The sequence below is a fragment of the Hetaerina americana genome, unplaced genomic scaffold (assembly GCF_022747635.1).
Source record: "Hetaerina americana unplaced genomic scaffold, ioHetAmer1.1.p SCAF_28, whole genome shotgun sequence".
Taxonomy (NCBI): domain Eukaryota; kingdom Metazoa; phylum Arthropoda; class Insecta; order Odonata; family Calopterygidae; genus Hetaerina; species Hetaerina americana.
In genome coordinates, this window is record NW_027286852.1 from 848,863 (window position 1) to 980,000 (window position 131,138).

Sequence of the window (131,138 nt, forward strand, 5' to 3'; positions counted from 1 at the left end):
AGAAATGGATAGGAAACGGACAAGGGGGTGGGAGGGTATATGTAGGCGGCTATTGAATAGATTCGATGGACTTGATTCAGTCCTGGAGGTTTAAATGACAGGAGCACCCAAATATGCGCCATTTCGCGGGTTCTCTCTTCTATGCTACTTTCAGAATTGGGAAGGGTTTATATCACCGAAAAAGAGAATGGTTTATATATATGGTATATATATATATATATATATATACATATATATCGCTTATACGGAAACACTCACACGAGGAGTATAATATTGGGACGGCGGAATAGACCACAAAGAAAATAGTAACACTTAAAAGGACACTCACACGGTAAATTGTTTAAGCTTTCGGCCTTCTCCGAGGCCTTCTTCGAGTAAAACGTTGTATTTTAGGCTTTTAGTCTCTTAAGCTTTTACGAGGAGGAGGGAGTTGATGGCATGGACTTTGAGTAAGGATGTTAAGAAAATACTTGGAAAAACTTTGATATTGAGCGTAGCTATGTACGGCGCGGAAACATGGTCATTGAAGCAGGAGGATAGACGCAGACTGGAGGATTTTGAAATGTGGGTGTGGAAAAGAATGGAGAAGGTGAAACGGATAGAGAAGAAAACAAATGAGGAAGTACTTGGTACGGTGGGCGAAGAGAGGGGTTTGTTGGGAGAATTCCTATGGAGGGAGGAAAAGTGGATGAAGGGCATATTGAGCGGCAGTGGGATGTTGAAGACTGTAATAGAAAGGAGAATGTTAGGCAAACGAGGAAAGGGAAGGAACAGGATAGGATTGTTGGACGGGACGAAGGGAGGAAGAAAGTACTCAGAGATGAAGAGGGGTCTAATGTAGATTAGGATGCTGGATTTTGTGTTTTTTAGGAGTAATAAAATATTTATTTGGTAGTTGTGTCCTTGAACTAACCTACCTTAACCGGTAGGTTACCTAATAATACTAATATATGTAAACCATAAATGCAGTAATCAATCCAAAGGTCGGTTTGGTAGGTGATGGTAGAGTTTACCCAGTACTAAGCCCGACGGCGTGGGAAATTCACACATCAGGGTGGGGGGGGGCAGTTCCTTTCCCCGTGCCGGTTTTGGTTTCCTTGGAAGATCTGGTACCCGAGAAATCACATAGAAGCTGCAGGTAATCACATAGGTGAAGCTGCAGGTGCCCAGAGAGGATTTCCCGGGAATCGAACACGCGTCCTCCGGTCTGCAGTCCAACGCTCTACCCCTGGACTATAGCGACTCACGCATATTAATGTATGGGCATGGTGGGGGAGGAGATTGGATTGTTTGGAGAAGTCAAAAGATGGAGCAGAGTAGATTCCGAGCGTTCTGATCGGTAGTGGGCTGTTCAAGACTGTGATTGAGGGGAGAATTATTGGCAAACGAGGAAGGGGCAGGAATAGGATAAATGGGGATGTTGGGCGAAAAGAAGGGATGAACGAAGTACACACAGATGAAAGGGGCTTGTTATATAGTAGGCTGTTGGGTTGTTCTTAATTAGGATGGGTAAGTAAATACATTGTTACGCGTTTGTGTATACATATCGTTGTATATGTATATGTGTTTATTATATATATATATAAAATAGTAATATATAATGTAATAGTAATATATATATATATATATATATATATATATATATATATATATATATATATATATATACAACACCTTCTCCATTCTTCTCCACACCCACATTTCAAAAGCCTCCAGTCTACGTCTATCCTCCTGGTCATTGAAGCAGGAGGATAGACGTAGACTGGAGGCTTTTGAAATGTGGGTGTGGAGAAGAATGGAGAAGGTGAAATGGACAGAGAAGAAAACAAATGAGGAAGTACTTGGTATGGTGGGCGAAGAGAGGGGTTTGTTGGGAGCAATCCTATGCAGGCAGGAAAAGTGGATGAAGGGGGTGTTGACCGGCAGTGGGATGTTGAAGACTGTGATAGAGGGTAGAATGTTGGGCAAAAGAGGAAAGGGAAGGAACAGGATAGGGTTGTTGGACGGGATGAAGGGAGGAAGGAAGTACTCAGAGATGAAGAGGGACCTGATATAGAGTAGGATGATTGATTTTGTGTTTTGTTGGGAGTGATAAGGTGTTTGTTTGGTAGTTGTGTCAGTCCAAAAACCTACCTTAACCGGTAGATTACTTAAAAAAATATACAACAGTAAATTCCTCGAAGTAACACTTCCGTGTTACCTCGACGAAATCATATATATATATATATATATATATATATATATATATATATATATATATATATATATATATCGAGATTACGCCTTCCCCACCTCTATTGTGTTCGTCCTTTATACGAGGGTCATCCGGAAAGTAGTACCCGTTCGTGCCGCATGAAGTGCTGACGACGCGAGTAGCCGCTGGACGAGGTCAGATAGCTTCAGTGGCTTGTCTGCCTTCTCTGAGCCAAGTTGCGTGACGCTAGCATTGCCTGTGTTGTTTCTGTGATTGTTTACAATGTTTAAAAAAATTGAGAACGCCGCCAGTTGTGAAGTGAGGGCAGTGATTAAATTCCTCAATGCAAGAAACGTTCGCCCATGTGATATTCATCGCCAATTAAAGGAGGTGTATGGAGACAATGTAATGGACGAGTCGTCTGTTCGGCGGTGGTGTCGACTCTTCAACATGGGGAGGGGGAACACACACGACGATGAGCGTTCGGGGAGACCGTCTGTCATTACAGACCAACTGGTGAGCTCAGTTGACGAATTCGTGAGGAACGATCGGCGCGTCACAATTGATGACATCTGTGAGCATTTTCCCAATGTTTCTCGAACAATTGTTCATGAAATTGTTAAACACCATCTGCATTATGCAAAAACTTGTGCAAGATGGGTCCCTCGCGTATCTCAATGAGCTGGCGGCGAAGGACTATGCAGCAGGAATACAGAAACTTGTCACACGTTATGACAAATGCCTTAATTTGCTTGGAGATTATGTTGAGAAGTAGTTTAAAGTATCCTCTTTCAAATAAAATTTTTTATGTTTGTTAATATTTACTTTTGTGTCTTTATTTCACGAACGGGTACTACTTTCCGGATGACCCTCGTACGTGTTCCTATCCCTTTTCCTTATATATGTTTCTGTATATATGAGTATATATATATATATATATATATATATATATATATATATATATATATATATATATTCAAACACGAAATCCCGCCAAACGGCGAATAAATACTCATATATACAGAAACAGATATAAGGAAAAGGGATAGGAACACATATAAAGGACGAACACAATAGAGGTGGGGAAGGCGGAATCGAACGGATCACAAGAGTAAAAATATCTCCTCAACCGGGACTCGAACACCGGATCTTTCCACTTGCCGGGCGGATGCTCTTAACCAGAGTTAAGAGCATCCGCCCGGCAAGTGGAAAGATCCGGTGTTCGAGTCCCGGTTGAGGAGATATTTTTACTCTTGTGATCCGTTCGATTCCGCCTTCCCCACCTCTATTGTGTTCGTCCTTTATATGTGTTCCTATCCCTTTTCCTGGTATCTGTTTCTGTATATATGAGTATTTATTCGCCGTTTGGCGGGATTTCGTGTTTGAATGTGTATTTGGCCAATGTGGCTCATCTCTTTCTTCTGGCTATGCGTGCCACGAAACGCACTGTTCCTTTCCTGTATGATGTTGTATGAATTCTAACCCACTGTCCTTTCCTTTCCTTGTGTATTGTCTATTTCTCCTTTGGTGGGTGAAACTGCCCCCTGACGCCATCTCTTGGCTGAAAGAATCGGGGCGCTTGGCGACATATAAGACCCACGGATCTCAGGGTAAATTACATATCCTCGATAGCTCAAGTGGTTAAGAGCATCCGCCCGGCAAGTGGAAAGATCCGGTGTTCGAGTCCCGGTTGAGGAGATATTTTTACTCTTGTGATCCGTTCGATTCCGCCTTCCCCACCTCTATTGTGTTCGTCCTTTATATGTGTTCCTATCCCTTTTCCTTATATCTGTTTCTGTATATATGAGTATATATATATATATATGTATATAGATGATTTCGTCGAAGTAACACGGAAGTGTTGAATAACAAGCTTTGACAGCAACAAACAATATAAGAACACATAAAAAGATCACTCACACGTTATTTCTTGACCATTTCGACGGAATTCAACTCCGTCTACATCGGAAGAAATAGGAGTAATGACTGCCCTGTGTGTGTGTGTATATAGTATATATATATATACATATATCTATATATCTATATACATATATATATATATATATATATATATATATATATATATATATATATATATATATATATATATATATATATATATGCATCACTTCTCACGGAGCAGAATTCCGTCGAAATGATCAAGAAATAACGTGTGAGTGTTCTTTTTATGTGTTTCTGTATTGTTTGTAGCTGTCCAATTTATTGTTCGGCACTTCCGTGTTACATCGACGAAATCATCTATATATATATATATATATAACATACACACATAAACATATATACATTTTACCAAGAAGCAGTGAGTTCGAAAGGTAAGTCATGGGAAGCAGAATGAGATAGATAGATAGATAAAGGTCTTTATTTGGGCGAAATTGAGACCAAATGGTCCCTTATTTCATTCAACCCATCGTCGTATACATATTATATTAGGCATTTAACTTATATTTGCATTCATATGTACACATAAATACATATAGACAGACATAAATTCAGGAGGGGCGAAGGAGGCCCGGGATCCGAAGCCGGACCTCTCAATTTCCGGGCAAGTGCCAAATGAATTCGTGTGCATGTTATGGGGAAAGTCCACACTTGGAGTACTGGTGTCGGACTCCCGCCCCAGCTGCAGAAGGGAAGGAGAACGCTAGAGGCAACGCCCCCGAACTCGTACAGGCATTGAACGCATGCATGTGCACAAGCAAATGCGGAAGGATGGATTGAAATAGATGTATAAATATGATGGTAGATAAGTAATCAAGTAAGCAGATAGAAAATAAATGTTCGCATACTCCAGCGATGGATTTTAGGGTATAATATTAATAATAAAGCAAATAAATGGGTGGATATGTATGTGTAGACTCGGGTGAAACATACGGGGATAGGGCAACAAAAAATTATGTTTTATCAGAAGAGTAGTTGGTAAATACAATGAAAAGTCAAAGAAAAATGTTATCTGTCACTGGTTAGGCCTCATTTAAAATATGCTGCAGGTACGTGGGATCCTCATGAAGTTGGATTGATTTCTGAATTGGATTGCCTTGCGGTGTAGATTTGTGAAACGTCGTTGTGATAACCCTAGTAGTGTATCCAAAATATTAGAGCACCTTGGTAAGGAAACACTAAATGGAGCGAAGGTTAAATTACAGATTAGATCTCTTACGTAGAAGTTGGCCGCAGGGGCCAAATATTCCAGAGGCGTCGCACTTCTGGCGATTTTAGAAGAAACCCCTCGATGTGTCTGCACCAGCAGGCAGTGACCCATTCTCACCCCCCCTCGCAGCCGCGAGTGTAAAACGCCCCCCATTCGCGGAAACCACTTTTAAGTGGTGTGACGTCACGGGCACTCCGGCAGGCGGTGTTTCGTACGGGGCGGAGGGGGGCGAGAGGGGAGGGGAAGTAGGGGAGGGGAGGTCGCGCGAGTGTGCGCCCCCGTCAGTCCGCTGGCGGCGCTGTGGGCCTTGGGGTCCCGACTGTGCTCAGTTTGCGTCGTCCTCGGCGTGGTACGTGCTGCGGCGAGTGGGTGGACGCCTCGGGAGAGCGCTCGCCATGCCGCCCGCTCCTTCCGTCGCTCGCCACGAACTCCGACCACTGTCGTTTCTTCGAGTGCGCGCGTGCCGCACTCAGGGGCAGGGGGTGGCGGCGGCGACTGCCTTGACGCCGATTCACCCTCTTCCCCTGAGGAGTGAAGGAGGACATCGGCTCCCTCGTCGCCAGTGGATTTGGCGCGACGCATCGGGGGTCCGGATTAATGGTCCTTGCTCCTGCTGGTCCACTGCAGCGATTGGCAGTGCCAATAGTTCTGTGGATTGGCGAAATTAAAACATGGTCGACTAAACTCTGCCGGACCGGTGTTAAAAACCCCTCCCTTTGAACTCGGTAGCCCACTGTGCAGGAGGGTGAAGAATCCTGCATTCGAACGACCGCTGAGTGACCAGTCCGGTGGTTCGGCGGGACGTGTGCGATTGACCGGCGACCGAGCGGGAGACCTCTGTGGCGAGGACGCCCGCGGCCGCCGTTGAGGTATGGCACGTGGCGGCGGCAGTCGCCGCAAGCTGCATGGGCGGATGCATAGGGTTTTGCCTGTCGAGTTTTTTCTGTTTAAAATAGGCCCATCGAGCGCCTCAGTTAGGCTTTGATGTGGTGCGAAATGGGCTTTCAGGACTATTTCCAATGGCAATGGAGTAGAAGTGATGGATGACATCATGCTTGCCGAACACCCACATCAACACAACTGGGCGTGTGGCGGGGGGTGTTAGATCACCATGCAGCCATGCATGCACAATCCCAATCAGGTTACACGCTTTAAACGCATGTAAGTTTGATCATCTTCTTGGAAAATGTTAATCCCCGAAAGGCTGCTCATGCAATAATATCAAATAACAGGATGCGTATATTTAAATAATGCTGTAGAACTGTTACAAAGTTGGGTCTATGAATTAATAAGATAACATGCAAGATGTCGACAAATATATATACATTAGCAATTCTAATTATCTCCTACGTGATTAGTGTCGTGTCTATTTTGATCTCTAATGGTTCGAGAAAAAAATGACAATTTAAATCTAGCCGTTCTACAATAATTCTCCCTGATTTTACGTACTTGATCTAATCAACTGCAGTAAGTAGGGGCTTGTAATATGCCTTCAGCATCCTTAGATAAGTAATCTTCCAGGGATAAAAGTTTAGTTTTGGGGTTTTATCAAGACTCGCTCTCCAACATACATCAGTCGCTTGGATCATGTATGTAAAATTCGGAAATAGATGCCAGAACTTGCAGACTCGGAGACTCCTTCTCCCCCCGGACAATACTGGATAGTGACTGCAGGGTTATAGAAAGAAAATATCCCACTTTCCTCCCACGGCGTCTAGGGGATAATTCGTTCTACTCAAATGCCATTTTCTTTAAGATGCCATTTTTTCCACGAGCGATAAGCGGTCAGAATATCATTGTGCGACCGCGGTAAAGTCATATATGGATGAAAGTTAGTCTGGTGTGCATTCGTCCCCTGCCACACACCCTAGCGGTGGCTTGCTGGGCACTAAAATGAAAGAAAATACTAGCACTCTCACTGATCTCTTGTGTTTTGTTGTCAAATCCCTTCCCACATGACCGCATTAGAATGCCATTATTAAAAATGCAGTGCTCGTTACAGTATTTGCTCGCCCTGTTTTGTTTGTTTCCAAGCTTCTCCTTCCATCCCTCGCCTCTCTCTCTGTCAAGTGTGTTGGGGGGGGGGGACGCCTCCACTGCCTGCCTCCTCCCTCCGTGTGTCACATTCCCTGTGTGTGACTTCGGGGCGGAGACCATGAGTTGCATGTCCATGTGACTGTAGAGTTTCCCCTTCTTGCTTTTCAATTCTAATGCCCACGTAATTGGATTAGTTTTTGCTAAATTTGTATGTGTACGTCGGTTAATGGTATATGTTTTTGCATGTGTATGAGTTGAGAAGGTTTTCACATGAATATATACCTCTTTGTGGGTTTAAGGTATACATGAATATGTTGGTATTGCATGTGGTTTTATTCACTTTTACGCGCGGTGACTTAAAAACCCCTGCCACGCCGCCCTTGCCGGGTATTATTTAGACGAGATACAATGATTTCTTCACATCTAGAAGTATTGGATTCGATGCTAACAACATCTAATGTAGTGCCTGGGTTCCAGCTCAAGTTGTCATTCCACTCAGTGGTGTTCATCTTGTCTCGCCTGCAGTGTGTGACATAGCAGCGTTGTATCTTTTTCAATGCATCGCTCAGCCCAAGGGGAGCTGCTCGCCGTGTGTGAAACTGAGCTCTTTGAAAGGGGGCGTGGCGGAAGGGGGATCGCCTTTGGACCAATGCATTGCCCAAGGCGAGAAAAGCTGAAATCCAACATGAGAGACGCACTTAATAGAGCGCTCAAGTTGATACTTCGCATCAAATCACTCCGATGAGCGTTGGATATGCTATTTCCTGCAAGTTACTCCTCCCCAGTTATCAACCCCATTGTTGGCTTGGTAGCCCGGCCACGTGCGAAACTCGCACTTTTCCTGGGTATCAAATGGGGGGAGGGGGTAAGTTCCTTATTCCCTGCATTGCCTATTATTTACCGGGAAGATCCGGCGCCAGAAAAATCAAACAGGGTGAGTGTAAGGGTGCCCCGAAACGTCCCCGGGAATCGAACCCAGGATTTCCAGTCAGTAGCCTAACGCTTTACTCACTGGACCTTGCTGTTACTATCTTGGACGGTAGGCGTTGAAAATGTTTTTCGCAAATTTCACTGTGTTAAAAAAGCGCGCATTCAATTTTTCTCAAAATCTTAAAAAAACAAGATGTGGTTAATTCCGTTGGAAAAACTCAACTGGATGAAAAAATAGATCGTCTAATTTACGAGTTCTTAGTTTTTAAATTTGAGTTTGTTTCAATATTCTATCCTCAAACGTTACATTCATCTATAACAGATTGGAAGTGAATGTTTTGTGTCATATGCCTGCACAAAAAAGCCAATCCCGGTCAAGGCGAATGATTGTTACTTTCTGTAATTGTTGCATTACAATTCACAGATAGCGGATAACTCCATCAAAAGTTACTGCCGCGGCACCTCCTTCAGTTTTCTGGAATTTCAATGATCCCTAATTCTTCCTGTTAAAAATTACGTCTTAAATCTGTCTGTTCAACATTTAATATCTCTAATTTTATATGGTGTCTCCTACCGTTATATAATTTGAACAATAACACATTTTCAACAGCAATGCTGAAGACATCCTTCGAATTTATGCAGGAGATTTAATCTGTAATTTAGCCTTCGCTCCGTGAGTGATGCCTAACATGAAACCTCTAAAAATGTTAGATTTAGACTATTTTATTTGCTCCTTGAAAGCCTCCCGAAACCTCGGAGGGTAAGAGGACGCCTCAGTGGCTTAACTGGCTAAAGCACTCGGCCAGAGACATCGAGGGGCCCGGGTTCGAATCCCGGTCAAGGCGAATGGTTTTTAAACCCTGATAATGTTGAATTGTAGCCAATTTGCTTGGTGTCGAAACGCCATCACGCAAAGTGTTTCGTCGAAGGCTTCGGGAAGTGAATATGAAGGAAAATTGGCGACCGTTTGGAAAGCGGAGAATGCAATCGATCGCGCGGCATGGTCCCGCTCCGCGCGGCACTGAACGGGAGTGCGGCGGAGACGCGTCGGCGGTGAATCGCAAGGGCGGACGCGTGAACTTCGCAGTGTTCAAGGTCGAAAGGTCATCCGCGGGCATTAGACGGAAGACCAAATGGTGCAATTGACTACAAGGAAGTGTGCGACAGCAGTAGCGTGAATGGAAAACAGTTTTCTATTGATCCATTAATTAATGCACTAATAATAATATTTAATATCTTGGATTCGCTCTCGAACGGCAGTGGGCAGCTTCCCTGGTCATGAACTGTGTAAATCTACTCTCAGAGGGTCACCCTCTGCCCCGATCACATTAGCAATCAGATGGCGTTCTTAAGCCGACTCAAACCCAGAGAGTGAAGGGCGTTTTGACGCCGTGGGACATCGCAGGCTCGTCTTTATAGGCCTACTTAGGACATTTTCTCAATGAAAGCTTTCAAGCTTTTTCATCTTTTGAAAACAGTGTATATATATATATATATATATATATATATATATATATATATAATATTAGGTAATAATCTACCGGTTAAGGTAGCTTTTTGGATGGACACAGCTACTAAATAAATATTTTGTGATTCCTAACAAAATACAAAATACATTGTTTCCTCAGGATCACGGATGTCACATTAAAACACTGCATCGTCAGGAACTTGTTGTAGATGCTTTTTAGATGCGATATCCTGTGATCAGGCGAAACAAGAATACAAGTAGATTCGAGTTTCTTGAAATTTAGCAAAGGCTTTTGATGAATTCCTACTCGCCAAATGAATGTAAATGGTTGTGAATCGATGGTACTGCAGCGATGATGATGCAATAAACTGGAATCAGGATCACTGGCTAACCTCCAACAAAACGTTATGATACATGCCTATAGCTCTAGGTCTATTTATGTACCTACAACATCCGGCGTCCGTCAGGTTAACGTCGTTGGCTCTTCACTCTTTTCTATTTACGAGACATTAATGGCCTCTCTGTCCAGGGCAACTATCTTCTGACAGGCGTGAACTGGTTGTCCTCCGTCACCTCTTGACATCCTGGGCATTTTTTCCCTTTTGCCGTTATCTCCTGCCACTTGTTATCCTCTCAAGCGTTACAAATCCTTCTTCTCCTTTCTCTCTCGTCTTAAACATTCTACTCGCTATATTTTCTTGCTTCATCATAATAGATGTGCGTCCAACCGAGATGTCCTTCACTAAACGATTTCCATCAGCGGTTTTCTTTCATTTCCCATATTAATCCGCACTTATTCAATTAACCTTCTCCGCAACAATATTTTAAACTTTCCAAGTATTTTTCATCTTTATTTTTAGCCACCCGTTTTCCACCGCTGTAAGACACCGCAATCCAGAAAATACAATTAGCGAGTCTCGCTTTCATTTTTATTGGAATTCCACTTGCTCTCTGTAGGTCTTTGATCTTTTTTAAAAGCTTTCTTACCCATTAATATTCTCTTTCTTATGTTCTCGGTATAGCATCCATTCCAAGTTTCTGGAGTTCTCAAATTCTTAAATTATTTAACTTGCTAATTCCGAATTCTTTTCCCCCTTTTACAGAGCTCTCCACCATATTCTAATCTTCCTCCTCCCGCCGCCACAGCCCCCGCCAATTCCACAGTATTATTATTAATTTTATTGCGCCCTTCAGCGGATGCATTGGAGAGAGTTGCCCTTCCATTCCCTCGCACCCCTTCGACTGCCTCTCTCACCATCTCCTACTCTTTCCACCACTTTTTGTTTCACATGAAGGTTTTTTATTCTTCTATCATTCCATCCTATACCAATTTATTTTAAAATCCTCTGATGCACTTCCAGTTGACACTACCTTCTCCAAAACGGCAAAACATATGCAACGTCTGTCCCAAAAGTAGTTGGACTGAGTCGATTAAAAATGACTCTTTGCCAGAATTGATGATACGGTAACTCATAAGTCTTCGAAGTGGCAAAACCTTTGTGCGCCCGCGCACCGCTGTGCCAGCGGGTTTTCCACGCCTCGTACGCCTTCTGGTAGGCGACGTCCGGGATGTTGAAAAGCACATGTTGTTACGCTTCCACCGAGCCGTGGTGACGACCTTTCAGCTCAGGTGTGAAGCGGAGGAAGAGGAAGAAGTCTGGTGGGGCAACGTCTGGGCTCTAGGATGGCTGAAGCAGGGCCCAGAAGCTTTTGGCAGATCCGCGTGCGAGTTTCCCTTTGTTAGCCCCAGAGCACTCGCGGCAAACGCCTTTCTCATGTTGCCATCAAAAGTTGACGCACGTCACTTTTAGGAATTCCAAGTTCATCAGAAACCATGCGAACCCCCCCATTCCTCCCCCCCCTGGACCTTCCTCTGTTCCTCCTCTTCCCCCCTGACGCACTCTCTCCCTCCCTCCCCATACGCACAAACACAAACACCCCAGTTTCCCTTCTCTTTCCCCATCCTCCGACTTCACCTCCCCCCTCCTCTTCTCTCTCTACTATAGCTGTTTGTCCTCTGTACTTCACCTCATGATGACTTTTTAAGTCGAAACCTAGGTCGTAAATATATGTGGAGGAGCAAAGTATTTCCTTTTCCAATCTTCTCTACCCTCCCGAAACCACTTATGCCTCTCAAAAATAACCAATCTACCCATGGTATTATCACAGTAAGCTTTCTTGAGCATGTAATGAATCTCTTTCCCGATTTTGCCCAGGTTCACGTAAAATTAGACGTTGTAGCGCTGGTCCAATAATCGGTTCATGACGGAGCGTAACGAGGTCACGTTATAGAGGTTTTGTAAACGAACGACCCGCACTCTAGATCCAAAAAAACCGCTGCCCGTCCGTCCGTCTATCCGGAAAAAAATAAGCAGTACTACCTTTGGAACAGACATTGTATACAGGTTCATATAATTCACGTTTACATGTAACATTTGTACACCTATCATCCTTAGACGTGAAATGGTGTATTATGCTATCTCCTCAATCTAAGCTGGTTTTCGCGAATATAATCTTCAGTTTTCCTTTCTCTAGTGAAGTAAGATATTGCTTTTCTAAAATGACATATAACTGATTGTCCCATAATATTTTGAATTCCCCTTTATTAACACTCTCTTTAGTACCTTCTCAGGCCAAATGCCAGAGTCAGAGATTCCAATGACAAGACTGATCCATGTGGAATCTGCACCCCATGTGAACGCTTTCGAAGCCTCAGATAATACTCTGCCGTGGCCGAATGATTTCTCTTGTGGGATCTTGAAGCATATTTTCCAACTCGCATCTTAATATCTTTGGCCCTCAATCCTCTTCATGACATTCAACCCTATCATCCTGTACCAGCCTTGCATAATCAGCCCGTGGGTCGTGTAATTCCACTACTTACACAGTCAATAATTTCCCGTTCCCTTCTGTGCATGACGTCATCTTTCCTTCTTTATTTAACATTTCATTGTCGCGGGGACATGATGCTAGTTCTGATGTTTCGGAAAAGCCATGTAGATGGCAGCCTCAATACACAATGTCGCGGGGACATGATGCTCGGACATCTAGAAGGACTCATGCGAGCTAGTGTCCTTTTCGCCGAATCCGCGATAGCAAATTTGGCGAACAGTGGCTGGACACAGTCACCCACTACCGAGGTTAACCTGCTCTCTCCCCTACCGCTAATGATACGGAGTCCGGCGCCCGGTCATTGTACCCGGGAATTCATATATAAACCCCGAGCGCCCCAAGCAAAGCAGCAGTGACTGGTGACACTAAGGGTTGTGGAACTCTCTTGCGGAGGCCGAACCTGCTGCTGTCTCTACGCTGCTCCCTCCCCGTAGACACTGAGGGTTGTGGAACTCTCTTGCGGAGGCCGAACCTGCTGCTGTCTCTACGCTGCTCCCTCCCCGTAGACACTAAGGGTTGTGGAACTCTCTTGCGGAGGCCGAACCTGCTGCTGTCTCTACGCTGCTCCCTCCCCGTAGACACTAAGGGTTGTGGAACTCTCTTGCGGAGGCCGAACCTGCTGCTGTCTCTACGCTGCTCCCTCCCCGTAGACACTAAGGGTTGTGGAACTCTCTTGCGGAGGCCGAACCTGCTGCTGTCTCTACGCTGCTCCCTCCCCGTAGACACTAAGGGTTGTGGAACTCTCTTGCGGAGGCCGAACCTGCTGCTGTCTCTACGCTGCTCCCTCCCCGTAGACACTAAGGGTTGTGGAACTCTCTTGCGGAGGCCGAACCTGCTGCGCTCTCTACGCTGCTCCCTCCCCGTAGACACTAAAGGTTGTGGAACTCTCTTGCGGAGGCCGAACCTGCTGCTGTCTCTACGCTTCCTCTTCCCTTCCGGGCCGGGCTCCTTGTGTAGTAAGTCCAATAAATGTATAGCAATGAATGCCACTCTTTGATTCCACGAACCCAACCCTACTATGTCCACGCGACATATTGGTGTCAGGTGTGGGGTGTCGGAGTCTTGGAGCGGCTTATTTAAATGCAACTTGCCTTCCGTCCATCATGCTTCATTCGTTTGATTGAATTTCTATTTAAGAAGTAGTGGCGCGTAATCCCAAGAGGAAACTAACCCCATTTTTTTATTAACGAGTATCGGTTATATTGCAAACATATGGCGAATTAATTTTGTCCTAGCCATATTGTCTTTAAATCATAATGGATTTCGGTGGCAAGGGCACGTATGGGCGCTTTGGTGATTCTCTGCCTTGGGAGCGTGATTTATCACCAAACAATACGAACTTAATTGATTTTACTACCGCTGTTAATATGATAGAAAGCGCTCCTGTTTCCCCTCCAACGATGCAACAAACATTTTCAGGACATCACATTCATTTAATTCCGTGTTTTAACGGTGATTGGGACGTAAGTATCGAGGATTTTTTGAACAGTCTTAAGTTAGTGAGTCATCTTAGTGGGTGGAGTGAGAATCAGACCTTAAGCGTAGCACGGCTGCGTCTGAGCGGTACCGCTGCCGAATTCATTAAGTCAAATCCTCACGTTATTGAGTCTTATGAACTTTTTTCTAAACTAATGAAAAAGCGCTTCATTCCCAAAATTTCACTGGTCTCTGTTGAAAGAATGTTCACAAGCTGTTTGCAACGCCCCTTGGAAAGCGTGAACGAGTATTCTTCCCGTCTCAGGGAATTGGGACGAAAACTAAGAGATGCTTGTCTAGACCCAGACTCACAAGCGACAGGAATTATGCTCGAGAACCGCCTCCTCTCACAGTTCTTGGTCGGACTTAGGGAAGAAATTGGGCGATTCGTGCTAGTGCGCAATCCAAGAACCATGCAAGAGGCTGAGGAATTTGCTAACCTAGAGGAATTCAATGCTCGTAATTACTCAGGCGTTAGGGAAGTAAACTTCTTGCAGAACCATGACTTTGGTATGCCCGTGCGCAGTCCTAACGTGAAGACACCGACAACCTTTTCGTACAGTGACCCGACGCGATATTTCACAACGAGTCATGTTCAACCCCATCTCGAGCCAATCTTAAACCCCACTGTGAGCCCTAGTCTTTCGAATCAAGTGCATGCAATCCAGGCAAATGTACACACGAAGCCTCCACAGTCTACACTGCCGGTGAGTGGAGGGAACGTAACTAATGCGCCTCGGACTTGTAATTACTGTAAAAAGGTGGGACACATCGCGCGCTATTGCCGTACAAAACCCCGCGCATGTTATAACTGTGGGGAAGGGAGCCATGTCAGTAAAGATTGCCCTCTGATGATTTGCGGCGTGTGCAAGCAAGCGGGCCATCGCCCGATAGATTGTCCCATCCCCACCCAAAAGCGAGATCAGGGAAACGCGGCCACCCCGGCCGGCAGGTCGGGGACGAATTAGTGCTCGTCGTAGCACCAGAAGTCGGCTTGACGGTCTTGGTTACAGTACTAGGTAGAGTGTATTCCTTTTTAGTGGATACCGGTGCCGCTGTGAGTATTATGCAGAGTACAAGTTTCCCTTTTGAAAACCTAAAAATTAACGACTATTCCTCCCCTGTGAGAAGTGCCTCCGGCCATGCGCTCGCCACAGTAGGGCAATGCAACATACCTTTCATTATCGATGGAGAAGTTTACCCTCACGATACATTGATTGCAAATCTAGGGAAAGTGCCGTATGACGGTATTCTCGGACTAGACTTCATGGTAAAATACGGAAGTAGCATTTCGTGCGGAGAAGGTAAAATGAAAATAACAGAAGGGCACGAAACCATGTTAAAATCAGGTTACTCAAAACAGAAAATTTCCGCTGTATTTTTAGAGGACTTAATTTCATGTGATGATATCCAAGCAGTGCCTAAAACACCGAGTAATGAATCTTTCAAAGAGGATAACGCCAGCAGGAGCTCAAAGGATAAAGTGAATGATGGACTCGTGACTGTTGATGATTTGCTTAATATTAATTGGGAAGAGTTGAGTGATGATATATTAGTGCCGTCAGGAATCGAAGTCACAAGCACCGGTTTGCTTGGGGACATTTTTGAGGATACTGACGATGTCTTGGTTGAGGCCACTCACTCTAGCGGGACAGAAGGACGAGTAACCTGTACGCAAGAAATTTTTAATGGAGCAAATCTAACTGTTGGGCAGAAAGGCGAATGTAAAACGTCAGTTGTTGAAAGCGATCCATCCGTGGTTCATGCAGAAAGTAATTGCGGGACAGAAGGACGAGTAACCTGTACGCAAGAAATTTTTAATGGAGCAAATCTAACTGTTGGGCAGAAAGGCGAATGTAAACCGTCAGTTGTTGAAGCCGTCCACCCGTAGTTCATGCAGAAAGTAATTGCGGGACAGATGGACGAGTAACCTGTACGCAAGAGAAAGCGTCGCATGAAGCTACATTTCTTGATACAATTAAAATTCCTCCACGCTCGGTTATGTTGACAAGTACAAAGATTCAGGACTATTATGGCGAGGATATCATTATTCAGGGAAGGGAGGGAGATGTATTAATACTTCCAGTTCTAGCAACCGTCTCCCACGATGGTGTAATACCTTTGTTGTTGTGTAACACACGGCCTGAACCAAAGATGTTAAGAAAAGGGTCCTTATACAGTTTCAACATTTTTTCAGAAAGTCATGAATTACTAGTTGTAAATTCGATTGAAACAGAAACCCCAGAAATGTGGCCCGAGCACCACTCCACCGCTGAGTTACTGTCACTATTCTCGTTTTCTGATACTCCAAATGAAGCGATTGACTCTTTAAAGCAACTTTTACTAGAGTATGCAGATATTTTTATCCACGGGGATATTAAATTGGGATGCACCAACCTGGTCCAGCATACCATAGATGTGGGAGATTCCAAACCCATTAAAAAGTCTCCATATCGCGTCCCTCATTCTCAAAGAGAAGCTCTTAAGGAGGCCATCGGGGATATGCTTGAACAGGGAGTCATATCTCCATCTACCAGTCCATGGTCTGCTCCTCTGATTCTAGTAAAGAAAAAGCATGTTCCAGGCGAACCTGTCAAGTATAGGCCTTGCATTGACTATCGCGCTCTGAACGCCGTCACCAGAAAGGAAGTATTTCCACTGCCAAATATGGACGAAATATTCGATCAGTTAGGAGGGACAAAATATTTTAGTTGCCTAGATTTATCTCAAGGTTACTGGCAAGTTGAAGTAGACGAAAAAAACGGGACAAACCGCTTTTACCACTCCAGACGGGCACTACGAGTGCAACAGGATGGCATTCGGCCTTTCGATCGCGCCTTCCACATTCATGCGTCTTATGACAACCGTACTAGATGGAATGATCAATCGAGGAGTTTTGTTCTTTCTCGACGACATATTACGGCATGATGAGAGCATGGAAAAACACATACTAGGCTTGAGAGAAATTTTTTCAAGACTGAGGAAAGCGAATTTGAAACTGAAACCACAAAAATGTAAATTCTTCCAAACACGAGTGAAATTCCTCGGTCACGTTGTTTCCGCTAATGGGTTGGAACCCGATGAAGAAAAAATACATGCAATAAGCTGTTTTCCAGCACCACGTAACGTTAAGCAACTGCAATCGTTCCTTGGGTTAGTGGGATATTACAGGAAATTTATTTGGCATTTTGCTCAACTTTCGAGTCCTCTTACCTCGCTAACAAGGAAGGATACGGAGTTTATTTGGGAAAGAGAGCAACAAGAATCTTTTGAAAAATTAAGGGCTTGTCTCACGCGTCAACCCGTATTGCGATTCCCTGACTTTTCGAAAGAATTCATTTTGACCACTGACGCTTCTTCCGTGGCGATTGGAGGAGTGCTGTCGCAGAATTTTGAAGATGGCGAGCATATGATAGCATGCGCCAGCAAGCAGTTGACACAGCAGCAAAAAGCATACTCCGCCACTGAGCTTCAGTGTTTGGCGGTCGTACATATGATACGAAAGTTCAGAGTATATCTTTTAGGCCGTCCGTTCACTTTAATCACTGATCATAGCCCGCTCCGATGGCTACTTGCCCTTTCCGAGCCGAAACCCAGACTGGCTAGGTGGATAATGGAGCTCACCGAATACTCGTTTACAATAAAGTACAAAGCAGGAAAAGATATTCCGCACGTAGACGCTCTCTCCCGCGCAGTGAACCCAATAGTAAATGCCCTCCATCAAGACACGGAATACGAGCCAGTTTGGGATAAAACCAAGATTGCGCAAGAACAGTCAATTTGTCCGGAACTTCGACCACTGCGTGCGCTAGCGGAAGAACGAAACCCCAACTATCTCTTAGACGAGCATGGAGTACTCTATAAAATCCACGTTAAGACCCCCGATCCACTATACACCATCTGTGCACCCGTAAGCATGAGAGATTACATATTACAAAGATGCCATGACAGCCCCCTAGCAGGACATCTAGGAATAGACAAAACATTAAATATTGTGCAAAGACATTTTAATTGGCCCGGGCTGTACGCCGACACTCGAAATTACGTTAGTAATTGCGTAAGCTGCAAGAAACGAAAGGGAAGAAAGGAAAGAATACCTATTCAACCTGTCACCGAAGCGTCATATCCGTTCGAGAAAATTGCTTTGGATATAATTGGTCCATTAAAAGTATCCAATAGAGGCAATCGCTACATACTATCATGTCAAGATTATCTTACGAGATATCCGGAGGCCATACCTATCATCGATCAATCCGCAGAAACTGTAGCTCGAGCCTTCGTTGAGCAGATCATTTGCCGTCATGGGGTGCCAGCCACCCTTCTCACTGACAGAGGTGCCAATTTCACATCACAGCTTATGAGGCGAATTTGTGATCTATTAAAAGTAAAGACAATTTTTACCTCCCCTTACAATCCCGCTTCCAATGGTAGGCTGGAGAGGGCGCACCAATCTTTTGCCGCCGTTATTTCTCACTATGTCAACCAAGACCACTCGGATTGGGACGATCAACTAAATTTTGCATTATTTGTGTACAGAAATAGCAAACATCGAATCACAGAGCAAACTATGGGAGGGAATTGGATATGCCTTGGGATGATGTCTTACGACCCCTCCTACCGTGTTACACGGAGGTACCCCCGTACGATCACATTTTGCAACGCCGGCTCCAAATCGCGCGCGCGCAAGCGGCAGAGAATAACCAGCGTAACATACAAAATGAGCATGATAAATACAATAGGAACTTACGGTTGCCGCCTATTCTTAACGGGCAACTCGTGTTGCTGCGCAACTTGGTACTTACGCCCGGGCAGTCAAAAAAGTTTACTTCGAAGTGGGTTGGCCCCTACAAGGTAGTCAAAGTTAGAAGTGAGGTGACCTTTGACATTGAGAATATCCGGGATGGGAGGATTCTGACAGCGCACCACAGGAATTTGCTTCCACTACCACCAGAGCCCGAACCGCCACCTAATTACGCACAAGCAGGACGCGTGATTGACGAGTTCGAGACTGAGCAAGGCGCCCAGACCACCCATAATCAAGTCCACATTCCGCAGCCAGATAAAATAAACAATGGTTCACCGACCGACCCTCCTCAAGGGCAAAATCTCCAAAATCATCCTCCATCGTCAGAAAAATTTTATGACTTGCGGCCCCTGCCCGGGAGGATACGCTCTTAATTCACCCTACTTCCCTCCCTTGTATCTGCCTATTAGCTATGGCCCGAGTAATAGCAGTAAGACAATTGCTACGGAGAAAGAAGGTAGCAAGGAAGATCAAAGAATTGTTTGGCGAGACACCTCCAATCTACGACCGCCTTCCGGCGGCCGACGGCCACTCCTGGTGGGATGAAAGCCCACCTCTTTCGCCTCCAGCCCAGGCGGATGGACCACCGCCCACACCGGGTCGCTTCTCTTCTCCCGTGCGACAACACCTGGGTGGCGGTGATGAGTATTGGAGTGCCTTCCGGTATCTACAGCATGGGGAAGGGCAACGCAGCCAGCCAATGTATTCCGCAGGAGATGGAGAGGGTCTAGCTCCAGCGTCACCAACCCAGGGAAGAAACTACTCCTGGTGGGATGAAAGCCCACCTCTTTCGCCTCCAGCCCAGGCGGATGGACCGCCACCCACGCCGGGTCGCAGTCTCTCAACACCGGAGATCCCGCCCAGCGAAGAGAGAGGAGGGGATTCCTCTCCTGGCTCCTCACCCTTCGACGGACAAAGCAGTCCACCAACCGCTGACGTGGAAGCCGAAACCATGGACCTCCTTACCGTACATACTGTGTGTCTAGTGACAATAGGACTGTTGAGTGGAGCAAACACCTCTGGTCTGCTTTTCGTCCCGTAAGGACAATTGTACTTCATAGTGAGTGAATGGATAGTGAACATAGACCTTCAAATACCTCAGCTAACAGCTGCAGTGGACATAGTTAAACGACAGAACACCCAATTCCATGAGATTAATTTAAAATTAACAGCACAACCAAACGCGAGCATGTTTTTTCACTTTGCTAATATCTAATTCTAATATAATTTTCTATATCTAACAAAGGGTACGGTTCAACTTAAACAATTTGGAAAGGCAATTAGAAATGTTAATTGGAGCCACCGAAGCAACTCTTAAGGGCAGAGGATTGTTTGACGTGGTCGGTTACGGACTGCATTACTTTACAGGCACGGCGACCGACCATCAGATACAAACATTAGATAAGAAAATAGAAGGGTTATCCATTCGCACCGAACATGCCCTAAATGAGCGATATACATTGGCTAGGAAGTTAGATAGGCTGGGAAGTTCATACCTTCCCTACTCCCTCCCAGCCAGTTCCAGGGTATCCTGAAAAGTATTTCCGGAGCGCTGCAGCCCGATTGGTCGCTCCCCCGCGATCTGGACCACAAAATCGCGATCATGTACGACATTGCTAGCGTGAGAGTGATCCGGCGGATGGGCGACATCAAATTACTCATAATACTGCCGTTGACGCAAAAGGGAATGAGTTTCAAGGTGTTTCGAGCGCTACCTTTCCCGACCACCGATGGTGGGAATAAATCTGTCCTCATACAGCCTGACTCGCCTTATCTGGCCGTCTCAACGGAACAGAGCAACTTTGTACTCTTACCCTATGACTACTCACAGCAATGTAGAACTGAAAGCATGATCGTGTGTCCTCAGGCTTACCCAATACTAACTCCTAACTCCCGCTCCTGTAACATTGCCATTTTTCTCCGGAAAACAGAACTCATAAAGCAGAACTGCCAGATAGGATTAGCTCAGTCTCCATTTGCAATGTTTATCAAGGGCGAAACGCCTGGAAAGTGGCGCTTTAGCCTCAGTAGCGTCACCGAATTAACTATCGACTGCCCTCAAAAATACTCCCAAGTAATCCATCAGTAAGCAAGGCACCCTAACTCTTGCATCTGGGTGTTCGGCCAGCGATGGAGTAAATTACATACCCGCCTTCACTGAATTCCACTGTGTAAGTACTTCCTTGAAAACAAATATTTCAGTAGAACCACTGCCAATGATAAATGAAAGTGTTATTGATGGCCGATACCTGAACCTCGCTAGTAACGACGCCAACCTTGAGCACCTCTTAAAGTCGATCGCAAAATTAGATACCCATGACGTACCCACTGTATCCCTGTCCGATATAGAAAGAAACGTTAATTCCCTGTCCCCCCTGGGTTTGGACATAAAGCGCGCTCATTACGAAGGAATCTCATCCTTGTGGTGCTCTTCGGCTCTCTGTGTTCGGTCGTTGTCTATGTCCATTGCAAGCGCAAGGCAGACCGTGTATTGCGACGCGATCCTCAAGACAAAATCACCGAGTGTAAAGGTGAATCATGTGCCACCCCCCCCCCTGTGAATATACATGGAAACGTGACTAACCAGTTAACTACAATCCATGTGCCGCTGTTTCCTACACTAGGCAGTATCAGAAATGTTCCATGATAAAGTGTATGCCGTGATAAACTATGCAAGTGAACTATTTATGGCAAGACATATTCTTGTAATATAAAAATTGTGACTATGGATTTAGTGAACTATTTCTACTGCGATGGGAACTGTGAAGAGGAATTATTTTGAGGTAATGAACTTTTAGGGTTGGAATAGACCACAAATGTGATTTTCCATACGGTGTGTCGATTGTAATCAATGGCTACAGAACTTTTATTTTATTATTATTGCCATTTTTTTTCCTCGCAAGTACTACCTTATGTAATCATTTTTGTATGTATGTATGTCTTTTTTTATTTTATTGTATCGGGGAGAAAGCAAGGTTGACTTCTAAGGGCCTCACAGTTTGATTTCAAAGCCGGGGTGATGTCGCGGGGACATGATGCTAGTTCTGATGTTTCGGAAAAGCCATGTAGATGGCAGCCTCAATACACAATGTCGCGGGGACATGATGCTCGGACATCTAGAAGGACTCATGCGAGCTAGTGTCCTTTTCGCCGAATCCGCGATAGCAAATTTGGCGAACAGTGGCTGGACACAGTCACCCACTACCGAGGTTAACCTGCTCTCTCCCCTACCGCTAATGATACGGAGTCCGGCGCCCGGTCATTGTACCCGGGAATTCATATATAAACCCCGAGCGCCCCAAGCAAAGCAGCAGTGACTGGTGACACTAAGGGTTGTGGAACTCTCTTGCGGAGGCCGAACCTGCTGCTGTCTCTACGCTGATCCCTCCCCGTAGACACTAAGGGTTGTGGAACTCTCTTGCGGAGGCCGAACCTGCTGCTGTCTCTACGCTGCTCCCTCCCCGTAGACACTAAGGGTTGTGGAACTCTCTTGCGGAGGCCGAACCTGCTGCTGTCTCTACGCTGCTCCCTCCCCGTAGACACTAAAGGTTGTGGAACTCTCTTGCGGAGGCCGAACCTGCTGCTGTCTCTACGCTTCCTCTTCCCTTCCGGGCCGGGCTCCTTGTGTAGTAAGTCCAATAAATGTATAGCAATGAATGCCACTCTTTGATTCCACGAACCCAACCCTACTATGTCCACGCGACATCATGTCTGATTGTTTTCTTCATTACTCTCATTGTCAGAGTCCTAAGCATCTTCTAATTTGGCCTCTTTTCCGGTTATTCTATCTCCTCGCAGTGTTTCTTAATTCAGGCCACTCTTGCTTCATCAGTCGACCTTCTTAACCCATCGTTTAGTTTCCTCTGCTCTCATCCTTCATCTTCGAAAGAGTCCTCTTTCTCTACGCCCTTCCTATTTCTCTAGCACACTCTACAATCAACTCTTTCCCTTTTCTCTTTCACTTCTCTCCCGTATATTTCTTAAGATTTCAGCATTATATTTCGAATGACCACCCATTCATTCGTTATGCCTTCAGTTTGCCTCATATTTCTCTATATCTATATCTCTAAGCTTATTCCTCACATTTTCGGTGTTCTCTCTCTCCCTCTAGAAGTTTCATTATTCCACTTTTTCAGCGCCCTATTGTCTCGTATGCTGTCGTGTTCTAATATGTTTCATCCTCCTCCGTACATCCATAGATTCAAACCTTCACAGGAGTCTTATCAATTGTTCCTCTCTTTCATTGAGGACTGTCCAGAAAGTAACCTCCGTTTTCGTGCAGTAGCGTGAGAATTAGTGGAGGAGGGAGCCGAATGGTCGCTCTATTGACGCACACAGTACAGGTCAGTACGCCTGAGTTGCTGTGGCTGGAAGGTCGCGTCACTTGTCCTTTGTTAAAGCAGCTTGTCAAAATGAAGAATAAAATTCAAGATCCCGCCAAATGTGAAGTTCGTTCAGTGATAATGTTTTTACTGAGGACAAATTCAAAGCTGATTGAAGCGGGAAATTTGTGCTCTGTACGGACCGAATGTGATTGAGTAAGAAGAGTTGTGCGTAAGTGTTGTCGTTCGCTTAAGGGTACTCGTGGATTTTGTTTTATTCTCTTCTTCGGGTGGTGAGCTAACAGCCCTCACCACACGCCCCTGAGGCGGCTCGTGGTGCATTTTGTAGATGTAGATCCAAATATCCGTGATAATGACTGAAGTGGCCGCCCATTTTCGGTGAACAATGAACTGCGCCTGAAAATTGAAAAGTGCGTGAAAACCGGCGTTTTACGATATCTGATTCGTAGAAAGTTTTCCGCGACTTCTAAGATCTATCGAAAAAATCTTCCAAGATTTCTATGCTTATGTTGCGTGGACACCATTGCAAAATTAGGCTATTGAACATGTTTCTGGCTCGTCTCGACGAGGAACTTCAAGATGCCCGTGTCATCGGTGGGCTGCCATCTCAGGTGGCAGAATGTTATACCGAAGGAATTTGGAAACAAGTTCGGCGATATGGAAAATTTTTAAATTTGCTGGAAAAATATGGATCAAAATAGCAGAGATATCTAGTTTAAAAAAGTTATAAATTTTCTGTATCTATAGTATTTCATTGTATTTTTGATAGCATAACGAAGGATACCTTTTGGACAGCCCTTACCGGGATTCGTTCCTTCAAAGCGAGCCTTCAATAGGGCACAGGTGAGAACGATGGAAGGATTTCCGTGCCAGACTCTCTTTTTCGAAGGCCGCCAACACGTAGAAAGAAAAGGTAGACAAAGGTCAGTCTAGACTTCCCTTCGTTTTGGCAGCTCAAACAAAGGAAGTCTTCGCATTCGGAGACTTCCTTTGTTTCCTTTTTCCTTTTTTTCCACTCTCGGTACGAAGTCGGCGCGATCACGGCAAACGTTTGCGAAGAAGGCAACCTTAGACACCGGGCAACTCTCCCTATCTCTCTCTCTCTCTCTCTCTCTCTCTCTCTCTCTCTCTCTCCCTCCTTTCTCCCCCTCTCTCGCCCCCCTCTCTCGCCCCCCTCTCTCGCCCCCCTCTCTCGCCCCCCTCTCTCGCCCCCCTCTCTCGCCCCCCTCTCTCGCCCCCCTCTCTCGCCCCCCTCTCTCGCCCCCCTCTCGCCCCCTCTCTCGCCCCCCCCCCCTCTCTCGCCCCCCCCTCTCTCGCCCCCCCCCCTCTCTCGCCCCCCTCTCTCGCCCCCCTCTCTCGCCCCCCTCTCTCGCCCCCCTCTCTCGCCCCCCTCTCTCGCCCCCCTCTCTCGCCCCCCTCTCTCGCCCCCCTCTCTCGCCCCCCTCTCTCGCCCCCCTCTCTCGCCCCCCTCTCTCGCCCCCCTCTCTCGCCCCCCTCTCTCGCCCCCCTCTCTCGCCCCCCTCTCTCGCCCCCCTCTCTCGCCCCCCTCTCTCGCCCCCCTCTCTCGCCCCCCTCTCTCGCCCCCCTCTCTCGCCCCCCTCTCTCGCCCCCCTCTCTCGCCCCCCTCTCTCGCCCCCCTCTCTCGCCCCCCTCTCTCGCCCCCCTCTCTCGCCCCCCTCTCTCGCCCCCCTCTCTCGCCCCCCTCTCTCGCCCCCCTCTCTCGCCCCCCTCTCTCACCCCCTCTCTCCCCATACCTCCCCCCTCTCCCCCTTCTCTCCCTATCTCTCCCCCCTCTATCCAACCTGCCATCATCATCGCCCGCCATTATCCTTGGGGTCGTTCCCTTCATCGGACGAGCGGCCCTGCTCGAGACCTGCTTGGCCCTTTCGAGGCCGTCCTTAAGTGGCGTTCGCTAAAGTGCATGCTCTCTTCGAAATGAGAGGAAAGAGTGCCTTTCTATCTACATCTGCAACAATACCCCGCGAGGCGCCGTGGGGGCGTGTGGCAGGGGGTATTGGGTCACCACCCGTGAAAGATGGAAAAGCCAAATCGTGTTACCTCTGCATCTACGTTAGTTTGGTCATGGACTCGGTAAATGCAAGTCACAGAAAAGTAAGGAAGAAAACGATATTCAATTGCAGGATATCTCTAATCATACCGTAGAACTGTTAAAAATATGAGTATATGAAATAAAATTCAGGAAGAGAATGCAAGATATCGACAAATATATACGCATTGCCAATTCTAATTATCTCCTACGCGATTTCCACCTTGTCTATTATGATCTATAATGGTTCGATGAAAAAACATTTTAAATCCATCCGTTCTGCAATAAATCTCCCTGGTTTTACGCACGTTATCTGATCCATCAAATTAAGTCGGGGCCTGTAATATATCTCTTATTTTTTCCTTTATATTCATATGGCTTGAAAGGCACCGCCGGTGTGTGTAGCAAGGGGCGAGCACACAGAATAATTATACGCGACCCTGACCCTACCGCGGTCGCCATGTTGTTATGATCCCCTATCGTTCGTGGAAAAAATGACGTATTGAATCTGTTCTACACTTAATCTCTGTAATTTTATTCATATTATCTCTCCTACCGTGGTACGATGGGGGTCATGGTACATTTTCAACATCACTGCTAATGAGACCTCCTTCCAATTTAGGCAAGAGCTTCAATCCGTATTTTAACCTTCGCTCCTCGAGGGATTCCCAGCCTAACTACTCTTACTATTTTGGATACGCTTCTAAGTTTAGCACATCAAAGTTTTACAAATCTAGCTCCTCTACGCTGCAAGCGATCCAATTCGGCAATCAATCCGACTTCTTGAGTATCCCATATACCTGCAGCATATTCTAAGCGAGGCCTATTCAGCGACAGATAATATTTTTCTCTGAACTTTTCATCGCATTTACCTATTGCTCTTCTAATTAGTACTAATTTTTTTAACCTTGTCCAAATATTCCACGCTTATGTTTTACCCAGGAGAGATCGTGAGGGAGGGTAACGCCTAGGTATTTAATTTAGTTTACACATTCCATTTCGGCGATCCCGATGCAGTAGCTGTTCGGGTGAGAATTGCTCTTATCACATAAATTCATCACTAAGCACTTTTTAAAGTTAAATTCTAATTGCCAAGTGTCCCTCCAGCGTTGTATAGCATTAAGATCATCCGACAAAACCGTTGTGTCCTCAGGATCACGGATATCACATTAAAACACTGCATCGTCGGCAAATAAACGTCTCTTGCTAGTGACTACGGAGTAAATTTCGCTAACGTAAGGTAGGAATAAGGGAAGTCCGATGACACTTTCCTGGTGAACTAACTCCATATATCACTACTCCTTGTACTCGGCCATTCAAAAAGTCTTTATCCAACCCTGGATAACTTTGTCTATGCCAAACGCTTGTAGCTTTGCAAATAGTTTACCATGAGGCACTTTGTCGAAGGCTTTCTTAAAATCTAGAAAAACGGCGTCCACTGGAACATTGCTCTCTCCCGAAATAAGGAAATCATGAACAAAAAGCGTGTCTCCCAGGATCTACCTTTTCGGAAACCGTGCTGATTTTTCATGACTAACGTCTGATTATCGAGGTGTCTCACGACCGAACTAGACTCAATTACTATTATTATTAATATTAGGTAATCTACCGGTTAAGTTAGGTTTTTGGATGGACACAGAAACTAAATAAATATTTTGTGATTCCCAACAAAATGCAAAATACATTCCAGTATCCTAATCGACATTAGACTCCTCATCATCTCTGAGTACTTTCTTCCTCCCTTCATCCCGTCCAACATCCCTATCCTGCTCCTTCCCTTTCCTCGTTTGCCCAACATTCTCCCCTCAATCACAGTCTTCAACATCCCACTGCCGGTCAACACCCCCTTCATCCACTTTTCCTGCCTCCATAGGATTGCTCCCAACAGACCCCTCTCTTCGCCCACCATTCCAAGTTCTTCCTCATTTGTTTTCTTCTCTGTCCATTTCACCTGCTCCATTCTTCTCCACACCCACATTTCAAAAGCCTCCAGTCTACGCCTATCCTCCTATTTCAATGACCACGTTTCCGCACAGTACATAGCTACGCTCCATATCAAAGTTTTTACGAGTCTTTTCTTAACATCCTTACTCAAAGTCCCTGTCATCAACTCCCTCCTCCTTGTGAAAGCCTCTTTGCCTAGTGCAATTCTTCTCCTCACGTCCCTACTACTTTGACCGCGTTGGTCCAAAACACTTCCGAGATATGTAAACTGTTCTATCTGCTCTAGTTTTTGCCATCCTATTTTAATGTTTAGCTTAGACTTTTCCTTTCTAGAAAATCGCATAACCTTTGTTTTAATGATATTGATTCTCATCCCATACCTGTCGCACTGAATTTCCAATTCACTCGGCAATGCTTGCAGCCCCTTGGCTGACTGACAAACTAAAGCTTGGTCATCAGCAAACCTAACTGATTTTACCAATTCCCCACCCACTTTCATTCCTACCACCAGTTCTTCCCATGCCTCTTTGATCATTTCCTCTGCATACAGGTTGAACAGCAACGGTGATAATGGGCAACCCTGCCTTACTCCTCTTCCTAACACTGCCCATCCGGACTCCCCGTTCCCCATTTGCACCTGAGCAGTCTGAGACATGTACAGGTTGCGGATTAGCCTCCTTTACCTCCAGTCTGTTCCTATTTTCTTTAATATACTCATTAGTTTTTCCCAATTCACTCTATCAAACGCTTTTTTGAAATCTACGTAAAAGGCAAATGCCTCCTGGTTTTGTTCTATATTCCTCTCGATTAATAATCTCATTACTGCAATGGAATCACGCGTACCTCTCACCTTCCTAAACCCAAACTGATCATCCCCTGAGTAATTATTTACCCTACTCTCTATCCTTTTGTTTATGATCCTTAGAACAACTTTAGCTGCGTGGGATAACAAACTTATCGTCCTGTAGTCCTCACATGATGTCGCCTTCACCTTTTTTGGGAATAGGAACTAAAACTGATCTCGCAAAGTCTTTCGGCCAGATTCCTTCCTCATGGATGCTACGAATCAGCACATATAGCCTCTTCCTCCCACATTTTCCTAAGCATTTTAAAAGTTCCGCGGGAATGTTATCCACCGCCACGGCCTTGTTTAGTTTCATCTCCCTTAAAGCCCTTTCTATCTCATCGTCGAGTATGTCTGGACCTAAGCTATCTTTCTCTAAGTCATATTCTTTTTCATTGTCTAACTTTGTTTGCCGAAGTTCTTTACCATACAGTCCTTCTATATACTCCTTCCATCTCTCTTGGATCTTTCCTGCGTCGACTATTTTCTTATCCGCCTTATCTCTAACTGCTATCATTGATCTTGAGCACATCTTGCGCATGGCCAAATCCTGTGAAATAATGCGTTGGACGTTGGGTGCAGACAGACCCAACTGGTCTGCAATTTCTTCACTGGTTAAGCCTCGGTCTGTGTTCAGCAGTGCCCTCACTCTGTCCACATTCGTGTCGGTTCTTGCCGTCGACGGCCGTCCGGAGAGATGGTCGTCTGCAACGAGCTCCCTACCCTCTTTAAACAACTTTTGCCACTCAAATACTGTGGAACGGGTTAAGGCAGTGTCCCCATGAGCCTGCTAGATCATATCGAGGGTCTCAGTTGCCGTCTTCCCGAGTTTCGCACAAAACTTCACGGAATAACGTTGTCTTAAATTCAGATTAATTTTGTTTTTCGACGCGGACAAAAAACTTGCTTCACTAAAAACGGTGTCCTCACTCAACGACAGCCCGGAGGCGACTGAGGTTGGTGTTGGTCTGTTGCTAAGAGCCCCCTCCACCTACCCTGCCAGACAGACCACCCTCCACCGCTCCGTTCGCGCCAGAGAAAATCAGTCCTACCACTTTTGGGTGCGTCCCTGTATGTCGATAGGATATACTGATAGTATATCCTATCGACCGTTTTTCCTTATGGTTGCTCGGTGGCATGTACTATATACCCGAATAATAACCAAGTTCGTCGGTTCTGTTTTTATATCTACTAGTAATTATCTATCCGTTACTTGGTCTATGTTGACTGCGCTTCTTCCTACCTCTTCGTTTAATACTACGGCAACCCCTCGTTGGCTCTCGTCCCCGCCGCTGTATATTATTCTATACTTATCGTTCCAGTAATCCCCGCTATCTTTCCATCTCATCTCGCGTAGACCTGAAACATCTCTTTTTCTCCTTTCCATCTCTTGCTTAACATTCTCCAATTTTTCTGTCCTCATCATTGTCCTAACATTCCACGTTCCTATTCTAACTAATTCTGTCTTCTTCTCTTGCGTCTTCTGTCCTTCTGCTGCTGTGATTCCCTTGCAAGGGTTTCGTGGGATGACGACCGCGGAAGCCTTCCTTGCCTCCCCTGCTGCCGGGCACGACACACGGCCGATTGGGCCGAGCCCCGTAGTTTCCAGGGCTCAAAATCTCTGTATTGTCCATCAATTAAATCTCGGGAATTATAATTGAGGTGGTTTCCCGTTGCCTTCCTAGTGTTTTTAACGTGACACCATCACTTACTGGCCGCTTCACTGAGGAACAGACGCTGCGTGGACTACCCTTTGTCTGGCTCCTAACCTTCGACCTATTTGGCATGGGTGACCCTACCAGGAGCTATTATTATTACTCCCGCCGGCACAGCTCTAGGGGTCCTCGGAACGCACAAATCCTTCCACCACGTCAAGGTTGTAGTCCGGGGAGGGCTAGCAGCTATATGTTCCATGAAATAAATCTCTAATTACTCGGTTCCTCCTTGTCTCGGTTTTTAAATATTGGTGTTACGTTCGCCGTTTTCCAATATCTGGGAGCGTTGTGATCTACCAGGGACTAGTTACAAATTATTTCTTTATACTGAGCAATTTCCGAAGCCAGATCCTTAAATATACGAGTGGGTATTTCATTGGACCCTGAGGATTTATTAGGCTTAGTTATTTTCAGTGAACATATTCCATTGTATGTATTTCAATTTGGGGCATAGGTTCACTGGTTAGATTTGGTAAGTTGTCGGAGGTATTCTGGGAGAAATTAGTGAAGACGATTTAAAAGAAGGAATTTAATAAGTTTGCCTTTTCCAAACTGCTGGTTAGTCTTTCGCCTTTAACCTTTTTGGAGTGAATTACCAGTTGAATTATTTCCTTGAACTTCTCTGAGGCATGACCAAAATACGTTTGGGTTCTCTTTCAAATTTTCCGCTAACATTCTCCGTTTGAATTCCCTTAACGATTTCCGAAATTCATTCTTGGCATTCGCCCTGGATATCTTAAGTGATCTCATTCTTTTTGTCGCTAGAGATATTATCCTTAATATTATTCATCTTGGCGTGACATAGCCTTTGACGTGGCAATACTTTTCTAACATCCGCGTTGTACCATCTAGGTTCCGTGTTATATTTTATAAATTTACTTGGAATGAACTTGTTGACTGCTAAGCGAGTGATCTCAAGGAAGTGATTCCGCGCATTCTCAGTACTTCGGTGATTAATATCTTTCTTAAAACTAGCTAATTGATTCTATAACACGCGCATTAGGCCATTGTATTCTCCATATTTAAACAAGTAAATTTTCCTTTTCAGCTTCTTATTTCGTACCCCATGAAGCGAAAACTTATTTAAAACGCATTTACCGCCCTGTGGTCACTGATTCCTTTGGTAGTTTCTATAATTAAAACTTTTTCGGGAATATTCGTTGCTAATAAATCAAGAATATCGTCGCCTCTATTTGGTGAAGTGGCAAGTTGAGTTCAACGTATAAGAATTCAATAGTGATTCGCAGATATCCTTGCCTTTACCGCCCGTTTTGAAACTATACTATATGTGCTCCAGTCAATAGATGGGACATTGAAATCTCCACGGAATATAACGCCGCGATCATTGTGTGCGGATAAGAAACCTTTGAGTTGATGATCTAATTCTAGGATTGAATTCTCTCTGTCGACTGACGGTCTGCAAAATGCGCATACATAAATTCTTTTGGATTAAGGACTTTTATTTGAGCACCAAACGCTTTCCAAACCATTATCCGGAATTACCTCAGCTCTGCTGACGCAAGACTTTTAGCTGCAATAAAGACACCCCCCAATTCTATTTGTTCTGTTATTTCTGTAAATGGGAAAAGATTTTGGGAAAAATTTCACCGTCGATAATTTCAGTGGATAAACCAGCTTTCTCTCCAAATAATTATGCCTGCACCTGTGCTTTGAATAAGGGGATGATAATCTGCGACTTTGTTTTTTAAGCTTCGGAAATGTACTACAAATATAGATAATGTTCCTTTGGCATTACGGTTTTTGAATTTATAACGAGGATCGTATTCTAATTAATATTGAGTCCCTCATATCAAATTTTTCGTCCGATTTTATCTGGTTGGTGTCAAATGAACTATTGCCAGCACTGAACCTCACTTCATTTAAAGCTACATAATTTGGCTAAGTAGAATTTAGAGACCCACTAATTGACCTACCCGCTGACCTTATGTGCAATGACCGGTAAAGGAGGGACAACTCACCGGGACGGTTGATACTTGCCGGCTAGGGCAGTCAATGAACATTTGTGGGTGAAACCATGGCGGTTCAGGGTGTTCCTCGGATAATGACAGGGACTCTGAAATAAACCTGTAAATGTAACCTGTATTTAAGGCTACGGGCAACTAGTGGCTCCCATCCTAATTCTTCCAATAGTGCCGTGACACTGCAACCTTGATCATTTCACAACTTTTCACGTAACCTGTCTGCTCTCCGTTGCACTCGATCACTTCATTCAAAAATTAATTATTACTCAGTCTGCCGGGAAAATATTTCTTTAGGAATTATTAATGTTCACTTCAGTTACATGTTTTAGCTAGTTATCTTGAAAAAGTGTTCAAATGCAAGACGCACCCCAAATGTACCTTGATTTAAATGAAATCATAAGGAAGTGCTCTCTCTCATTTGACAGAAGAGAAATGATAGGAATGTTCCTAAATCTCCCTTAAGACGGCAAAACATTGAAATAATGATATTACGAGATTTATTCAATTTGAAGTCTTGATTTCGTGCATCACTAAAAACTTACCCACGTTCCAAAGACTTAACCCACGTTCGAAAACGGTGTGAAGAATGAGGGCTGGTATTAAATACGGAAAAACGTACCGCTTTACATTTATTAAACAATAGAAAACACGACCAAACATTACCTTACTCTAATTAGAATTGGTGATGTTTGTCGATATCCTGCAGGTTTCTTCCTGCATTTTATTCTTTATATTTAATGGAGCCATCTTTTTAACATTCCTACAGCATGATTAGAATATACGTATCCTGTAGTTGAATATTCTTTGCTGTAAGTTCTGTCTTTCGTGTGATTAAAATTTATCGCGTGCATCGTGAAATTAATGTCTATGGAGAGGTGACATGATTTGGTGCTTCATTCGGCTATATTTCGTTTTATTGGTGGTAACCTGACACCTTCTGCCACACGCCCTCGCGGCGGCTTGCGGGTTAGTGTGTAGATGTAGATGCACGTATCTGTTCGACAGTTTAAATCTCAAATTTTGGAGCAGTTGTCAGCCCTGCCAATGTAATTAGGGGGCCTAATTATATGTCCAATTTCAGATGCAAAACCACGCCCTTTATATCTTTGTAATGAGTTTAATCTGGCCCTGAGTCCCCTCATATCTAAAGGTTCCCACCACAGATTCCGTATTGAGTGCGTGACGCTTTGTGTCCTTTGGTACGAGCTATTCACGAACCTAGCGGCCTTCCTCTATACACAATACCATTCTTTAATCAAGGTTTTTGGTTTTTTGAGTGCACGTTATTTGACAGTTTTTTAACGAATATTTTTCCCTTACAACTCCCCCGTTTCCTCCCTTATATCCCTCACCCTTCCCACCTGGTGCTTGCACCCTCTGCCACGCACCTTTTCAGTGGATGGCGGGGTAATTACGTCGATGTGGATGAGGAAATCAGGGCAGGCACTGCTGTAACGAACAGTGCGTTCAGTAGATGGCAGTCCATGCGGTGGTCATGGGGGGCGGGATTTCACAAATTTTATTATTACCGATCCTTTTATCAACTATAAATTTGGGAAACGAAGGGATGTTTTGACGTAGATTACCACAGACTATAAAATATAACATTTGAATTAATTTATTCTTCGATTGAATACTCAGTTACTCGCAAAATTTTAAAAAGTTCGATGCTTTTTAAGTGCAGATATTTCCTGAATGTGTGTGTCCATTGAAGACTTGATTCAATTCTCTTCTTCGGGATTCGTTTTATTCCCTTCACGGGTTGAGATGAAGCCGGTGGGGACGGGGGTCGCGAGAGGGGTGGCCGTTCCGGGTGTGGCCGCGAAATCTGCCTCGGGCACTGTATATTTCCTGCCAATTGTCGTCGGCGCTGTAGGGAGAGCTCGGATCCCGAGGAATCGAGCGTCCCCGCAAACCACTGCGTATCGCACGCCCCGCCACCGCACTCGTGGGGGCCCACGGCCATCGGCGGGAGTGGGGAGCGCGGATTCCCATACGCCTGCCACCCCAGATAGTTTTCAAAAAGGCCGTCCAAACTAGATTTAAAAAAGCATCACCTGGTCTGATTGAGAGAGGAGCCATCCAACAGAAATCGGGGAAGACGAAATCGGGAAGCCCTCGACTCTTCGGAAAACCGCCCCAAACACCAATTGGTTTAATATTGAACTGGAGGCGGAGGGTTTTGGAGTGAATCAGGCTCCGTTCCGTGAGTGCTTCCGCGAACATTCCCCCCTCCCCCCATCGCAAGCGACCACTCACGGCTGAAGGCGACGGATAAGCGGTGACGCTTTCTCTTCCTCCGCATTTGTTCTCTTTCCATATCTCTGTTGTTGCAGGCCGTTGAACGGCGCCGGGCTGTGAAACTTCCCCCCCCCCCCTCCCTCCAAGGTATTCGACATGATATCAAATGGCTCGTTCTCAATAGTTACCTTTGTCGTACTCACTACAATTACTGTGGAGTCTTATGAAATATTCTCATTTGTTTTAATATCATTATTCTATATTATGCAATGTCAGTATCCCTTGAGCTCAATTTCGAGATAACTGTGGGAAAGTGACGAACTCTAAAGAAAATAAACGCAGAATATGAGATCCATAACCTTGAAAATGCAACGGAAACACAAAAAACGAGGTTAAGAGTGAATTGAAGGATTAACATTTGTGAATTTATTTTGATGAGTAGGTCAAACGGCGACTTTATATCCAAGTACATATGTCATAAAAATCTTCAGCAACAAAAAATATATTCAATAGCCCAATTAGTTGATAAGTTAATGAAATAGAGGTATAGTAGATGAAATTTTCAAACTAAACTTAATGATGACTTGAATTTTTTCGTGAACATGATTCTCAAACATGCGGTTAACTCAACCGTGTTCCGTGGATGAACTGCAATGCGTAAAATAATGAAAGCAGCTAGTACTGCCAGGTTGTTCATCAAAATTTATTACTAATTATTAAATTTCCTTTAACTAAGATTGCTACTCGGTGTGAGTTTACGCATGCTCACTTTCGCATTTCCTGCCCAGGGACTACTGGTACCACCCTATCCCCATACACATCACGCACATTCGTATTGCGACGAACAAATTCTTCCCCCGTGCACTTCCAGGCCCCTTCACTTCGATCCGTTCTCTCCATCCCACTTCGCCTGCCCACATCACAGCACGCTCTCAATCAAAGCAAACCAAGTACGCATTCACCCATTCACCAGTTCATTGTCACTTGGTACCCTCTGCATCCACACCTTCCTTCCTTCCGACTGGCTTGCTTGTTGTCGATAATCAAAGACCTCTCCTCTATTTTACGCGATTTCCCATCGATTTTCTACGTCGTGGGTTTATGAGCTATGCCCCTGAGATCTCTGCATAGCGCCATTCCGCGCCAGGCCAATTTCCAGTCCATCCCCAGTTCACCCCGTCGCCGCCCGCCCCTTCATGCTCGATTGCCTCAGACTATCCCTCGCCACTCTCTCTCTCTCTCTCCCCCCTTCACACCTACTCCGGGGAATCGAATAGCCGACGACGCTCTGCCATGAATGTGCATGGCTCATTGTTGAACGACTCTTAGCTTTGAAAAACACGTGTGCACTCATAATTAAATTGACAGAATCATAAACGGAGAGATAAAGCAAGTAGTAAATACCAAATCGGCGAGCTGACAAAATATCCCTTTTGGAAAATATTTTAAATTATGCCAAATACGAGCATTTATAGGGTAGTCAACTGATGCGATTAATGCCTGCGGACAATTTCGAAGTGTTTCTAATGCCCCTGTTAAGAGGAAAAGATGGGTTTAACTCAAAAGATGGAGGGGTATTCTGCAAGTGGGTGTTAGAACGTACTGCAGTTTGTGAAATGCGGTGCTGTTCATATGATGGTCGCACGGGAATAGAATTACTAACATTAAAGAAATTAAAATGACGTGTTTAGCACTCATAGAAAAAATAATATTTTCCAATTGCTTAAATCGGGTTTCAAATCTACATGTACACACTACCCCGCAAGCCACCGCAGCGGGGCGCGTGGCGGGGGGTGTTAGGTCACCACCCGTAGAAGACTATAAAACCACATGTGAAACCAAATCATGTTACCTATGCACAAATATTAGTTTGATCATGTACTCGAAAAATTTTAATCCCATGGAAGATAGTACTTACATGCAGCAATACGCAATAACAGGATACGTACATTCAAATCATGCTGTAGAACTGTCGGAAATATGCGTCCATTAAATAAAAATAATTAAATGCGGGAGGAAACATGCAGGATATCGAAAAATATATATACACTGCCAATTCTAATTATCTCCTACGCGATTACTGTCATATATATTTTGATCTCTAATGCTAAGAATAGGATCATATTCTAAAATGCTACATGCATATGGCGATTGTTGTAAAATATATGTTAAGGAACATTCATCGTCAACAGGTGTTCTACTATTCTTCGTTGGAGGGAGTTCAAATGTTCACCCCTCTCAACCATTTTTCTTCGCCCGCAAACATGCCACCCCTGACCCGCCCTCCAGGCCACGCAATGCTCCCCCACATCGGAATTCGACTTCGTTTTCCCCTCTTCTCCCCCAACCCCTCCAGGAGTTCCCCGACCTCCCCGACCCTCCACGCTTTTATTTTTAAGTATTCGTATCCGATGGAGAGAGATGAAATGCTGACCAAGACGGGGAAAAGAAGGAAAGGAATAGCCTCACTGGATATCGCTTGAAGGTAGTCGAGAAATGGAAAAGCGTCGTTGTTTTTTCAATAGTAAACTGTTGAACTTGGCTTAATATGGGTGCACACTCTTTGCCGCTAAGCCCTTGCCTGACAGCCTGGAACAGCCTGGAGCCAACACCTTCAACCAATCTTCAGTCCCGCATTCCCTCTTCCTGCCTTCATTCTCTCCAACGTGTCTATATTCTCTCTCACATCTACTTCCTTATGTCCTTTTTTTCATACTCTTTATCATTCCATTACTAATTTAAACTGTGCGTTCATCATTCCTGCTTCCATTGTATTACTTTTGACAACCCTCTCTCCTATAATACCATGACTAGAACTAATAATTATTCTTTTCATGTATTTTTTCCCATTTTAATTCTCTCTTATTTACTTACGTCTCAAAATATTTCAGTATATCATTATAATCTTGCGTAAACGACCAAGTTCCGGTACCGTAGATAGCCGCGCTTAATGTTGAAGTTTTTTCTGATAAATTCCCAAGACGAAGTCTCTGCTATAAAAACTCTCCTCCTTTTGAATGCTCCTTTGCGTGTTGCAATTATCCTTTCATGTCCCCTCTCGTGCCATGACTTGCTTCTTGCTCCAATTCACGTCTTTGTTAGGTGACCCACCTACCCCCTCTTCTTGGTGCCCTTTAATTTTAACGATTGGAACTTGGGAAGAAGAGGAAACTTTCCTCCAGGAACACTCCCTATTATGCCCCCTAACTTATCCTGCACCCGATCGACTTCCTCCTCCCCATGACGGCCTGTTGGCATGGATGCAAGATTTGTATAAAACGTATCGGAGAAGATTTTGGAAAAGTAGATTGTTTTCAGATATTACTTTATCAACGTCACAAAATTCTTCAAAGTACATTCCTTGAGCGTCGACACACTTTTGCCAGCGGGTTTTCCACGACTCGAAGGCCCCTTGGTAGGCGGATCCCAGAAGGCCTTAAGGGTGTCTTTTGAGGGAGGATTTCACTTTTATAGCGATTAGGAAATAGCCTGCTGGTGCCAATCGGGGACTGTAGGAAATTTGGCTAATCGTCGCGATGCCGTTTTAGAATATCTTCGCAAGCGTCCGTCCAAAGACCTTCGGGACGAGTTTGGCGCAGATCTTTTGTATCGTCAACTTTTCAGTGATAATGGTGTGAACTGTCATTTCATATCAATGCCCATACGGTCTGCGATCATGCACCTAACCGACGATCTGAATTCAGCACGTCATTCACACGTTGCCGTCGGTTCTTAACATCGACGGCCGTCCAGCGCGGGGCTCGTCCTCCACACTCTCTCGGCCATCTTTGAAGATATTGTTCCACTTAAAAACTACGGTTCGTACATTTTTTTCAAAATTTACGCATGACGAATCATACTTAACTTCATAGTACCCGATTTCCCCAGTCCAACATAAAATTTGATGGCGTACCGCTGTAAAATCGACCGCTGCATTTTGCGCCTACACCGAATCACTCGATAGGGATCCACTAAAAATATAATCCAACCCGAACGAACGCTCGCAGACGATTGGCGGTTTTTGAAGGTAGACACCACCGAGCCTGCGCGGTGCGACGTACACTCTCGTCTGGAAAACATTGTCCCCGACACTTTTTATGCAAATTTTGTAACTGTAAAATGGCCCAGTTCGTTGGTGCCGCTTTTACTTTGACTGGTAATACTCAATCTGTCGCTCACTCTACGCTCATTATACTTTTTTCCTACCTTTTTGATCAATTATATTGCCACACCTCGATTGATCTCTTCTCCTCTGTATGCCACTCCATAACTATCGCTGCAGTAATCCCCGTCGCCATTACACCTCACCTCACACATGTCTAAACTCTTTATATTTTCTCTCTCCATCTCACGCTTCGTTTTTTAATAATTTTCCTGCCATAATCATCATTATAGCATTTCTATTCCCCATTTAAAATGATTTCGTCCTCCTCTTCGACGAAAACAACACACAAGTCGATGCAGTATTCCTGGATTTCAAAAAAGCCTTCGACAAAGTCCCACACAATAAATTGTTACATTAACTTAAATACTATGGGATCAACGAGAAAATAATTAATTGGATTAGAGACTTCTGGTCAAACCGCAAACAAATAGTAGTCATAGATGGGTTGTGCTCAACGGAGAGAGATGTAACTTCGGGCGTCCCCCAGGGAAGTGGAATAGGGCCTCTTCTGTTCTAAATATACATTAATGACTTAAGCACACCCGTTGGTAGCAATCTGAGGTTATTTGCTGACGACACGGTGATATACAGGGAAATAAGGAGCCAACTAGATCGCGAGCTACTCTCTAGAGACTTAGACAATATCTCGGAATGGTGCAATAAATGGGGATTAACACTTAATATAGATAAATGCGCAGTTTTGAAATTTTGGAATAAAGGAAGCGAGGAACAGGATATAAACTACAAAATAGAGGGTTCAGTATTGACTACGGCAAATCAAGTTAAATATTTGGGGGTTTTTCTAACACCACACCTTTCATGGGGAGCACATATCAGGACAATATGCGGATCAGCTTTAAAGAAACTTGGCTTCATTAAACGGGTGGTGGGGAAATGTAATGAAAAAGTTAAAGAGAGGTGTTATTTTGCTCTAGTTAGACCTCATTTGGAATATGCCGCAAGTATTTGGGATCCGTGGGAGAAAATTTGGCAAAAAGAATTAGATAAAGTCCAGAGAATATCCGCTAGATTCGTGAAAAATTGTTATTATAGGAACACAAGTGTAACAGGTCTCTTAGGGGATTTAGGCGGGGAACCACTAGAAGTGCGGAGAGAACAAGCGAGGCTTAGACATTTAGAAAGGTTCAGAACAAACGAGTTTAACTATGACACTGAAGGAATTCTAATGGCCCCACACTACTTAGGTAGATCAGACCACAAAGATAAACTAAGGGAGATACATTCCAGGACAGATAGGTACAAATGCTTATTCTTTTCCCGAACAATCAGAAATCATAATAGTAAGAAACCGAAGTCACTATAGAAATATTGAAAACATTGAATTTACAAGTCGGAGCAAGGTTAAACACTGCAAAGCTGTTAGGTATACTTTCAGGTGCATGTGTATGTAAGATGTAGTTTGAGTATTTGCATGTGTGTGGGGTGTAGGTGTTCATGCATGAATGTATGCCATGTTTTTTTTGTGGATATATGATTTTGTGGTTATTGCACGGGGTTTTTTTTTCTTTTTCTTTTCTAAATTACGCGTGGTGTCCTAACACCCCCCGCCACACGCCCTTGCGTCGGCTTACGGGGTATTAAGTAGATGTAGATGTAGATATAGACTTCTCCGATGCCCTGGTCGACATCGCTCCGCGCACAATGACGACGCGGGGCAACTGCGCCACCTGTCTCACCCCATCTCCCAATCAACTCCGCCTCGTGCGTATTTTGCAATGGTTGCTCCTCGTCCTTGGATTGCCCTCTCCCTAATTTTCAATCGCCTTGCGCCGCCAAATTCCCTTCGGCGGTTTGCTTCCGCAACACTGAATTTTCATTTGTTTGTGCCGTGATTAAAAGTGGGTGAACCTCGAATTGAAAACGCCGTGGAGGAAGTCTCCTCTTTATAGACGTCGAGCATATTATAAGACTTACATTTCATAACGGATGGGGAGACAATTTGTTAAAGATCAGATGAATGATTTGCAAATGACGATTTTGAAAGACTAATAAAGAACAGAAATACCGATGAACCTTACATACTTGTTGAATAGTAACATCGATAGGCAGAATAGGTTCTATAACATTGCCATTTGCACTTTAATTTTCTTTTTGGTGTTGCTTCGAGGGGTAAGTATCCTTTTCTAACAATGTTATTTTTATTTTTCATATGGTGTCGGTATTTCTTTTTCTTGTGTGTAGTGAAGCTCATTTTCTCTTGCTTAGCCTGCTAGGAATGCTTAAGAGAATACTGCGATAGGTCATAGTGTTTCTTAGCTTCTGTCGATGGTCTCTCCTCCAATAGCTGACATTAACTTGCAATATTTCATGGTGTTCAACAATTTGAATTTTTAAACCACGGGTCCTTCGTGCACCGTAAGGAACAACACCTTTCCGCGTTCTCACCACCCAGAGGACCTCGTCCCTGGTTTGCAGGGGGCCATAGACAAGTGCGGCCCCATCGCCTCTTACCTCGTGCTCCTTACTTGAAGATGGGACCAGCCGTTGGATCGGTGGTGATACGAGGCTTTTGATATTCGGATCCGGGTAATCGATACGCGGGGCTCAGTCGCGTGGATAAAATCCACATTTGGTGACATCGCCATGGAATTGCCTCCATCTGGATATTTTGAATGATGTTTGGTGGGAGGGAGGGATTGATTGCATTGATCTGAGGAGGGTGAGTTACCTGTGGCGCTCGTGCTGAGGAAATCCGCTCCGGTGTAGGGGCGAGGTCAAAGACGGAGCAGAGGGGTCTGAAAAAGGAGCGCCGTGGGCCCCTTCGTCTATCGCAAGCAGCGCCTTGTGTCAAACGAAGAAGGCGTGGACTGTTGCCCGGATGGATTTGGGTGTGGCATCCAAATTATAAGAATAACTAGGATGGGAATCACTCACGGAGCGAAGGCTAAATTACGGATCACATTTCTTGGCCGAGTTGTAAGTAGATACCTTTTGTATTAACATCAAAAGAGTATTATTTGCCTCGTTGCGTTACTGCGGGAGAGCATAGAAATCTAATTTATTACCGACAGCATTTAGATATCATTTTTTCTGCGAAGGATAAGGAATCGGAATGGCCGTGGGCGACGAGGCAGAGGGGGGCAACCGCCCACTACGCTGCCACTGCCGTGGATGGCGCACCGTGGGCGTGGGAGTGAAATAGTTCGTCCGGCGTGGAAGTCTCTCAGCATCGCAAAACGAACCCATCCCTTCCGCCGGCGCCTCGCAGGTATGCGCCGGCGCCTCTCTCTCTCCGTTTGTCGGAGTATTCCCGAAGGAGCCGCACCAACTCCCGACTTACATCACGCCCTCCTCTCTCCCACGGGACGCTTCCCCCACCCCCGCAGCCCCGCTCCTGCCTTTCTTCCCCCCGCTAAATATATTGTTTTTCTTTTGACATTGTTTACTCTTTCAAGCAGCTTCTTGAAAGATCCAGCTAACACCCACTGCCATACTTCTGATGCCCCGCCCGATTCGGAATAAACACAGCTACACCCGCCTCTGCAACACGAGGTCTGTCCCAAAAGTAGTATGACTTATTTTTTCCCGGATGGATGGAAGGCGGTTTCTCTGGCTGGGCTCGAGGGAGGGAAGTCTCGGAAAAGGCTGGAGACCAGTGGCAATTAGTTGATTCCCAGCCTGTGCGGATCGTTTGTTTGCGAAACCTCTATAATTTACCTCGTTACGCTCCGTCAAGAACCACTCATTGAAACAGCTCCAGGCCATCTAATTTTGCATGAAACTGGGGAAAACCGGGAAAGAGACTCATAACGTGCTCGAGGCAGCTTATGGGAATAACGCCTTGGGTAGATCGGATGTTTTTGAGTGGCAGAAGTTCTTTCGGGAGGGTAGAGAATATGTTGACGACGCCGAACGTTCAAGAGGACGCCCTTCGAACTTCAAAAGTGATGAATATCTTGGAAGAGTGGAAGAGGCTTTGTTGGACAAGGATGGCAGATAAAGTGTTCGCATGGTTTCAGATGAACTTGGTATCCCTAAAAGTGATTTGCATCGACTTGTGACCGAAAAACCGCACACGAATTTCTCATGGGCATGAGAAAGGTGTGCGCGGGGAGTTCAGTGCCGCGAGTGCTCTCGGGCCAACAAAAGGAAACTCGCACGCGGATCTGACAAGAGCTTCTCGAATGTGGGAGTAAAGATCCAATTTTTTGGAAAAAGACCCACCAAACTTCTTTCTCTCCTCCCCTCTCAAATCAATACTGAAAGGACCTTACCATGGCTCTGTGGAGGCGTTACAATAGGCCGTGACGAGAGAGCTTGGCGGCATCCCGGACATCACCTTCCAGAAGGCGTACGAGGAGTGGAAAACCCGCTGACAGCAGTGTGTGGACGCCCAAAGGTGCTGCTTACATGACTTTGTGGTGAACTTATCAATTAGGGCGATACATATTTTTTAATCGACCTAGTTCTAGTACTTTTGAGACGGACCCGGTAGTCTTCGCCATTCATCACTGTCACTCAATATGCCTCGCATCCACTTTGCCTGGCTTCTTAGAATTTCTGCCATCGACAACCGATGGCCACCTTTCCGGAGGCGCTCTTCGTTTCACTTCTGCGCAGAAAATAAGGGAACGGGATAAATACCACTCTAAGTGGCTTGGGAGGCTTTGCTTACACCAGTCAGCTTACTCGATTATTCTATATTATTCCATTTAACTCTTATTTCAGTGTAATTACTTCAGAATCGGGGTAATGGTTGAAACTTCAGTGCAAAGGTTTGCAACTTGAAGCCGTTTTCCAGGATATTCTTCGACTAAGGACGTATTGGTTCTCCCCAATGAAGGCCACAGAGTCTTCCTCTTCAGGAGACGAGAGAGTCAAAAATACTCGTAGGCATGCAAACGCTAAAATTATAATAAAACTGTTACCAAATAACCGAAGATAATAGAATTGAAAATAATCCATATTTCGTTTTTGACTTTCAATACGCCTCAACAAGGCAGAACAAAATCTTACCATAATATTACAAAAGTCTTACTTATAAATACGACTACGTTTTTTGAAATAAACAGAACCCAATTTAATGTTTTTATAGATACTAAAGCCAACGGCCAGACCCGGGGTAATGACCAAAGCCTTAAGAGATTGAGGGTAATGATTGACTAACATCATAGATAGCTCTCATAGCAGTGCTTGCAGTGGAAAAGTATGAAATCAAACATTTCTAACATTTATTTGCAAAAAAGACTCAAACTAAGAAACTATTCACTTCAGAAAAGGCAAGTCCATTACTTGCACCCCTTAATCAAGCCCTTAGCATGCACACAAAGGCGACAGACTATGTGATCTGTAATTGGACTCCACACTCTTTCTCCCTCCCCTCCCTCCTCGAATCCGATCCTCTCTCTAGATCACACTCTGAAACAATTTCCTACCATTCATTGTCCATTTGACCTCCGACATCCACTGTTCCTCTAATTTCCACCAATCAACTAATCTCTCCTTCCCTTTTTTCAAGCCCTGTTCGCCTTCGTTTGCTTTACCCCCTGACCTTTCCCTCTCCGCCCCCGTCTCAATTCCTCCAACCCCACCCCCTCACTTCCGGACAAACATCGGAGCTGCACATTTTGCCAGGCGACGTATTGACCAGAGTGTCAGCAAAATATCATTGTGTGTTTCACCTACTTCTACTTAATACCCCGTAAGCCGACGCAAGGGCGTGTGGCGGGGGGTATTAGGACACCACCCGTCATTTAGAAAAGAAAAAAAACTGCATGCAAAAACCACAAATTCATTCATCCACAAAAAAAACATGGAATGCATTCATGCATTAGCACTTACACCCCAAACACATGCAAACACTCAAACTACCAACTAACATACACATGCACCTGAAAGTATACCTAACAGCTTTGTAGTGTTTAACTTTGCTCCGACTTGTAAATTCAATGTTTTTAATATTTCTAAAGTGACTTCCCTTAGTTTATCTTTGTGGTCTGATCTACCTAAGTAGTGAGGGGCCATTATAAATCCTTCTGTGTCATAGTTAAACTCGTTTGTTGTGAACCTTTCTAAAAGTCTAAACCTCGCTTGTTCCCTCCGCACTTCAAGTGGTTCCCAGCCTAAATCCCCTGAGAGACCTGTCACACTTGTGTTCTTATCATAACAATTTTTAACGAATCCAGCGGATTTTCTCTGGACTTTATCTTCTGACCAATATTGCTGAAAGTGCTACTGAAGCATTTATTATTTATTTATTTACACAATTACGTTGCAATTAGGCGATTTTCCTGGTGGCAACGGTCAGGTTAGGTCAAAGATAACTCTTTCAATGAAAATTACATACGGACACATATAAAAATAGATAAGAGACAAAATATTTTTACTTACAATGACACTTCCACATCACATACAAATAAACTTCCACAACAGCGACGCGGTGAAACCCGACAATGCAGAGTACTTCAAACTTCCACATCACATACAAAATGCCGTCCACATCACATACAAACAATATTTTCATAACTACAATGAAGTTTATTACCCAGTGGCTGCTTATGCAATTCTTTTTGCCAAATTTTCTCCCAAGAATCCCAAATACTTGTGGCATATTCCAAATGAGGTCTAACTAGAGCAAAATAACACCTCTCTTTAACTTTTCTTTACATTTCCCCACCACCCGTTTTATGAAGCCAAGTTTCTTTTAAGCTGATCCGCATATTGTGTTTATATCTGGTCGTTTCGCCACCTCCCAAGGCTTTTAGGAAGCTTCCCTAAACGGTGCGATTCCTCTTATCGCTCTCATACCAATTTGCCGACCTTATTATCTATTGTTGACCCTTAGGTATCTGACCTGTTGCAACTCCTCTAGTTTTTGCTCTCCTATTTTCATATTTATTTTAGCGTACTCTAGTGGCTTCGCCTTTATTTTATTTACAGTATTTCTCATCCTCTGTATTACACTGATTCTGACAGGCCCTAAAATTGATTTCATTTTTTTATATTCGAAGGTTTCTGGCTCAACTCTGTGGAAGTTCATGTTCACTAAATGAAGAGCACAATATAAATTTCCACTGTTCTTTATTTTGGTACTACTGGTTTCAACGCTCAGGCGTCAGTACCTGTTGGTGACGCCGAATCGTTAAAACTATTAGTACGAAAATGAAGGACGGTGAAAAAATAGATTTTGTTCTTCATTTAGTGATTTCGTTTCACTAACTAAAACCCTCCACAAATATGATAAATTTCGAGAGTACTTTTTCTTACAAAAAACATTCTAACGCTACCGTTTTCGACGCACAGACGACATCTTCAGGTATTTGATAATAGTATCGACACCAGTAATATTATAGGAAACTTTTTCTGTGTGAAGAAATACCAAGTTTATTAATTTAGTGATCGTGGATTTTCAGTTTCAAGATATCCTGCTTTCCCCGTTTTTACTTCCAGCCCACGTCATTCCTCTCACGCCACTTATAACTTGTAGGTGTTGTAAATCGCGAAATCCGCAGCAAGATTATCAGTTGAATCGCTCCAATCATGTGATGGAATAGTCAGTCGATGAGCGCCCGCGGGGAGCCGGGACGGCGGCGATGGCCCCAGGTTTGCAGCCATGAGCGGATTTAAACGTCCATGACCGTGCCCTTGAGGCAAAATATGCATTCTTGTATGATGCATGTTGTCGAAATAAAGCTGAAGTAATTCCACATGAAAAATATACTTTAATACGATTCAGATTTCACTGCGATGCGGTATAATCAGGATTTGTGGACGTACAAAGTTTTATTTTGATATGATTCACCGTGGAGCAATTCCACAATAAATTACGCCTGAAGCGATTGATTATTTGGGAGGCGAGAAATGGCGCACTCGGCCTCATCCACCCTCCCCACATCTTCACCAATGATTATAGGGATTGCGAACGTAAAGGCGGCGGCGGCGGGGCGCGTCCGCTGGGAGAGATATCCACGCTGAATTGAAATTGCAAAGGCAGCGCCGGGTGGATGGTGCCGCGAAAGAATAGATGACGCCAGTCTCGTTTCGCAGATGAGAGCACCTCGGGGCCGCCGGCAGCGAGGTGCTAGGGCAAAGTCGCGGCACGCCGCGGAAAGTCGTTCGCCCGAAATATCACCCCCGAGTGGAATTATGGGCTCAAAGGATGAGTTCGAGGGCCGGTGTTTGATGACTCCACGCTTCGGGGCTATATTGTTTCCCCCCCTCGCACCCGCTTTGACGAATGGTGGTTGGTGCCCCCCTGGATGAATGGTGGGCGGGAGGGAAAGCGCCTGTGAAGGGGGCCACAAATGGCGGAACGAATACCCTCGCCCCTCCCCCCCGCTCCCAATCCACGCGCCAATCCAAAGAGCGGGCTCCCTGCCGCGACGGACACTCCGGATAAAACAATCCTCTGACAGTTTTATTTCAGTATTAGAAAGTTCTTCAAGATTTATAAGCCCACAGGAAGAAACTGTTTCTGATATCGTTTCGGAATATGTGCTCAAAGTTTGGAGCTCTAAGAGGCCGTCTCCAACACTCCCCATCGTAGTCCTCCTGATTTATCATTAAATATGGATTGCTAAGCAATCCATAATTTACCGCATATTATCATTATTTTACCCGTAAAGGCAGGTTGTTAATGTGCATATCCGAAATATCACTACAAAAAGTACTGTTGCATGACACGAATCCACCAATCGACTGTGAAATACGTACATCTAGACAAAGTGCTGGGGTGCACCTTTTTCGCGGTAATCCGGCGGTTTACGCCAACACGGAAATGTGGCACCTGGGTGATTTATGTTCAATCTTCACTTCCGTATTTGATATACGTTTTTACGAATATGTACACTTTCACGACAGAAATTGATAATTGAGGTCTATGGCGCTGCTTTTTCGAAGGAATCAATATCTATTGAAGGAATAATTTTTCTTTGGAGTTCTTAATTCAATTGACAGGCATCTACAAGTATTGAATCGTTTCCTTTATTTCCGCCAAATTTCTCGTGAGCCTTAGCAAAACAGGTTTTCCTGTAAGGTTGCCGAAAATTGACTTAACATGAACTTTGATGACTTTATTGCGTCCCTTCGCATGCTTTCAACTCGTTCGAAGGCATGATGCAAGTCAATTAGATAAAGTCCAGAGAATATCCGCTAGATTCGTTAAAAGTTGTTATGATAAGAACACAAGTGTGACAGGACTCTCAGGGGATTTAGGCTGGGAACCACTTGAAGTGCGGAGAGAACAAGCGAGGCTTAGACTTTTAGAAAGGTTCAGAACAAACGAGTTTAACTATGACACTGAAGGAATTATAATGGCCCCACACTACTTAGGTAGATCAGACCACAAAGATAAACTAAGGGAGATAGATTCCAGTACCGACAGATAGGTACAAATACTCATTCTTTCCCCGAACAATCAGAAATCATAATAGTAGGAAACCGAAGTCAGTTTGGAAATATTCAAAACATTGAATTTACAAGTCGGAGCAAAGTTAAACACTGCAAAGCAGTTAGGTATACTATCAGGTGCATGTGTATGTAAGATGTAGATTGGTGCATGTGTATGTGAGATGTGATGCATTAATGTATGCCATGTTTTTTTGTGGATGTATGAACTTGTGGTTCTAGTATGTGGTTTTTTTTCTTTTCTAAATTACGGGTGGTGTCCCAACACCCCCCGCCACACGCCCTTGCGTCGGCTTGCGGGGTATTAAGTAGATGTAGACGTAGGTGCAAGTGAAATTTGCGCCAATGGAATTTAGCTATCCATACTGTTAGCGCATACTTGGATGGTTTATGATCTGCACTTTATCTTTTTTGCCACAAACTTTGACCAAATGACAATTTTTAATGAAAGATCTGGTGCTTTCCCGGCGTATTAGTTGGGTGAATTCTTCTCGGGTCTTCCACCGGGTCAATGGCTCGCTCCATGGCAGCTATGGAGCCATTGACCCGGTGGAAGACCCGAGAAGAATTCACCCGACAATTTGTAAGTCCACTATTTTTCTATATTCAATCTGAAAATATGCCCATTGTTTCTTCCGTGGCTTATCCCATGGACCATGTTCTCCCTAATCCTAACATTTCATTGGGAGAGTCATCAGCATTGATTTGGTATTTTAAATTTTTATAATTAGGCGACCTATCGTGACAGACGACAAAAATAAGTTATTAGAGGCTCCCCGGTAATTGTTCTTCGCCGTCCGGGCGCCTCCACATTCCCTCGAACTTTCATGGGTTGGTCATTGGACCCACTGCGCATGCGCCAGCCGCTCTCTTCGCCCCACCACCACCTTCTCACTTCCCTCCCCCCTTCCTCTCACCACGTCCTCTCGACTGAAGAAACTGCCATGGCCGGTTAATACCCGACTCTTGTGGTGATTAGTTATTTCTTTTCATTCGCGTCCTCCTCCTGTTCTTTTCTCCATGGGGCGCCTGTAAGTGGAGCGGTAATTATAATTGATTCCTTTCTAAGCCTAATCAAGTACTTAATTACTGCTCAGCGCCATTCTAAGTTTATCGCCTTTATTGCCATGGTTGCCAAAAATTCATCACTTTGTACTTTAATAAGATTAATTCTAAATGATACGAGTCGCACCTGCGAATTATAGCCAAAAGATCATCAGCTAAAGCTGCTTTATCCTTAGGATTACGGATATCTATGGAAACCACTGAATCGTCGGCAAATAAACGCATCTTACTATGGACAACCATGTTAATGTCACTATCGTAAAGAAGGAATAAGAGGTCCGGTAACACTTCTCTGGAGAACATCTGGAGTGAATTCTACTGCGTTGGGGCGAACATTATGTATGACTACTCTTTGTACTCGACCATTTAAAAAGTCTTTAATCCAACCCAGAATATTTTTATCTATACCATATGGTTCTAGCTTTGTGATTAGTTTACTATGTGGTACTTTGACGGAAATCGTTTTAACATCTAGAACATCCACGTCCATTGGAACTTTGCTATCTCCCAAACTAAGGATATCACGAACAAAAAGCGTTATTTGCGTCTCGCAGGATCTGCCCATTCGGAAACCTACCTTTCGGTACTGGTCATTCATTAACGACTCCAGACTGTCGAGGTGTCCCATTATACAATCAGCACATTTACATGTTCCATGGCATTGCATGATATGAATGTAAAGAAAACGCCTTAAATTGCTCAGTCACTCCTTGGCTTCGTTTTTGGGAAAACATAGATTTTACATTAGCCGTTTCGTAATCACTGGATACCTTGTGATCTGCTAGAGAAATCTTAAATATAATTACTAGATACCACACAATATCCGGTGGTAATTCCTTATATAATGGAGCGGGTATGTGATATGTTGGATTTATTGAAATTAATATTTTTCAGTAAACGTTCCATTCCATTATATGAGATTTCAGTTTTGGGCATCGGTTCACGGGAACGATTTTGCGAGATAGTAGGAGATATTCAGGGACACATGAGGTGAAAGGCTTTCAGCGAAGGAATGCAATTAGTTAGCCTTTTCCAAACTGCTGGTTACGCTTTCGCCTTTGCCATTTTTGATCGAACCAACTGTAGACCCATTTCCCTGGACATCACTGATGTACGACCAATAGTCTTTGGGATTCCATTTCGAAATTTCTGCTAATGTTTTCCTTTTGAATTACCTTCACGCTTTCCGAAATTCCTTCTTGATACTCGCAAAGAAGGACTTTCGGAAGCAATGTGACACAAAAAGTATGCATGGAAAAATCGTGAAAGAGAACTAAAATTTCAGGTCGTTTTATCTTTCGGGTTACATAGATATAAAAATATAATTAAAAGGTAATCTGCCGGTTAAGGTAGGTTTTTGGATGGACACAGGTACTAAATAAAATATTTTGTGATTCCTCACAAAATACAAAATCCAGTATCCTACTCTACATCAGGTCCCTCTTCATCTCTGAGTTCTTTCTTCCTCCCTTCAACTCGTCCGACATCCCTATCCTGTTCCTTCCCTTTCCTCGTTTGCCCAACATTCTCCCCTCTATTAGAGTCTCCAAAATCCCACTGTCGGTCAATGCCCCCTTCATCCACTTTTCCTGCCTGCATAGGATTGCTCCCAACAAACCCCTCTCTTCGCCCACCATACCAAGTACTTCCTCATTTGTTTTCTTCTCTGTCCATTTCACCTTCTCCATTCTTCTCCACACCCACATTTCAAAATCCTCTAGTCTAACGTCTATCCTCCTGCTTCAATGACCACGTTTCCGCGCTGTACATAGATATGCTCCAAATCAAAGTTTTTGCGAGTATTTTCTTAATATCCTTGCTCAACGTTCCTGTCATCAACTCCTTCCTCCTTGTGAAAGCCTCTTTCCCTAGCGCAATTCTTCTCTTTATGTCCCTACTAATTTGACAGTGTTGGTCCAAAACACTACCGAGATACGTAAACTGTTCTACCTACTCTAGTTTTTGCCCTCCTATTTTAATGTTTAGCTTAGCCATTTTCTTTCTAGAAAATCGCATAACCTTTGTTTTATTAATATTGATTCTCATCCCATACCTGTCGCACTGAATTTCCAATTCACTCAGCAATGCTTGCAGCCCCTTGGCTGACTGGCAAACTAAAGCTTGGTCATCAGCAAACCTGACTGATTTTATGAATTCACCGCCCACCTTCATTCCTACATCCAGTTCTTCCCATGCCTCTTTAATCATTTCCTGTAGATACAGGTAGAACAGTAACGGTGATAATGGGCAACCCTGCCTTACACCCCTTCCTAACACTGCCCATCCTGACTCTCCGTTTCCCACCCGCATCTGAGCAGTCTGAGGCATGTACAGGATTCGGATTAGCCTCTTTTCCCTCCAATCTATTCCAATTTTCTGCAATATACTCATTAGTTTTTACCAATTCCTTATATCAAACGCTTTTTCGAAATCTACGAAACAGGCAAATACCTCCTGGTTGTGTTCTATATTCCTCTCGATTAATAATCTCATTACCTCAATTGCATCACGCGTACCTCTCCCCTTCCTAAACCCAAACTGATCATCCCCTAAGTAATCTTTTGCCCTACTCTCTATCCTTTTGTTTATGATCCTGAGAACAACTTTAGCTGCGTGGGATGTCAAACTTATCGTCCTGTAGTCCTCACATGATGTCGCCTTCACCTTTTTCGGAATAGGAACTAAAACTGATCTCACAAAGTCTTCCGGCCGAATTCCTTCCTCATAAATACTACGAATCAGTAGATATAGCCTCTTCCTCCCACATTTTCCTAAGCATTTTAAAAGTTCCGCGGGAATGTTATCCACCCCCACGGCCTTATTTAGTTTCACCTCCCTTAATGCCCTCTTTATCTCTTTGTCGAGTATGCCTGGACCTAAGCTATCTTCCTCTACGTCATTTTCTTTTTCAATGTCTAACTTTGTTGGTCTGAAATCTTTACTATACAGTTCTTCTATATACTCCTTCCATCTCTCTTGGATCTTTCCTGCGTCAACTATTTTCTTACCCGCCTTATCTCTAACTGCTATCAATGATCTTTCAATCTTACTTCTAGATAAATATTTGACTTTGGTGTACAGCGCAACAAGTTCACCCTTCCTGTGCAAACTTTCCATATCTTCACACTGGGTCTTCCACCATTGTTCTATTGCCCGCGTCAATTTATCGTTTAATTCTCTGTACTTCATTTTGCCTAACTCTGTATTTACATTCTTCCATCTTCTCCGCTCATCCATATTTGTAATCATCTCATCCGTGATCCAAGGTCTCCTAGTCCTTTTGGTGTTAACGGTTCCAATATTGTATTTTGTGGCTTTCGATAACCCTTTCTTGATACTTTCCCATTTTTCTTCGATAGTACTTAGCTCGTTACCATTCTCCATGATATCCTCTACCTCTTGTTTGTACTCCTTCCTATTCAAACCAATTAATGCTTCTACATTCCATTTTCTAACTCTCTGCCCCTGCCTTATGTTTTTGAAACAGACGCTACATTTCATAAGAACTAAATTGTGGTCAGAGTCCGCATTCGCTCTCGGGAAGCTGTGCGAATTTATCACACTGTTTCTAAGCCTGTGTCTAACCATTATATAATCTAGCTGATACCTTTTTGAGTCACCTCGTATTTTCCATGTATACCTGCGTCTTTTGTGGTGTCTAAACCAAGTGTTGGCGATGCCTAACCCATGCCTCCTGCAGAACTCCACTGTTTTCTCCCCGCGGTCATTCCTCGTGCCTAAACCGTAGTCCCCCACCTCATCACCATCTCTTCCTTCGCCTACCGTCGCATTCAAATCCTCTATCATCATCAAATGTTTCCCTGTGTGAACACACGCGATTATGTCCTCTAACGGATCGTATATCCTATCGACTTCGTCTTCCTTATGGTTACTCGGTGGCATGTATACCTGAATAATAACCAAGCCCTTCAGTTCTGCTTTTATGTATACTATTAATAATCTATCTGTTACTTGCTCTTTGTGGACTATGCTTCTTCCTACCTCTTCATTTAGTACTATGGCAATCCCTCGTTGGCTCTCGTCCCCGCCGCTGTATATTATTCTATAATTATCACTCCAGTAATCCCCGCTATCTTTCCATCTCACCTCGCATAGAGAGAAAATATCTATATTTCCCCTGTATTCTAACTAATTTGGTCTTCTTCTTCTGCGTATTCTGTCCTGCTGCTGCCGGTTTTCCCCGGCAAGGGTTTCGTGGGACGACGACCGCGGAAGTCTTCCCTCCCCCGCTGCCGGGCACGACACACGGCGGATTGGGCCGAGCCCCGTAGTTGCCAGGACTCAAAATCTCTGTATTGTCCATCATTTAAACCTTGCGAATGATAATTGAGGTGGTTTCCCGGTTCGTTCCTCAACAGTGTTTTTAACGTGACACCCATCACTTACTGGCCGCCCCACTTGGGTCAGACGCCATTGCAGCCGCCTCGCTGAGGAACAGACGCTGCGTGGACTACCTTTCGTCTAGCTCCTAACCTCGACCTATCTAGCATGGGTGACCCTACCAGGAGCAATTATTATTACTCCCGCCAGCACAGCTCTAGGGGCATCGGAACGCACAAGCCCTTCCACCACGTCAAGGTTGTAATCTGGGGAGGGTATATATATATGTATGTATATATATATATATATATATATATATATATATATATATATATATATATATATATATATATATATTAGAAGAATATAAATGTTAACAGAGAACTCATAAGTTGCACTGAATGGAGTATAAATTAAAATTCTCCGATATTTTAAACTTCTAAAATTCTCTATCCTCCATTTATTATCTTTTAAAAGGTATTCCACCAATAGTTTTAAGTACTACATGATGTAAAACTAACTGCCTGATCACTTGATCACTTAATGAATTATTGTTTGAATGGTCGTGCGTTAGTAGATCCGGTAAGCCCTAAACTGCATATTGGCAAAAGGTCAGCCTCAACTTATCATGACAGTGCTGCATGGACTCGTTTGGATGGCTTGTCGACTCTATTCTCGGAAATGAGGAGCACTCCTTGACCGAAATGTCTAGATGGGGGGGCAGGGGCGAGGGCCCTTGGAGTCGGGGGAGAGCGCCCGCCCCTTCGTAGAGGAGTGCTCCTCTCTCCCGGGCGTCACCTACTTACCCGGAATTAAATTTGCATCACCATGCGACCGTGCCATCCCCGCACCGATTGTGAAGACATATTAAGAGCATCGGCGACATTTTAACGAAGACGTTCCACTGAAAGAAAATCTATTGGAAATGTGTCTCTAGTCTAATTTCTTTATTGACGCAACGATTCCCCACATATTTTGAAAACAGTTTTTATCAAATCTCTCCCGGCAGAGATGTTTGACAGTTTTGAGAGTAATAAAGCTAACGGTAATAGATCGTCGAGGATGCATCGCTTTTCAATTTAATAAACAACGAAATATGTGTATATCTAACTCCCATTAAAGCAGAAAATGTAAATATATAATATTTTATGGGTTTTCCACTTTAAATATATTATATTTTTCTCGTAAATTCCTTTTGCGCATGTAATTTCAATTTTCCTGAAAATAACTATGGCTGGTGAATTCAGGCCCACACCTGGTTTTAAAGAGACACCCGGAATAAATGCTCAATTTTCTATTCGGAATGATGCACCCAAATAGGCAGCAATCGTAAATAATTAAAATAAGACCTAACATTCCCTCACTTGTTATTTGCATAGCCGAAAGTTAGCCTCCCGGAGAGCCTTTGAAGATGCGGAGGGAGAGAGAAAGGGGGGTATGGGGAGGGGTCTCCTCCTCTTTCCTCCCCCCCTCCTATCAACCCTTGTCCCCTAGGGACCACCTTTCCTACATAATGTTTTCCGCGTAAAGGCCATGTTCTCGAGGGCGTGCATTACCCTCACAACTCCACGAAACAAATCACCCGAACGAATCACGTAGGCAGTGAAAGACTTCGCGCCCGGAATTTCACTCTCAATAGAATACATATTATAAACATTGATTTTCGGATGAGTGTTTCTCCGAGACTCGTATATGGCTACCGTCGCAACTATTTTAAGAAGTGGAAATTAAATTCCTCAGTTATTAACGGACGATTTCTTAACCTTCGTCTCCTTTAAAACACTTCCACGTAACATTCCTAAAAGTATTTCTCGAAATTTAGTTATGTATATTTAGGCCATATGTATCTATATATTATATATATATATATTATATATATATATTATATATATATGTATATATATATGTATATACATATATATATATATATAATATAAATTATATATATATATATACATATATATACCATATATTATATATATATGTATATATATGTATATACATATATATACATATATATATATATATATATATATATATATATACTTAACTTTATTTTGACATATATTCGTGTATATATGTATATGCGTGAATACGAGGTCTATTAAAAAAGTGACGCGACTTGTATGTTTTTTCAAAAATCATTTATTTGTTCATGAATATCTATTTTTCACCTTAAACGTAATCCCCATTAGATATTATACACTTGTGCCAAAGTTTCCTCCAATCCTCGAAGCACTTCAAAATGTCATTTTTGTGATCTCGTTAAACTGCTCCTTCGATGCAGTCTTTATCTCGTCAGTCGTAGCCTAGCGTCGTCCTTTCTTGGGCCGCTTCAGTTTCCTGAACATGACAAAGTCACTGGGGGCCAGATCTGGGGAATACGGTGGCTGCGGCATCATTAGTGTGTTGTTTTTGGCCAAAAATTCGCGCACAAGTAACGATGTATGACCAGGGGCTTTGTCATAGCGCAAAAGCCAATTTTTGTTCTTTCACAAATCCGGGCGTTTGTGGCGGATTGCTTCACGCAAATCCCGCATAACATGCAGTTAATATTCCTTGTTTACCGATGTAACCTGTAACAAGAACTCATGATGCACCACGCCCCTGCAATCGAAGACAACTGTAAGCAAATCTTTCACATTCGACCGAACTTCGCGCGCTTTCTTCGGTCTTGGCTCGTGCTGCAGCTTCCATTGGGATGATTGAGCTTTAGTTTCCACGCCATTACCATAAAATCATGATTCGTCATTAGTTTTGACCCTCTGGAGCAAATTTGGGTCGTCGAGGACAGAGTCCAACTCCTCATTAGCAATGTTAATGGGTTGCTGTATTTAGTCGAAATTGAGCAATTTTGGCATGAATACCGGTGTCATGGGCAAACCATTGGTAAAAATTGAATGGCACGAGCCAATCGATATGTTTAGGTCCTCAGCAACTTCTCTAAAGGTGATTCGACGATTGACCAATGCCATTTTCTTATCTTCATCAATATATCCGCGCACTTAATTTCGTTTTTCACACAAGTTTGACACAGATTATTTCATACATTTTTTGGAACAGGCAAAAACCGAAGACAAGCCAAAACGCGTCCAAGCAAAACGGCTGTCATTAGTAAAGTGAACATTCTAAAAGGTCGAACTTCTCCGCATTAGTGAAAAACATAAGTACCCACATAATGCCACAAAAAAATCGAAAATGAAACATTCGCATCCCGCGAAAATGCAAATTTGCGATACTTCTTGAAAGGACATCGTGTATGTATATAGAGCCTAAACGCCGTCATCAACCCGAAGGTCGGTTTGGTAAGTGATGATAGTCCCAGTTCACCCAGTTCTAATTCCGACGGCGTGTGAAATTCACACATCAGGGTAGGGGGGCACTTCCTTTCCCTGTGCCGGTTATAGTTTCCCAGAAAGATCTGTTACTCGAAAAATCACATCGCTTGAGTGGAGCTGCAGGTGTCCACGGAGACTTCTCTACGTCAGGTCCCTCTTCATCTCTGGGCACTTCCTTCCTCTCTCCTCTTCCTGCCCTTTCCCCGTTTGCCTAACATTCTCCCCTCTATTACAGTCTTCAGCATCCCACTGACGAGCAATACGCCCTTAATCCATTTTTCCTGCCTCCTTATGATTTCTCCCAACAAACCCCTCTCCTCACCCACCATACCTAGCACTTCCTCGTTTGTTTTCCTTTCCGCCCATTTCACCATTTCCATTCTTCTCCGTACCCGCATTTCAAAGGCCTCCAATCTACCCATGCCTCCTTATCATGCCGTTAAAGAGAGGTTTTGGACGACAATTGACAATAAGGCAACGCTTCATCCAGCTCTATTTTATGAAATCCCCTGTTAGTATTAAACCTAGCTTTCCTCTTTCTCGTAAACCTCATAAAATTTATAGTGTTTATACATATTCTCATCTCGTCTATATTGCAATGACTTTTCTACGCGCTCAGAAATGCTTGGAGCCTATTGGCTGACTGGGAAACCTGCCTGAAACCTGATCATCAGACCAGACTGATTAAACGGATTCACCTTCCACTTTCATTCCTACCTCCAGTTATTCTCATGCCTCTTTCATCATTTCCTCCACATACTACGAGGGTCATCCGGAAAGTAGTACCCGTTCGTGAAATAAAGACACAAAAGTAAATATTAACAAACATAAAAAATTTTATTTGAAAGAGGATACTTTAAACTACTTCTCAACATAATCTCCAAGCAAATTAAGGCATTTGTCATAACGTATGACAAGTTTCTGTATTCCTGCTGCATAGTCCTTCGCCGCCAGCTCATTGAGATACGCGAGGGACCCATCTTGCACAAATTTTTGCATAATGCAGATGGTGTTTAACAATTTCATGAACAATTGTTCGAGAAACATTGGGAAAATGCTCACAGATGTCATCAATTGTGACGCGCCGATCGTTCCTCACGAATTCGTCAACTGAGCTCACCAGTTGGTCTGTAATGACAGACGGTCTCTCCGAACGCTCATCGTCGTGTGTGTTCCCCCTCCCCATGTTGAAGTTGCGACACCACCGCCGAACAGACGACTCGTCCATTACATTGTCTCCATACACCTCCTTTAATTGGCGATGAATATCACATGGGCGAACGTTTCTTGCATTGAGGAATTTAATCACTGCCCTCACTTCACAACTGGCGGCGTTCTCAATTTTTTTAAACATTGTAAACAATCACAGAAACAACACAGGCAATGCTAGCGTCACGCAACTTGGCTCAGAGAAGGCAGACAAGCCACTGAAGCTATCTGACCTCGTCCAGCGGCTACTCGCGTCGTCAGCACTTCATGCGGCACGAACGGGTACTACTTTCCGGATGACCCTCGTATATGAGGTCTAGCCAATGGAATCGCGAACTGGTGCAATCTGGCGGTCGGCCAACTACAGACCCGCCAACTAGCGGCCCTATTTACCAGACACCCAATGAGCCGTCCGTGCTTGGCGGATCGTCGAGCTGTGCGTATGGTGCCAGTTATGTTAGTTTGTGTAATCCTTGTTTTTACTGTCTGTCGAAAATGGAAATGACGAAATTACGGGGCACGAATCAACATCAAGTTTTCGTTCTGAAAACGAATCAAGCTCTGAAGAAAACATCCGTTTTCAAGTGGATTAAGCGTTTCATAGATGGCGGACAAGAGGCCACAGATAATGCAAGGCCGGGGCGAAATTCAACCACCTGGGTTGACGACAACATTTATCGTGCGCGGTCCCTTGGCCTTACTGATCGCCAAAAAACTATCCGAGTGTTAGCTGATGAATTGAATTTAGGAAAATCATCGGGACGAGTCCTGTGCGACTAAATTTGACAAAAGGTGACGGATGGATCCTTCGCCATGACAATGCATCTGCACATTCAGCATTGATTGTTCGCCACTTTCTGGCAAAACATTTAATCACCATCCTCTATCATCCTCCTAATTCACCACATCTTTCCCCTTGTGACTTTTTCCTACAGTGTCCTGTACAGGGATGCACCCAAAAGTGGTAGGACTGATTTTCCCTGGCGCGAACGGAGCGGTGAAGGGGGGTCTGTCTGGCAGGGTAAGGTGGAGGGGGCTCTTAGCAAGAAACCAACACCAACCTCAGTCGCCTGCGGGCTGTCGTTGAGTGAGGACACCGTTTTTAGTGAAGCAAGTTTTTTGTCCGCGTCGAAAAACAAAATGAATCTGAATTTAGAGCAACGTTATTCCGTGAAGTTTTGTGCGAAACTCGGGAAGGCGGCAACTGAGACCCTCGATATGATCAAGCAGGCTTATGGGGACACTGCCTTAAGCGGTTCCACAGTATTTGAGTGGCACAATATGTTTAAATAGGGTAGGGAGCTCGTTGAAGACGACCATCGCTCCGGACGGCCGTCGACGGCAAGAACCGACACGAATGTGGACAGAGTGAGGACACTGCTGAACACAGACCGAGGCTTAACCAATGAAGAAATTGCAGACCAGTTGGGTCTGTCTGCATCCAACGTCCAACGCATTATTTCACAGGATTTGGCCATGCGCAAGATGTGCGCCAAGATGGTGCCGAAAATTCGACACCATCTTGGCGCCATCAGCACCATCTTAGAAAGTGTCGACCAACAGGCAACGCGTGTGCGCATTTCCGGAGAAGTGTTATCCAATTTGCACCGAGATGAAAATTGTTTGGACACTGTGATAACTGGTGATGAAACGTGGGTTTTTCAATATGACCCCGAAACGAAAAGACAATCCGCGGAATGGCACACTTCCGCGTCCCCACGTCCAAAAAAGGCTCGCATGAGCAAATCAAAAATCAAAACGATGTTGATTGTGTTTTTCGACCGTCATGGAGTGGTTCACAAGGGGTTTTTCCCACCAGGGGAGACTGTGAATGCGAACTTTTACGTGCAGGTGCTCACCCGCCTCCGAGAACGCGTGAAAAGAGTCAGACCGGCCATCGCAAACTGCTGGGTGCTTCATCATGACAACGAGCCGTGCCATTGCGTGCTCGTCGTCAGACAGCTCCTGGCCAAATACGGCGTTACCACGTTGCCGCACACACCCTATTTTCCCGATCTGCCACCACCGGACTTCTTCTTCTTCCCCCTGATGAAAAGGCAGCTCAAGGGACGACGTTTAGACTCGATGAAGGCCGTTCAAGAGGCTTCGGCGAGGGTCATCAACGGCATCCCCAAAGAAAATTTCCAGCGGGCGTACGGGGAATGGGAGCAACGTTATACTAAGTGTGTAGCAGCTCATGGAGCATACTTTGAAGATTATTAAGTCGATGTAAGTATATCGTCAATAAAATTCTTGTAAAAAATCAGTCCTACCACTTTTGGGTGCAACCCTGTATACCCCCAAAATACAAAAATGTGATGAGGCGACATCATTGGGAAGATGTGCACTCAATAAAGCAAGAAACGACGGGACAACTAAAAAGCCTAACTGCCGAGGACTTCCAAGCGTTCTTTAAACAGTGGAAAAGAAGATGGAATAAGTGCATAGCAACTAATGGAGAGTAGTACTTTGAAGGGGACAATATCGATGCGGACTAAATTTTGAAAAATTAAGTTTTTATTAATATAAGTTCGCGTATTTATTGGACAGGCCTCGTATACGTTGAACAACACCAGTGATAACGGGCAACCCTGCCCTACACCTCTTCCTAACACTGCCCATCCGGACTCTCCGTCCGCCACTTGCACCGGAGCAGTCTGAGACATGTGCAGGCGGACGTATCCTTGTAACAAGAAGAATGGAGTAAGAGCAGTTAGAAGAGTGTCAGCGAAAGGCGGCATCCGTATTGAGTGAAATGTAATGAAGAAGTGACGTAATCATAAAGTTGGCGAGTGATAGAAAATTACTCAATTTATGAAATTTGAAGAGACGCCTAATGAAGAGAGGCAAAGGTTAGGTTTAAGGTTTGATTTCGTGGCATTTCGAATGCTTCATGTTGGTTATTATGCTGATCTATTAACAAAGTTTGAATGATCTATCTCGAAGCGTGATCAATCCGACGGGTTTCCTAATAGTTTTGAGCAATCTTCCAAATTACTGGTCGAAACTAACTCCAAAAGGCTTCTTAATACTCGCTCAAATTTTAAGATCTCGGCAACCAATATATGATGTGATGAAATTTCATATCTTTAATTTTATTACTCTCACCAAGCGTGAGGTGTGGCTGGTGTTTTGTGGCGGTGGTGCCAAATGAAGCTCTATATCGGGGCAGCAGTGAATAAATCAGCGGGTAACTGCCAAATATTTCGACGAGCCGTGCGCCTCCCAGGCGGCCTGATCCCATCAAGTACTTAAATTGAAAACATGCGAATATTGCAGTCTGGAGCTCTAAAGGCTAGCCACTAAGACTAATGATAGGGATCCAATAAGGCTAAGTACTAAAGAATAATTTTCAGTGATATCCGTGATAGAAAAGCTGGCGGCATCAAGGGAGTCCTTCTGAGAATGTCAATGTGCCTCTTTCTGAAGCACATCAGAATTCCTTCAAGAAAATATATATTACTCCGAAATGGGGTCCTCCAATCATCAATAGTTTCCATCAGACCTTGCCGAAGTCAATGGAACCTCCCTTTTTCCGAAGTTTCCGTCACTACACTCATCTTTTCCTCTTCCGTAATTTCATGACAGAATCCCAAATTGGAGACGAATCAGTGCGTTCGCAAATCGCGTCTGCAGCTCGCAGTGTATCATTCGGCTGAAAGAAGTAATTTCTAAATATAGAACAGTTTTCCAAGTGCGGTCAGCAGGCTCGAGCGATATGAGTCGATCGACAAAGTATTGTTCGTAAACTCATTGAATATTTGACGGACTATCCAAGCTGCTTTGCCTCGCGTCTCTTTCATCGAGTTCGTCAGAAGCTTGACTTCTTCCGCGGCACTCCATGCTTCTCCACTGGTGACGGCACCGGCGGTTAGAGTTTCCCGAGGCGTTTCACTTTCGTCAATGAGGCTTCATTGTCACGCAAAGGTCATCGCAGTCCCCTGCCTCTTTCTTCCACGCGCCGGCGCCACAGTAATCGCGCAGGAATGTTGCGTGCGTTCTCGATTCGTATGCACATCAATGAATCTCTGCGAGGACCCATCTGGGAAATGTGCCGTTGCACCACAAACAGACGCGCCTCGTCAGAGCACACACACGCACGCACACACTCAAAGGCAGCGAACGTAGAAACTCACTCACCTAACACGTCACAAATCATCGAACACCGATCAATACACGATGAACACCGATAGTTTGTTCACAATATTACAATCCAGGAAAAACTGACGTGCCGTCGTCACATAAGGGTATGTAGATGTATGGTTAGTATGTAGATCGAAAGCAAATGGCTCAATCGTGGATTCTGCACTAATTTTCAGCAATCAGCTCGTTCTCATCTCTTCGGGTGACAATTATTCCTTGGTCGAATTGACCAAGGCCTACTTTATGGATGTGAAATATTTCCACTTTAACGGAATTTAACGTGTGCATCGCCCGATAAAGCCATCCGCTGCTTCATCCGAGTTTGGAAAATGGCGAAAAATGTTATATTGTCGTTCTCCCATTTCTAATGGTGGTGATTTTCATGGCAGCGTGGAATACATCTATGCCTCAACAATACTCCGTGTGCCACCAAAAGGGCGTGAGACAGGGGTGTTATGGCACCAGTCAAGCATCCACAAATGCCTCTTTTTATAAACTCTGTTCAAAAAGTATCCTTATGGAAAAAATAGCCTTATGTTCACTGATTCCGTCTATTATTTCAATGTTAGTAATGATTTCGGGCATAGAAGTCGCAGAAATATCTAGTTTGCTCTGGATCCGTGTTGGTGATTTAACAATTTTTTCTAATGAGTGTTTTGTGAATATATGAAGGAGTTCTTGGCAAGAATCTCTGTTTTTGGCAGATTTTCCTACGCAGTACGTGTCCCAGTCAATTGACGGTAGATTTTTGTCACTAGTGATTATAATAATAGTGTTGCTACGTCTGCTGCTGAGAGTGGATATTTGTTGGACATCTGCCGTTGTAGTCCTTAATGTTGCACAAAAGGCTTTCATAACCATAACCTTCCCTCTTGCAAAATTGTCGTCGCGTTTTGAGGTCGAAGGGCTTCCTGAATGCTCGGCGTCTTCAACATCCTCTCTACCCTCCCGTAACAACTTGCGCCACCAAAAAACACCCGATCTATCCAAATAGTGTAATCTCCATAAGCTGTCTCGAGCAAGCTACGACTCTCTCCCACGTTTTTGCCCTTTTTTTCGCAGCATTGACGGTTTCGTCCTGTTACAATAACAGGCTCACGACGGAGCGTAAAGGGGTCACGTTATAGGGGTTTCACAAAGGAAAAATGAACACTCCACAAAGGCTGGGAGTCGGTTGCTACTGGCCTCCAGCATATCCTGAAACTCCCCTCCTTGCACCCCAGCCAGAGAAACCGCCGCCCGACCGGCTGTCTATTCGGGGAAAAATAAGCCATATTACTTTTGGGACATACCTTGTATATTTGGATATTTAAGTTTAATTTTTCTGAAAATGTGTATCGTGCGAAGGATTATGAATCTGTCCATTGCATCCTATTTCATCCCGGTGGCCGATTCTTCTGTGGTGTCATTTGGTGCCGTCGCAATCACGGCGTGTCTAACAAACTGAGGTGACCCGTACCTTTCCGATAGTCTCGCCTACTTCCCTCGAGAACTTGGACGCCCCCAGCCTAAAATATCTAACGCACTGATTCCCACCGTCACCCGAACTGCTTCATACTGTGGCGGATTTCCCATGACCTTTTTCCAATCCATCCGTTGACGGTCCCTCTTCTGATGTCTCTATCCTGTGAAGTACTTCGTACCAGGGCTACACCTGAGTATTTGACCTGCTCTGAAATTCTAAACTCACTTCCATTTGTTTTTTAATTAATCCCTGTTTATTTACTTTAATCTTAATATTTCATTTTCTCGCGAAACAGGTTATCCGACATTAATATGACGCAATCTGTTCGCTGACAACGATTCCTCCCGAGACGAGTGGGCTCCATCTCTGATTATGCAGCGGTGGGAAGTCCAAATTCGGGACCGACTGCATTGGCTGCATTTGGCCAATTTCATTTCATTGTTCCCCAATATTCGTTCGTTCAACCATATTATTTCTCCGGTGTGCATTCTTCATTTTAACTTTGATCGTTTTCTCCCTCCCGGGCCTGATTTATTTCATGCGTCCGCATCGCCATAAATATACCACGCGATCCACCGAAAAGGTAAGAAAGGAGCAAAGGCAAGAACCAGATTGGGAGGGTGATTGATAAGGGGGATATGGGAGAGGAAGGGAAAGGAGAAAAATATTCTTTAAAAATCTATCAAATAACGTTCAAATTTGTATACATGCTGGAGGAAGTCTCAATTCAAAATAAAGCATAATTAACTTAATAAATTAGTTATTTGTTATATGAAAAAAAGAATGAACCAACAATATTTGTACAACAGCCCTCCACCTTAAAAAGACAGGCCATGTAGAATTGAAAAGTTAGGGGGGGGAAATCCACAATGACAAGGGCATATAACTCATGGTCCCCACCCCCGGGAATGCGACACACGGCAGCAGGCAGTCAGCGGACGGCGTTCCGCCAACAGAGAGACGGGGGATAAAAGGGGAAGCTTTAGAATAACAAAGAAAGGCAGGCAGCATTGTACCGAGCACTACAGTCATTAAGACCCATGCAGTCGTGCGGGAAGGGATTCGACAAACTTAGGCTGAGCATATCCAGCGTGCGGCTACATAAATTCCTTTTTTCAAACGCAAAACGCTTTCAAAAATGGAAGTTCTGTTGTCGCATCCTGTATAAAGTCGTACGTTAATCAATGGCGCATATGATCTTGGCTGTCGGTCTCATCCCAAAATAACTACTGCTCTCATAGTGCGTGGGTGTCAGAGTATGAGGTTTTTTCTTCGAGCAACTTTTTATGTTAAAATCCAGAGACGGTATTTGTTATCCCAGCGGTTCCGTGGTGCCGCGCTCGGAGATGTCGGCGTGGTTCGGAGCAACGTTGGCACCCTTCCCTCGAGGACTTTTTTTTTTAATACTACGGTGAGTCTCCTCCCCGTAGATCAATAGTTTATTCCAGTAGCAACATACATAGTTATACAACACTGCTATATGTTGATTGAGGGGATATGTTCCCGCGCCATATTTCTCCGGGAGATTTCTCCGTGAGGATTTACGTTATAATGCGAGAGCGGCTCTGGGCTGAGATTCACTCACGGAACGAGGATTAGGTTACAGATTAAATCTATTGCATACATTGGATGCATGTCTCTTTAGTTCTGATATTTGAAATGTATAATTACTCCCATCGTACTGGAGGTAGGATATATCTCGGCCATGATGACATCGAAAATGTTTTATCGGGCCTTTTCGTATTACGGTATCCGAGAGATCCGTCAATAAGATTGGAGATATTAAGTGTAGAACAGATTGATTTAAAATGTAATTTTTTCACGATCGATAATGCATCAGTACAATGTTGTTCGACGGCGTCAGGGGTAAAAATATTCGGGCAAAGATTATCTTGAGGGCACTCTCCACACACCCTGGCGGTGGCTTGAAGGGCAGATAAAAATACAAAATATCTTATCTGTCTTTACTATATCTATATTGACACTTCTTTGTGGTGCAATCTACCTAAATTGTGTGGGGCCATAATGATAATTCCTTTAATGTCAACGTTAAACTCGTTTGTTCTGAATCTTTCTAAAAGTCTATGTCTCGCTTGCTCTCTTCGCATCTCCAGTTGCTCTCAGCCTAATCCCCCTAAAACACACGTTTAAGGGGAATTAGGCTGGGAGTCACACTCGTCTTCAAATCGTAACAATTTTTCACGAATCTGGCGGATTTTCTTCGTACTTTATCGAATTCCTTAAGCAACACTTTCTTCTACGGATCCCAAATACTTGCGGCGTATTCCAATCGAGGCTTAAATATAACGAAATGAAACCTCTCTCTAACTTTCTCATTACATTTCCCCACCACCCGTTCAATGAAGTCGAGTTTCTTCCAAGCGGATCCGCATATTGTCCTGATATGTGCTCCCCATGAAGGGCGTGGTGTTAGAACAACCCCCAAATATTTAACTTGATCGGCCTTAGTTTGCACTAGACCCTCTATTTCATAATGTATGTCCTGTTCGCCACTTCCTTTGCTCCGAAATTTCGAAACGGCGCATTTGCTTATATTAATTACTCATCCATATTCACTTACTGAGACTGTCACTGAGACTGTCACTAAGTTGGAGGTCACTAAGGTACTGACGAATCACTCTCCAAATACTGGGACTGGGTTAAATGAGTCACATAGTGAGTCATCTCACGTTAAAGGATATTGGAGGAGTCTTAAAATTACGTATTGGAAGCGCTCGGGGGGGAAGGCTAACTTAGTCCCTTCTTCTCACTCCCGAGTGGTGTTCCGGTACGCCCCGAAGGTTGTCTCGTACTCGAAAACCTGGGAAGAGGGTTCCTCTCATTGCACTCTCAGGGGATCGGCACGGGTCTACTTGTTAGGGCATAGAGTGTAGGATAGGGAGGAACCGACTTAGGCCGGCTGTGCCCGCTCCGCCTACCGGACGGATTTGCTTTGTTCCTCAATTGAGCCATCGTGGGATATTCCCTCCCCTTAACTAGGTGACGGAGACTCCTCCAAACTCAAATCGTCAAACAGCAATGGAAGCTGCCAAACCGGTGAGTGAGGCTCCAAGTGCTACCTCTGCACTCTATACCTTGCTATCGTTGCTACCCAAGAAGAACCCAGCCTGCGAACATGGTGAAACTGTGACCATCACCGTCCCAAGATATATGTTGAACGATTCACGTTTTCAAAAGCTAATAAGACCGAGTGATAAGTGCGCTTCAACCGACGACTATAGTGAAGTCCCTCCCAAAAAAGCCGAAATGAAAGGTCCTCTTAAGGGACACAAGGCGTGTCGAATGCACTTCAGTGCCTTCCGTGAAATCTGTGAAAAGTGATTCCCAAAATGCACGAAAGAAAATCAGTGACCGTGTTATGCAGACGCAACATGCGATCGGCGAAAGTGCATCGTTTACCTCTCCTGACAAAGACGGTTTTACTGTTGCTACCTCCAAGAAGAGGAAAATCCAAAAGTCGCCTTCGGCAGCAGACCAAGGGCAACGTACACAAAACATGGAAAACAGATACGAAGTGCTTAGAGAGGCCCCAGAACGGGCAAAAATGCAGACTGACGACGACGCCGCTCCTGAAGCCCCTAAGAGAGACCGCATACCACCGATTTTCCTGAAGGACCACTCGGAATGGAGCATTAAAAAAAGGCAAATTATGTCTTGCTGCGACTTTCCTCCGGTGTGCTCGTTCACAGGCTCCCACATCAAAATTAGTTGCACAAAGAGTGACGACTACAGGAGTGTCACCGCACTTCTGAGAGAAAATAGCTGGGAATGTTTTACTTACCAGCTGAAAGAGGACAAAAGAACGTATTTTTTCATACGGGGACTAAACACCGACACAAAGGTCGATGACATTAAAGAGGAACTCCTGGAAAACGATCTTCCCAAACAAGAAATTGTCCAAATGAAGACGACGCGGCCAACATGGCGTCAAAGGAAAGAAAGGGAGGATCTACTGGCAGCAGACCCAGACACGGAGCTTCCGTCCTCTGCCGCCAACGACGCCAGTGCCCCAGGCTGAAGAAATAAATGAACTGAAAACCAAAATTATATCCTGGCTCACGGGTCTGATAAGCAAACTTATCAACCCTCCCGTTGGCAGAACAACGACCGAAATACTAATTGAAGAAGTGACAAAAGCCGCTATCTTGTTCTTATGATGAACAGGAATACATCACCATCCGCAATGAAAAGCATTCAGTGGAATGCAAACAGCATTTGTAACAAAAAGGAAAAATTACTCTTACTTCTTTCCGAAAATCATGCGGACGTAGTACTGCTCCAAGAGACTTGGCTCAGCGCTCCAAAAAATCTATTTACTCCGGGCTACAACCAGTTTCGCTGCCACAGAAGAAATAAGGCTTGTGGGGGAGTAATGGTGCTTATTAAGTTATGACATCGAGCAAAAATGTTACCACTTCCGCACTCCTACCACCTAGAAGCAGTAGGCGCCACCATCACAATCACCGGCGGAGACATAAGTTTCTGGTCGATCTATCTGCCCCCAGGAAACCTGACGCCCACTGACGCAGGAGCACTGAAGACAATCATCAAGGGAAAGTGCATCTCAGGAGGTGATTTCAACTCCAAACACCCCGACTGGGGATGTCGCACTTCAAACGTAGCGGGAAACAGCCTACGGCGACTGCAACAAGAACTTAATTTTGCTATCACTGCTCAAGATACCTATATCCATTTTCCATATATTCCAAACAACAACAATGACATCTTAGATATTGTTGTTTCCAAAAATATACCGAACCTATCCCTTCCCATAACACTAGATAACTCCTCATCAGACCACATTCCGCTCCTATATAGCCTTAATATTTCACCCATCCCCTCTCTGATCAATGAAGGAACCAAAATAAACTAGGACCTGTTCGGCATCAACCTAGAAGAAAGGTTGACCCACTTGAATAGTCTCCCACTGCACTCTCCTCGACAAATCGACCAAGCTGCGAACAGATGGTTCAACGCGGTTAACGCAGCATTGCATGGAGCCAGACAAGCTTCAAAGAAAACCGCACCAAGGCATAGTATCCCAGACGATATCTTACGATGTATGACTGAAAGGAACAGAGCCAGGCGTCGATGGCAAAGGACAAGGGATAGGGAGAGCAGACAGCTCTTCTGCGCCCTCCGGAACAGGGTTCAAACACTCCTGAGGATTCACAGGAGTAAAGCCTGGGAAAAGACAGTTGGTGAGCTTTCCACAGTCGATTGCTCAGCCTGGAAACTGGCCAAGGCCCTCAAAGGCCCGAAGGCCGTGTCTCCCCCGCTTGAGAACAAAGGCACCATCGCCTTCACAGAAGAGGACAAAAGTAACGTTTTCGCTCAGATTCTAGAAGAAAGGTTTAACACCATCGGAGACTCGACTTACGCCACAGAAGCAGACGACAACTGACATAGTCTCACCTTTGCGCCTAGCAGTCAGCCGTCTCCCATTACCCCAGAGGAAGCTGGCTCCCTGATAAAGAGACTTAAACCAAAGGGAGCTGGGGGTCCGGACACCATAAACAACAGGGTACTGAAAAGATGCCCACCGAACGCCCACCTGTTCCTCGCCAAACTTTACAATGCCTCTCTAAACGCTGGTCACTTCCCCACTGACTGAAATTGGGCCAAGATAAAAATGCTGCCGAAACCTCAAAAACCGCTCAACGGCCCGGCATCCTATCGGCCGATCAGTCCTGGGAAAAAGAGCCTTCCACGTTGACAACGTCGGAACGCATTTAAGAGAAAAGAATGCATCATGCCGGAGTACCGCACGGCTCTGTCCTGTCACCGCTGCTCTTCTCAGTCTACATGAACGACGTGCCACGAAACCCTGGCACCGAACTCTACTTATACGCTTATTACACCACAATCACCACACAAGCCGTCAAGTGGACATGGGCCGCTGACAGACTACAGTCGCAGCTAGATACCCTGGATGAGTGGCTGAAGGATTAGAAATTAAAGCAAACGTAAAGAAAAGTGTGCATATGACTTTTTGCAGGAGGCCAAAGGCCGGGGTTGGGCCTCCTCTCTTTCTGGGTAACAATTGCATCCCAAGGAAAGAAAAGGTAAAATATCTAAGTGTCATGATCGATAAAGGCCTCAGGTGAAGCCACCACATCAAATACGCCACTGGGAAAGCAACTGCGGCAGCGGTAGCGCTACAACCCATCCTGCAACCAAGAGCCCAGCTTAACCTTAAAACCAAAAAAAAAACCATCTACACGGCAATGATCCGTCCCCTTCTGAGCTATGCTGCCCCGATCTGGCTTCAAGCTGTCAAAACGCAGCTAAAGAAAATACAAACAACGGAGAATAAAATTGTAAGGAGGTTCGTCGGAGCCCCATGGTACGTAAGAAATAGAGAGCTAAGAAAGGACATCATTTTAACACCAGTCCTTAAATCGTAAAAGAGATGACCTTGGACATAAAAGCGTCACCACGAAGCACCAAAAATCCCTATTGATTGATGAACCTATGGAGCTATCCTCCTGGACATTCAAAAACTCACAGGCAACCGAAAATTATTAGAGACATTTTATGTGCAACTGTAATGCATGTAAAAATGATAAAATATTGTGAAATGTCATGCATCAATGTAATTCAATGTATGTTACCCTCAGAAAAATGAGACCCTGTTACATATTCCTTAAAATATATAAACATCACTCTGTGAATGCTACAGTCACCCTTAGTGGACTCTTGGTTGATCTGTAAATACGTGAAGATCGGTGAAAACTCTTCATCCACTCATATTACATGCCGTTGGGGGGGGAGGGGATGTCGGGCGGGAGACGGCGGTTTGCAGGTTAACCGGCCATTTCCGGATCTGTCGCTTTGAAGGTCGGTCTTAGAAGCATCCGAATCCACCGAACCGGCGTAAAGAACGGAGAGTGATCGACGAGCATTCAATCGCCATTCCTTGATGCTTGCTAATAAGTGGACGCCTGGTGTTTGCAATGAGAGCGAATCCGTTAGAGACGGCCCAATCTGAAATTTCACGGATCCGGGAGAGCGCATTAACGCAGCCCGCCGATGAAAAGTCGCGGGCGGAGAGGACGGACACCCACGGATTGAGGCGAGGATCCCTTTAAAAATCACTTCCCTTGAAAAAATCACTTCCCCGAGTGACTTGGGTCTAAATGCATGCGCCCCATTCCGTCGACAGCATTCGGATAATATTTTCAATATCAAAAGGAAACCGATGAAATCTGCGAAAACACGTCCCTCGCTCCAACTTGTTCCACTTCCTTTATGCTTCGCGGATGCATGCGGCAACTACGTTTGCGCGTGTGTGCGCGCACATTCAAGCAATGCGAGCGAACCGGTTGGAGGGGGCCGGCGCTGGAATCCCAGCAATCCAGGAGAGAGCCGTCAGTCCGCTCGGTGGGAAACGAAGTCGCGGCGGAAATAGACAGGGTACGTGGAGCGATTCACAAGCAGCGACAATCGCATTTACTCCCGACATTGGCCCACTGTTCTGCATCTCACTTTTAAGAGGAGGACATGGATTGTATCTCATTCGTGACGAAGCGAACACAGATCGAACGCCGAAAATCATGGCATTGGTTTCCCTGGGCATCTGAAATTTCTACCTCGGCGTGCTTTCTGCAGTATTTTTATATTCTACATCCACATCTACTTATTACCCCTCAAGCTGCCGCAAGGGCGTGTGGCGGGGGGTATTAGGACAACACCCGTAATTTAGAAAAGAAAAAAAACCGCGTGCAATAACCACAAAATCATATATCCACATAAAAAACATGGCATACATTCATGCATAAACACATACACCCCACACACATGCAAATACTCAAACTACCAACTAACATACACATGCACTTGAAAGTATACCTAACAGCTTTGCAGTGTTTAACTTTGCTCCGATTTGTGAATTCAATGTTTTTAATATTTCTAAAGTGACTTCGGTTTCTTACTATTATGATTTCTGATTGTTCGTGGAAAGAATGTGTATTTGTACCTATCTGTCCTGGAATCTATCTCCCTTATTTTATCTTTGTGGTCTGATCTACCTAAGTAGTGTGGGGCCATTAGAATTCCTTCAGTGTCATAGTAAACTCGTTTGTTCTGAACCTTTCTAAAAGTCTAAACCTCGCTTGTTCTCTCCGCACTTCAAGTGGTTCCCAGCCTAAATCCCCTAAGAGACCTGTCACACTTGTGTTCTTATCATAACAATTTTGAACGAGTCTAGCGGATTTTCTCTGCACTTTATCTAATTCTTTTTGCCAAATTTTCTCCCAAGGATCCCAAGTACTTGCGGCATATTCCAAATGAGGTCTAACTAGAGCAAAATAACACCTCTCTTTAACTTTTTCATTACATTTCCCCACCACCCGTTTAATGAAGCCAAGTTTCTTTAAAGCTGATCCGCATATTGTCCTGATATGTGCTCCCCATGAAAGGTGTGGTGTTAGAACAACCCCCAAATATTTAACTTGATTGGGCGTAGCCAGTACTGAACCCTCAATTTCGTAGTTAATAACCTGTTCCTCGCTTCCTTTGTTCCAAAATTTCAAAACTGCGCATTTATCTATATTAAGTGTTAATCCCCATTTATTGCCCCTTTCCTGTGCTTAAGTCATTAATGTATATTAAGAACAGAAGAGGCCCTATTACAGTTCCCTTGGGGACTCCCGAAGCTACATCTCTATCCGTTGAGCACAACCCATCTATGACTACTATTTGTTTGCGGTTTGACCAGAAGTCTCTAATCCAATTAATTATTTTCTCGTTGATCCCATAGTATTTAAGTTTATGTCACAGTTTATTGTGTGGGACTTTGTCGAAGGCTTTCTTGAAATCCAGGAATACTGTATCAACTCGCGGGTTGTTTTCTCCCGATCTAAGTATATCGTGAATGAAGAGACGAAGTTGTGTTTCGCAAGATCTGATTTTCCAAAATCCGCGCTGGTTGTGGATTAGTATTTTCCTACTATTAAGAAATCTCATAATGTTAGTGACAATAATGTGTTCCAATATTTTACAAGAGATCGATGTTAATAAAATAGGGCGATATTTGGTTGGTTTATCCCTATCGCTGCCTTTATAGATGAGAGTTATATGGGCTAGCTTCCAGTCGCGAGGCACTGAGCCTTCTTCTATCGATTTTAGAAAAACAATATGTAAAAACGGGGCAATGTCTTCTACTAATTCCTTTAATATTCTAGCAGGTATCTCTTCTGGACCAGGTGCCTTGTGGCTCTGATACTACGGAGCAGATGTACTATTCACTGCTTGGTCAAGGTGAGATCGCTCATGTGTTCCCCGAGTGGGTGTGGAGGATCGTTTAATGCGTTTGTGTTTTTATTGTAGAAGCTCTGGAAAAAATGGTTTAATATATTTCACTTTTTCACGCTATCTGTAATGATTTCTCCATTTTCCGTCTTCAAAGCATGAACAGTTGGACGTTTACCATGTATTTCCCTAACATAGGACCAGAATGACTTTGGATTTTCCTCAAGATATTCGCTTAGCATTTCAGATTTAAAAGAGCGTAGTGCTCTGCGCATAATAACTTTCGTCTTACTATGACATTTTTTTAGTTTCTGTTTGGATGATTCATATAAACGATATCATCACTTTTTAAACTCTTTTTGAAATTTGACTGTAGCTTTCTTTGCCTTCTGAATGCCGATCTGACTTCCCCGTTGTACCATATACAGGGTTCGTCCGGAAAATAAGTGTACTGATTGTTTCCCGCCGCTCCAGGCGCGCCCAGCACCGCTCTGACGGGCCGCGATTGGAGGAGGGTATGTTGGCAAGCGACGCTGAAAAAGGCAGTCGGCTCTGAGCTGTGGTGTAGTGAGGAGCTCTGTTAACGCGAACCTCCACGCTCGACCCACGTCACGGAACGCGATGCCGAAGTTTTTGGAGCAACGTTATTCCATCAAATTTGCGGTAAAGCTTGGGAAATCGTCTACCGAAAGTGTCGGTATGATTCACCAGGCTTACGGGGAGTCAGCCATGTCCAGAAACATGATCTTTCGGTGGCACAAGATGTTCGTGGAGGGCAGAGAAGAGGTCGACGACGAACCACGGCCTGGACGCCCATCAACGACACTCACCGACGAAAATGTGCGAAAAGTTCGCGATGTACTGAACTCTGATCGTCGTCTTAGTGTTCGGATGATAGCAGAGCAGTGTGATGTGCCAAAAACAATAGTGCACGAGATTATTAGGGATAGTCCGTTAAAATTTGCCTCGTTGCATAGATATATTTTACGCTTTTCTTTGTTTATTTTGATAAACTTAGTTTTTAACTCTACAAGAATAGCCTTATGGTCACTGATTCCGTCTATTATTTCAATGTTGGTAATGATTTCGGGCGTAGAAGTCGCAAAGATATCTGGTTTGCTTGGGCCCCGTGTTCGTGATTTAACAATTTGTTCTAAGGAGTGTTTTGTTAATATATGAAGGAGTTATTGGCATGAATCTCGGTTTTTGGCAGATTTTCCTACGCAGTAGTTGTCCCAGTCAATTGAGGGTAGATTTGTGTCACCAGCGATTATAATAATTCTGTTGCTATGTCTGCTGCTAAGAGTGGATATTTGTTCGTCGAGCTTGTGTAGGACATCTGTGCTAGAATCTGGGGGTCTATAAAATGAGCACACGAATAGGCTTCTGCCATTGTAGTCGTTAATGTTGCACCAAACGCTTTCTATGTTATTTACGTCGCATTCATATCGTTGGTTACTAAGATGGCACTTTACTGTAATGAAAACTCCCCCACCCAATCTATTTGGTCTGTCCCTTCTGTAAATTGTGAAACCGTTTGGAAAAACCGCGTTGTTTGCTATATCTCCCGTGAGCCAACTTTCCGTGCCAACTACTATGTCTGTGCTGACAAAAATATGTTAAATATCCGATATTTTGTTTCAAATGCTACGGCAGTTTAATGTTACAATTTTAATTTGGTCAATTACTTCTTGTTTTTCGGTTTTATGTACGCTAACAAAACTGTTTTGAAATGATTCGTTGTTAACAGAGGCAAAAGCACTCCACTGCATATCCACTCGCATTGCTATCTGCTATGCATTTAGAGGCACCAATGTTATTAAGTTTACGTGAGTTACATGTTGTTTTAACGCATGTGTTTGTTTATTCAATTTTTTTTGTTGCCCGCCTCAATATATTGTTTAACTCTTTGTACTTCATTTTGCCTAACTCCGTGTGTACATTCTTCCATTTTCTCCTCTCATTATCTTTGTAGTCATCTCATCCGTAATCCCTGGTTTCCTAGTCGTTTTTGCATTAACAGTTCCAATAGTGTCTTTTGCGGTTTTTAGACAACCCTTTCTTGATCCTTTCCCATTTTTCTTCGATTGTACTTAGCTCTTTGCCATCCTCCATGATTTCCTCTACAGCCTGTTTGTACTCCTTCCTTGTCAAACCATTTAATGCAACTACATTCCATTTTCTAACCCACCGCCACTGCCTTATCTTTTTGAAACAGATGCTGCATTTAACAACTAAATTGTGGTCATAGTCCACATCCGCTCCCAGGAAGCTGCGCGAATTTATCACACAGTTCTCAAACCTGTGTCTAACCAGAATATAATCTAGCTGATATCTTTCTCAGTCATCAGGCATTTTTCATGTATACCTGCGCCTTTTGTGGTATCTAAACCAAGTGTTGGTGATAACTAACCCCTGTCTCCTGCAGAACTCAACTGCCTTCCCCCCACGGTCATTTCACGTACCTAAACCGTAGTCCCCCACCTCATCACCATCTCTTCCTTCGCCTACCGTTGCATTTAATCCCCCATCACTATCATATATTTCTCTGAAGGAACACACACGATTATGTCCTCTAATGATTGTATTGCACCTATATATCCTATCGACCTCTTCCCCCGTATGGTCGCTTGGTGGCATGTATACCTGAATAATAACCAAGTTCGTCGGTTCTGCTTTTATATCTACTAGTAATAATCTATCCGTTACCTGCTCTATGTTGACTAAGCGTCTTCCTACCTCTTCATTTAATACAATGACAACCCCTCGTTGGCTCTCGTCCCCGCCGCTGTATATTATTCTATACTGATCGCTCCAGTAATTCCCGCTATCCTTCCATCTCTCCTCGCATAGGCCTAAAATATCAATTTTTCCCCTTTCCATCTCTCGCTTAATATTCTCCAATTTCCCTGTCCTCATTATTGTCCTCACATTCCAAGTTCCTATTCTAACTAACTCGTTCTTCTTCTCCTGCGTCTTCTGTCCTCCTGCTTCCGGTTTTCCTTTGTAGGGTTTCGTGGGATGACGACCGCGGATGCCTTGGCTCCCCCGCTGCCGGGCACGACGCACGGTCGATTGGGCCGAGCCCCGTAGTTGCCAGGACTCAAAATCTCTGTATTGTCCATCATATTTAAATTGGGAATGATAATTGAGGTGGTTTCCCGTTGCCTTCCTCAATAGTGTTTTTAACGTGACACCATCACTTACTGGCCGCCCCATTGGGGTCAGACGCCATTGCAGCCGCCTCACTGAGGAACAGCCGCTTCGTGGACTACCTTTCGTCTGGCTCCTAACCTTCGACCTATCAGGCATGGGTGACCCTACTAGGAGCAATTATTATTACTCCCGCCAGCACAGCTCTAGGGGTCATTGGAACGCACAAGTCCTTCCACCACGTCAAGGTTGTAGTCTGGGGAGGCTGTCATTATATATATATATATATATATATATATATATATATATATATATATATATATATATATATCATCTCATTGCCGCATATCAAAACTCAATAAACTCCCTGATTAAAATCATTTCCTTGGCCGCGCCACATCTCCTACACAGAGTAGAAGAGACTCTTAGGGCGTCCGCGCGCTCGCTACAACATCGGCGTCAAAAATTACTCAGGAAACTTTCCAACCTCTGCATGTCGCACTTCCGAGAAGGTTTCCAATTACCGCTATGCCTGGCCTCCTCCCCCACCCCTACACCTCTTCAAACCGGACCTTGCTTCCATGTATAATCTGCCTCCACCGAACCCTCGAGGGCCTTTTCCTCAAAGATACCCCCGCTCCAGACCCTCCAGACCCACCACCCCCATCCCGCCAGACGAAGACACGGACGCCGCAAGCCACGTGGTTAACCTTTCTTCCAAACCCCTTAGCCCAAATATGGCCTCCCTTTTGAACAAGGGCCTCTCTTTTACCCCAACCCTCAGAGTAAACCACGTGACAATCCTCGCGGACGTATTGCATTTCTGCCGGAATCTCCGGTGGAAGGCATTTTGGGATTCCCAACCGTCACTCCAGCAAGTTTCCAGACCCCTTCACGACGCCTTACATAAATTCAAGCCGGCTTCTGCCCAAGAACCCAATCCCCTCCCCCCAAATCATCCAATTGAAATTTTTATAAACCTTCTCCTGTCCAGAATTTCCAACCCGTCTTTCCTCAAGACCCTAAATCCTCGACCCAACCTGTCTCCAACCGAATCCACAGAACTACAAAGGCTAATTAAGGATCCTAATCTCATCATTACTTCCGCGGACAAAGGTTCAACAGTTGTTGTCTCGAGAACGGATTGCATAACGGAGGTTGACAGGCAACTCTCGGATACGTGCGCATACCGCCAAATCCCCGAAGACCCAAACCCCGCTCTTCAGAAGGAACTTATTGAATTTCTCGTGTCCAACGGGCCAAATGAGGGTCTATCTCCTTCAGACCTGGACCTCCTCTCCCCTCCCCACCCACGCACCCCTCATTTCTATATCCTTCCAAAGATTCACAAGCCTGGGAATACCGGTCGTCCGATTTTATCCTCCCGTCACTCCCCAACTGAAAGAATCTCAGCATTTGTAGATCACTATCTCCAACCGATAGTCCATTCCCTACCGTCACACACCAAAGATTCTTACCATTTCCCGGAAAGGCTAAAATCAACCTCCCTCCCTCCAGATACTGAGATTATTATGGCCACCATAGATGTAACATCCCTATACACATCGGTTCCCCACTCAGAAGGTCTCTCCGCTCTCAAACATTACCTCTCCCAACGCCCTGAGCCACACATACCCAGCACAGATTTTCTCCTTAGTCTTTCCGAGTTCATCCTCACCCGCAACTCCTTTTCCTTTAGCGACAAATTCTTCTTACAAATCAAGGGCTGTGCCATGGGTAGCAGGTTCAGCCCTTCCTATGCAAACCTCTTTCTTGGTCTTGCAGAGAAGAAATTCCTGTCAAAACAACCACTGAAACCTCTATTGTGGCTCAGATACATCGATGATATCTTCCTCCTCTGGCCACATGGTACCGATTCCCTGAAAGCTTTCATTTCCGACCTCAATGCTTCGTCCTCTGTCTCCTTTAGTTCTACAGTTTCCTCCTCCCAAATCACCTTCCTGGATGTAAATGTTACATTAAGAAACCAAACATTTCACACCTCTGTACATATTAAACCCACAAACAAACAGCAATACTTACACTACAATAGTTGCCACCCATATCACACAAAACGCTCCATTCCTTACTCCCTATCCAATAGAGGACACAGAATTTGTAGTGACCCTGATTCCCTTGATTATTTCCTTTCAAGTCTACACTGTTCCCTCCTCAAAAGAGGTTATCCCGAATCCCTCCTGAAAAAAAGAATCCGAAAACATGCGTACACTCCCAAACCTTCCTCCACCGCGGAACCCCACCCTCTCTCAATTTGCACAACATACTTCCCGGGCTTTGAATCTATACGACCAATCCTAAAAGACCTCTACCCTATCCTAAAAAATCATAATGCCACCGCCAACCTTTTTCCCAAATGCCCCTCAGTTACTTTCAAACGCCAACCTATCCGATCTCCTCAAATCAACAAATCCACTCCTTAAATCCCCAACCCGTCCTAAAACCACTCCAACGCCATGTAATAAACCCAGATGCAAAACATACCCTATTTTCAAAACCAAAATCCCATCCCTCTCCCACTCGCTTTTTAACTCTCTCCCACCAATTCCCTCCTCTACTTGCACATCTAGCAATGTAGTTTACCTGCTGAAGTGCCAACTTTGCCCTGCCTATTATATTGGGCAGACCACCAAACCCCTCAATATCAGAATCAACAACCACCGAGCCTCATGCAAAAACTCTTCCTTAATTGATATGCTCTTTATCCCCAAACACGCCTCCGAACACAACACTCCCTTTGATAAATGCTATAGTGTATCCATCATAGCATCCCTCCCACCCTCTGATCCTCCACTGAAACTCAAGACATTAGAGCAATCCTTCATCTGGCTCTTGGAGTCCTGGAACTGGCCAGGAATCAATATTAGGCACTAATTACCCTGCTCTAATTATATTTTCATCCCCCTTCCACCCCCATCACCTTCTACATTTTCCCCACCCTTCTAACGCTGCCCCTCCAAACCCGTCCCTTCGGAATTCTCTCCCCACCTTCCCCTTCCATCCATCGCTCCAGCCATTGTATTCCCTTCAGTTCTGTCCCTCTCTTCCTTGATAAAGGTGGCAACGACCACCGAAAATTCGAAAAATAGTGAGTCTCTTTTTTGTGTGTTTCTGTGTTTTTGTCTGTGTCCACTAGTGCTAAGTGTTATACATTATTATTCACGTCCGTGAGACTTTCAAAAAGTTATATATATATATATATATATATACATACTACCTTGATCAAAAAGTTCCCGGAATAACCACCGTGTGGCGCTCCCATCGTTCCGATTTGAGTTCTGTTTTTTTTTGTTAAATTGGTACATCTGTTGTTGATATTCCCTTTAAATCTTAGTGTCATAACTTGACATTTGCAAAAGTTACGTAGCCAAGAGTACATCTATCTCTGTGTGTGTTGGCGATTTTTTACAATTTCAGAAATGGATTTAAATTTGCAACAACGAACTTGTATTAAATTTTGCGTAAAAAACGGATTTAGTGGCGCACGGACGTTGGAAATGTTGGAAAAGTGTTTCGGCAACGATTCTCTAAAAAAACGGTCGTTTACCAGTGGCACGAGCGGTTCAGAAGTGGTCGTGAGTCAATCGAAGATGATGAACGCAGTGGCAGACCATCGACATCGAAAGTCGGTGAAAAAATTGATAAAGTAAAAGAAATGTTGGTCAATAACCGCAAATTAACCATCAGAGAAATAGCGGAGGACTTGAACATTGCCTATGGATCCGCCCAAGACATTGTGGTTAATGATTTGGGTTTCCGTCGTGTAGCAGCAAAGTTGGTTCCAAAAGACCTCAATTTCATGCAAAAAAGAGACCGTGTTGACGTCGCAAAAGACATGATTTACGAGGCTGAATCCGATCCCACATTCATCAAAAGGATCATTACTGGAGACGAGACGTGGGTTTATGAGTACGACACGCAATCCAGACATCAGGCAAGTGAATGGCGTTCACCAAATGAGCCGAGACCAAAAAAACCACGTCGTTTTCAGTCAAAAAAGAAGGCAATGCTGACGGTTTTCATGGATTACAACGGTGTAGTGCATCATGAATTTTTGCCAGACAGTAAACAAAGAGTATTATTTGGGCGTTATGAGACGTTTGCGTGAAGCAATTCGCCGAAAGAGACCAGAAATGTGGGCAGAAAACTCGTGGATTTTGCACCATGATAACGCACCGTCGCACAGTGCTATCATTATTCGTAATTTTTTGACGAAAAATGCAACAAATACCATCCAACAGCCACCGAATTCACCTGATTTGGCTCCCTGTGACTTCTTTCTGTTCAATCGAGTTAAAAAACCATTACGGGGAACGCGTTTTAGCAGCCGAGAGGAAGTAATGGAAAAATCGCAGGAAGCACTGATGGACATACCGAAAACCGAATATAAAAAATGTTTCGAGGATTGGATCAAGCGCTGGCATAAGTGTGTTGCAGTCGATGGGGATTACTTTGAAGGGGACAATATAGATTTAGATGAATAAACTTGTATTTTTAATTTTCTGAATAAATTCCGGGAAATTTTTGATCAAGGTAGTATATATATATATATATATATATATATATATATATATATATATATCCATGATGGATTCTCCCTTATCTTATCTTCATGGTCTAACCTATCTAAATAGCGTAGGGTCACAGTAATTCCCTTTGTGTCATTATTAAACGCCTGTGTTCTCAGCCTTGCTTAACTTCTTAAGACTCATTCATTCTCTTCGCATCTCAAGCGGCCCCCAGCCTACTTCCTTCCTAAGGTCTTTTACTAGCCTAAGATAAAATTTTTATATATTTGTAAGAGTAGGTTCTTTATTTCTCAGTATATATTTTTATTTCCCTTAGTGTTTGTATAATTTTTTATCCTCATTGAAAGCAAAGGAAATTCATTACGGTTTTCCGAACACCTCGGGGGACTCAGCTCCTTCGTGCCCATTTATTTCCAAGGGGACAAACGAGTTTAGTTTGGTCGGGAGGAGCATAGGTGATGATCCGCGCAGTGGCCGGCCAAAATGTGCCACTGCCACCCCAGAAATCATTGCGAAAGTGCATAAAATGGTCATCGTGTCTTCATTAGTGTTCGGTTGCAACGCATTTTCTCTACCTTCTATATACCTATTTGCTCGTTTCTTTGCACCCGGAAATGATTCCTCTTGGATATGCTAGAATGAAATGCAGTCTACTTTATGGCTAACCATGCAATTTCAAAAGAACAGAGCCGGAGTTTCTATGGCTATCCTGTGCTTCACTTGTCAACTTCAAGAAAGAGGCGTCCTGCTGTTGCCCCACCCACACTCAGCCCCGACTCCAATTGCTTTCTAGCTCAAAAGAGACGTCAAAGGCGTTCCATCGGGGGTCTTGAGCCAGGGGCAATGCCCTACGGGGGAGGGGTGCGCCAGGGGACCTTGCCCCGCCCCCATTCTTCGTTCTCATCTCGAAATTTAATCAAACGACGAGCTCTCCCTTTCTCCCCAGACATCTCCCCATGCCAGTTGTGTCTCTTTCTTTGCGATAAAATATTTGATTTATGCTTTGCACATTCCGTGCAAAATAGTAAATGGAGAAGTAATCTTTGTGTAAAAATCGAGTTTGACATTTCAACGTAAATACCCATGAGATTGTTCTGGCCCTTTTCTGAATGCCATGCTCATCTGCGTCATCTCGTGGGCCTGTGCGGCGACAATTGCGGGTGACATAACAATCGATAAATGTATTAACCTGTGTATGGGTGACCGTTAAGAGCTTTAATTGAACTTCGAATTTTCAGGTGATGATAAGCGAAAAAATCATTTGGCTTTGGATAAAGAATCAGATTTTGTTCATGTCAACGCTTAATACAAAAAATTGTAACTGAGGGAAAAGATAGCAAAAATGTTTTCCACTGCGGTTAGCTCTTTTCTTATTCACAAAGTCATCTTTATTTCCATCCAACGCATTGCTAATTTCACAAAAGACCTTATGTTAGCCTCACTTTTAACTTTCTGCAGAACCTTTGTAACAAACCTAAAACACTGAAAATCGACGGAATTTTCGTTCTTCCCGTCGTGGTGACGTCATGAGCTGGTGCCTTGTAACCTTTCTTTCGTATTGAAGTGGCGAATTCGGTTCTAATGGAGCAAATGCAGAGGCCATTTCTTATCATGAATCTCTCGTGCCATGGCGGTGTCCTAGAAAAATAGGCAATCAACATGCTTATTCCTCATGTTCTCGCTTCAACGGAAAGCATTTTCATTGCAATAGTAATATCATTCTTCAGGTGACTTATTATCCAGTTTTATCATGTTATTCAAGCTTTGGCCGGTTAGGATAACACGAACGTTAACTTCTTTCAGAAGGTGGCGCTCAGAATGCTGATAAGCTCCCTCGTCACGGCCCATTGTAACGCTTCCACCGATCCGTGGTGACGCCATTTCAGCATGGATTTTAGGCGGGGAAGAGGAGAAGTGTGATGGGGCATTTTCTAAAAAAATTTGATCCTTTCTCACATGTTCGAGAAGCTCTTGGCAGATCCTCGTGCGAGTTTCCTTTCGTTTGTCCGAGAGCACTTCGTCTGGCACCAACTTCGCACACACCTTTCTCATACCCATGTTTTCGCCCACAAGTCGATTCACATCACTCTTCGGGATGCCAACTTAATCGGAAACGATGCGAGACCTTATTCTGCGATCCCTGTCACTCTTGCAAGATTTTCATCATTTTTCGACACCGAAGGGCCTCCTGAATTTTCGGCGCCATCAACATCGTCTCTACCCTCCCGAAACAACTTGTGCTGCTCCAAAACACCAGATCTACCCCTGGCGTTATCACCAGAAGCTTCCTTGAGCATGCCATGTGTCTCTCTCTCGGTTTTTCCCAGTCTCACGCAAAATTTGCTGGCGTAGTGCAATTCCAATAACCGGTTCACGACGGAGTGTAACGAGGTCACGTTATAGGGATTTCGCAAACGAACGATTTACACTTCGAAATAGCTGAAAGCCAACTGCCACCGACCTCCAGTCGTTCCTGAGAACCTCGAATCGAGCCAGAGAACCGCCATCCGTCTATCCAGGAAAAAAATATCTTACTACTTTTGGGACAGACCTTGTATTCACATATTTTTTTATTTTAAAATTCTTATAACGCCTGGCGAAATGCTTTTTCAACTAACGCTTAACTGTTTTATAGGCATGCATTATTTCATTTTTGGTTCATTGAAAGACTCGTCCCAGTGTGATATCCTAATTTTTAAACATAATGCTCTTTGGTGTTTCAATGCTTTACATACTTCTACGTTGTACCATCTCCGTTCCGTCCAGTCTCTTTTCAATTTATCAGGCATGTAATTTTCTATTGTAGTCCGCGTGACGTCGTGATAAGCACTCCACAAGCTCTCACTTTGTCTGTTTCTGCTAATTTCCTAAAATGTACCATAAGACTACTGTGAGCCATGCCCTAAATCATTCGTAATCGGTCACACAAGTAAATCTTTCATTTCGATTTCTATTTTTTTTGTCTGTGGTTAAATTGAGTTTAACTGGCACTATTCTGTGGTCAATAGATCCTTTAAGTGTTGCAGTATTTCGGATGGCTTCGGAAAAATTTGTTGCTAATCGATCAACTATATTATTTACTATTCTAGGTGGTTACTGATTAAACGAATGTGATGTAAAAACACGAAGCGGTGACTCGCATGACTACTTGGCCTTACCTCCTGCTATGAAGCTGTAGTTTTCCTTTTCACAGATGGAAGATAGGAATCCCCTCCCATTCCAATCCTCTTATTGGGTAAAAGGGAATCCAAACTGGCGGTCTCTCTTTCGAGTTCTAAAATTCATGTATCTCCGGAATTGGGAGGTCTGTAGTACGCACAAATGTGGACACTTTTCGTCCGAGGGCTTTTCATGGAACACCAAACACTTCCTATGTTACTATTAGGGAGAGACTCACTTCTGCTTTGGTGGATATCTGTATCAGCTATGAACACTCCTCCCCTATCCAAATTTCTCTTTCCCTAAAAAAAATTCAGAGGCCTTTTGGAAAAATCTCCTCGCCTGCGATGCCGTGCGATAACCAGCTCTCAGTTTTTAAGAGTATATTGGCTTCGGCTTTTTTATCATGTGATAAAATTCGGCTATATTTAGTTTCAAACTTCGGAAGTTAATTACCATTTTGTAACAATTTCGGAGTGTAAAATGCATTCATCTTGACCGGGATTCGAACCCGAATCCCTCAATGTCCGATCGAGTGCCTAAGCCAGTTAAGCTATCGACGAGTCATCTTAAACTCTGAAATTTTGGGGGCTTTAATGGAACAAGATATTGTAATTGATTGTTGGTTCATTGTAATTTCCCTTTCTGATGCTACTTACTACAGGAGTTATATTTACCTGTTCATTCTGTAATGTATTCCCGAGCGATTGAGAGGCTCCCGACGCGATGCGAGGACAGGCCTACTCAAGTACGAGGGTCATCCGGAAAGTAGTACCCGTTCGTGAAATAAAGACACAAAAGTAAATATTAACAAACATAAAAAATTTTATTTGAAAGAGGATACTTTAAACTACTTCTCAACATAATCTCCAAGCAAATTAAGGCATTTGTCATAACGTGTGACAAGTTTCTGTATTCCTGCTGCATAGTCCTTCGCCGCCAGCTCATTGAGATACGCGAGGGACCCATCTTGCACAAATTTTTGCATAATGCAGATGGTGTTTAACAATTTCATGAACAATTGTTCGAGAAACATTGGGAAAATGCTCACAGATGTCATCAATTGTGACGCGCCGATCGTTCCTCACGAATTCGTCAACTGAGCTCACCAGTTGGTCTGTAATGACAGACGGTCTCTCCGAACGCTCATCGTCGTGTGTGTTCCCCCTCCCCATGTTGAAGTTGCGACACCACCGCCGAACAGACGACTCGTCCATTACATTGTCTCCATACACCTCCTTTAATTGGCGATGAATATCACATGGGCGAACGTTTCTTGCATTGAGGAATTTAATCACTGCCCTCACTTCACAACTGGCGGCGTTCTCAATTTTTTTAAACATTGTAAACAATCACAGAAACAACACAGGCAATGCTAGCGTCACGCAACTTGGCTCAGAGAAGGCAGACAAGCCACTGAAGCTATCTGACCTCGTCCAGCGGCTACTCGCGTCGTCAGCACTTCATGCGGCACGAACGGGTACTACTTTCCGGATGACCCTCTTATATTAGGTCCACTCCAATTCCCCGTCAAAACATTTCCCAACCCATTCAGCCCCAACTCCTTCGATCCGACTGGAAAGCACGCCACCATTTGTGCGCTCATTCATTTAAGAAGTCTCGACCCCATTACCCGCCCTTTCCTTCACTCGCCACTCTAGACTCATGAACTAGTCGCCACTCACCATGAATTTGGACAGTTGAGGAGCCTTATGAACGCGGAAACTGAATCTCAGCACGCAATTCTCAACTTGTGGGCGTAACGATTTTCGCGGACATTTTTGTCTGCATTAATCGTCAGGTAAACGACCACTGAATCAAAACAATGACTTCAGTGGCTTCGGAAACAATCAATCACTTACAACTTTGGTCTCAAAAACCAATATTTAAATTTAAGGAAACGGTATTTAAGTTTCGAAGTTGCCCCGTGTATACGTATATTAGACATGAATAACTTGATTCTCGAAAATGTCATAAATATTTAATGCTTAAAATAATATTTTGTATTCATATTGTATGCTGTGTTCAGCCCAACTCAAGATGTTTTATGTGATCTACTGGAACTTCTTTCTCGGTTACACCTACACTGTACCCTGCCAGCCTCCGCAAAAGTGTTCGGCGGAGGGTGTCAGGGCAGGAGTCACATATGCGGAAATATTAGCCAACTCTATTGTTTTAGCTAGCATGCAAAAGCACTCGCATGTACTATGCGCGCATGTGAAAGAATCTACATGCACGAACTATCCCGCGAGCCTCTTTAAGGGCATTAGATGCAGAGATATTAGTTTATCCTTTCGCTTGAATTCATGCACCTCGTCAGATGTAAAACACTGGCGCTTTCATGTATTTCTTAATCAATCACGCAACAATGGTTGTAAAACTTTCACAGATTACTTTACGAAAGTTCCCCGTGTATTCGCAAATATTATCAATGAAAAAACCTGATTCTCGAAAAAATCATAAATATTAAATGCTGTCAACAGTGCTTTGCATTCAAATTGCAGGCTGTGCACAGCCAAAATCAATATGGGTTATCTACTGGAGTGTAATCAAGAAAGTAAACACGATGAGGAACAAATAATCCTCATCGTATTCCATGTTGCCATGGTATCTTCTTGTTTTCTAGTCCCTTGCATTGGGAACTTTGACAGATGCATGCTTCCTAATTCCTAGGGAGACATCCACTTTCCCCGTCCCCACGTCCGCTCTCGAAGTCCAGGTTTGGGTTCATCCACCCTCTTCATTTATGGAACGACTAACAGCTCGATCGGGCCGTCCTTCCCCAGCCGTGTTGCAACAGTTGCCGCTGGATATCTGCATGTCTTGCGAACGACCCGAAGACCGACCCCACGAGGCTCCACAGCTTTACAAAAATTCTTTGTTTTGCATCACTCGTGTCTACTTTTCAATCCGTTCCTACATATTTTCCTCGTATGGATGCGAGGAGAGATCTACCTGATCCTCAATGCAGACTTTGACTCTTAATTGTTATTGCGTTTGTTCAGAGGGATAAAGACTCCGGGGAGTTTTTTCAAATGGTCTAAATAAAAGCAGTCTTTATTTCAATATCGGTAATTGTCACCGTTTAATTTTCCGAGATTTATTCAAGTTAGAAATATCATCGAAAATTTCTTATTTTTAAAGATACCACTTCAATTATCAAGTCTGCCTACTTATTAACTCTCGAGTTTTCGGCTGAGATCATTTTCAGAAGCCAGGCGTAGACCTTACTGAAATCATTTGCGTAACTTCCTAGATGATTCTCACTCACTTTGGTGTCGCTGTCCTTAATGTTAAACCGCTATTTGGTCGATTCGCCACTGCCCGTAGTCACGTCGCAGTGGGTGTCAGGCGGAGAGAGCTTGTATCGATGGACGAGGAGATAGCAGAGAGGGGAGTACACTCGCCAGTGACTTCTTCTTCCTCACTCGTCACTCGCGCAAATGAGTCTCCCTCAGCGTCGATTGGGCGGGAAGGCCCCATATGCGATGGCCGCCTCATACGACGATTGATTTCTAGGTGCAAGGCAAGAGTGCTGCAAGTCCTTCTGCTGACCACTAGGAAAGTCCCCGCGGCGAATTTCAACTTGGAAGAGGAAAGGAGGAGGGTGCGGCTAGAGATTTCGCCGAGATATCGTTCGAGTTAAGTTCACCGCGTCCACCTATAGTAAGGCATTTTTTAACCATAAACGAAATTAATTACAGCTGCTCTTATTACTGTACATTCGTATATGGATACATGGTACTCTGGAAGCCACCGATAGAGTGTGTGGCAGAGGGTGATAACATAACAGACTACTTTTGACAGAAAATAAACCCTCCCCCCCAGCTCGGTCGGACAAAGTTATTTTGATCCCAGATCGCTCGTGAGAAAAATGGCATCATAAACCCATTTGTTGTTCATGTATTCTTTCTAATTATATCCACATGATCTCTCCTAATGTAAAACCGAGTGATCAAATATCAGATTCGAATACATAATTTTCGACCAAGCGGCATAATGATTATTGTAACATCTTTACGAAGAAACTGTGATCAAGATGTGCGGACGTGTGTGTGTGTGTATATATATATATATATATATATATATATATATATATATATATATATAACGATTGTCCGGAAAAACTCATACGAGCGGCACAATAATGGGCTGACACAACATAACACAAATGGAAAAGAATAGACCCATATAAAAGAACACTTACACGGTAAATTGTTCGAGCTTTCGGCCCTCTCAGGGGCCTTCTTCAAGAGAGACTGAAAATATGCTATGGATCAGGAGAGGGGAAAGAGTTATGGGCGTGGAGGGGAGGTGTGGAGGGGAGGTGTGGAGGGAATGCTGGGAGGGAAATTAAATATGGCGGTTAAGGGTGGGAATTTTGAAGGAACGGAAGGATAGTACGAGGGTCATCCGGAAAGTAGTACCCGTTCGTGCCGCATGAAGTGTTGACGACGCGAGTAGCCGCTGGACGAGGTCAGATAGCTTCAGTGGCTTGTCTGCCTTCTCTGAGCCAAGTTGCGTGACGCTAGCATTGCCTGTGTTGTTTCTGTGATTGTTTACAATGTTTAAAAAAATTGAGAACGCCGCCAGTTGTGAAGTGAGGGCAGTGATTAAATTCCTCAATGCAAGAAACGTTCGCCCATGTGATATTCATCGCCAATTAAAGGAGGTGTATGGAGACAATGTAATGGACGAGTCGTCTGTTCGGCGGTGGTGTCGCAACTTCAACATGGGGAGGGGGAACACACACGACGATGAGCGTTCGGGGAGACCGTCTGTCATTACAGACCAACTGGTGAGCTCAGTTGACGAATTCGTGAGGAACGATCGGCGCGTCACAATTGATGACATCTGTGAGCATTTTCCCAATGTTTCTCGAACAATTGTTCATGAAATTGTTAAACACCATCTGCATTATGCAAAAATTTGTGCAAGATGGGTCCCTCGCAAGCTTACAGATGAGCACAAAACCAAGCGTATGGCTGCAGCACTGACGTTTTTGGGACGTTATTCTGATGAAGGAGACTCTTTCTTGACTCGCATAATTACTGGTGACGAAACATGGGTTTGTTATGCATCACCTGAGACTAAACGACAGTCAATGGAGTGGCATCATGCTCATTCACCAAACAAACCAAAAAAATTCAAGACAGTTCTGTCCACCAGGAAACTCATGGCAACCATTTTCTGGGATCGACGAGGTGTATTGCTTATTGATTTTATGGCCCGTGGAGACACTATTAATGCCAATGCGTATTGTGAAACATTAAAGAAATTACGGCGGGCAATACAAAATCGGCGGCGAGGTCTATTGTCTACTGGTGTCATTCTCGTTCATGACAATGCCAGGCCTCATGCAGCTGGGTTAACACAAAAACTTTTGCAGCAATTCAAATGGGAAACTTTCGACCATCCACCGTATAGCCCGGACTTGGCCCCTTCAGATTTTCATCTCTTTACAAAGCTTAAAGACTTTTTGGCAGGAAAAAGATTTGACAGCGATGAAGAACTTAAAGAAGGAGTGACCCTGTATCTCAATGAGCTGGCGGCGAAGGACTATGCAGCAGGAATACAGAAACTTGTCACACGTTATGACAAATGCCTTAATTTGCTTGGAGATTATGTTGAGAAGTAGTTTAAAGTATCCTCTTTCAAATAAAATTTTTTATGTTTGTTAATATTTACTTTTGTGTCTTTATTTCACGAACGGGTACTACTTTCCGGATGACCCTCGTATGTAGGCGGATTCACGAGTTCTCACCTCTATGTTGGTAAAATTTGTTGTCTCAGGCGTAACTTTGTGGAATTTGCATAACATATTGAAATGTAATGAAATAATTGACTTTGTAATTCCACACACTTTATTTAAAAACACACGACCCAGGTTTCGACGTTGAACGTCATCATCAGGTGGTCCTCATAGAAGCACGCTGGCTATATATACCTTCTGATCATAGGAGGGGGGGTTGGTCAGAGAGGGAGGTCGGAGGGGTAAAAAGGTTACAATGTAGCTGGGAAGAAAAGAGAATTACATTTTTGATTTAGAAGAGTGGTAGGTCTAGGAGTGGGGAGTGGGAGGGATACAAAATTTCGTTGGCAAGATCATCTTTCCAACGGACACATTTCAAAATTTCTAACTGCTCCAAAGCATCGAGCCTTTGACCTTTTTCTTCAAAATGAATAATTTTTGTCACAAAGTCACTTTTGTGTTCACTTTCGATGAGGTGTTTTGCAAAGAGGGATGTTATGTTCTTATTTTTTACACATGTTTGGTGTTCTTTAATCCTTTCTTTAAATTTCCGTCCTGTTTGTCCAATATACTTTGTGCTACAATCCGAGCACTTTAACTCATACACTCCACTCCTCTCGTTTTCGGGGACTTTGTCTTTAGTGTGAGAGATCAGGTTCTTAAGGCATGAACGACTGTAAAAGGCACATTTAATTTTTTCTTTAGGTAAACTTTTAATTACTTTTTGAGAAATAGTCCCAAGATATAGTATTCTCCGCCATTTGGCAGTGGGATCTTTTACATGTTCGGGGTTGTAAATGTGGCTTAAGGCTATTTTTGTAAGTTTATTCCGGTAAAGTTTATTTATTAGATCTTCTGAATACCCATTGTTTACTGCTAACGTTTTAATTACATTAAGTTCCTTATTTACATTGAATTTTGACATAGGGATAGCGGTCAAACGGTGGATCATTGCATGAAATGCCGAAAGCTTTTGGGTGAAGCAATGCCTTGAAGAGGAATTAATTAATTGGTCTGTATACATTTCTTTCCTAAAAATGGAATACTGTAACCCATCTTTGTCTTTAGAAATGGATAGGTCGAGGAAATTCAGGGAACCTTTTTCCTCTTTTTCACACGTGAATTGTACATTAGAATTGATAGAATTTAGATGTGCTAGAAACTGATCTAGTTGCCTATCAGAACCTGTCCACACACAGAAGACATCGTCTACATATCTTAACCAACAAAACGACTATGTAGACGATGTCTTCTGTGTGTGGACAGGTTCTGATAGGCAACTAGATCAGTTTCTAGCACATCTAAATTCTATCAATTCTAATGTACAATTCACGTGTGAAAAAGAGGAAAAAGGTTCCCTGAATTTCCTCGACCTATCCATTTCTAAAGACAAAGATGGGTTACAGTATTCCATTTTTAGGAAAGAAATGTATACAGACCAATTAATTAATTCCTCTTCAAGGCATTGCTTCACCCAAAAGCTTTCGGCATTTCATGCAATGATCCACCGTTTGACCGCTATCCCTATGTCAAAATTCAATGTAAATAAGGAACTTAATGTAATTAAAACGTTAGCAGTAAACAATGGGTATTCAGAAGATCTAATAAATAAACTTTACCGGAATAAACTTACAAAAATAGCCTTAAGCCACATTTACAACCCCGAACATGTAAAAGATCCCACTGCCAAATGGCGGAGAATACTATATCTTGGGACTATTTCTCAAAAAGTAATTAAAAGTTTACCTAAAGAAAAAATTAAATGTGCCTTTTACAGTCGTTCATGCCTTAAGAACCTGATCTCTCACACTAAAGACAAAGTCCCCGAAAACGAGAGGAGTGGAGTGTATGAGTTAAAGTGCTCGGATTGTAGCACAAAGTATATTGGACAAACAGGACGGAAATTTAAAGAAAGGATTAAAGAACACCAAACATGTGTAAAAAATAAGAACATAACATCCCTCTTTGCAAAACACCTCATCGAAAGTGAACACAAAAGTGACTTTGTGACAAAAATTATTCATTTTGAAGAAAAAGGTCAAAGGCTCGATGCTTTGGAGCAGTTAGAAATTTTGAAATGTGTCCGTTGGAAAGATGATCTTGCCAACGAAATTTTGTATCCCTCCCACTCCCCACTCCTAGACCTACCACTCTTCTAAATCAAAAATGTAATTCTCTTTTCTTCCCAGCTACATTGTAACCTTTTTACCCCTCCGACCTCCCTCTCTGACCAACCCCCCCCTCCTATGATCAGAAGGTATATATAGCCAGCGTGCTTCTATGAGGACCACCTGATGATGACGTTCAACGTCGAAAACTGGGTCGTGTGTTTTTAAATAAAGTGTGTGGAATTACAAAGTCAATTATTTCATTACATTTCAATATCTATGTTGGTAGCTGAATCCCTACCTGATTCCCTACCTGATTCAGCTACCAACATAGAGGTGAGAACTCGTGAATCCGCCTACATACTATCCTTCCGTTCCTTCAAAATTCCCACCCTTAACCGCCATATTTAATTTCCCTCCCAGCATTCCCTCCACACCTCCCCTCCACACCTCCCCTCCACGCCCATAACTCTTTCCCCTCTCCTGATCCATAGCATATTTTCAGTCTCTCTTGAAGAAGGCCCCTGAGAGGGCCGAAAGCTCGAACAATTTACCGTGTAAGTGTTCTTTTATATGTGTCTATTATTTTCTATTTGTGTTATGTTGTGTCAGCCCATTATTTATATATATATATATATATATATATATATATATATATATATATATATATATATATAAATAATCCCTATATCCCTCCCCGGACTACAACCTTGAGGTGGTGGAAGGGCTTGTGCGTTCCGGTGACCCCTAGAGCTGTGCTGGCGGGAGTAATAATAATTACTCCTGGTAGGGTCACCCATGCCAGATAGGTCGAAGGTTAGGAGCCAGACGAAAGGTAGTCCACGCAGCGTCTGTTCCTTAGTGAGGCGGCTGCAGTGGCGTCTGCCCCCAGAGGGGCGGCCAGTAAGTGATGTCGTCACGTTAAAACACTACTGAGGAAGGCAACGGGAAACCACCTCAATTATCATTCCAAAGTTAAATATGATGGTCACTAAAGAGATTTTGAGTCCTGGCAACTACGGGGCTCGGCCCAATCGGCTGTTCGTCGTGTCCGGCAGCGGGGGAGGCAAGGCTTCCGCGGTCGTCATCCCACGAAACCCTTGCTAGGGAAAACCGGCAGCAACAGGACAGAAGACGCAAGAGAAGAAGACAAAGTTAGTTAGAATAGCAACGTGGAATGTTAGGACAATGATGAGGACAGGGAAATTGGAGAGTGTTAAGCGAGAGATGGAAAGGGGAAAAAAGATATTTTAGGCCTATGCGAGGTGAGATGGAAAGACAGCGGTGATTAAAGCCAACGAGGGATTGCCATTGTATTAAATGAAGAGGTACGAAGAAGCGTAGTCAACATAGAACAGGTAACGGATAGAATACTACTAGTGGAGATAAAAGCAGAACCGACGAACTTAGTTATTATTCAGGTGTACATGCCACCGAGCAACCATAAGGAAGAAGAGGTCGATAGGATATACGATCAGTTAGAGGACATAATCGGATGTGTTCTTTCAGAGAAACATGTGATAATGATGGGGAATTGGAATGCGACAGTAGGCGAAGGAAGAGATGGTGATGAGGTGGGGGACTACGGTTTAGGCACGAGGAATGACCGCGGGGAGAAAGCAGTTGAGTTCTGCAGGAGACGGGGGTTAGTCATCACCAGCACTTGGTTTAGACACCACAAAAGACGCAGGTATACGTGGAAAATTCCAGGTGACTTAGAAAGATATCAGCTAAATTATATTCTGGTTAGACGTAGGTTTAGGAATAGTGTGAAAAATTCCCACAGGTTCCCGGGAGTGGATGCGGACTCTGACCATATTTTAGTTGTTATGAAATGTAGCGTCTGTTTAAAAAAGATAAGGTAGGGGCGTTGGGTTAGAAAATAGAATGTAGAAGCAATAAATGGATTGAATATGAAGGACTAGGAAACCATGGATCACGGATAAGATGATTACAAATATGGATGAGAGGAGAAACTGGAAGAATGTACACACGGAGTTAGGTAAATTTAAGTACAAAGAGTTAAACAATAAATTGAGGCGGGCAACAAATAAAGCAACAGAAGCATGGTGGAAGACGCAGTGCAAGGATATGGAAAGTCTGCAGAGGAAGGGTGAAATCGGTGTGCGGTACAGCAAAGTTAAATCTTTATCGGGAAATAAGAAAGGGAGATCAATGCTAACAGTTAGAGATAAGGCGGATAAGAAAATAGTCGACGCAGGAAAGATCCAAGAGAGATGGAAGGAGTATATAGAAGAACTGTATAGTAAAGAACTTAGACCAACAAAGTTAGACAATGCAAAAGAATATGACGCAGAGAGAGATAGCAAAGGTCCAGTCATACTAGACAATGAGATAGAAAGGCCATTAAGGGAGATGAAACTAAATAAGGCCGTGGGGGTCGATAGCATACCCGTGGAACGATTGAAATATTTAGGAAAATGTGGGCGGAAGAGGCTACATGGGCTGATTCGTAGTATTTATGAGGAAGGAATCTGGCCGGAAGACTTTGTGAGATCAGTTTTAGTTCCTATTCCGAAAAAGGTAAAGGCTACATCATGTGAGGACTACAGGACGATAAGTTTGATATCCCATGCAGCTAAAGTTGTTCTCAGGTTCATAAACAAAAGGATAGAGAGTAGGGCAAAAGATTACTTAGGGGATGATCAGTTTGGGTTTAGGAAGGGGAGAGGTACGCGTGATGCAATTGAGGTAATGAGATTATTAATCGAGAGGAATATAGAACACAACCAGGAGGTATTTGCCTGTTTCGTAGATTTCGAAAAAGCGTTTGATATAAGGAATTGGTAAAAACTAATGAGTATATTGCAGAAAATTGGAATAGATTGGAGGGAAAAGAGGCTAATCCGAATCCTGTACATGCCTCAGACTGCTCAGATGCGGGTGGGAAACGGAGAGTCAGGATGGGCAGTGTTAGGAAGAGGTGTAAGGCAGGGTTGCCCATTACCACCGTTGCTGTTCAACCTTTATGCAGAGGAAATGATCAAAGATGCATGGGAAGAACTGGAGGTAGGAATGAAAGTGGGCGGGGAATTTGTAAAATCAGTTAGATTTGCTGATGACCAAGCTTTAGTTTGTCATCAGCAAATTGTCAGTTTGTAAGCATTGCTGAGTGAATTGGAAATTCAGTGCGACAGGTATGGGATGAGAATCAATATTAATAAACAAAGGTTATGCGATTCTCTTGAAAGAAAAAGGCTAGGCTAAACATTAAAATAGGAGGGCAAAAACTGGAGCAGGTAGAACAGTTAACGTATCTCAGTAGTGTTTTGGACCAACACGGTCAAAGTAGTAGGGACGTCAGGAGCAGAATTGCGCTGGGCAAAGAGCCTTTACAAGGAGGAGGGAGTTGATGACGGGGACGTTGAGTAAGGATGTTAAGAAAAGACTCGTAAAAACTTTGATATGGAGCGTAGCTATGTGCGGTGCGGAAACGTGGTCATTGAAGCAGGAGGATTAGATGCACAGATGCATTGAAGCGAGAGTGATTAGATGCACAGGTAGTCGTTAAGAAGATAAGATTGAGAGAGCGTTGGCCATATGTATTACGACAAGGGCGATAGGGTTGCTTGCAACATACATTTATACTTAAAATGTGTATTGAGAAAACCACTTATGATTGCAATGATAACACAGAAGGGGGGGCACTAGTGCAAAGAGAGAGGATTAAAATGCTGCGATTTTAAAGGCTATGCCGGCAGACAAGAGAAAAGGCCCCACAAGGGCGCCAGGCACCCTAGTGAAAAGCACGGAAAATATAGTATAGCCTCAATTTAAGTAATATTGAAAATCTTGGCATGATCTGCGGTTGAAGTAGGATAGATAAATCCGATTAAGGGTAGGGAAAGATAATTTGGGACAATTGGCAAGGTTTCGCCTGCTTTTCGGTGGTGGAGTCACTAGCAATGGAAAGAGGCGCGGGGTATATAGAAAGCGGATTGTCCGAAATGGATTTGGCTCACTCCATTCGGCTCTCGTAACAGGGCAGTCGAACACATGTTCAGGTTTTGGAACAGTCAATTATCTCTCTAAATCATTCCTATTTATTGTAATAGGTTCTTCAATGATACCCAACTCACTCCATGGAACGCCTAATCATAAGCCACAAAAGAACAAAATATTACCCTGATAGCACTCGATAGGTAGTAGGTTTCTATTATCAATCGCCTTACACCTTGGTCTTCACGCGACCCTCTCCCATTCCTGAAAACAAACCTCCCCCATCTATATCAACAGCTGTCCTCTTCACACACACTCATTCTACATTACAAGTGCCATCTTTCCCGGTCTGAAATTAATTTTATTGTTTTAGAGTTTTATACATTCAATTGTACATAAAATATCAGCAGTCACCTTTTAAAGTAGCGTTTCAGGGAACGACTTCGGTCCACATCTGAAATATATCAGTTCAAATAAAATACCAGACTTCAGGTTGCTCCATAATGTTATTAAAAAAATAATCTTTCAGAATAAAAGTACCTTTATTTTCCATTACTTTATGATTGCCATCCCATATCTATCGATCTGAGTATCCAATTCACTCATCAATCAATGCCCTTGGCTGACTTACAAACTAGAGCTTGGTCATGAGCAAACCTGATTTTATGACTTCCCCACCCACTTTCATTCCTACCCCTAGTTCTTCCCATGCCTCCTTAATCATTTCCTCTACATAGAAGTTGAACAGCAACGGTGATAATGTGCAACCCTGCCTTACACCTCTTCCTTACACTACCCATCCGGACTCTCCGTTCCCCACTCGCACCTGAGTAGTCTGAGACATGTAAAGGTTGCGGATCAGCCTCCAAATCCTCCAATCTATTTTTTTGCCATATACTATTGATTCCCTCCCCGGACTACAACCTTGACGTGGTGGAAGGGCTTGTGCGTCCCGATGACCCCTAGAGCTGTGCTGGCGGGAGTAATAATAATTGCTCCTGGTAGGGCCACCCATGCCAGATAGGTCGAAGGTTAGGAGCCAGACGAAAGGTAGTCCACGCAGCGGCTGTTCCTCAGTGAGGCGGCTGCAATGGAGGAGGGGGAACCCACCTCAATTATCATTCCCAAGATTTACATAATGGACTGTATAGAGATTTTGAGTCCTAGCAACTACGGGGCTCGGCCCAATCGGCCGTGCGTCGTGCCCGGTAGCGGGGGAGGCAAGGCTTCCGCGGTCGTCAACCTACGAAAACCTTGCAAGGGAAAACCAGCAGCAGAAGGAGAGAAGACGCAGGAGAAGACCACATTAATTAGAATAGGAACGTGGAATGTTAGAACAATGATGAGGACAGGGAAATTAGAGAATGTTAAGCGAGAGATGGAAATGGGAAAAATATTTTATTTATTTAGATATTTCAGGTTTATGCGAGGTGAGATTGAAGGATAGCGGGGATTACTGGAGTGATAATTATAGAATAATATAAAGCGGCGGGGATGAGAGCCAATGAGGGGTTGCCATAGTATTAAATAAAGAGGTAGGAAGAAGCGTAGTCGACATAGAGCAGGTAACGGATAGATTATTACTAATAGACTTATATTATAAAAATAATATTACTAGACTATGATTTAGGCACGAGGAATGACCGTGAGGAGAAAGCAGTTGAGTTCTGCAGGAGATAAGGGTTAGTCATCACCAACACTTGGTTTAGACACCACAAAAGATGCAGGTACAGGGAATACTGTATACATGGAAAATGCCAGGTGACTCAGACAGGTATCAGCTATATTATCTCACGGTTAGACACAGGCTTAGAAACAGTTTGATAAATTCGCACAGCTTCCCGGGAGCGGATGCTGTCCACAATTTAGTTGTTTTTAAATGTAGCGTCTGTTTCAAAAAGATAAGGTAGGGGCGGCGGGTTAGAAATGGAATATAGGAGCATTAAATGGTTTGTCAAGGAAGGAATACAAACAGGCGGTAGAGGAAATCATGGAGGATAGTGAAGAACTAAGTACTATCGAAGAAAAATGGGAAAGTTTCAAGAAAGGGTTGTCTAAAGCCGCAAAAGACACTTTTGGAACCGTTAACGCTAAAAGGACTAGGAAACCATGGATCACGGATGAGATGTTTACAAAGATGGATGAGCGGCGAAAATGGAAGAATGTAAATGCAGAATTAGGCAAAATGAAGTACAAAGAATTAAAGAATAAATTGAGGCGGGCAACAAATAAAGCAAAAGAAGCATGGTCGAAGACGCAGTGCGAGGATTTGGAGAGTCTGCAGAGGAAGGGTGAAATCGGTGCGCTGTACAGCAAAGTTAAATCTTTATCGGGAAGTAAGAAAGGAAGATCTGTGCTAACAGTGAGAGATAAGGCGGGTAAGGTAATAGTTGACGCAGGAAAGATCCAAGAGAGATGGAAGGAGTATATAGAAGAACTGTATGGTAAAGAACTTAGACCAACAAAGTTAGATATTGAAAATGAATATAACGTAGAGGAAGGCAGCTTAGGTCCAGGTACTAGACAATGAGATAGAAAGGGCATAAGGGAGATGAAACTAAATAAGGTCGTGGGGCTGATGATATTCCCTCGGAACTATTGAAATGTTTAGGAAAATGTGGGAGGAAGAGGCTATATGGGCTGATTCGTAGTATTTATGAGGAAGGAATCTGGCCGGAAGACTTTGTGAGATCAGTTTTAGCTCCAATTCCGAAAAAGGTAAAGGCTACATCATGTGAGGACTACAGGACGATAAGTTTGATATCCCACGCAGCTAAAGTTGTTCTCAAGATCATAAACAGAAGGATAGAGAGTAGGGCAAATGACTACATAGATGATGATCAGTTTGGGTTTAGGAAGGGGAGGGGTACGCGTGATGCCATTGCAGTAATGAGGTGTAAGGCAGGGTTGCCCATTATCACCATTGCTGTTCAACATGTATGCAGAGGAAATGATTAAAGAGGCATGGGAAGAACTGGAGGTAGGAATGAAGGTGGGCGGGGAAGTCGTGGAATCAGTTCGGCTTGCTGATGACCAAGCTTTGGTTTGTCAGTCAGCCAAGGGGTTGGAAGCATTGCTGAGTGAATTGGAAATTCAGTGCGACAGGTATGGGATGAGAATCAATATTAATAAACAAAGGTTATGCGATTCTCTTGAAAGAAAAAGGCTAATCTAAACATTAAAATAGGAGGGCAAAAACTGGAGCAGGTAGAACAGTTAACGTATCTCAGTAGTGTTTTGGACCAACACGGTCAAAGTAGTAGGGACGTAAGGAGAAGAATTGCGCTTGGCAAAGAGGCTGTTTCAAGGAGGAGGGAGTTGATGACAGGGACTTTCAATAAGGATATTAAGAAAAGACTCGTAAAAACTTTGATATGGAGCGTAGCTATGTGCGGTGCGGAAACGTGGTCATTGAAGCAGGAGGATAGACGTAGACTGGAGGCTTTTGAAATGTGGGTGTGGAGAAGAATGGAGAAGGTGAAATTGACAGAGAAGAAAACAAATGAGGAAGTACTTGGAATGGTGGGCGAAGAGAGGGGTTTGTTGGGAGGAATCCTATGGAGGCAGGAAAAGTGGATGAAGGGGGTGTTGACCGGCAGTGGGATGTTGAAGAATGTGATAGAGGGTAGAATGTTGGGCAAAAGAGGAAAGGGAAGGAACAGGATAGGGATGTTGGACGGGATGAAGGGTGGAAGAAAGCACTGAGAGATGAAGAGGGACCTGATATAGAGTAGGATGATGGATTTTTTGTTTTGTTAGGAGTAATAAAATGTTTGTCTGGTAGTTGTGTCCATGCAAAAACCTACCTTAACCGGTAGATTGCCTCAAAAAAATGCTATTGATTTATTCTGCACGTTCCTCTCTCCCCTTCCTGGGCTCAAACTGATCATCCCCGAAGTAATCTTTGCACTGCTGTCCATTCTCTTGTTAATGATCCTGAGCACCACTTCAGCAGCGGGCGAAAACAAACTTATTTTTCCATAGTTCTATGCATATTAGCTTTCCAGTAGTCCCGTATATATGGCTACCATTCCCTTCTTTTCGGTAAGGGAACTAAGACTGGTCTGAAGGAATCTCCCAGTCAGATTTCTCTCTCATGAACTCCGCGGAATAATCCATAAATACTCTTCTTTTCATAACTTCCTCAACCGTAAAATAAATCTGTAAAATCTTAATCGTAACCCCGGCCTCGTGCGATTTCATTTCCCTTTTCGTCCTGATTTATGCGTCGACATTCCAATCCTTCAACCGTTCGCCCAGCTTTCTCATCTTAAATATGACGTGAAACTTTATTAGTATTAAGCTATGAAGTGTGTCCACATCCACTCCCGCAAAATAGTGGGAAATACTATGGGCGCTAATCCGAAACTTAACCTAATCTTTGCCAGAAGATGGCCCTGCTATAATGTCTCTGAATACGTGACCTTTTACACGAATATGTATATAGTACGCCTACTTGGTATTTTGGCGCTCCTTATGTCTTCTGTGGCATTCCATCGATTTCTCCTCGATAATCACAATAACGCGGTCGGCCTCAATCCTAAGCACTCCTCTTAAACGGTAGTGTCATGTCTTTCTCTCCCATTCCAGTCCAGCTATCGAACGCCAAACGAATACTGCGCCCTATGTATTTTGAAGTTCACTCATCAGAGCAGAGAGACGAGTTCCTTTTCCCCCAAAAAGGATGGCGGAGGATAGGAGGTAAGATGTACGGATAGTTAAGGGATAGGCGATGGAATGAAAAGAGGAAGGAAGAAGTAGTGTGCGGAAGTGAAGGAGGTTTTATGTAGTATGGGTGATGTGTCTTGTTACGAGAGGCGTTATATCATTTTCTAGTATTGTTCTATCCAAAGTCCAATTGTAATAGTAGAATTCTAAAAACGTTAATAGGGAAATGGAATTAAAAATAGTTAGCTATATTGAAACTAATGCTCAAAAATTACCAAGCAATTAATACTATCTTCGCATTGATTAGGCTAATAGTTAAGTAATTATGAAAGTAAAAGTTATTCTTGTTGCACATATGTGCCTTAAATATTTTAATATGTAATTTCAATCACCCAAAGAAAAACATCCAAATGTTAAATCATCTTTTTTCATAGTTTTATAAAAATAAATATTTTTGTGAATTTGCACAGACTGGTAGCAGTGTTAAATATTTTGAACATAATTTTTCCCTGTTGAACTTCAGAAAAGTAAATCCGCCAAATAGTAACTAAAAGAACAACAAGAAAAAAGACTGAATCAATTACACATTGATTTGGATCGAATAAGGGATATTATAGTCTCTACTTCGTTCTTATAATGCCTTTATTACTATTTGCCTATATAATGCCTTTATTACTCCAAGCGTGTTATTCCAAAAATATGATTCTTATGCTGTTCTTTCCGTGCCTACGAGGCGGTCCTACCTCGTATAAACTGTTCCTAAAGTTGTAGGACTGATTCAGTTTAAACATTATTCCCAGAATTGATGCATTCACTCAATAACAGTCTTCGAAGTGGCTAGCACCCTTGTGCGTCCACACACCGCTGCCCGCGGGTTTTCCACGCCTTGTATGCCTTATGGAGGGCGACACCCGGAATGCTGCTAAGATCTATCGTCACGGCCTGTTGTAACGCTTCTACCGAGCCGTGGTGACGTCCTTTCAGCGGAGTTTTGAGGCGGGGGAAGAGGGTGGGGAATTGTCTAAAATGTTTTGATCCTTTCTCACATGGTCAAGCTCTCGGCAGATCCGCGTGCGAGTTTCCTTTCGCTTGTCCGAGAGCACTTCGTCTGGCACCAACTTTGCACACACCTTTCTCATGCCCATGTTTTCGGTCACAAGTCGATTCACATCACTTTTAGGGATGCCAACTTCATGAGAAACGATACGAACACTTAATTTGCGATCCTTGTTCAACAAAGCTTTCACTTTTCAGCCTTGAGCCTCTCATGACTTTTTCCTGGTTTTGCACAGTTTCATGCAAACCTAAAAGCGTAGCGCTGTTGCAAATCCCGGTTCATGATGGAGCGCATCGCGGTCACATTATAGAGGTTTCGCAAACGAGTGAGCTGCACTCCGCAAAGGCTGGGAGCCAACTGCCACCGGTCTCCAATCTTTCCTGAGACTTCCCTCTCTCGAACCCAGCCAGAGAAACCGCCACCCGTCCATCCGTCCGTCTATCCGGGAAAAAATAAGTCATACTCATAAGAGAGACCTGGTAATTCGGTTAAAAAAGAATTCAAGGCAGTGGATCTCCAGAAAACATTCTTAAAATAACAGTTGAGATAAAATTATAAATGCACATTAAACCGATTTCGAAGGTAATGATGATGATGTTGATTGATCAAATGAAGATCAAAATAAAACGCATGAACAATGCAATCGATGGACAGTCGTCTGAATTATAATAAATTCCCGAATATTGGTTCAATGTGCTAAGTAACACTGCTGAATATAGGAATATGTATTCCTTGAGATTGATTCGGTGAAATTGTTCCGCATGGTGAGTCTGGAGGGAGATGTCCTCGTGTGGTAACGATGCTCTTTCTCTCGTCGGCAGTGGGGTGTGGCAGCGTCGTGTGCCGGCCGGGTGCTGGGGGGGCCGCCGCCTGCGGCCCCGGGCCACGCCGCCAGAGGCAGGAGGAAATGAGCGGCGGTGGCGCGCCAGACGCCCCCTCGCCCCCGGGCAGTGGTGGCGGAGGAGGCCGGAAGGCTCCCATCACCACCATCCTCATCTACCCCACCGGTGAGAGGGGGAAGGAAGCACGCGGCCGTCAAATGGCGGCGGTCGAGGCATTCGAATCGCACGACATTCGATTGCTCCGATCGCCTGGGTGTTTGATCGATTGGGAGAGAAATAACCCGTTGTTCATGTGCTGCGGAAAAATATGCCCTCGTCTAATATTTGGTTTTGTTAATAAACAATCAAAAGAAGTTCTTAGACATTCACCGACGTCTCCAGCATGTACAAGGTGGATAACCAATCCGGTCGATAGTCGATCAAAGCCAGCATGTCCATTAAATATTGACGCTTCAATGTTTCCAGTATCCCGGCGAGGCCTTATTTGAAGCCTTGCTTAGGGTGAAAGAACTCCTCGATGATGCCACCATCGCCCAAAATATGTCCCACGAATTGATCTCCCTCATCAAAATGACAGTTAACCAAAACGATTTTAGTTTCAACCACATTTTTATAGTCAAACGAATGGGCCAGCTATGGTTTCCTCCCTTTCTAGCCGAACTCTTCCTCAATTCATTAGAAGGAAATATTTCCAATACTGAGAATCAGCATGTAAAAAACGTGGGTTATTGGTTCCGTTACGTTAAAAACATTCTATGCCTTTGGAGAGGAGCCAAACGCCAGTTATACACTTTCCTCAATTATGTGAACACACTCCATCCGAATATTTCCTTCCCCATGGAAAAAGACGTCAACGGCACAATCAACTTCCTCGACTTGTCAATTACCTTAAGGGAAAAAAGACATGATTTTGCTCTCATCGTGTCTCGCCGCAAACGCGGCTTTTTTATCAGAGGATGCCTTTTGTAGGCTTTTGCTCTGTGTCTATTCTAATGTCGTATTACTCTCATAGTAATATAAATGTTATTTTTATTATTATTGTTGTGCCTATAATAAGGTTCTTGTCTTATTTAGAATGCTGTATGGTCTTTTTTGTTTGTCATTTGTTGGCCCCTTTTTAATTTTTGTGTACGTTAATGCTTTGCTGCAATGCTGTTCCAGTTGCTCGTAATAAATTTTGCATAGTGTCTTAATTATTCCGTCGAGATCATCCATGTCTGCCTGATTATATATATCCTTAATTTTAACTCTTGGTTTAATTCTGTGGATGGACCTTAAAATGTTTCTTTCCGTTATCTCTAATTTCGTATATGTGCCCTTGTTTAGAAGTCCCATCCATGCTGGGGCTGCATACGTTAGGACCGGACGAATTACCGCCTTGTATATATAATTTTTAATATTAGGGGGCGTAGCACTGTTTTGAATTATAGGCGCTAAGCTTGCTCGGCTCGCGTAGGCCTTGCCGGTTATGTTATTTACGTGTTTGTTAAAGTTTAGACAATTGTCGATTGTGACACCCAGATAGGAGGCGTCCGTGCTCCACTCTATCGGTTGCTCCAGAATTCTTATGCACGGAATTTTGGGAGTTATTATGTATGGCCTTTTAAAAATAATGGCTTTCGTTTTGGTGGGATTAATTGTCATCCTCCACTTGGAGTACCATTTTACCACTTTATCTAGCATGTCTTGGGTTCTTTCACGGGCCGTTTTCAAATTCATTCCTTTAGCAATGATTGCTACGTCATCTGCATAGAGCGCGGTCAGGATTAGGTGACTATCGTTTTCCACTGGGAAGTCCGCCGTGAATAGGTTAAACAGTAGAGGGCCAAGGACCGATCCCTGTGGGACTCCTGCTTTCACTTCTCTTTCCCCGCTCATTTCCTTGTCCCATCTGACCCTGAATTTTCTATTATCCAAGTAGGATTTAATCCATCTTTTCGTCCATCCAGGGTATTTCCAGGCTTCCATTTTGATTAGAATCCCGTCATGCCATACCTTGTCAAATGCTTTATTTAAATCAAGGAATAATCCTATCGTCCATTCTTTTTTACTAAATGAGTCGCTGATGAAGTCTACAACTCTGTGGATTTGCTGGGTTGTCGAGTGATTCTCACGGAATCCAAATTGCTCTGGCGGTATTATATTACTTTCGTTGGCATGCCTTAGAATCAGTGGTGCTATGAGTCTTTCTAGAACTTTCCCTAGGTTCGAGGTCAGTGAGATTGGCCGGAAGTCTTTCCCAGTGATAGTTTTCCCCCCTTTTTTAGGAAGACATTTTATAGTCGAGTTTTTCCAGTTTTCGGGATAGTGACCTAATCTAATTGACGCATTAGCGATATTCCTCAGGAATATACCCGCAACGAGTGGGATTTGTTTGATAGCCTCGTTCGTAATTTTATCATCGCCAGGTGATTTTCTATTTTTCAGTTTTTTAATTACATCAAGAATCAAGTCCATTGTTATCTCAGGTAATTTATTTTTATCCTCCGAACCATAGTTTATTGATATTGTTGGCGTTTTTGTGCTCGCTTTATTTGGCTGAAAGGTATTCTCAAGATAATCTGCCATGTAGGTAGATTTTCCCAGAGCATCACAAATGATTCTATCACCGGTCTTAATGTTTGGGTCAGATGGGGGGCTTTTCTTCAGTTGTCTTGCTAACTTCCAGACTGATCCGTCTTCCAAGCTAATCGACTCCAACTGTTTTCGCCAGGAATCCTCCCTGCTCTGCAGTATGGCTGTTTTAATTTGTTTGTTTAATTCTTTTACTTTTAGTTTGTAGAATAATGTGCCAACTTGGAAGTACTTTCTCCTGTAGAAATTTCTTGTTTTAATTAGCCATTTGGTAGCCTCGTCTAGTTTAAAGGTACCTGCTGGTCTCTTTTTTATCATTGGAATGGCTTTTTCCATTCCATTACGTATTGCTTCCGATAATTTTTCAGCCATCATGTCTAGTTCTTCCGTCGAATTCAAGTTGGTCGGTTCGTTTTCCTGGTACAGTTCATCAGCTATTGATTTTCTGAAGAGCTTCCAATTTGCCAAGCCATAACACATTTTAGTCTTGGCCAACCCCTCTATAACAAGAGGTTTAGTCCCAATATTAACTACGACCGGGAAGTGATCACTCGTGAGGTTATTGATGGTCACCGCCTTGGCTGGCCTCCGTAGATTCTTTGTAATTGCAAAGTCGATTACACTTTTACCACCCATTCTAGTTGGTTCACTGGGGGCAACTACGTTAGCCATGTTATCTTCGGTCCATTTCTTGAGAATTTGTCCGTTTTTATTTCTATTAGGGCAATTCCACTCATACTCTTTCGCATTTAAATCCCCTCCAAGTATAGTTATATTATCTTTGTCTATTATTTTATCTAATTCCTCTGTTAAGAGTTTCTTTCGAGGAGGTAGATAGCACGAGAAGGCTTTAAGTATCCCTATCTCGGTTTCGATTGTTAATCCAACGCATTCGAGATTTTTGTTTTCCTCCAGTATGATGTCACTTGTATCCATATTGTCACGTACCAATATTGCTACGCCCCCAGCAGCTCTTTGGTTCATATCTATAATTCTGTCGTTCCGTCTTATTTTAAAACCCGTTACTTCCCACTGGGTCTCAGGCCTGAGATGAGTTTCAGAAATGAGGCCTACACTGATATTGTTGCGATTTAGGAAATGCAATAGTTCCGGTGTTTTGTGGTCCAGACCGCCGTTTGCATTCCAAATCATCATGACCAATGACTTCTTAGCTAGTTTACGGCCCATTGTTGCGTAGCGTAGCTAGAAGTATGTCGCTTATTTTTGCCATCATTTCTTGCATAATCAGCATCTGCTGTTGCATCATTGTCCCAAAATTCGTCAGAGCCTTCATTAGTTCTTTCATACTGTCCCCGGTTTCGATATTTTGTTCTTCCCCTCTCCTTGATTGTTGCTCGATATTTATGGCTTGCTTTTTCTCTCTTAGTTCCTTGTCTAGCCTCCTCCTCTCCCACGGGTTTTCTTGCGGAACAGGAGCGATCACTTTTGATTTAGACATAGGTATCGCCTCCTCCGGTGGTTTATCCTTAGGATCTTTCCGATACCTCTTGGCCGCTTTTTCATATACCTCGCATCCTGGGGTATTAGCCTCGTGCTCCCCGCCGCAGTTGCAGCATTTTGTTGGTCCAGATCTGGGGCAATCTTTTCCCTCATGATCTCCTGCACATCGGTAGCAACGCGGTTCAGCTCTACACAACCTTGAGCCGTGGCCATATCTATTGCAACGGAAGCATCGTTGAGGGGTCCTGTATTTAAACGAGGTTATAGTAACCGGGTGACTACATACATACTTAATTTTTTCAATGCTTTTGCAATCAAAGTCATCCCCTTTTTTGATCGTTGCTGATTTTGCAATTTAAAGGAAATCCACTTATACAGACCACATAGTTCCAAATGTTTCCGCCCACCATTTTTCTCACAAACATGCGGCCTCCACCGCCTCCTACACATCCCCCTTTCCCCCAAAAACTTCAGCATTGAACTCGTAACAATCACGAATATAGCTACCAACAATGGCCGCAACCCTAAGCTAGTTGATAAATTACTTCGGAAAAAACAAAAATCAATGGCCATAAATAGCATTTCCTCCGCACAGTTCGCAGTATCTAGAGAATTTTGGTGGTGCTCGCTCTCATTTCTGAGAGTTCTTTAATATAAGATTTCCAACTGCCTACCCACCTCACTCAAAGCAGCCTTTTATACACCCCTAACTCTCTCAAAACTTCTAATCAATGGTAAAGACACACAGGATAGCCTTCTTAAATCAGGTATTTATGGACTGAAATGCCAGATTTGCAACACCGTTTATGTTGGTCAGACAGGGAGGAATGTCAAGCTACGAGCCAAGGAACACGCAAGGTGTCACCAAAATAAGAATACCAACTCTCTCTTTGCTAAGCACCTTCTAGATTTCGACCACAGCAGTGACTTTGTCCCAGAAATATTACATGTTCTGCCAAAATGATTAAAAATGGACGCTCTCGAGCAAAGGGAGGCCTAGCAAAACCCAACTTGGCACTTTGTAACGAGCAACTGTTCCCGTCCCCCTCCCCACTCCTCTCTGAGAGACACTAGCCTGCTATTGGTCAAACCAGCCCCTCAACGCACCCGGTCGCCCCCTCCCCTCTCAGGCCCGCCTTCCCCTCCCCGCCCCCCCAATCTGTCCTGAGCGTGTATATTCTCGCATTGTTGTTAAGTATGTTTGTTGTACCTGATGATGCCGCAAGTCGGTGAAACGCGTTGTACCTTAAAATAAAAATCTGTGGAAAAGTACCAAGTCCTTTTAATATGGATATGAAGTACTTCCACGAATGAAGCCTGAAACAGTAGAATATATTCAAGCCGTTAGCACAGAACAAATGCTGGATTGTGTGAAACGAAGAAAGGTTTTCCACAAAACCGGGGAAATGTGGCCTCGAACGACATTTATGGGGAAGTATTTCACGAGTTTCAGATGAATGAAATGGCTCTCAAGGAAACAATTCGTACGAAGTAGGAATTAGGTAGGTCGGAGATGCCCTTTATTAAATAATCCCCATTCAAGTACTTACCCACAGTCCATTCTATCCATGGCTGCTCCTCGCCGGGTTGCCCTCGTCGCCGTCTCATGTTTTTAAGTGTCGAGGGCCCTCCGAGAAGGTGACCTCGGAAGGGGAGCAACCAAGCGACCCCCACCTTGATCCCCCAATCCGACGTCGCCTCTCATCCGCGGCGCACTTTGGGGTGACCGCATCCGGATGCAGAAGGTCCTCCCCGGAATGTCTCGGACGCATTGAATGCTCACTTATGCTTGCCAAGCCAATTGAAATTATTCAGCAATGGCATATTATAAAGCGAATATTATAACATATGTATTGTGTTAGCGCGTTTATGAGGTTAAAGCGTCGGATGACAGTTCACCGAGCTCGACAAACGACCGACTCACAGGGATGCACGACATGCGGCAGGTAGTACAAATACGAGGGTTATTTGAAAAATTCGCGGAATGGAATAGATATAAACTACTTACCTCGGCGAAAACTCTTTCATTTGATTCCGTCACGAAAATTTGATTCCTTCAGGTCTGCAAAATACCTGTCTAAATCGGCTGCTAGTTCTTTGTTTGAAGAACTCCGTCCACCAAATTATGTATGCAAGCTATTAGAAAAGATAATGGCGGAATATCTCTGGGATTTGTGGGAGAGTGAGAATTGGTTATACAGTCGCCGATATGGTTTTAGAAAAGGGCACTCTTGCGAAACTCAGCTATTTGGGTTCTGCCAAGAAATGTCCTACTTTATGGATGCGGGAATAGAAGTGGATGCTACAATAGTCGACCTGTCAAAAGCCTTTGACAAAGTTGACCACGATCGCTTAGTGCTTAAGATGGGCCAATTACCACTACACGGAGATAGAAGAGTAATCTCTTGGGTCAAACAATTCATGGAAGGTCGAACACAAAGGGTCTAATTAGGAGAAGTCTATTCTGAAAAAATGAGGGTAACATCGGGAGTCCCACAAGGAAGCGTGCTTGGCTCGCTCTTGTTTTTAATTTATATAAATGATCTCCCGGAAAATATGAAATCTTAGATAAGACTTTTTGCAGACGACTGTATTATCTACAGGAGAGTCGAAAATGACAGTGACCGCGACATAGTGCAAAGGGACATTAGTAAAATGGCGGATTGGGTGACGAATAATGGGATGGATATTAATGTTAGCAAATGCAAATCCATCACTTTTAGTAACAAGGTAAATGGAAGCAATAGGGGCTATAAATTCTCAGAAAATGTCATTCTTAGAAGTGATAGCTACAAATACTCAGGTGCATATTTAACCAAGGATTTAGGGTGCGGGCTAAACGTGGAGTACATTTTTAAGAAAGCTTTCAGAACTCTTCATTGGGTGTCGAGAAACCTCTAAGGGAGCGTTACAGTAACTAAGGAATAGGCGTATGAGGACCTGGTAGGACCAATTTTAAAGTACGCATCTCTTATATGGGACCCTCATGAAGAAGGACATATCAAAAACTGGAAAAGGAGCAAAGAAAGGCTGCCCGATATGTATTGGGGAAGCATAGGAGGATGAAGACTGTGTCTGACATATTAAAAACGCTGGGCTGGGAACCTCTACAAAGTATAAGAAAATAAGCAGACTTTGTGGAGTGTTCCGCATTCTGATGGGGGAGAATGCGTGGGCAGATCTTAGGAAAGAGGCGGGGAACCCAAATTTTATCGGGAGAAATGATCACAAATTCAAGTTAAAATGCCGGGCACAAAGAACGAATAAAAAATTTTCTTTTCTAAATAAAACAATTGTTGATTGGAACACCTTACCTGCAAAAATATTCGAGCCCTTTCCTAACAGAGTGTATACTTTTAAGAATAGATGTAAGGAACATATGTAATAATTTTATTGACGTGTGGTGTGAAATTAAATGTAACAGCTTAATTTTTCTAAATTTATCTTTTTTTCTTGCTGATTGATTGATGTTAATGAGATGGGGATTTTCTTGTGTTGTGAAAGATATTTGTGTTTTGAAGTTTCCTTTAAGTGTACTTCTGTTTCACTGACTGGTTTTTATCTATTGTCACTAGTGATTGCTTGGGACTTGTGTGCCACCCGACACTGTCTATCTGTTTGCGTGGATTTTAATAAAAAATGAATAAATTGACAATTTTGAGCGTGGGGAGGAGATGGAAATCTGATGGAGCCAAATCAGGCGAATGAGGTGGGTGTGGTAACAGTTCGTATCTTAGTTCACGTATTTCTACCATGGCAGAGACATGTGCGTGGGTTTGAATTGTCTTGATAAAAAATGGCTTTCTTCCTTGCCAGACCTGGCCTTTTTGTGCTTATTTTGCTGTGGTTGGTCCAGTAGATAAGCGCAGTAATGTCCAAACATTTTTTGACCGGTGGGAAGATATTCTATTATCAGGATACCTGTCGCATCCCAGAAAACTGAGGCCATCACCTTTCTACTTGACCATATTGCCTCTGCTTTCTTTGGTGGTGGTGAATCAACATGTTTCCACTGCTTTGAATTCTGTTTTGTCTGTTTACAAGTTTTTCATCTGTGGTTATAAATCGGTGCAGAAAATCTCGTTGGTTGCTCTTAAAACGGGTCAAATATTGTTCGTAAATTTCCATTACGATCCTTTTGTGATCCTGCGTCAAGAGTCGCGAAAATTATCTAGCAGATAATTTTCTCATATCCAACTCCACCGTCAAACAAAAAATCTCCGATTGCGATGGCGATTACCAGATAGCAAAAGACACCTGAGATGGATTGCAACGAAGGGAAACAGCGACGTGAAGTGCACCATTTGCACTTTACTTCACGGCATGCCAATTTCTCGTGGATTACGAGTTCAGAGTGGTTGCCGATTGGCTGAAGATATCCCTCGGAGGGTATCTCACGTTCCTCCAAACAATAATGCTTCTCCGCAATGAAGGGCATCGGGTTTTCCCGTTCTAAGTGTCCCAACTCGCCACAGTCGCTTCGAGAGCAAAGGCGGCCATCGGCTTCGGGTGGCCGCCTTCGAAACGTCTCTCACCCTTCCTTATATTCGTCCCCCCATCCGGTGGTGCCCTACTCGTTTCGCTTCTGCATTCACCCTCTCCCTCTTGACCTTCGCAGTGGCTCCCGAGACAGTAGTCATCCCCATCGTGTCCTGCATCCTGGGCTTCCCGTTGCTGGCGCTCCTGGTCATCTGCTGCCTGCGGCGAAGGGCCCAGCTGGCCAGGGAACGCGAGCGGCGCAGGGCAGCTGGGTGAGTGACCCTCGACCCCCCATAGTGGCGATCTCCCCTCCCTCCCTCCCACCACGTCGCCATCAGCGCGGGAAGAACACGTGGCATTTACTGGGCTAAAACACGTGGTTGCGAGCGATTGGGCTGGAAAGTTAGAGGGGGCAGTATATGACAAATGGTAATTTCTTCTTCTTCGTGGAGGCAGCAGCACAAAGCGAATGCTCAAAAGGACATTTATTATCGATACAACGATGAACGCAAAAATACATCCACCGACTCCCGGTATCCTTAATCGCAATCTCTGGTTTATTTACGTATTCTGTTCACCGTTCGTGGAATTTTTGCGTGTACTCCTCAGCCGAAATTTAAGTGCAAATGGCTTATTTGATGGTTAGGCAAGAGCAATACTAGATTTCAGGCTGCTCTAAAAGTTATTCATTTGAAGTAATTAAATATAAGAAATACCTGTATTGCTACAATCGGCCGAAGTATGCACGGCAGGTCTACGAGAATGCCAAGTGTTCCTTCTCCTTTAAATTCGTATTCATAGACTCTAGCACTGCCACCAAGTCTTCCCACGGGGGTTTTTGCTGCCACCTCTTTTTTCCTTTTAAGTGCGAATATCAGCGAGATATTCCATGTTTTTTTCCTGAGGAGAACCAGGCAAACTACTTGGGATGTACAAAATATGGTTTGGAATGATGTAGTTTCAGCCAAAAGTGGGGATGCTGATGATGTCAAGGAAATGAAAGAGGGCCGATACTCCGAGTGAAACCTATAGCAGATGAAAGAAGGCCAATGTTGTGAGTAAAGCAGTAAAGAAAAAGTCATGGAAGAAAGCTGAAACAGAATTCTTTGTTGACTCTCAAGTAGTTCAAGTCTGCTGCTATGGATCTCAAGAAGGTAGTATTTAAATCTCATTGTGCTGTTGTATTCAACTGACGGAAATAATATTTTAGTCCAGTATTATTGCATTAGAAATGTTTTTGTGTTTCAAATGCTTCCAAATAAGTATGATCATTCTTGGCCTAAGTATGTTATCCTTCATCAACACGGTATATTTTGGAGTAGTCAAGGGAACCTTGGCAAATATGGAGCAAATGGGAAAAGAAAAGATATGGCAACTACTCATCAAAGGGTAAGAGACAAATTTGGTCAGGGCATAGTGAATAGCATCCGCAAGATGCCTATACTGGGAGGTGGTGTTTAAAGCCATCACCAATAATGCAAATTTGGAGTTTGTTATCAACAATATTGGTGTGCCATAAAGGTGTCGGAAACACAAGTCCATTGCACTTCTCTGAATTTATTGCTATTTGGTTGTCAAGATAAGGCTGTGAACAGATAGTTTTATGGTAATTGCATTTAAGTTACTCAAACAATTAAAATTGAAATGAATTTTAAATTTCAACAAATATTTTGAAATGCAGCATCAACTTTTGAATTCCTTTACCCTGATTTCATTATATCAACAATAAAAATACCCAGTTAAGTTTCACAATATATGGTTTTCCTGAGCCCTTGCTTCTCATGCCAGAGTATGTTCCTATGTATATAACTGTTTCATGGCTGGCATCGCAAAAGAATGGAAGCAACACTTAGTATTCTTACTTTGCCTACAGGTCATATTGTTGTTAGAGATTTTGGAAGGTATTCACCAAAATAGAAGGCAGCAGTTATATTTACTCAACTGATGCTAAGAATCTTCTGCTCTTTTGAAAACATCCAATTTTTTAGTAAAATTACAATCATTAATTACTAACCCTCCCTATGGATGTATACTAGTTTACAAATCCCACTATGTGGTGTACTAATTACGCTTATTAACCTTCCCCATGGACTTCAAACTTTATGTACTGGAAGGGCTTGGTGTGTTCTGATGACTCTTCAAGCATTCATGGTGGAAGCAGTGATATTTCCTCCAGGGAAGGATCACCCATGCCAGAAAGGGTAGGAGCAAGATGAAAGGTAGTCTGTGCAGTGTCTATTCCTCTATGAGGTGGCTACAAATGCATTTGACCCCCATAGGCTTGCAATTGAATAATGGTGTCATATTTAAAAAACCTTCTCGACAGTGCTATCTCCTTCTTCTGTAATGACCAATTTCATTTTTTATTTGTAAACTTTCAATATCTTCCGGCTGCATCTTCTACAATGTATATTTTGCCCTATTGTTTCATGTCTCAGTTTATTGTTGAACTCTTCATACTTCCTTCTACCAAAGTTGTTGGCCATGTAATTTGGCATGCATGTCCTTCTCTCTCCTATCTTCCTAATCGTCTTGCCCTTAATCCATTGTTTCCTTGCCCTTTTCCTATTTACTATTCCTATAATTTATTTTGTGGCTTTCAATATCCCTTCTTGGCATTTTCCCATTTTTCTTGTATTGAGCCCAACTTTCCTTGCCCATAAATTTCTCAATAGTCGGATGTTACTCTTTCCTTTTTGATCTCATTAGTGCTTCTATGTCCCAGGTCCTATATCTTCTTACCTGTTTTATCTTTCTGAGTCTGTTGCTACACTGAATAATTACTACATTGTGATCTGAGTCTGCATCCACTCCCTGGAAACTGTCTGAATTGATCACACTTTTCCTAAATCCACTCATAACCATAACCTAGTGCAACTGATACCTTCCTGAATCCCCTGGTATTTTCCATGCATGCCAGCATCTTTTGTTTTGTCTTTGCCCAGTGCTTCTGATGATTAACCCCTCCTGTCTCCTGCAGAACTCTATCGCCTTTAACTTCTGGTCATTCCACTTTCTTAAACAATAATCCAAGAGCAAATATCATTTCTCTCACCAGCACAGTTCTAGAGGTATACTCATGGCAAGATGGCACTGTCTAGAGCACACGAGAAATCAAATAGTATAAGTAATGCTTGAAATTTTTCCAAGAGAAACAATTGAACCTTGCCCTGGGGGAAATATGACTCATGTGAAGATGTGAAACTTATGGGTAGACATCTATTATTGTAATGAACATTGTATTCCCAATTTTTTCCTTATTTGTTCATTCATCCAGGCTTTATAGCCTCAATGTGACAATTATTCTATATTTTACTCTTCTTTTGGGTTTGCATTTGCAGGTCCTGTGAATTCTCGGACCATGGAGCACTGTCCCTGGTCAGGCTGAGCCCAGTCCATCGCCCAGGTCAGTTTATATTGTTAAGTGCACAAAGGGCCAGCTCAATGCTGGCTGGAGAAACTTATGTTCTAATGCCTTGTCCTTATTGAAATGCACAATGATCATGCCTGATGCAAACTTCCAAAATATCTATATTTCCTCTGAATACATTACCTTAATTCTTTCTATGGAAATAATACATTTCAATGATTAGCCTTTGGAAGTCAATGGGGAGTCAGATAATGATGAATCTATTTTCAAGACTGTTAACTCATAGTTTTGCTACACCATAGCATCATCTGAACTCACAGAAGTCCCATTAATGCGACAGTGTTGCAAAATTAATTGACATCAATAAATTCTATCCTGTGGAAAGGTAAAGTATTTTGGTTCTTCCCTCTGCATAACTATGGAATTCCTCAAGGTATCGGCCTCAACTATCTCTCAACAGAAATAAACATTTGATGATAATGGGGGATTGGAATGAGGTGGATGAAGGAAAATATGGTTGTGAGATTAGTCACTTTGGTTTGGGAACAAGGAATAAGTAGTAGTAGTATTGAGGGGAGGCGACCGACAGCTGAGGTCATTTGCGCCATAGGGGATGGACAGGAAAGAATGAAGGGTGGAGAGAAACCCGGCGTTGGCATTAGCCTACTCTTATCCAAAGGAGCTAAGGGGTCCGCAGCTTAACGTCCCATCTGACGGATGGCATACTCACTCAAAGTGCCCTCCACAAAGCACCTCAAGCAGGGATCGAGATACCTCTGAAAAATATTCAACACTGCTGGGATTTGAACCCGAGCCCTCTGGATGGGAAGCCAGTACGATAGCCGCCTCACCATCTCGGGGAACAAGGAATAACCATGGGAGAATAGCAATCGAGTTCTACCAAAGAATGACTATCATAATAAAAATGATAATTTTTTGTTGTCCACTGACCATACATATCATGTCGGTGTAGGAGTCATCAAGTACAATGAAAAGTACAAAATACTGGTACAGTTTGACCCTGAACATGCTTAAAGAACATACTTATATTAAATAGTTAAATAAAAACACAATGCATTGAAACTGCTTATCATTTAAAAGTTCATTCAATGAATAATAGCACTTTATTAGAAGGAGTTTCCTGAGTTTCAATTTGAAATGGCATTATTTATCACTTGTTTTCAATGAGTGAGGCAATTTGTTATTAAGTCTTACACCCATTGCCATTGGGCTTTAAAATGAAAATGCTAATTTATGGTAACTTGCATGGATGTTATGAGGATTTCAAGTTGAAAAAGAGTGAATATTGCTATTTATGTGAAAGAGATGGACATTGTTCTTGATGAAGACAGACATGGAAAATATATGTATGCATTGATGAAATGTAAAGAACATTTAATTTTTTCATTAAGGGTCTACATGGTTGCCAATAGGCAGCACCAAGTACACATCTAATATGTATTGTTTTTGAATTGAGAAAACAATGTGCCACAAGCACACAGATGATCCTCAGAACACTATTCTATACAATGCCCTGGAGAAAAATTATAATAATACAAGAGTTTTAACACCTCCAGAGAAATTGTGTGCTATGCAGAAACAGAATAGTGTACACCACAGTGTGCAGTGTAGATCACAGATTATCAGCATGAATATTCCACCCTCCAGTTTGTTGAACATTAAGACCTTTGAATTTGGTTTTGGTTGCACAAATAACTCTTTCATTTTCAAGATTGAAATTGATATCCTCTTGCAATGTTGCCCAATTAAATGCAAGAATCTAAGTCTTTTTGCATTTTAATTTAATTCTGTTGTCACAACACCAGTTTCAGACACTGTCTAAGACCTTTTGTGTTTTAGCCAGAAGTCTTTGACAACTTTTGTCAGAAATAATAAAGTTTGAATCATCAGCAAAGATTATGGAAAAGAGGAAAAAAGGAGGAAAAATCAATTCCCAGTCTTGAAGGCACATTGGAAACATTACTATTTAAACTTAGAAAGATTCCACTAAGTTGGAGAGAATGCAGAGAGGATCTCCATGTCAAATGGCACATTTGTGTATAATAGGAATGATGTAGGCAGGAATAGCTAAGGATAAGATATACTTGATGATGAGATTCTAGCAGAACCACTTCAAGGCTTAGGTTAATGTGGAAGGAAGAATTCATATTAATTTAGTTAATTTTTAGCATTTATGAGGAAGGCATCTGGCCAGGAGATTTTCCAAGGTTAGGTTACAATCATAAAAAATAGGAAAACTGACAAATGTTAAAACCATTTAAAGTTTTACTAAAGATCATCAATAAAAGGATGAAGCAGAGGGAACACATAAGGGATGATCAGTTTGAGTTCAGAAAGGAGAGAGATGCCATGGCTGTAATGAGGTCACTCATAGAAAGAAGCATAGAATACAATGAGGATCTACTTGTATGTGTTTGTTTTATAGCTTTCAAAAAGGCATTTGATAGAGTAACTTGGGTAGAATTCATAAATGCATCAAAGACAATAGTGGTGTATTGGAAAGATAAGAGACTTACCTGCAGTCTATATGTCTCAGACTGATCAGATACGAGTGGGGGATGTAGAGTCCAGATGGGCAGCATTGCTGCCCATCTGGACTCTGTGCTGCTCAATAAACATGGAAAGGAAGTGTTTAAGAGACATGGGAAGAGGTGGAGAGAGGAATGGAAGTCCATGGGTGATTCGTAAAATCAGTTATGCTTGTGCATATCAAGTATTAGCTAGCCAGCCAGCAAAGGGGCTACAGTGATTGCTCAGTGCATCAGAAAATCATTTCATCTTCAAAAGGTTCACCTTCATCTTTTCTTCCATCATGTAATTGACTGACCTAGAATGTAATCTAGAGTTGTAAAAACAAATAAAAAACAATTATCAGTTCATTATTTACGATACATGCCAAAATCATTTCTACTAAAAAGCTGTCTAGACATTTATTTTCATGGATGCTTCTCAATAAACTTACAGTATAACAGTTTCTCATCCTATAACATAAATGATATCCATTGCCGCATAAAATTTAGCCAGTTCTTCTGAACTTCTTGAAGGCTCATGGGGTTTCTGAACAGTAAACATACTGCTGATGCAAGTAGCATTGGCATGAAATAGCAGTGCAATTTGATAACTCCCTCTCATGCTCCGTTCCTCTGCTCTTTAACTTACATGCATATATATATATATATATATATATATATATATATATATATATATATATATATATATATATATGTATATATATATATATATATATAAACCATAAACACAGTAATCAACCCGAAGGTCGGTTTGACAGGCGATGGTATAGATCACCCAGTACTAAGCCCTATATGGCATGTGAAAATTCACACATCAGGGTAGGGGGGCCAGTTCCTTTCCCTGTGCCGGTTATGGTTTCCCAGGAAGACCTGGTACCCGAAAAACCACTTTAGCTTGGGTGGAGCTGCAGGTGCTCAGAGTGCCTTGCCCGGGAATCGAACCCGGGACCCTCCGGTCAGCAGTCCAACGCTCTACCCACTGGACTACCACGACCCATATATATATATATATATATATGGGTCGTGGTAGGCGTATGTATATATATAACACATTCATGAAGTGTAGGCACAAATATTTATCAGGTTATGTCAAAATCTCAGCTGTTGTGTGTCATGGTCTTGTTGAACTGTGGTGGCATTACGGTCAAATCCATAGATAAAAAGCATTGCACATTCAAATTTTTGTCTGTAATCCTCATAAGGTGGAAGAGTATCAACAAGCTCTTCTTACCTGGATGGGATGAGATTGCATGCCCTCATCACTTGCAGTGTTTCCCTCTCTGTCTAGCAGGTCGTGGTGGCAGTGGGCGTGGTGGGCACCGCAGTGGGAGCATGGGAGCGTGGGGAGGAGGGGAGGGTGTGGGGGAAGAGGATGGGGAGGCGGGTGAGAGGGGACGGGGTAGCGTAGCCAGGAGGGACCTGGAGTGTGGAGTGGCTGCACTTGTTGGTGGGGTGCTCTTCCTTGACACTGTCGTCGAGGAACGCTCAGAGGCGGAGGTGGATGCTGAGCTGACCACAACCACCTTCGAGGTGAACATACCCTCGCCCACGGATGAGGAGGACAGTGGATGTTACCAGGGGGACCGAGGTGAGAACCTCTTTATCAATCCCTTCCTCCCACTCACAGCCCTAACAATTTCAACATCCTGCTGAAATGAACAACTTGCTCTCCTAAGTTTTGTCAGTTTTTGTAATGTCCCTCTCCACTGCCAATAAAGTCCGGAGCGACATGTATAAATGTATTTTGTGTGTGAAAATTGGCTTAGATGTTGCTCTTTAATATACTTTCATTGTATCAGATGCAACCAGAATTCACTTTCACTGCCTTTTTGAATTGCTTCAAATTTCAAAATATAGATATAAGGAAAAGGAATAGAATCCCATATAAAGGACAAACACAGGGATGGTGGGTGAGGTGGAATCTAGCATATTACAAGCATAAGGTCCACTTCCTTTTTCTTCAATTTATATCCTTATGAATGAATATCTGCTCATCATTTGGTGGGTTTCTGTGTTTGAATGTGAGTGCATAAATATATTTATTTATATAAGGGTCGTGGTAGTCCAGAGGTAGAGCATTGCACTTCTAGCTTAATGCCCTGGGTTCATCAGAAGGACTGTTACTAATGCCTGCTGGTATAAGGGAGGTGAGGCATCACTTGAGGCATCACTTGTTAGAGGCATGTGGAATTGATTCATATCAGAAAGAATATAATAATTTGTTCTTCCACATGTATATATATATATATATATATATTTTTTTTTTTTAAGTAATCTACCGGTTAAGGTAGGTTTTTGGACTGACACAACTACCAAACAAACACCTTATCACTCCCAACAAAACACAAAATCAATCATCCTACTCTATATCAGGTCCCTCTTCATCTCTGAGTACTTCCTTCCTCCCTTCATCCCGTCCAACAACCCTATCCTGTTCCTTCCCTTTCCTCTTTTGCCCAACATTCTACCCTCTATCACAGTCTTCAACATCCCACTGCCGGTCAACACCCCCTTCATCCACTTTTCCTGCCTGCATAGGATTGCTCCCAACAAACCCCTCTCTTCGCCCACCATACCAAGTACTTCCTCATTTGTTTTCTTCTCTGTCCATTTCACCTTCTCCATTCTTCTCCACACCCACATTTCAAAAGCCTCCAGTCTACGTCTATCCTCCTGCTTCAATGACCACGTTTCCGCGCCGTACATAGCTACGCTCCATATCAAAGTTTTTACGAGTCTTTTCTTAACATCCTTACTCAAAGTCCCCGTCATCAACTCCCTCCTCCTCGTGAAAGCCTCTTTGCCTAGCGCAATTCTTCTCCTTACGTCCCTACTACTTTGACCGTGTTGGTCCAAAACACTACCGAGATACGTTAACTGTTCTACCTGCTCTAGCTTTTGCCCTCCTATTTTAATGTTAAGCTTGGCCTTTTTCTTTCTAGAAAATCGCATAACCTTTGTTTTATTAATATTGATTCTCATCCCATACCTGTCGCACTGAATTTCCAATTCACTAAGCAATGCTTGCAGCCCCTTGGCTGACTGACAAACTAAAGCTTGGTCATCAGCAAACCTAACTGATTTTACGACTTCCCCGCCCACTTTCATTCCTACCTCGAGTTCTTCCCATGCCTCTTTGATCATTTCTTCTGCGTACAGGTTGAACAGCAACGGTGATAATGGGCAACCCTGCCTTACACCCCTTCCTAACACTGCCCATCCTGACTCCCCGTTTCCCACCCGCACCTGAGCAGTCTGAGACATGTACAGGTTGCGGATTAGCCTCCTTTCCCTCCAATCTATTCCTATTTTCAGCAATATACTCATTAGTTTTTCCCAATTCACTCTATCAAACGCTTTTTCGAAATCTACGAAACAGGCAAATACCTCCTGGTTGTGTTCTATATTCCTCTCGATTAATAATCTCATTACTGCAATGGCATCACGCGTACCTCTCCCCTTCCTAAACCCAAACTGATCATCCCCTAAGTAATCATTTGCCCTACTCTCTATCCTTTTGTTTATGATCCTGAGAACAACCTTAGCTGCGTGGGATATCAAACTAATTGTCCTATAGTCCTCACATGACGTGGCCTTTACCTTTTTCGGAATAGGAACTAAAACTGATCTCACAAAGTCTTCCGGCCAGATTCCCTCCTCATAAATACTACGGATCAGCCCATATAGCCTCTTCCTCCCACATTTTCCCAAGCATTTCAAAAGTTCCACGGGAATGTTATCTACCCCCACGGCCTTATTTAGTTTCATCTCCCTTAATGCCCTTTCTATCTCATTGTCTAGTATGCCTGGACCTAAGCTATCTTCCTCTACGTCATGTTCCTTTTCAATGTCTAACTTTGTTGGTCTAAGCTCTTTACTATACAGGTCTTCTACATATTCCTTCCATCTCTCTTGGATCTTTCCTGCGTCAACTATTACCTTACCGGCCTTATCTCTAACTGCTATCGTTGATCTCCCTTTCTTACTTCCCGATAAAGATTTAACTATGCTGTAAAGCTTGCGTTAAGGGTTTTAATAGTGTCATTTGCGGCCTTAGATAACCCTTTCTTGATACTTTCCCATTATTCTTGGACAGTACTTAGCCATTTACCATCCTCTATGATTACCTCTACAGCCTGTAGGTACTCCTTCCTTTTCAATCCATTTAATGCTTATACATTCCATTTTCTAACCTGCCGCCCCTGCCTTATCGCTTTGAAACAGACGATACATTTCATAACTACTAAATTGTGGTCAGAGTCAGCATCCGCTCCCAGAAAGCTGTGCAAATATATCACACTGTTCCTAAACTTGTGTCTAACCAAAATATAATCTAACTGATACCTTTCTGAGTCACCTGGCTTTTTCCATGTATATCTGCATCTTTTGTGGTGTCTAAACCAGGTGTTGGTGATGACTAGCCCCTGTCTCCTACAGAACTGAAATGCTTTCTCCCCACGGTTATTCCTAGTGCCTAAACTGTAGTCCCCGACCTCGTCACCATCTCTTCCTTTCCCTACCATCGCATTCCAATCCCCCATCACTATCAAATGTTTCCCTGCAGGAACACATGCGATTATGTCCTCTAACTGATCATATATGTTATCCACCTCTTTCTACGTATGGTTGCTTGGTGGCATGAATACCTGAATAATAATCAAGTTCCTCGGTACTGCTATAATCTCTGCAAGTAATATTCTACTTGCAGAGATTGCTTGTTGCCTATTCTATGTTGACAATGCTTCTTCCTACCTCTTTATATAATACTATGGCAGCTCCTTGTTGGCTCTCGCCCCTGCTGCTGTGTATTATTCTATACTCATCACTCCAGTAATCACCGCTATCTTTCCATCTCACCTCTAAATAGACCTAAAATATCTATGGTTCCCCTTTCCATCTCTTGCCTAACATTCTCCAAATATGTTATATTTATATATGTTTATATATTTATATTTTAATATTAAGCAATCTACCGGTTAGGGTAGGTTTTTGGATGGACACAGCTACTATATAAAACATTTTGCGACTCCTAACAAAATACAAAATCCAGTATCCTACTCTACATAAGACCCCTCTTCATCTCTGAGTACTTTCTTCCTCCCTTCATCCCGTCCAACATCCCTATCCTGTTCCTTCCCTTTCCTCGTTTGCCTAACATTCTCCCCTCTATTACAGTCTCCAACATCCCACTGCTGGTCAATGCCCCCTTCATCCACTTTTCCTGCCTCCATGGGATTGCTCCCAACAAACCCCTCTCCTCGCCCACCATACCAAGTACTTCCTCGTTTGTTTTCTTCTCTGTCAATTTCACCTTCTATCTTCTTCTCCACACCCACATTTCAAATGCCTCCAGTCTACGTCTATCCTCCTGCTTCAATGACCACGTTTCCGCGCCGTACATAGCTACGCTCCACATCAAAATTTACACGAGTATTTTCTTAATATCCTTATTCAAAGTCCCTGTCATTAACTCCCTCCTCCTTGTGGAAGCCTCTTTGCTTAGTGATTATCTTCTTCTTATGTCCATACTACTTTGACCGTGTTGGTCCACAACATTACCGAGATATGTAAACTGTTCTACCTGCTCTAGTTTTTGCCCTCCTATTTTGATGTTTAGCTTAGCCTTTTTCACTCTAGAAAATCTCATAACCTTTGTTTTATTAATATTGATTCTCATCCCATACCTGTCGCACTGAATTTCCAATTCAGTCAACAATGCTTGCAACCCCTTGGCTAACTGACAAACTAAAGCTTGGTCATCAGCAAACCTAACTGATTTTACGAATTCCCCACCCACTTTCATTCCTACCTCCAGTTCTCCCCATGCCTCTTTGATCATTTCCTGTGCGTACAGGTTGAACAGCAGCGGTGGTAATGGGCAACCCTGCCTTACACCTCTTCTTAACACTGCCCTTCCGGACTCCCCGTTCCCTACCCGCACCTGAGCAGTCTGAGACATGTACAGGTTGCAGATTAGCCTCCTTTTCCTCCAATATATTCCTATTTTCAGCAATATACTCATTAGTTTTTCCCAATTCACTCTTTCAAATGCTTTTTCGAAATCTACGAAACGCGCAAATACCTCCTGGTTGTATTCTATATTTCTCTCAATTAAAAATTTCATTACTGCAATGGCATCACGTGTACCTCTATCCTTCCTAGGCCCAAACAGAATCATCCTGTATGTAGTCATTTGCCCTACTCTCTATCCTTTTGTTTATAATCCTGAGAACAACCATAGCTGCATGGGATATCAAACTTATCGTCCTGCAATTGTCACATGACATAGCCTTTACCTTTTTCAGATTAGGAACTAACACTGATCTCGCAAAGTCTTTCGACCAGATTCCTTTCTCATATATACTACGAATCAGCATATATAGCCTCTTCCTCTCACATTTTGCTAAATATTTCAGTAGTTCCACGGGAATGTTATCCACCGCCACGCTATAACCTTACCCGCCTAACTGTTAGCATAGATCTCCCTTCTTCCTTCCCGAATATATATGTATATATATGAAAATATCTTCGAAATGGAACGCTCTTCGGGGACGCACAAATATATAGAAACACAGATGTAGATTTGTAGAATATAGAGACACAAACAAAGGATACTCACAGTATGTTATTTGACGTTTCGACAGCTCGGCTGTCATATTCAGAAGATGACGCTATATATATATATATATATATATATATATATATATACTCATATATACAGAAACATATATAAGGAAAAGGGATAGGAACATGTATAAAGGACGAACACAATAGAGGTGGGGAAGGCGGAATCGAACGGATCACAAGAGTAAAAATATTTCCTCAACCGGGACTCGAACACCGGATCTTTCCACTTGCCGGGCGGATGCTCTTAACCACTTGAGCTATCGAGGATATGTAATTTACCCTGAGATCCGTGGGTCTTATATGTCGCCAAGCGCCCCGATTCTTTAGCCAAGAGATGGCGTCAGGGGGCTGTTTCACCCACCAAAGGAGAAATAGACAATACACAAGAGGAAGGACAGTGGTTAGAATTCATACAACATCATACAGGAAAAGAACAGTGCGTTTCGTGGCACGCATAGCCAGAAGAAAGAGATGAGCCACATTGGCCAAATACACATTCAAACACGAAATCCCGCCAAACAGCGAATAAATACTCATATATACAGAAACATATATAAGGAAAAGGGATAGGAACACGTATAAAGGACGAACACAATAGAGGTGGGGAAGGCGGAATCGAACGGATCACAAGAGTAAAAATATTTCCTCAACCGGGAAATATTTTTACTATATATATATATATATATATATATATATATATATATATATATATATATATATATATATATATATATATATATATATATATATATATATATATATATATATATATATATGAGGTAAAGGAAGATAGCTTAGGTCCAGGCATACTAGACAATGAGATGGATAACATTCCCACAGAACTTTTATAAGGCTTACGAAAATGTGGGAGGAAGAGGCTATATGGGCTGATCCTTTTATGAGGAAGATTATTATTTATGAGGAAGGAATCTGGCCAGAAGACTTTGTGAGATCAGTTTTAGTTCCTATTCCGGAAAAGGTAAAGGCTACATCATGTGAGGACTACAGGACAATGAGTTTGATATCCCACGCAGCTAAAGTTGTTCCTAGGATCATAAACAAAATGATAGAGAGTAGGGCAAATGACTACATAGATGATGATCAGTTTGGGTTTAGGAAGGGGAGGGGTACGCGTGATGCCATTGCAGTAATGAGGTGTAAGGCAGGGTTGCCCATTATCACCATTGCTGTTCAACATGTATGCAGCAGAAATGATTAAAAAGGCATGGGAATAACTGGAGGTAGGAATGAAAGTGGGCGGGGAATTCGTAAAATCAGTTAGGTTTGCTGATTACTAAGCTTTAGTTTGTCAGTCAGCCAAGGGGCTTCAAGCATTGCTGAGTGAATTGGAAAGTCAGTGCGACAGGTATGGGATGAGAATTAATATTAATAAAACAAAGTTAAAGCGATTTTCTAGAAAGAAAAAGGCTAAGCTTAACATTCGAATAGGAGGGCAAAAACTAGAGCAGGTAGAACAGTTTACGTATCTCGGTAGTGTTTTGGACCAACATGGTCAAAGTAGTGGGGACGTAAGGAGAAGAATTGCGCTAGGCAAAGAGGCTTTCACAAGGAGGAGGGAGTTGATGACAGGGATGTTTAGTAAGGATATTAAGAAAAAACTCATAAAAACTTTGATATGGAGCGTAGCTATGTACGGCGCGGAAACGTGGTCATTGAAGCAGGAGGATAGACGTAGACTGGAGGCATTTGAAATGTGGGTGTGGAGAAGAAGATAGAAGGTGAAATTGACAGAGAAGAAAACAAACGAGGAAGTACTTGGTATGGTGGGCGAGGAGAGGGGTTTGTTGGGAGCAATCCCATGGAGGCAGGAAAAGTGGATGAAGGGGGCATTGACCAGCAGTGGGATGTTGGAGACTGTAATAGAGGGGAGAATGTTAGGCAAACGAGGAAAGGGAAGGAACAGGATAGGGTTGTTGGACGGGTTGAAGGGAGGAAGAAAGTACTCAGAGCTGAAGAGGGACCTGCTGTAAAGTTGGATGTTGTGTTTTGCTAGGGGTCACGAATTATTTAATTAGTAATTATGTCCATCCAAAAACCTACCTTAACCATTAATTACCCTATAATATTTATGTATATATATATATATATATATATATATATATATATATATATATATATATATATATATATATATATATATATAAAATATGTGTACACACACTTTCACCTTTTTTACACATTTTTCAATGTACCTATGGTTTCTCAGGAAAATCTAATGGTCTAAATATTACACAGCTTGGATGAAGCTGATGGTTCCCAATATCATCCTTGAGAATCAAACCTGGCCCATTTGACCAGCAGTCCAATGCTCTACCCACTGGATATCACCAAAAGAAAGAAGTTAGGATACTGAAATATATATAGTAAGGTCCTAAATCACCAGCGGTGCCATTGGCATAACTGTTTGTCAGAAGGAAGCAATGCGTGGTCTAAGCATACAACCATCCCAATCTTGGCAGTAAGAGTGCCTCTGCACGTTTGATGAAATAGAATGAGGCTCATGAGGTTGGATTTGTCATGAAGCACAGTACAGAAACATTAGAGCAAGAAAGAGAGTTCATGTCTTTGCTCAGTCAGGTTGCATTTCTCTTGAGAAACTCATTTTCTTTTCTTCATAATCCATCTATATCTTTTCCATTTTGCTTTAAAAACTGGACGCATACTTCTTCACTCCCATCCTTTGTTTGGCGTTCATTCCCTAGACAATACACATAAGTATGTGATTGAATGCTAAGGCACTCCAATTTTCTATGCAACAGTTCCTCAATTAATGTGAGCGTGCTTACCTAGTATGGCCCTCTTTATGCATAAGTCACGAGGTCAGTCACTCAAAGCCAACAGTATGGTAAAATATTGCTTATAATTTTGTCATAGGTGAGTAATACAAAAGAAGTATAAACTTTAAAATATACATCAAATTTGGGATTTGGAATCTGTTAAATAACAATCATAAATAATGCCATGAGAAAGGAATAGTAATAAGTCCTAAGGCTTCAGCAACCAATCAGAGAGCTCTGGGCCAGCCAGCAGCTCCTATAAATAGTGGCCAAATTGCAACGAAGATCACCTAGGCCTAAAAAGGCCTTCAGAACTGAGGACAACTCTGTTGTTCAAGAAGCCAATGTACACAAGGGTAATTCCCAGAATTTGCCTTTTTCTATGCACGGAAAGAGGTAAAATAATGTTGTAGATTCTGGAATTGGCGTTGCGGTATTTATTCCATTGCATTGTAATCTCTTCTGTTAAAGACAAACTTCAAAAAATGAACTTAGTGCAGTTAGAATTGTGTTTGACGCCAGTGCGCATGTGTGCATTCCTTTTGTGCATATGTTTACATCACAGTTGTGAGTATGCTGTGCTCATGTTGATCAGATGTGTGCTAGTGTATGTGTATGAGTGTTTTTGGAGTGAGTTTAGGTGTAATGGACCTGCAAGAACCCTGCCTTTTATCATCAGGGTACAAGAATGTTTCAATAGTAAAGTTAGCAGAGAGGAAATTATTTCATCATTTATTTTTTGAAAGGAGGAGATGAAAGAAAGATATAGACATCTTCTTTGTTAATTTTACTAACACTAATTTCGTAATGATATTACATAAAGATGACATAATGTATGTATGTGCTGTAGATTGTAAGTTGGGTATAATTAATCAACAAAAGTAACTCCTTTAAGTATTTTCCATTTCTTCCATGCTAAAAGGTTATTCATAAAATAATTCAATCTATTGTCAGAAATCACCAAATTATCTATAAAGTATTTTAAGCATAGGGATTAAGTTATATTTTTCTTTATTAAACCTTCATTAAAGGCTTTTACATAGATTTTCCCTTCAATTGGCAAAATTTAATGAGAGCATTTTTATAATTTTTTACAGGAGCTGCATAAAAAATATTATTCCTCATCTATGGTATTACATATATTGTCATGGTTGGAGCTCATGTAGGATTGCACACCTGGCATAAAGATAAACAAATAAATTTAAGTGCTCACGTTAAAACATTCAGATCAGAGAGACATTTTTAATAATGTCATTGCGTGGAGTATTTTGATGTATACAATACTTACATGACTTGTATATGAATTTTAAAACAATGAATCATTTTTAAAAATTATGCACTAAAACATGATGATAATAATGAGTGATGATGGTGATAACACCCCTTAATTCATTTTTATTCATTGCAGGTGAATATGAGGGTAAGGTGAAGAACTATAAACACATTAGATAGCAGTGATTAAGCAAGCCCACTGTGTTCTCCGCAGGAATGCTTGCTTTCATCCGTCTACCAGATGACAGAACTATTTGAGTGGTTGATTTACTTTCAGAAATTTTTCCAGGAGAACAAATTCTTCTTTCATCAATGTGACTATTTTGTCATAAAAAAGAAGGGTGAGGTATTAATGAAGACTTTGGGCAGCAGTTTTCATGCATATGGTGCCATTTGTGACCAAACACAGTGCTTTAAATATGCTATTGCATAGAGTTACATGCATCTTGTTATGAAATTAGGCCTGATCCTATTCACAGAAGAAATTTCAACCTCCATATAAAGGCGCATTGATATTTTTCAAAGGACATTATCTTTCTTACTTACAGGAGAAACTTAACAAATAGATGGCCGTCAGAAGTCAGTGAAGGAGTCATTGTGAAGGGATGGGCAGACACATGCACTCATTAGATCCCTTTCATTAAATCACTGACTAGATGGTATATTGATTGATTTCCAAGTGCATGAAATGATAGTACATTTGAAAACTACCGTGAAGAGATGAAATGTGGAAGGATGGAATCTTGTCACTGTGAAGGATTTTGGGCCGTATTTGTGAGGCTGACAGCAAACTGGATAAATTGGCAGGTCTTTAGCATTGCATTCATTTTGTTGTCACTGGTGAAGTTTTCCACATTCCATAGACTTAGTTCCATTTGGGCATCCTCTGCCACAAGGGAGCAAATAAGGTAAGAATAATGCCATGATGAGTTGTACTCCAAGGGACAATTACAAATGGACTTCACTGAGGTCTCCTCCACTCAACTTTCCCCTCCACCTCCCTCTTCCTCTCCATTCGACATCACTTGAGCATGGAGGCACCAGTTGTTGAAGGATGCCCATTGTAATGGGAAGCATGGCAATGGATTATCACGCCGATTGTGGAAGTAAAGCAATGAGTCAAGTCAGGAATGAAGCCAATGCTGCTGCCTCATACCGATGCTCATTTGCTTCTACAACTTGAGGGGCAGCACTGAAGTGGATTTCCAAAACTCCAGGAGAGTAGTTGGAAATCAGGAGTAGCTAGGGGTTCCTTTAGTTTTCTCATATTAATTTCCTAATCAGAGGACTTCATTTTAGGTAGGATGGCAGTCCAAGTACATACTCTAGCTTGGGACACAGGAGGATGTATGGGATGACAAATACGTGGTGGGACACCAATGCAAATCTTGGATCTGGAATCAGTTTGAGCATTTCCCATGCCCCCAAATTCTGCAAAAAACGCATGAAACCAGATTGCGTTCATTTAAAATAGCCATATAAGTATTACAAAGGAACCGTTAAACAGGGTATCCTACAGCTTGAATACAAAATATAAGAATGACTGACCAAGAACGGGAAAATATTTTATCATGATTTAGATGAAGTGGTGAGTCTCTCAGGTATCTTATAGTTAGTGCATTTTAAATAAATTTACATTCACCGTCTTTTCCCATTAGTAACACACGTGTTATCTAAATAAAAATGTTCAGAAGATCGAAAAAATGACGATTCTTGTTATGTAATGAAAATTGAAAAAATCCAAACATAGATGTATTTTTACACCCGCAGTATAAAATTTGTATGTGCATATATATATATATATATATATATATATATATATATATATATATATATATATATATATATGAGCTATGTGATTTGTTGGGTATCAGGTCTTCCTGGGAAACCATAACTGGCCTCCCTACCCTGATGTGTGAATTTCACATGCCGTTGGGCTTAGTGCTGGGTGAACTCTACCATCGCCTACCAAACCGAACTTCAGGTTGATTACTGTGTATATGGTCATGGTTTATATACATATAATTTATTATTATTAGGTAATCTACTGGTTAAGGTAGGTTTTTGAATGGACATAGCTCCTAAATAAATATTTTGTGACTACTAGCAAAACACAACATCCAGCATCCTACTGTACATCAGGTCCCTCTTCATCTCTGAGTTCTTTCTTCCTCCCTTCACCCCGTCCAACATCCCCATCATATTCCTTCCCTTTCCTTGTTTGCCTAACATTCTCCCCTTTATCACAGTCTTCAACATCCCGCTGCTGGTCAATACCCCCTTCATCCACTTTTCCTGCCTCAATAGGATTTCTCCCTGCAAACCTCTATCTTCCCCTACCATACCAAATACTTCCTTGTTTGTTTTCTTCTCTATCCATTTCACCTTCTCCATTCTTCTCCACACCAACATTTCAAAATCCTCCTGCTTCAATGACCACGTTTCCGCGCTGTACATAGATATGCTCCATATCAAAGTTTTTACGAGTCTTTTCTTAATATCCTTATTGAAAGTCCCTGTCATCAACTCAATCCTTTTGTGAAAGCCTCTTTGCCTAGCGCAATTCTTCTCCTTACGTCCCTACTACTTTCACCGTGTTGGTCCAAAACACTACCGAGATACGTAAACTGTTCTACCTGCTCTAGTTTTTGCCCTCCTATTTTAATGTTAAGTTTAGCCTTTTTCTTTCTAGAAAATTGCATAACCTTTGTTTTATTAATATTGATTCTCATCCCATACTTGTCGCACTGAATTTCCAATTCACTCAGCAATGCTTGCAGCCCCTTGGCTGACTGACAAACTAAAGCTTAGTAATCAGCAAACCTAACTGATTTTACGAATTCCCCGCCCACTTTCATTCCTACCTCGAGTTCTTCCCATGCCTCTTTGATCATTTCCTCTGAATAAGGATTAAAAGCAACGGTGATACTGGGCAACCCTGCCTTACACCTATTCCTTACACTACCCATCCGGACTCCCCGTTTCCCACCCGCACCTGAGCAGTCTGAGACATTTACAGGTTGCAGATTAGCCTCCTTTCCCTCCAATCTATTCCTGTTTATTGCAATATACTCTTTAGTTTTCCCAATTAACTCTATCAAATGCTTTTTCGAAATCTATGAAACAGGCATATACCTCCTGGTTGTATTCAATATTCCTCTCGATTAATAATCTCATTACTGCAATGGCATCACGCTTACCTCTGCACAAACTGATCATCCCCTAAGTAATCTACATCTACATCTACTTGAATACCCTGTAAGCCACCAAAAAGGTGTGTGGCAGGGAGTGCAGCACCAGGAGGAAAGGGTAAGGTTTGAGGGGGTTAGTGTTTTTCAAATGGATGGGGAAAGGTAAGGGGAACCTGCAAAAAAATATATAAATACAATCCTATAACCATGCGCAGTCGCTCCCTAGTAGGTTAATGCTTATTATGCCGGCTCCTAGGGGATTTCGATTACAAGCATTCTGGTCTCTTATTGTTCATGGAAAAAATGACCATTCAAACCTGTCTTTCTTGCAGTCAATCTCTCTAATCTTATATTCGTGATCCCTCTGCCCGTAATATGTTGGGGTTCGTATTATGTTCTTGATGCCATCGGAAAAGGACTCATCTTTAAATGTTTTTAATAAGTTTAATCTATATTGTAAACACCGCTGTGTAAGAGAATCCCAACCTAAATTTTCTAGCAAAGTAGTTACGCTACTGCGTTGGTCATAGCAATTTTTGACAAATCTAGCCCCCCTCCGCTGAACTCGATCCAATTCCGAAATCAAATTTATCTCTTGAGGATCCCATATACTGGCAGCATCCTCTTGGTGGGGTCTGACTAGGGCAAGAAAACATCCTTAACTTTTTTGTCACATTTACCCAGCACTCTTTTTACAAATCCCAATTTTTTATTAGCACGACCGAATATTATGTGCTTTCCCCAGGACAGATTGTGAGTAATTTTTATACCCAAGTATCTAAAGGAATCTACCCTCGCGATTTCTGTTTGTTTCACTTTGTGACTAAATTATAGGGAATTACTCCTTACCCAAAAATGTATTGCTACGCATTTTTTCAAATTTAATTCAAATTGCCATGTATCGCACCAAGTCTGGATTGCATTTAGGTCGTTAGCTAACGTGACTCTGTCTTCGCGACTTCGAATGTCCCCATAAATCACCGCATCGTCGGCAAAAAGACGGAGCCTGCTATTAACCATGGCACTGAGGTCATTTATGTAAATAAGAAACAAGAGGGGGCCTATGACACTTCCCTGTGGTACACCCGACGTGACCTTAACAGTATCGGATGATACA

General features: G+C 43.1%; 1 protein-coding gene across 1 annotated transcript; it reads left to right on the forward strand.

Annotated features, from left to right (window-relative positions):
* Nucleotides 1-5,746: 5,746 nt before the first annotated feature.
* LOC139689846 (uncharacterized) lies at nucleotides 5,747-113,700 on the forward strand. The gene is made up of 4 exons (XM_071586939.1): nucleotides 5,747-6,232; nucleotides 101,677-101,862; nucleotides 110,351-110,483; nucleotides 113,553-113,700. Exons 2-4 carry the CDS (start codon nucleotides 101,763-101,765, stop codon nucleotides 113,698-113,700), a joined length of 381 nt encoding a protein of 126 aa, XP_071443040.1. The 5' UTR covers nucleotides 5,747-6,232; nucleotides 101,677-101,762.
* The last annotated feature ends 17,438 nt before the right edge of the window (nucleotides 113,701-131,138 follow it).

What these genes read in the sequence shown, in the direction of transcription:
- LOC139689846 (XM_071586939.1), top strand. Translation starts at nt 101,763, where the DNA reads ATGAGCGGCGGTGGCGCGCCAGACGCCCCCTCGCCCCCGGGCAGTGGT. An exon ending in CATCCTCATCTACCCCACCG is followed by an intron (nt 101,863 to 110,350) that starts GTGAGAGGGGGA and finishes TGACCTTCGCAG; the next exon opens with TGGCTCCCGAGACAGTAGTC. An exon ending in GAGCGGCGCAGGGCAGCTGG is followed by an intron (nt 110,484 to 113,552) that starts GTGAGTGACCCT and finishes TTGCATTTGCAG; the next exon opens with GTCCTGTGAATTCTCGGACC.